General features: G+C 50.0%; 10 protein-coding genes and 2 long non-coding RNA genes across 15 annotated transcripts; 2 read left to right on the plus strand and 10 right to left on the minus strand.

Annotated features, from left to right (window-relative positions):
* Nucleotides 1-3057: 3057 nt before the first annotated feature.
* On the minus strand, nt 3058-5168 carry HOXD1 (homeobox D1). The gene is made up of 2 exons (XM_017675309.3): nt 4521-5168; nt 3058-4149 (listed from the first exon to the last, which is right to left on the minus strand). Exons 1-2 carry the CDS (start codon nt 5158-5160, stop codon nt 3815-3817), a joined length of 975 nt encoding a protein of 324 aa, XP_017530798.3. The 5' UTR covers nt 5161-5168; the 3' UTR covers nt 3058-3814.
* Nucleotides 5169-13793: 8625 nt separating this feature from the next.
* On the minus strand, nt 13794-14847 carry LOC118972802 (uncharacterized). Its single transcript, XR_005061889.2, has 2 exons — nt 14444-14847; nt 13794-14273 (listed from the first exon to the last, which is right to left on the minus strand). It is a non-coding gene; the product is annotated as an uncharacterized lncRNA (long non-coding RNA).
* Nucleotides 14848-19566: 4719 nt separating this feature from the next.
* HOXD3 (homeobox D3) lies at nt 19567-23686 on the minus strand. Its single transcript, XM_037020616.2, has 2 exons — nt 23071-23686; nt 19567-21225 (listed from the first exon to the last, which is right to left on the minus strand). The coding sequence occupies exons 1-2, from the start codon at nt 23612-23614 to the stop codon at nt 20465-20467; spliced, it is 1305 nt and encodes a 434-aa protein (XP_036876511.1). The 5' UTR covers nt 23615-23686; the 3' UTR covers nt 19567-20464.
* A 14938-nt stretch (nt 23687-38624) lies between these two features.
* Nucleotides 38625-54974, minus strand: HOXD4 (homeobox D4). Its single transcript, XM_017675300.3, has 3 exons — nt 54883-54974; nt 39790-44250; nt 38625-39249 (listed from the first exon to the last, which is right to left on the minus strand). Exons 2-3 carry the CDS (start codon nt 40223-40225, stop codon nt 38912-38914), a joined length of 774 nt encoding a protein of 257 aa, XP_017530789.1. The 5' UTR covers nt 40226-44250; nt 54883-54974; the 3' UTR covers nt 38625-38911.
* On the plus strand, nt 54507-57125 carry LOC140845055 (uncharacterized). Its single transcript, XR_012123686.1, has 3 exons — nt 54507-54595; nt 54941-55260; nt 56856-57125. It is a non-coding gene; the product is annotated as an uncharacterized lncRNA (long non-coding RNA).
* Nucleotides 57126-59117: 1992 nt separating this feature from the next.
* On the minus strand, nt 59118-62831 carry HOXD8 (homeobox D8). Of its 3 annotated transcripts, XM_037020619.2 has the most exons (3): nt 62405-62831; nt 60961-61991; nt 59118-60580 (listed from the first exon to the last, which is right to left on the minus strand). In XM_037020619.2, the coding sequence occupies exons 2-3, from the start codon at nt 61556-61558 to the stop codon at nt 60285-60287; spliced, it is 894 nt and encodes a 297-aa protein (XP_036876514.1). In that variant the 5' UTR covers nt 61559-61991; nt 62405-62831; the 3' UTR covers nt 59118-60284. The 3 variants fall into 3 exon arrangements, with proteins under 3 accessions (XP_036876514.1, XP_036876515.1, XP_017530792.2); XM_037020620.2 differs by lacking the exon at nt 62405-62831 and having other exon boundaries at nt 59118-60577; nt 60961-62363; XM_017675303.3 differs by lacking the exon at nt 62405-62831 and having other exon boundaries at nt 60961-62358.
* Nucleotides 62832-66914: 4083 nt separating this feature from the next.
* HOXD9 (homeobox D9) lies at nt 66915-69536 on the minus strand. The gene is made up of 2 exons (XM_017675307.3): nt 68213-69536; nt 66915-67864 (listed from the first exon to the last, which is right to left on the minus strand). Exons 1-2 carry the CDS (start codon nt 69000-69002, stop codon nt 67623-67625), a joined length of 1032 nt encoding a protein of 343 aa, XP_017530796.1. The 5' UTR covers nt 69003-69536; the 3' UTR covers nt 66915-67622.
* Nucleotides 69537-69733: 197 nt separating this feature from the next.
* Nucleotides 69734-86275, minus strand: HOXD11 (homeobox D11). 2 transcript variants are annotated; one of them, XM_037020617.2, is made up of 3 exons: nt 83654-86275; nt 82452-82906; nt 69734-69977 (listed from the first exon to the last, which is right to left on the minus strand). In XM_037020617.2, exons 1-2 carry the CDS (start codon nt 84438-84440, stop codon nt 82671-82673), a joined length of 1023 nt encoding a protein of 340 aa, XP_036876512.1. In that variant the 5' UTR covers nt 84441-86275; the 3' UTR covers nt 69734-69977; nt 82452-82670. The 2 variants fall into 2 exon arrangements, with proteins under 2 accessions (XP_036876512.1, XP_073074767.1); XM_073218666.1 differs by lacking the exon at nt 69734-69977 and adding an exon at nt 72749-72885.
* Nucleotides 70534-78329, minus strand: HOXD10 (homeobox D10). Its single transcript, XM_017675308.3, has 3 exons — nt 74245-78329; nt 71632-72885; nt 70534-71537 (listed from the first exon to the last, which is right to left on the minus strand). The coding sequence occupies exons 1-2, from the start codon at nt 74987-74989 to the stop codon at nt 72608-72610; spliced, it is 1023 nt and encodes a 340-aa protein (XP_017530797.1). The 5' UTR covers nt 74990-78329; the 3' UTR covers nt 70534-71537; nt 71632-72607.
* A 4218-nt stretch (nt 86276-90493) lies between the features above and the next one.
* On the minus strand, nt 90494-91878 carry HOXD12 (homeobox D12). Its single transcript, XM_017675311.3, has 2 exons — nt 91305-91878; nt 90494-91158 (listed from the first exon to the last, which is right to left on the minus strand). Exons 1-2 carry the CDS (start codon nt 91876-91878, stop codon nt 90920-90922), a joined length of 813 nt encoding a protein of 270 aa, XP_017530800.1. The 3' UTR covers nt 90494-90919.
* A 4028-nt stretch (nt 91879-95906) lies between these two features.
* Nucleotides 95907-99075, minus strand: HOXD13 (homeobox D13). The gene is made up of 2 exons (XM_017675305.3): nt 98076-99075; nt 95907-97335 (listed from the first exon to the last, which is right to left on the minus strand). Exons 1-2 carry the CDS (start codon nt 98836-98838, stop codon nt 97085-97087), a joined length of 1014 nt encoding a protein of 337 aa, XP_017530794.2. The 5' UTR covers nt 98839-99075; the 3' UTR covers nt 95907-97084.
* An 8430-nt stretch (nt 99076-107505) lies between these two features.
* Nucleotides 107506-111582, plus strand: EVX2 (even-skipped homeobox 2). Its single transcript, XM_037020606.2, has 3 exons — nt 107506-107932; nt 108814-109073; nt 110381-111582. Exons 1-3 carry the CDS (start codon nt 107506-107508, stop codon nt 111098-111100), a joined length of 1407 nt encoding a protein of 468 aa, XP_036876501.2. The 3' UTR covers nt 111101-111582.
* The last annotated feature ends 2372 nt before the right edge of the window (nt 111583-113954 follow it).

Here is a 113954-nt window from a genome sequence, read left to right on the forward strand (position 1 = left end):
AAAAAATGAACTTCACAAACACTCAAAGTAGGAGAGCAAGGTAGAGTTTTTTATTTAGAGATAAAGTGAGAGGACAGAGCTCCTGACTCAGGCCAGGAGGGGACAAGAGAGTCCACGGTGGTGCGTTGTCTAGGGGACTTATCATTGGTTGAGGATTTTCAGGAATGGGGCTAAAGGGCTAGGGGAGCAGACTTGTAGAATGCTCATTTTTGATGAGTGGAAGAAATTTGCTGCTCTGATTCTTTCTCAGATAGCAGTTTCCCTCTGGGAGCATATCAGTGAAGACCACCTTCCCTGCCCCCAAGGTGGGCTAGGCCGCTGCCTGTTTGCTAGAATGTGTTAAGAATCTTACTTAACTTTTTGAGCTGTTTATAGCTTGGCTTGCTTAATAAATTAATCTTTTGCCTAGGTTGCAGATTACTTGATTAGGATTAGAGAAGGGAACACAGCATACAGGTACAGTTAAAACTAAGCTGGGCCTCTTAGCAGGCTAAGGTAAATTTTACAGTGTTGTGATCTAATTGATACAATAAAGTCACGGGTTGTGCTGAGATACTTTTCTTTATCTGGGGAACACTCAAACATTCCAGGCTAAATTGCTCCTGGCCTTTTGAGCTTTAACTGATTTCACTGATTCTTAGTCTGGTATCTTTACCCTAGAGATTTAGTGTGACCCTGATTTTGCATAATGCTTAACACAGAGTTCCTATAGGGACTTCTTTGCACATTGTTACATTGTTCTGTCTGTAATTATCTTGCATTGCCTTTTTTTCCAGAGGCCCTCATCCTACTCTGCCTACACCCACAGTCCCTGTCTCACTAGTACTCAAGTAATGGAAATTTTATGTTATTAAATGCTTTATTTCTTCTTCCACACTCCCAACTATCCCGAATCTAGAAAAACAGACACATGATTGTTCTTTGAAGACAAAGGAACATTGAATAGTTATTTATACAGAACTGTCCACTGTGTATTCATTCTAATAACAGATCTCTGGATGGTATATTAGCATATTTAGTTTGAATTCTTATAACATAGAAGTGGGATTGTTTTAGCAGTTTCACAGTTTGCATAGTAACCACCATGCTTCATGAACAATCTGACTAATAAAACACACGACTCTGAATAATGATAAGGGGAATGTTCCATAACCGATCCGCATGGGCTAGGTACCTCTGACAAGATGTATTTAATAATGTCTAAAATGCACTTTTCCTGTATGAACACAGTATCACTGTAATCCTAGGGACTGCATGTGCTTTCTTAGAACTGAACTCTCTTTCTTCCAATGACACACCTAAAATAAAATGTGCGGAAGTCATTGAATTATTTCTGTAGCATTTTCATTGCTGGAAGGAACCTCTAGAGGTCACCTAGTTCATCCCCATCTCCAGCCAGGACTCTCCCTATACTGAATATAGCTGTATAGTGATCTGCATTAAGAAAGCTTTTAAAGATCCCTAGGGTTGGCCAAAAAACAGCTAATATTGGCCTGATTCATAGAACAGCATTATGTGTGTGTGTCAAAATAGCCACCTTCATCAGGGGAGACATCCATCAGCCATAAGTGTTTCAAAAGGAAAAGCTTTATTTTCTCAGAGAAGAGGGTGGTAGATCAAGGAAATGACCAAGCCTGTGTTTTTTATTTGTTTGTTTAGGTGTACATTTGAATGCTTATCAAAAAGGAAGCATAGTATTGTCAAACACCACTACAGGGGAAGCCCAGAGGTGGCTGTAAGCAAGCAGATTACAATTCCTTTAACAAGTCCTTCCAAAAAGCTACAGAGCTGAGAGTGGGAGGGTTGGGGTGGGAAGGGCTGTTGTTTCAAACAAGATCCGATTAGCATCAAGTTAGTGAAGCACAGATGGTGAAATACAAGAATAATATTGACAGACCTGCTTTTTAAGTGGTATCTTTTCCCCCTAACCAGCTGAGTTACTAGAGCTCATAATTTTATTTCTTCAATTCCATTAAACAGAGAGTGCAAAGGACAGGAATTTAAATATTATTTCAAACTTCTAAGACAATCACATTACTGTCTTATAGGGAAAGTAATCCTCTACAGTTGTTAAATTTCTGAATTATTAGATTGCAAGTAGCACTACACTAGAATCTAGAAATCTAACGGGAGAACTGAGACTCTTATGTGGATTACTTGGGCCTTTAGGCCTTTCAATTGAACTATACAGAGAATGTAGAGATTCAGCTATATCTGTCTATAAAGTGAGGAAAAGGACCTGCCCTGACAATTGTTCCAAATATCCACTTGACTTTGTGTATTAATATTGCATTTTTTTCATATACTATTTCTGTAAGTTTGCAGAAGGGCCTGATCAATCACGGGTGGGGGGCCGGATGGAAATAAGTTTAGAGAGGAAGTTTTTTAGTACATGCCCTCTTGCCAACTTTCAAATTTCGTCCTTCGTGTTCAAAAAATTCATTTGAAAAGATTTCATTTTTAAAACCCAAACAGCACTTCTGTGCTCTCTTGAAAAGCCAGATGCTCAGTCAGGGTTACAGGAAGTGGAAAGGTCTGACTTCTGGCCTCTGCCAGTCTCCTTTGTAATGCTTGGCTTTGGAAATGGGAATTCTGCCATTAAGGGCGTTTTGATGTGCAGCTGCCTTTCTCAGAGAACAGGAACCAACAAAGTCTTCAGATAGCTTTTCCTCTCCCTTTTGTGAGAGCAGGCGACAAAAGAGTAAGGCGCACTCTCCACAGTGTCCTAGGTTTACAACTATCCCACAGGGGACACCCAACCTTTGAGATAATGGGCTGTCTACATATTTAGTATAAAACTAGAGCACCTAAGGTAAAGAAGTACTTTCTTAGGTGGATATTTGGCAGAGTCATTTTTTCTCCGTTAAACTGCCCGGGTAATTGTCCCTAACTTGTTGTTTGTGTACACAACCTGTAAGAAGTGTTATTTTTTAAGCTATTGACTAAACAAATTCTCATAGCAGAATCGAGAAATTCCAAAGAGAAGAAAGAAACTCAATCAGCTTTAAAGAAAGATAATCAAAATAAAAGGAGTAAGGAAAAACAGACAGGAACAGATTCTGTAATTTTTATTACAAAAAAAAAGTTCAAACCCTTTACATGCTGACATTAAATGTCATATATAAGTTCATTGCAAGCAAACATTTTTAAAAATATACATACTGTATATATTTACATTCAAGTTTAAGTAACTGGTATCAAGGTGTAACTCAGGCTCTAGTCTTAACCCACTCTGTGGATTTGTTCAGCTACTAACTAAACAGTGATTGTATCTTCACTCAGGCACATGAAGAGGTAGAAACTGCTTTTTAGTGAAAAAAAAAGAAACTGAAGTGCAAATGTGAGTATCATCATTGCAGCAGCTTAGCTACATCAGGGAGGCCTTGACTAGCTTTGGTCATCTCATGAAGCTGAATAAATGGAGCCTTGTCCTTTAGATTAAAGACAGAAATGAGTAGATGTTCTTCTTAGCACATCAGATGGTTGGCACAGCTCAGCAACTCATGCTCTGCCACTCTGCACCCAAGAATTGCATATGACTAAGTTAGGCAACATAGCAGCAGGGCAGGGCTGGTGGTTGGGCACCTTTCCCTGATAAGACACAAATACACAAATGAATGGCTTAACAGACCTCAAATTAATATCTGTACAACCACAGCCTGGAACTCAGAAGTCGACTAAAATATTTCCTTTCCCAAATGAAACTTCTATTCCTTTCTGCTCATGCCCATCTCCATCCCAAACTGCACTAGTAAAACTAGACAGAGGTGGTGGCCTATGACTTCTGCAGGCCAAGTTTCCTCCAGACTAAACCTCATGAGGGCTCTTGGGCCTGAGAAGGGCTCTCCGGGTTCTTGCCAGACTTAGTGGGGCTTGTTCCTGAGAGGGGAAGTTGGAGGGAAGCCACAGGAGTAGCTGAGGGCAGAAGCCCTTCTCGTTCTCTTTTCTTCTGTTTCATCCTGCGGTTCTGAAACCAGATTTTGACTTGGGTGTCATTCAGTTGCAAAGAGTTGGCTATCTCGACGCGTCGGGCTCGAGTTAAGTACTTATTGAAATGAAACTCCTTTTCCAGTTCTGTCAGTTGCTTGGTGCTGAAATTCGTTCGGATGGCGCTGGAGGGGCTAGCGGCTCCAAACTCGGATAGTTTGCCTGCAACGTAAAGACAGGGTGTCAGTGGAGCGAGGGGTCGCGGAGGCAGAACTCGGGAGGGCACTGGGGCTACAGTTAGAATCAGAGTCACAGCGCAGCCGTCCTGGGTCTCTGTGAACACAGTTGTGCCAGAAGACACGCTCCACAGAGAGCTCCTTCTTGCAGTTTTTCTCAGTGCCTAGCACATCTTCGGAGCTTGTACTCGGGGCACGCTCAGTGGAATTCGCCTACTTTAACAAAGCCTCGAAACACGTTTCTTCCATAAACCCCAATTTTCCAGAGTAACAGCTCCAACGCGCTCCCAGCGCAATTCCGCGGAAGAGACTCCGTCCCCAGCCCCAAAGCTGTCGGTCCAGGGCCCAAGTACTTACTTCTCTTTGGGGTGTTCCTCTTCACTTTCATCCACTCAAAGGTGCTGAAGGCGGCAGGGAGGGCAGAGGCCGGAGAGACGGACTTGGGGTAGGCGCCGAGGGCCGGGGACGCGGTCTGGAAGGCCCCAGAGTGGCCATCGGCTGGCTCTTTAAGACACGCCGGGAAGGGGCCGGGCTCGCCGAAGGCTGTGTGATCCACCTGGCCGCTGGGGAGAAAGGAGCCGCCGCCCGAGAAGACAGCCGAGGCGGCGTAGTGGACGTGAGCCCCGCCGTCGTCGGCCGGCCTCCCGAGTGAGCCCGGTAAGTCGTACGCGGGCCCGGGCCCCAGGAAGCTGTAATCTGCGACGCCCGCTGCGGCAGGTGCGGCGTCGGGCTGGTAGGCACCCTCCAGGGTGCACGGCCCATAGGGGGGCGCGGACGCAGGCGGCACCGCAGGCTGCGCGGGCGCAGCCGGGGGCAAAGGCGCAGGTCGGGCCGTGGCTAGGGGCAGGCAGCTGACGAAGGTGCCGTCGCTACTGCCCAGGGGGAAGGCGGGCTGCAGGGCCACGGGACGGGCGTCGGCGCGGCAGAACTTGGGCGCGAAGCTAAGCACGTCGCCGCCGCCGCTGCTGCCGCTGCACCGAGGGAGGTAGGAGCTCATGGTTCCGGTCCCCCCACCTGAGCGCGCAGGCCGGGGCCGGGGTGCGGGGCCGGGCAGGACCGCCGCACTCTGCGCCGCTGTGCCTTCCCTCTCTACCCGAGCAGCCTATGCCGTGCCATGGCAAACCAGAGGAAGGTAAATAGTGGCCTAATATAGCAGCGGGGGTGGCCACGTGGTGCCGGCCGGCCAATGGGCACCTTCTCCGCACGGCCAGGGTTCCGACTGGCGCTCAGCTCCACGCGTCTGCCCAACGCCAACTTCGCCAAACCTGCGGGAGGCCACCGCCCCGCGCCCCCAGGCCCCAGGACGAGCCGGCGCGGCCCAAGAGCTGCCCGGGGAAGGACCGGGCGAGAGCGCAGGACGCCGGCTCCCTGGACAGGTACTGGAGGAGAAGGGTAAAGAGAGGCAAGGCTGGCCGCTGGGGTGAGGGCGAGAGGATGGACGGGGCGAGAGATTGTTTTTCTGCATCGTGGGTGGTTAGTCCCGCGGGTGTAGACTGCGGCCGCAGAGGTGTGGGAGGGGTTAAAAGAGAGAGCGTGGAGTTCGGCTCTCGGGGACGGCTCCTAGCGCTTCTCCAGAGAAGGTGAAGTTATTTCTCTTCCCTTTTTTCTGAGTCCTATGCGCTTTCGTTTTTTCTTGGCACTGGTGTTATCCCTCGCCTAAACCGTAGTAATATTTGATTTTCCCTCGTTTTCTCCCTCTCTCCGACTCACAGGACTAAATTTTATGCTGCACGTGCTGTGTTCCTGGGATAGCACAAAATCTTCACTTTTAGACTAGATTTTCACGTTGCTTTGCAACATTCCCTTCAGCTTCTTTCACTCCATCCATAAGGGTGAGTGTGGAGCTGCAGGTTTTTTATTCGGACAGAAGATAAAGTTTCTGCCTTGTGGGGAAGTTTAGCAGATTTCCCCCGTTGACTAGGTTGTCAAAATAAAGACTGCCCTTGTAGTGGAATGGTGGTTGGGGTCCTCTCTGGGAGGCTGGCACACGCACTGGCGCTGCGTACCCTTTCTCTGAGGCTCTTGGCTTCTGATGCAAACAAAGGCTTCGCAGGGACGAGTCAGATCTCAGAGGTTTGGACAGGCTTGTACCTCGAAGCAATTAAAGCTTCTGTTCCATCAGATAAGTGCTGCGTCGTCTCTTGCGAGTGAAATCTGAGGGTTTACAATGTTAATGGGCTCACGTCTTTCCCTTGATAATACGGTTTTGTTTACTGAGTGTAGAGAGACGGGAAATAAAAGTGCAATTGGCACAGGAAATGAAGAATAGAAGGTTACAGAGACAAGCTCTACATTGACAAACTTTCTAGCTTCCTTGAACATTTGTTTTAATGTTTCCTTCTTTGGGGGCTGTAAGGAAAATAACAATTTAATAAGTATTACACACAGCAGTAACAAAAGAAGTTGGTTTCCTAAAAGTCTGCGAATAAAGAGTCTACTCTTGGCTTATTCAAGTGTCCTTGAGAACTTGATATATTACAGCCTCTTAGTTAAGGTGATCAAGGTTTTATTATTGTTTTACTGATCCACTTGTCATGAAAGAGCGATTGAGTCTAGGCCTAAAGTTCCACTCTGGGGAAGTCTGGAAAATAGGAGCCATCACAGTCCAGGAAGCCGGTTCCTTGCAGGGATATGAACTTGTGAATAAACAAAACCACACCAAATGTGTTAGGGCTGGTGAGGCTGAAGTTGAGCCAAGGTGGGGAGAGGGGAGGTACACCTAGGCATGAGCACAAAGCGGGAGGGTTTGGGTTTGACTAGGAAAAAAGTCTTGTGCTGAAAATAGCCCTTCAAACTTGATGTTGCTACTTCAGTTTTCTCCTGTAACCATGACCACTCTGATGACAAAGGTTGTAAATAGTTTTGAAAAAGAGAAAAATAAAGACTCTAGCACCTTAGCTGGGAAATGAAGGGCTAATCCAGTCTTCAAATGTAAATACGTTTCTTCACTGTCCCTGCTCTGTGCCCTTAATGGAAAAGTATCAGCAAGCCAGGCACTGCGCACTTCACAGTGACCACCCTGGCCAGACTTTAATAGCCAATTTTACCAGCATGTCCCAGCTCTTACACACCTATCTCAAAAGATACTCATTTAATCACAACTCCTAGGCCCAGAGGCCCCAGGGGGTCAAGAAGGATGGATGGCCTTATAAACCTTTTTGGAAAAGATGTCCAGCTGGCTGCAATCCTGGATGTAAGAAAACCCTGCCTGATTGTCTGGCAAATCTGACCAAAACCTATCAAATTAAGGGCCTTTTCTGTAAGGTTTCAGGAAAAACAGGTCAACTAGCTTCCTTGGCAACCTGCATTGAAACAAAGACCAGGATTTTTCTACTAAGTATTTGGGGCAATTGGAAAGTTGGGTCCTTCCAGTTTACAAGTAAGCATTGGCTTTGATGCTCCCATGAGCTGTCCACACCATTTCCCTAAAGCAAAGTTTTAGACTGAGTTTTTGTTGATGAGAGAAAAAATGGCCTGAAAGAGAATGTGATTTTTAAACAATTGTTCAGTATTTCTTCAGACCCAACAGCAATTTCCTGATAATTATACACAGAGTTATATTTTGTTCTTCCTTCCTTCTACTACCTTTAATCTCACAGTCTTGACATACCATATACCATGGGGCTCAGAGTTGCCATTTCCACTCTTGGGCTGGCTCTTGACTTGCTTAAGTTGGAAGTCAAAACCCTGGTTATTTCAGACTCAGATTCAACAAGCATTTGCCAAAGATCTGTTGTGTAAGAGCATTCTGTTACAAGAGGCTGAGTCTGGGAAAAGATATTCTCAAACCAAAGGAACAAGGGATTTATTCCTGGCACAGGTCTTAGCTATACTATAAATTTACTCCAGAATCGTCTGAATATCCAATTTTTAAGGAGGCTATATGAAGATATTATTAGAGGAAGTGTATGTAGGAATATGTGAATATAGGATATTTTGAGTAACTCTAAAGTTTGTATCCTAGATGTTCACAAGGTTTGGGAGAAATAGCTTACTAATTTTATTGCTTGTCCAAGTCATGAATTCCTGAGGGTGACTTGCCCTGCTAGGTCCTGGTGCTTTCAGTTCTCAGCAGGAGGTGACAGCAAAGGAGCTTGATTGCTAGGTGGTGTTTGATGTAAGAATGCTTTGAAATCTCTCCCATCCTGCCCACAACAGCACCCACCCCATAACCACCCTACATGACTATGTTTCTCTCTCCCATTTGAACAACATGCTTCATTTCTGCAAGGCTGAAGTGATGGAGGGGAGCAGTCTGGTCTTCTGTGTGTTTACAGTGGTTCCTAAGAAACCTTACAACCTCTCTCTGCACACCCCACCACGTTAACCTGTGGAGACATTTGAGCACATGCAGTCTTGGCTCCATAATCCCAAAAGATAGAAAGGCTCTTGCTTATTGGCAAGAAAAAGGGAAGGGGCAGGAGAAGAGAGGCCTTTTCTCATGAGCAAGATTTGCAGTTCTCTGCAGCATGGCGGTGGGCATGAAAGGGATCCCAGGGACAGGAATTCTAAACCTGCCTGAAGTTAAATAACAGGAGCCTCCCTAACAAAACAGTTTAAAGTGCTCTGCCCTTTCCCTGAGAGCTTTGCGAACACAAGGCCCACAGGTTACGCCTGTGCCAGTTCACGGTAAGCTGGACAGAAATAAATATGGGTAGAATGGTGTGTCTTTACCGTGATGAGTATTGGTTAAAGGATATACTTAGGTTATTGGCTCCCCAACCTCCTTCATGTGGGTGGAAATCACTGTAGAAACTTGTTTAAAAGTGCAGGTTCCTCAGCCCACCCCCAGAAATTTCAATCCAGTAGGTCTGACTCAGGAGTCTTTATTTTTAATAAGTCTCTTGGGTGATTCTAAAGCAAGGTTCTTGAGAATTTCTGCTTTAGAAGTCACAGGGTGGGGGTTCAGTGGGGAGAGAGACAGGTGATTCTGTGGGAGGGGCCCTTTACCAGCGCAATGAGAGCTAATGGCTAGCTGGAACATGAGTGTATCCGAAAAGTGTCCAGAAGCCTGTTGGGTCATAGGGATGAAGAGGTCAGTGTCAAGCTCAAACTAAAGTCTAGTTGGGCTGAAGTTTCAGCAAATATCCTTAGGAGTTTCCCAAGTTTTGCTGACAAAACAGTACTTTGTAGAGACCTGGCTCTTGTCTGCTCTCTACCACTTCCCTAACTTGTCTTTGAGGACACCAGTGTGATAGGAAGTCAAAGAGATTCTTCTCTTCAGAGAAAATTTAGAGTTGTTCTGAGACAATGGGAAGAAGGGAGTAGGAATGGAGAGGGAGAAGTAGGAATGACGAGCTCTCATTTCCTTGCACCTCTCCCAAATTGGAATGAACATTTGAGCCCCAGGAATCCAGAAGGGGGAAATGTCCCTTGACTCTAACCCTTCCTCTGGCTAAAGACTGACCTTTCACAGCGTAAGATAGATGTTAGTGCCATAAAGCCCCTTAGATATAAATGACATCAAACCACTCATTTTGGGAAAGTCACTTTACTCAGAGGTTAAAAGGTAAAGCCATCCTAGAAAAAATGAGGGCACCAGCTTGGGTCTCCTGACTCTTCACAGCCTGCTACCATTCCATGGTCTGCAGAAAGTGGGGAGCAAGGCAGCCCCTTCTCTGTGCTGTGGCAGCCTCAGATGCTGAGCAAGCAGAGCAGTGTTCCAGAGGCACCATTTTCTGAGAGGCCATGCAGCCAGTGTTGCTGGCTGAGAAGCCTGATGCCTCCCTTTGTGATTTGTTTGCTAACCCCATGTCCCACCTTGTGCTACTCCTGTAAGAGAGCACAGAGATAGACCTGTGTTTCTACCCCCTCCACCAAACAAAGGTAAGAATGCCCTCATTCTCTGCTGAGCTTAATCAGCATTAGGCCATGGAGAGTCAAAGCAAGAGGTATCCGTAGATTAATGTAGCTAGATAGAGCAAGTACAAATAAGGACATGTGTGAACACATGCAGGAACACCCAGGTCAGTTACGTTTGTATTGATCATTTATTTTTTTGCTCCTTTATTTTGTGCATACTTAGTAAGTTTAAATTTATATGGTTCAAGATTCAAAGGGTACAAAAGGGTATGTAGTGAAAATCTTTTCCCATCTCTGTCCACAGCCAACCTTCTCAAAGGCAACAATTTTATGAATTTCCTGTATATCTTTCCAGAGATACTTTATACCTATCAATTTATGTATATATAATTTTAATATATATATTTATATATATTACACACATGCATACATATATCTCACCAATTTTTTTAGTTCTATTTTATTTTATTTTATTTTGGTATCATTAATCTACAATTACATGAAGAATATTATGTTTACTAGGTTCCTCCCTTCACCAAGTCCCCCCCACATACCCCTTCACAGTCACTGTCCATCAGCGTAGTAAGATGCTGTAAAATTACTACTTGTCTTCTCTGTGTTGCACAGCCCTCCCGTGCCCCCCCCCACTATACATGCTAATCGTAATGCCCCTTTCTTTTTCCCCGCCCTTATCCCTCCCTTCCCACCCATCCTCCCCAGTCCCTTTCCCTTTGGTAACTGTTAGTCCATTCTTGGGTTCTGTGATTCTGCTGCTGTTTTGTTCCTTCAGTTTTCCTTTGTTCTTATACTCCACATATGAGTGAAATCATTTGGTACTTGTCTTTCTCCACCTGGCTTATTTCACTGAGCATAATATTCTCTAGCTCCATCCATGTTGTTGCAAATGGTAGGATCTGTTTTTTTCTTATGGCTGAGTAATATTCCATTGTGTATATGTACCACATCTTCTTTATCCATTCATCTACTGATGGACACCTAGGTTGCTTCCATATCTTGGCTATTGGAAATAGTGCAGTGATAAACATAGGGGTGCATCTGTCTTTTTCAAACTGGAGTGCTGCATTCTTAGGGTAAATTCCTAGAAGTGGAATTCCTGGGTCAAATGGTATTTCTATTTCGAGCATTTTGAGGAACCTCCATACTGCTTTCCACAATGTATCTCACCAATTTTTTACACAGATAACATACTAGACTCTTTTGCTCTATGCTTTTACCCACTATAACTTGAAGATCATTTCATATAAATGCATACAGAACTCCCTGGTTTATTTTTACAACTTCGTGCTGTTCTACTGTATACACCTATCAAAATTTGGTTAGCCAATCCCCTATTAGTGGGCATTTAGCTTTCTTTCAATTTCTTGCTATTACAAAAACCTGTTCAAGTGTTTACCTATTAGAAAGTTTAATAGATTTAAAATTACTTAGAAATATGTGTACTGGCAATTTTGAGACATATTGCTAAATTTTTCTCCATAGAAGTGAATCAATTTACATTTCTATCAGCAACAAATGAGCATTCCTGTTTCCTGACACCCTTGCCAAGTCAGTGGTATATTAAAGTTTTTAAATTTTTAACCAGTCTGTTAAATGAAAAATAATGCCTTTTGCTTACCCTCTCCAAAAAATGTCACTCTTCCTTATCTTACTTGATCCTTTCATAATTCGATTTTACAAATGATAATGCTGACACAGAAAAGATAAACACCCTCCTGTAGTCAAACCCAGTGTAAATGGCCTAGGTCAGGTGTTGAATACTCTTTCCTATATTACACTGTGCCACAAAGAAGCTTAGGAAGACTCAAAGAAAGTGGGTGGCTTCGAGCATTCACTGAAAGACCTATGATATAAAAAAGCACAGAAGCTTTCTAACATCTGCTAAGAGGCCTCCTCTTAGCCTAATACCAAGACCACATTTCTGCATGTATCCCCTGGAGAGTAGTACTCTCTGGAAGCAGAGGGGCTCTGTTTAGCAATCTGACCTAACCTAGTCCTAAGAATTAGCTTGGATTCAATATCTGGGAAGCAATGGGGTGTTGTTTATAATTTCCCTGAGACTTATTTCTTACTGGCCACCCAGGATCTCAGTATTGATCAACTTGGTATGGGTAAGAGGATGTTTTCTCTAGGCTAACTTTGTATAGGACACCCACTTGAAACTGGTGAAGATAATGCCTAATGTACACACACACACACACACACACACACACACACACACACACACACACACATGAGTTCTACTGATACTTATGAGGTAAATATCTTCATTGGTGATTTCATTGATGATGAAACTGAAGGCCAGAAATATTAAGTGAATTGCTTAGGGTCACACAATGCATCAATTAGTGAAACAGAAAACACAATGCAGACCTAAAACTGAACTCATTAGCTTCCCTTGCAAAGTCTTCTCTTCTCCCTCTTCTATTCATTTTGGTGAACAGCCTGACTACCCATTCAGGCCCTTAACACAGAAACCTATGGATTAACATCTATAACTACTCATTCATTCATCCTATTGATCACCAAGTCCTAGGAATTCATCCTCCTAAATGTTTCTCTTCTTCATCTCTATTATATTAGCCCCTCTTAGGCTGGATTATTGCAGCAGCCTCCTTTTTGTTCTTCTTGCCTCCTATCTCTCCTTTCTCCAGTCAGACATAGTGCCCCCAATAGTTAGATTTCCAAATAGATAACCTAATATCCCAGTTTAAAACCTTGAGTGGCTCCCCATTGCCTCCCTTTGTGATTTGTTTGCTAACCTTGTGCCCCAAATGTCTGAGGCCACACTTTGTGCTACTTTTGTAAGAGAGGGCAGAGATGGACCTACTGATACAGATTAAGTCCAGATTCCTTTCTATGGATTTTATACAACCTCTCCTTCCAGCCAGGGGCCCCACTCTAAACCAGTCTCCCTGTTCCAAGTCCAGACCTTGCTCTTTCTTTCCTCACTGCTTTTGAATGTGGTACTCTATCCACCTGGTATGTCCCTCCTTCCTGGACCTGTTAAACTCCTATACTTCAGGTACCCAAATTCATCTCGTCTGAGAAGCCTTTTTTGACACTATTATACTGTTAATGGCTCCTCTTTATTCCTGAAACACTTTGGCCACACCCCTGTTACAGTTTTTTAGGATCAACTCTTTTCCTCCCCCAGTAGATTAAAGGGTGTAGACCATTAGTGACTTAGTTTTGTACCCAGAGCCCAGCACAGTGCACAGAGGAGCTGTCCCATAGATATTGGTGAAAGGTAAGGAGAGAGGGATAGACTTTGAGCCTAGGAGAATAGAACCAGTATTTTAATGCTCAGTTAGGTCGGAACACCATGCAAGGATTAATGCTTATATCTCTCTGAAGCAAAATGAGAGTAGAACATCTCTTCAATGCAAGTTAATTTCCACTAAGAGCTGATGACAGAGAAGAGGGCTGAGGGGAGAAGGGAGAAAACTGGGACTTTCTGTCCTTCGGGGGGCTCTTTCCTGTGAGCCGAGGCAACACATTTACCGAACTTCAGAAACTTAGAAGCTGATGTTCCTCAGAAAAGGTAGGAGTAAGCCAGACTTAACTAGAATTTACAAAGAAAACAACATGTACCACTCAAGAGGGAGTATAAGAATGCTTCACCACCTTCACCCAAGCCCTCCTGCTGTAAACAGGGGAAAGAGTATAATACAGGAAAGACTGACCCCTCTCCCAGCAATTTGCAGTCTATCCCTCTGTGGTGTTTCTAAAATGAACCCAAAAGAGCTGAAGTGAAAATACTCCAGTCCTTCCCTCACATCAGAAGAGAGGAGAGGCACATCATTGTGGTTGGTGTTTTAAGTACATTTTTATTGTTACTTTAAATGGCATTCGTCTAGTTCCAGTTCAACAGAGAGGTCTTATCCTGCGTCCTCCCAAATACACAAATACTTCTATGCGCAAGTAAGACAACCAAACTACTTCAGACCATACCCTGAATTCTAATTCCTCAGACATCTTTTTCAGACTTTTTAAAAATAAAACAGTGCCTGCAAAAACCTTCTGACGCATTGGAATTTTTCTTGTCCTGCCATCAGAGTTAGATTCGGCCCCTTCAGGGGGTCGCGTAGGGTCTTCAGAGGGGCCTGGGCACCCTGCGTGGTCCGCAGGCGGGTGGTGCCCGCCACGGAGCGAGGAGGTGACCGGCTGGCGCTCCCTCCGGCCTCGCGCCCCCTGTTAGCGCCCACCCTGGGTGCCCACGTCTCCTCCGCTTGCGGTTTCTGGTCGGATCCCAGCTGGCCCAGGCTTGTTCTGAAGTAGGAGGAACGGCTGTCGAACGAAAAGTGCACACCGGATGATTGATGAACCCTTGATAGGAACAACCCCTCCCGCCCCCCAGCCTAGACACAAACCGAGAAATCCTTCACCCCAGCCCCCTCCCCAGGCTTCTCCGCTAGCGAGAGGGGACGCGGCCACCAGCCGGTTGGTGATTAACTCACCGTTTGTCTTTCCGAAAGGGTTCCAGGTGCATTCAGGAACACCCACCACCCCCAGCCTGGCTGCTCCGGCACCCCGCCGCCGGCCGGGAGAGCGGAGAGCCCGCGCGCGTCTCGCGGCGGCGCGGGCCCCGCCGGTCTTTGTGCGGCGCGGGACCGCCCGACCGCCTGGTGGAGGCGGCGGCTATTGTTCGCCGCGGGGGGAGGGAGGCGCCCAGACTCCGGTTCTACGCCAGCCTCCTCCCCAGGGTGTCCCCAGGTCCGAGGTAGGGTGGGAGCTTTCTTTGTGTGTTTTCTACTTTGTGGCGGGGATGGCGTCGTTGCTGCCCCAGCAAGGGCGGGGTGGGGGGAGTGAGGGAGGTTGATGTCAGCTCTGCCACTGCCTTGAGCTCCCCTCAACCGACCCAGCTTCCCTCTGGGTCCTTGGGGAGGAGGTGGGGAGGGTTGTGATGTTTGTAGGGCAGCGGTTTGGACAATAGAGACATCAAAAGGCCACCTTCCTGTCCCATAAGTAAGGGACACTCTTCCCCCCACCCCCCCTTCAAAAAGGCCCTGGCCCAGCAAGTCCTCTTGGCCTGGTTTTAGGCCTGCTTCCCTGGCAAAAACATCTCATGTCTATCAGGGTCCTCCATGAATCTTAATTTAAATGAAGATTTCTTCTTGGGCTATTAGGAACGTTGAATATTAAAACCCTTTGTTCATGATTCTCCAGTTATTATTATTTGACAAAAATGATCCAGACTAGCTATGGGAACCATTTAAGATATTTTGCCACAAGATCTAAGACAAGAAGACTTACGCAGTATTTTCTACCTTGCATATCTCCTGGGGACCTTTTACCTGCTGCTGTAGCTGCAAACAACTGGACATCCATTTACCTTGGTTCTTCTTTCATGGGTGGAAACGTTTTCTTCACTATGATTCAAGCTGGACCTGGCCTGAAAATGGGTCTTTGGTTAAATGTGTACTTTTCCAACTTGCCAGGGTGGGTATTAGACCTGAGGGAAGTGTTGAGGCATGGACTGTAGACCAGGTATATAAGTCATTTGTCACCAACTTTGGGCGCCAAAGATAAGGACATTTGTATCTAGAGTAGAAGACAGGGGAAGAAAGTATAAGATTCATCCTCTGTGATAAGCCTCTCCACCAACAGCACCTCCAGTGGAGTACGGTGCATAGGATTCATCTATCCCATCTTTTTTCTGTCCATGCAAGAGAGAGCTAAGTGAGCCAGTCCTCAGAAATGTGTGACTGGTGACTCAGTCTCAGCTCCCTGTGCACAAAGTGTCTAGGGATAGGTCTGCTCTCCCCGGCCCTAGCTATTCCTTCTTTGGGAAAGTTGCGGTGCTCTGAAGTGATCAGGCTATAAGCCTGCGAGGACCAGGCCTTACTCTCTTTTTATTTTTCTTTAATACTAACAAACGTCTGTTCATCCTATTCTTTTCTTAAAGAGTTTCTGAAAAAAGGACCAAAGCAATACCAAGAAGTCCCAGATGAAGAGGACCTTCTAGATCTGTCATTGGAATTAACCAATTCTTGACTTCAGAAGGAAGTTTCAACTAATTCTCAGGATAAAGTCAAACAGGCCTGTTATTGTCCCTTGAATACTGATGGTATAAACCAGCTTCTAGCTTCCCCAGGTCAAGCAGCAAAACATTTCTATAAGAATGTTGGTTCCCTTCTTTGTTATTCAAACATACACCCACACACATACTCTTCACCCTCCCTAATGAGAAACCTCAACAGATGGAGAGCCTAGGTTCCCAAGCCCTCTGGCTGAGAAGATGCACTTCACTGAAGGGTCAGTTGGCTGGTACAGAATGGGGGAAAGAGAAGGGAGGAGTAGCTTGTATAGGTAGTCACTATCTTTTAATACTCCCTACAGACAGAAATTCGAAAAATCATGTCCAGCAAGGTTAGCAGTCTCTGGGGCCTGAGAAACCAGTTTGGTTGATGTGTCTCCGATAGGCACTAAGCTTGGGGCTGCATCAGAGGAAAGTATTTTGATCTATATTCTCTCTTTTATGTGAAAGCTTGTACCAAAAAATGGTATAAATGGATGGTTAACAACAATTCCATCGGAGGCAGATTCTTCTCCTTCAGCTCCCTGGATGAGGGTGAGGTTTGAAAGCCGGGAAGCAGAACATGCACCTAAGTGCCCCTTCTGATTGATCACCTTCCCAGGGGCCAGGACCTCAGAGCTTGCCTCTGCAACTTCCTCCCCCTGCCTAGCTCAGCTGTGTCTCCTCACTCCACTGCAGGCTGGGTCCTGAGGTTCTCCTGGTAGGCAGGGAGAGCTCTCCTGCCTAAATCTCTTTTCCCAACCCCCATCTCCCATTTTTCAGCGAGCCATTCCTGCTACCTTATCTCTTTTCTGCTTTAATTCACATATGATTGTCCGGACAGAACCACCAGGGGCTCCCAAAGACTGCACTGCCCTATCTGTGGGCCTGGGCTTGAGACCCTGACCCTTTTCTTCAGGCCTCAGGAGAATCCTCCCCAGTCTCTCTGATCCCCACCTCCCCCTGAAGTGTTCTGTATAGGAAAAAAGCAGAGCTGGCCAAGGCCTGAGCCGAAGAGCCATTTTCTGCTCTAAAACAAACGAAATAAGCTTCTGAGACCTATGCCTGGAGCGAAGCACGGACTTTCCCACCTCCAGGAGTCGGCCTAGCGCTGCCTTTGTGTGGCCTTTCCCCTACCCCACCACCACGGAGCCTGGAGTAGCCCCGCACACAAAGTCGCAGCCGCTCCCGGAAGCCTGTATGCTCCGCTCCAGGCGCCCTCAACCCAGCGCCGGGCGGGGAGAGGCCAGTAGCCTCGATGCCTTCGTGCGCTCACTCCTGCCCCCTGCGCGCCCGTCCCAGGAACAAACCACGGGCTCGGGTGGAGGTTTCCTTCCCCTGCCAACTTGCCCCTTTCCGCTGAGGCCTCCCCCCGACACTGGAAAGTAGGAGAGGCCTGGGCCCGGGCTCCCCTCCCCCACGCTTATTTCTCAGCTTTTCTGAGACCCAGGAGAGGAGGAGGGCGCCTCCGCCGATAGAGCAGCTATTGTGGCCTCCCCTCGCAGAGCGGGAACCTAGCCCAGTGTGTACCGCCGGCGGTGGCGAGGGAGGAAACGACTGTATGTGCAAACCTCAGGACGCGGAGGGAGTGGTACTGGGAAATAAAGGTTTGCAACCTTGGGCAGTTGGGTCCATCAGAGGGCGTTTGGTTGTGTTTAGACTACGACGCTTCCTAACACTAATTGCAGGCTCAAAAGAAGCAGAATTTATGGCAAATGCCAAGGCGGCTTGCTTATAATTTATGAAGTTTTAAATGGCTGTGCCGCGGTCTCCCGTTCTTGCCCTGGCCGGCGGCCGCGCCGGAAGCGTCCTCCCCAGCGAGACTCGACACCGCCCCCACCCGCGCCTGGAACAACCTAGTGTACCCATCGCATGACACCACGCCACCGGCAGGAACGGATCCCAGCCATTCTCAGAAGCTTCGGGGAACCTTCCTCCTGGGGTGAGAGAGAGCTGATTTGTCCCAAGCGAACTCCTACGCCCTACTAAAGAGGGGTGTCTCCGGGCAGCTGCGGCTGCCTGGAGAGGAAGCCCCAAACCCCACAGTTCTTTGGAGCATGAGTGTGAAAGGAAGCTTATGTCAGCCGAGGTAGACACCGTTTAAAGTCTAATCCATGAAACCCTAAGCCGCAGATGACACTTGGGGCCTTGCAGACACCCGCAGACTCAGCAGATACTCCTGCGGTAACACACCGCGCTGGAAAACGCCTGGAGCCATAATGCATTATGTATTTTTATTATTATTTATGGTAGGAAGAAGAGATGAGGAAAAAGGGGGCTGCATCTAAACAGCCTGATAATTCATCTATTTAATATTTAGCCAGTTAAGAAAGGTGGTTATAATCCCTGCAAGGCAGCAAGCTCTTCTTTGATTTCCCTAATAGTTTAAAATGGACAATTAGAAATTCTGCCTATGGATGCAAATTTCATAGAAAACAATTTTAAGCCTTGGAAGTGGGTAAAATATTCCTTCAGTTGAAGTCATTTATTCTGCTGACACACTTCTACAACATATGTACTTTAAACCTGCTCGGATAAAGTGAAATTTAGTAAAAGGATAATACCCTCCCACCTCCAAGCTAACATGCCATTTTAAAAACAGCACAAAGGAACAAGGAAACTAAATATTATCTTGAGCCATCATTATTTAGTAAAACACAAACATCCAAACAGAAATTATTGTTGTCCCATCAGAAGATTAGAAGTCAAATTATTTCCACACAATAGGAATTTCACCCAGTGTCACTTGTAGTAGGAGTTGCATTATTTGTCAAACCAAATAGAGATGTGTGGGCCGGCTTTTCTGAAATACAGAAGAACTGAACCTTATCTGAAGGCGTTCCCCAAATACTTCCTCCCAGAAAATTGGTGCAAGTTGTTCACCCTTAGCTAGAGCCATTCAAATATTTACAAAATGGTTGTAAATTTTTGAAGACATTTTTGCACATTTTATACAAAGAAACTGGAGTAAACAGGTATGTATACTTTCTATGTTCCATCAATGAAGCTTTAATCACTTTACATTGTGGGGAACATTTTTTTTAGAAATGAACCACCGACCACTATGAACGGGAGTTGTGACAGCATTCCTACCCAAAAAGCTTAGATGCATGTGTCCAAATGATCATTTCTTTTTCTGCACCTTAGCTTTCTCATAGCTCAGTTCTTCTTAGGACTTCTCTTGTATCTTTTGTCAGTTTTCTTTCAGTTTGTTTATTAACGCAGAAAAGTGAGCTCTGGCCTCCCCAAGGTAAATGCAGTCTAAAAAGGTGGACTTGTGTCTATAAAGAGGGCAGTAGAAACAGCAAAGCAGGCGCAGCAAAGCCCTTACCCAAATCATCCTGCCCTGACATTTCTAGGTCTGAGTCCTCAGATTCCCGCCCCGCCAAATGTCAGTAGCTGGAATGTAATCAAGTATACCCAGAACCAATTTGTGTATCAGATTCCAAATAAGTGCTCTGTGTGTGTGTGTGTGTGTGTGTGTGTGTGTGTGTGTGTGTGTGTGTGTGTGTGTATGTATGTATGTATTTCAAAGGGTTAGACTACTTTGGGGCCTTCCACCGGGATGGTGCGAAAGATAAAGGCCAAGAGTGATCTACTTGCAAGGGTGTGTCATTAGCACAGATACACTTAAGACTGAGAAATTTTTTTATTCTAAATATTTATTCAAATAGTACCAGACAATTTGAAATCAATAAACTGTGTTGAGTGGCGATGGCTGCGGCTGTTGAGAAATGAGTAATTGGAGTTGTGCCGCGCCACGAGGCTGCCTGACTCTACCCATGAAGGACAATTTGCGGTCTTAATCCTTTACATCAACTACAAACACCAGCCACGTTTACAATTGTTCAAAACTACTCTCAACTAGTTCAGACCAAGGGGACTAACGAGGTGAAATGTGGCTCCCGCGGACTGGGACCGCGTTCCTAAGCTCGGCTGGATAATTCTACAAATATACATACACATAAATACATTAAGAAGAGGATAAATAATCAGGGAAACGAAATGACTCGCTTCAAATAATAAATATAGGTCGTTGAGTCCGATGCATTCCTTAAGGGACTGGAAGGAGAATATAAATTAAGGTCTCCGCAACTAAGCTAGACGTGGGCCAGGCTCAGGGATCTTTGGCCCCTGGTCCTTCCGCAGGGGCGCACCGCCAACAGATCTCAGACTTACCTTCAGGGCATCATTACCAGATTAGGGCCCCTCGGTCCGCAGTATATGGTGGCATATCAGGCTTACAGAAGAGAACCCTCGGAGCCAATTTATGGCGAGTCGCCCAAAGGTGGGTGCGCCTGGAGGGAAGGCCCGGTCGCCTGTGGCCCGACATCCGGGAGGCAGCGACCCGGCCAGAGAAAGGGATAGATAGGGTCACCGAGGCGTCCCGAGGGCTCCGCCCGCCACCCCCGCCACCAAAGCAAGAGGTAATTGCGCCGCGAGGTCGGGCCGGTGGCGGCCGCTACAGATGCGTCAGTTTGGGGCCCTCGGGCAGGCGTCCCTGAGACGAATGGTGAGCGGAGAGATCTGTGTAGGTGGGATGGGGGTCACACGGTCCATGATGGTGGTTGCCAGGAATCTGCGCAGCGCAGCTGTAGTCCACGCTGGCCGAAGACGGGTGCGAGAGGTGGCCCAGGTTGAAGACGGGCCCAGACGCGGGCGCCATGGAGTCGACGAAATTGCCGCCCACGTACACCGGGCTGCCCTGCAGGTTGGCGCTGGTGAAGCCGCTGCCGCCGTTGCTCGCCATAGGGTGGGGCTCGAACTCGGGCGCCGCGTAGCGCTTCTGTTGTGGCAGGCAGCTGCTGAGTGGCGCCGTGTAGGCTGCCAGGCCGTACATGTTGGGCTGAGATTTGGCAAAGGAGGGCGGCGAGGGAGCGTCATAGGCCAGGCCCGGCACAGGAGGCAGCTGGCCTGTGTAGGCCACGTGGCCGGCTGCGCCGCCGAGCGGCGGGCTGCGCTCCGGAGACTGGCCCGCTGGCGAATGCAGGATGCCCTTGGCCTTCTGGTCCTTCTTGTACTTCATGCGCCGATTCTGGAACCAAATCTTGATCTGGCGTTCGGTGAGGTTCAGCAGGTTGGCCATCTCCACGCGGCGCGGCCGGCACAAGTAGCGGTTGAAGTGGAATTCCTTCTCTAATTCCACCAGTTGTGCGCTGGTGTACGCTGTGCGCACCCGCTTGGATGCTGGGCCCGGCGGGCTCTTGTCCTCGCAGCTCTCTCCTGAGCAGGGAGGGAGAGGGGTACACTGAGAGGGAGAGGTGGGGGTACCCAGAGCTAGGGAGGGGTGCTTCCTTGGCTCCCTCCTCTCCCTCCACCCCTCTCCCCACCTTAATCCCCCTCCTGGGGGAGGGGCATTTGAGAGGCGAGATTCCAGAGGGAACTCACCGGCCCCAGGCCCGTCGGTCGCACCTGAAACTCCCATCGGCCTTCGGAGGTTCGATTCACTCTTCCCACCCCCTCCCTTCCAGCCTAGTCCATCATCCTGTCCCAAAGGCTGCGGTGGAGTTTAATTAGACACTAGTAGCAGCTGGTAAGGCCTCCTTCCCTATAAAAGAAGGGCCAAACTTCTTTGAATACTCCTTCCAGTGTCTGCTTCTGGGGAAGGCGGGTGAGGGTGGCAGCCCCAGCCTGTCCTGCTCAGGGGCTGGCTCCTGGGCAAAGCCCCATGAAGCATGGAGTGAGGATGGAGATCTTGGCACCTCACTCCAACCCAGCTGCACCCAAGAGCTCTGCACCCAAGTGCACGGAGGTGATAAACAATAAAAGTACTGCCTGGGAATTGAGGGGATCCAAGGCTAGGCTGGGTACATTTTGAGTATTGCAGTGCTAGTAGCAGCAGCCTCAACGCTGGTTTTCACTACCCCTGCCACCTCTCAGCAGCTTGTCTACTCCCTCCCTGGGAAGACAAATGGATTTCTCCTGGGAGGGAGGGCCTGGGCCTGCAGCTGGGAAGGAGGGGCAGGAGAAGGAGCTTACAGGCTGGAAGACAACTTTCCCCCCAGGAACAGCAGCCCTAGAAAGCAGCAGGCAAACCAGAGACCTGATTAACAAGCTAGCTACATACATCCCAGGCCTCATACGAGCCCTGGACCTGGAAAGCAAGTTCAGCTATCTGAAGATAAACCACATCAGAGAGCACAAGGCCAGAAAACTTCAAGCACCAAGCAGGCTAAGCAGAGAGAGGCAGCAGGCCTCAGAGCTCCTGGCCCTGCCCATCTTCTTCCACATACCCTGAATGGACCCACAGAAGATCTTCTCAACTCTAAGGTCTCTCTTTCCAGGGAGACAAACCCAAGGCTGCTCCTGTTTCAGAAAGCACGTCCTCTTCTCCTAGGCTATGTCCCTTCTCAGTATGGATTTGCTGGGATGGGGAGAACAGGGCTGTGGTGGGCCAAGTAAAGTCCATGGTTATGCCTTGAAAGCCCTGGTTGGATACAAGTGCACCACTTTGTTGTTTTGTGATCCTAGCTAGCCATCTATCATCTCTATCAGTTTCCTTGTTTATCTCTATCAGTTTATCTGTAAAATTGAGATATTATCATATGCCTACCTCAAAGAGTCCTTTGGAAAATTAAATTATATAGTGCTTGTAAAGCACTTCACATGGTTCTTAACATAGCACTCCATAATTTTTGTTCTTATTAATTTAAGGGTGTGAGATTCGTGTGAATATGGACTACATAACTACGTGGGCTTGGGGATCATAATATCTGCCTTCAAGTTTTCAAGAGCTATTGAATGGAAGGAGCTGGTTATGACCTGCAGCCCAGGAGAGCAGATATTAGGTCAGCATAAGGATGAGCCATCTATTAATAACTATGAGACTTGTCCAGCAATGGCATCAGCAGCCTAGAAGGGAAGTGAACACCCTGTCACTGTAAGAGTATGACCTGAATCAGGGACACTGAAAAAAAAAGACATTCCTGCATGAGCAGGAGTTTAAAATATATGTATGGGCTTCAAATTTGCACTTGCAGCCCTGAGTCTCTTGATTTCTAGGTAAGCTAGCTTCTTGAAGTCATTCTGGGGAACTTAGCCCAGCAGTGAGCCCCCTCAGACAGCTACCTGCAGTGGCACAGCTGTTCTTCTGCTTGGAGTTCTGTCGGGACTCTTTCATCCAGGGAAAGATCTGCTTGCTGATGGTGGCAGAGGAACCAGAAGCATTGGGCCCACCCTTGGCCTTCTTAGCAGGCACCCCACCTCCAGGATTAGTAGGTGAGGATGGGGGCAGGGTTGGTGGTGGAGGAGGGGGTTGTGACGGCTGCTGCTCTGAGTTCAGACTAGGAGGCTGGCTGCCACTACCCCCACCCTGGCTGTTCCCATGAGCACCCGGCCTCATGCAGCTGCCATTGAGTTCAGCCCCTTTGTGGGCTGGTGCTCGTAGTGATGCAGAGCTCTGGATGGAGCAGGCAGAGCCTGGGTAATCAGTGTCCAGGGAGTTGGCAGCAGCAGGGGGTGGATAAGGCTGATGGGGGGCACTGTAGCCATAAGTGTCAGTGGCTTTGCTGTAGCTGTAGCCTCCAAAGAGTCCTGGGTTTTCATAGTAAGCAGCCTTCTGCATGGTGCACTCAGGAAACTCCAGGACCTGCTGACCCTGCTCAAATAACATTGACCACCACTCTCTCCTTCACTGCCACCTCCAATGTCTGCCAAATCCTGAGAGAGCTGGGGCAGCCCCAGGCTCCAGGTGACCTGCAGAGAAGAAAAGTGAGAAGTCCCAGAGGGACTGTCATTGGTAAGACCAGTCAATATAGAAGGACTAGCCCAGGCTCTCTGCTTCCCAACCACTTCATAGTGGGAGGATCTGAGCTTTCATGAAGTTCAACTTATTTGAACCTTTGGAAAAGTCAGAAGGAATTTCTTGTAAACATAAGAAAAGAACTTTCCTTCTCTTAAGCTCAATGCATCCAAGGGAAGGGGCTTTTTTCCCCCAAATATATGATTTTCTTTCTCCAAGATTGTCAATTTAGCTTTGAAACTGCACACAAAAGCATTTACAGCCTCGTACATTTTCATAGTTGATACTCCCACTAGACTTTGAGCTCCTCGCAGGCAGGGTCTGTGTGTTATTCATCTATTCGAACACATCTAACCCAGAGACCCACATGTTATAAATGCTTGCTGGATGAGGGAATGAATGAATGGGTTAGTCAGTCAATCAATCACTGGGTCATCCCAGGGTTTAATTGGCAAAATAAAACCCTGTAACACACTCAGAAAAGCCATAGCTCTCAAAAAATTTTTACATATATATGTATATGTGTGTGTATATAAATATATACACACACACATATACATGCACACACACAAACACATACACACGCACATTTACCTCCCCCACCTGGTTTCAAAATCACAGCATCTCTTGTGGTGACCCAGATAGTCCACTTTCCGGTGACAGGGTGAGAATCGGCCCAGTCAGCTCTGGGTCAGCACTGTGAAATCTACTAGGAGATAAAAACCAAGGAGAGGACTTAAAGACTTACAAACTTATTTTGAAGCTACAAAATGTTTCTTCTCTTGCACCTGCATTTTCTAGACCCCTAACTTTGTCCTTCAGTACTTTTAAATGAATATCACTAGAAATGGGTAAAGAGATTTAGAATTTGACAAGCACAAAGCATGAGTGAATAAAGAATGCTTTATAATATAACTTTGGTATAAATAGATATTATTATTGACCTCTGCTCTGGGTCATCCATCTATTCCACCCCACCTCCAATGAGATAACCTCTCATGGCATAATGAATGGGCCCAGAATTGGAAGAAGAAGAAACAAAACTAAGAGTCTACCTTTTTTTGTGTCCTCTAACTCTTGATGGGGGTTTTCCTTCTCACTCCATCCTCTCCTGAAATGCTCCTAAAGAGTTGAAGTATAACTAATACCATTCAACCACTTTTGTCTGTGTGATAAAGAAAACTCATAAGTCAGCTCCCTGGTCTTAACTCTTGATCTCATCTTTCAGGCAACTTTGCTTCCCTCAAATACCCTGGCTCCCACGGCCATCATGACGACCCACATTATCTAGACAACTTATGTGGCCTATTTGATTTGACCACCAGTACCAAAAAGAAAAAGAAAAGAAACCACTCTTCCATTCACTCACTTACCCTCTACTTCACCAAAGAGCCTAACCCAAGTATTAAAATTCTTCATATTAGTCAATGTTTGGTAGTATTGTTGCCATTTTTTTTGTTTTAAAATATAAGTGAATATGCCATTTATCTTGGTAAGAGGCAGGCCCTTCTCAATGGGACGACGTTGGAATAGTAAGATGTTACTTTCAGGAATTGTTTCTATTACTGTTCTTTAATATATGCAGTTAGGATATCTACCTAACAAAGCTAACAAAGCTAGTCTTAATCCTTCATTCATTTTTCAGTGTAATTCTATTACTACTAAAGTTGCTGAATATCAAATGGACAGCTGCATTCTCATCCTGTGACTAATATTTATGTGTTTTCCCCCGGGGCAAAGGACCAAGTACTCTGGGTTTGCTTAAATTTCTGGACTTTTCTGAAATCCTGCTTCCAGTCTTAAACCTTGGGCCCTCTGGATGTCAAAATGGTCACATTTGACACTAAGGCCACCAGAACTTCCTGCTGCTTCTGTCATTCCATTTACAACTGTGGAATCAAAACATCCTGCTTCTTGCCTCCCTGGTTGACCAAGTTTATCTTGATAGGTAAAGCAGTTACATTAAAATAGCTTCTTCAGGAACTGACCAGGTTTTTTAAACAGATTTTTTAAACTAGTTTTGTAACAATATTCAGGTTCTATTTTAGGAGAGAGAGGTGGTTTATTGATATATGAAACAGGCTTTACATATATTTGTTCCTATGGTGTATTCCTAGAAAAAGTCTGTGTACAGACCTCAAAAGTGCAAATACCGGGCAGCTTCATAAAAAAATAGTCTGTTCTGCCGCCTCCGTTTTCATTGTCTTGAAGAATTTCAAGGCCCACTCAATGATGATTGACTACCTCAATGCCCATTTCCCCAGAAGCAAGGGCAGTAGCTCTGTCCTCACTGGAAAGGGCTTTGCAACCATCTCCCAAATATACTGCCCCAAAGAAGCCACCTCTCTCTCCTAAAATAGAACCTGAATATTGTTACAAAACTGGTTTCAAAAAAATTCTTTTCTTTCAAGAAATCCCGACTCCTTGTGAACTCTGCTTGAACCTAAAAAGCAGGAACGGGTCATAAATCACTTGGACAATGGTCAACTGTTCAGTGGCTCATCTTTTCGATCACAACATCCCCCCACCCGCTAAGGTTTTCTTTTCTCGCCCTTTGGTACCTCTACTCTTTTGGGCTCCAGGGCCCAAAAGCCTTGGGGTGAAGACTAGCCGGTGTAGGGGGAGGGGTGGTCTTCGAAGTCCTCGGCTGCCCTTTCCTCTCACGTCTCCTCCCCTCTGCCCGCCAGTCCCAGAAACGGCCATGGCACCTCCCCAGAATCCCTCTGCCATGCCCCGGCCCCTCCTGGGGAAGAGGCACCAAACGGGGTCTGGCTCGTCCTTTTTTCGTGGTCCCGGGAAGTTGCCCAATTCACCTCGGAGGCCCAACCGCGGGCCAGGAACGCAGGGCCAAACTGTCCCCAGCCGGAAGGAAAGCGGCCTCCGAGTGACCACCAGCGGCTTTCCGGGCCGCGCTGGCCCGCCGCACACACCGAGCCTCTGAAACAGCCAAACCCTCATACTTGTTCGCTGCACTTAATTCTGCCTGGGATCAATACATAATATGATACCGAATAAATAAAAGGCGCTCTCAGCGGCCAGGGGACGGGGTTATTAAGCAGCTGGAGCTCTCACGGTGCATATCAATGCACCTGTCATTGTGGTTTGTACAAAATTTATGACTGCGAGCACGGGCGACCGTAAACGCTTCAGTAAGGAATGAAAAGAAAAACACTTCCCAAGGCCCGGCCCTTTTCAGAAGTGGAAAACAGGCTCCGCGTAGGAGGAAGAGCAGAGAAAGAATTCCCTGCTCCACTTTTTTCCCGGCCCCGCGCCCAGCGAGCAGGGGTTATATAAAGTGGCCGGCGCCCGCCTCTTGAAGCAGCTCGGCTTGACGGCAGGAAGCGGGACGGGACGCGCGCAGCCTCCCTGGGGCCGAAGACATGCTGCCCGCCGCGTCCTCGGGACGCCAAGAGGGTCGCTGGACGCGCGTAGACCAGCCAGGCGCTCGCTTGCCTGCGGTGGCCGTGGCAAGGGCGAGGGGCTTGGGAAGGGTGGGGGCGGCAGTGCCCGAGCTGTGACTTGCGCCGCAATCTGCGTAAATTATGGGTCGGTAGAGTCCGTGCAGATTGAAAGGAGGAGGGTGGGTAAGCGATCGAGTGATGGTTGCTTCTGTTATTTTCAAATTTTTCGAAGGTTTGAGTTGGCCTCCTCTGTTCTTGTTTTGCTTAAACCAGGGCCTCGGAAGCCCACAGATCTTTCTGGCGTACCCAACTCTCTACAAGTCATCCCCCTTAATTCACTGGAACCTAGCAATGATTCTTCCCTCCCTGTTGGCTTTGCTACGACGGGATTTCGAAACCACCCCTTTTCGGGTTTGGTCGGAAGGGGATATATTTACCGCAGAATTGGGGCAGCTTTCTGCCAAGTTCTCCCGATCTCTCAGCCTGAGCCTCTTCTGCCTTATGGGAAGCCCCTGGACGTGCCTTCTAAATCACTCTTATTTAGCCCAGATAACTCAATACATAATACACCCTGCATTTAAGGCATTGGGCTCACCCCCATTAAAGCGTCATAAATTTGAAGGCCGATGATCGGTTATCATGTAACAGGCAGCAGTTCACACTGCGGTGATCCACTTCAAAGTCCCCCTTTGTTTTATGTCTTGATGTATGAGTACTGAGATGGCTACCTTGAGTTGCAGAATAAATGGAAATGTAGTGGAAATTATTTCTAAAAATTTTGCCACTCACCGCAATTGTGTGTGTGTGTGTGTGTGTGTGTGTGTGTGTGCGCGCGCGTGCCTGCGTGTGCATGTGTGTTTGTAGAATTTTGTTTTTAAGTCTTTTTTAGTCTCTCCGGGTTCCTTTTGATAGTCTGTTGAGGAGAATCTGGAACAAAATAGAAAACTCAGTAGCAGCTGGTTCATTCTTACAAACACATTTCCAGAGGCTTTACACCCTTTAAGGGTGTCATAATAGATGTAACTATTGTATATGGTGCCCAAAGCCATTCCAAGTGCCTTCTCCCTGGCAGAGAGGAGACTCGGTTGTCTCCTGGGGATTTTAACACCAAAATCTTTGGCTGGAAAGGGGAAGGAGAAGCCAGGATCTGAGGGAAGGGCCAAACCCTAGCCCGGTAGGTAGGCCAAGTGAGTCAGAGGTGCAGGGAAACAAGTCCCTCTCCTCCTGCTCCAACCAAGCTCTAAATGCTCCAGAGCCCTAAACCCCCTGGCCCAGCGCAGCCTCCTAGGAGCGAAGGAGGGCTACTGTGAAGACCTGCCACAGCATAGGGCCCCAGAAAATGATTGTATATGTAGATGGGCCTGAGTAGATCCTAGTTGATGGCTGTCCCACACAGTCCAATTTCTTGGTTCATACATAATATCTTGGATGGTTTTCCTACATTTATTTTATTCCAATAAGTACCCACCACACTCTCGGCCTGAGCTGCTGCTCCTGGGTTGGGATCAGGCTGCAGACCACCTAAGAAACAAACATCCCTTCCATCCTCACCCAAAAACAGACCAACCTGCCCACCACTGACTGTGCTCAGCAGGTGCTCACCCTGGTCAGGTGAAAGGAGAGACACCCCACTCCCCCGCTCTCACCTCGCATCTGCCCTGTGCAATTTGTCGACTCAGTACTTTGCAAACACTAAACCGCACCAGGGAAAACCCCACACAAAGCGTTCTGGGCCCCTTGGAAGACCAGAGTGGGCAGCCATAAGCCTTTGAAGTGACCTTTGGCTCATGCAGCAATAACTCACCCCTTAATGAACACCCAACGGAAGCTCCTCGGATAGATCCCCAGCTGGTAGGGCTCCTAATATCACTCTCACTCTCGGGCTTCAGCTTCCCAGCCCGCCCGGACCCAGAAGCCGCCCCAAGGGCTATGCTGTGGAGGCAAGATGTACCAGGCCATCGGACCTAACTGAAGAGTCCCACAGCCGCTCTATATGATACATTCACATGGGCAGACATCAGATTTCACCACTTTACATTTTCTTTTTGAAATAACTGTTTTTTAAAATAGGAGCTTCCCTCAAAAGAAGGGATAAATTGAGGCCATCCAGGGCCTCAATACCCTGATGATGTAGCTAGATTTTGCTTTTCCTGACACGGAGGAACAGGGTAAGTTTGCTCCTGGGTGTTCAGGGGTGCTGTGGTGAGCTCTGAACTCTGGCCACAGGATGCTTGGGAAGAGTTAGGAAAAGAGGACCCCAAAGTGGCCAAAGCTGGGCCATCCAGAGCCCTCAGTGCCTTCTCCCACTCTGTCCGCTTCCCACCCACCTTCCAGAATGCACCCAACTTCAGCCTCCTGCCTACCTCAAATCACAGGCTTAACTCAGCTGGCTCTGGGCCATCAGCTCAAGTACCCTTTCCACAGCCAGATACTGGGCAAGCAGGAGGGAGCCCCATCTGTGAACTCTCAACTAAGAGCTAGTCCCCAACAGACCCTGTCCTATGCCCATCTCCCACTAGTACTCCAGAAAAAGTCTTTAGGAGAGGGAGCCTTGGTGCGGATTATTGAAATTTTCGGGTAAGTTGTGAGTGAGTACTCCATGGTACCAAATGAAATGCTGTTCGTAGTAATTGGATTCAGCCGACTAAGTTGGCAGGCACAGTGCTCCAAGGCAGCAAGGGAAGAAAAATGTCCAGTAACTTTAAATTCTGATGGAGCCAAGCGCTGGTGATTGACAAAACAACTTTATTTTTCCCCTTTGATGGTGACAGACCCTGGAAGTCTGTTCCCCTCCTGCCGCCTGTCCCAGCGTAGGCTAAGGGAGTGCTCCTTGCTTTCTAGGTCCCTTCCCCACAGAGGCCCTGTCTGGCTGAGCCCTATGGCATCCCCATGAGCATGGAGTGCCACTAATTCGGGAAGACCCAGGATGAATTGTACTGTCCACTCTCAGCCAGAAAGCCACAAGACACAGTAAACAAAAGGATGGATGTGATGCAGGAGCCAAAATATGATTTAGCTTTCATTCTGACTTATCTGGGAGAAGGACCCAGCGGCTCTAAACCTTTTCTCTGCCAGTATTGCAGTCAAAACTAGTATTAGTGAGAAGGAGTGTGGAGTAGCCTTCCAAACACTTCTGGGTAGTTTCAGGGTTCTCTTGAATTTGGGGAGGAAAGCTGGAGTAGCACTTTCACTTCCCAAGAAAAAAAAAATTAAGCCAACAGTAAGCGATAAGGCGAGCATATATGGAGCTAGCTCCCAGAACAATGCAAGGAGATGGCTGACCCCAGAGTTTATTTTAAATACATATAAATCAACCTGCCTGTGCCTAGCCAGGCAGCCCAAGACACAGAATTAATATGACGCTCCATCTTACTTTGGCAATGACACTGGAAAAAACTTTCTTATTCATTTTGTTTTCCAGCCCCTTCTTGTAACTGCACATTTACCCCAAAATGCTTCCTCCAGCCCCCATCTCCCTCACTGACCTTCCTCAAACTGCCCCCCTTCCATGCCACCGGCCACCCTCCAAGCATGGCACAGTATTGTGTCCTCCTAACCTTTGGGTAGGCGGGGAGTATCCCCACAAAGCACACCTCATTTCAATTAATCACCGCCTTCAGTGTATATGTAGAAGTGTATCTAGGTCTACGAGGGCTGCCTCACCAATTGGCAATAATCAAGACCACAGATTACACAAAATAAATCATATTTAGCATCCTGCTCAGGGCAGCAAGCAGCCTCGTGCCCAAAGATTTCCATTTTGTCATGCAATTGCTTACCTGAATCCCAATTTATCATAAACCTGGTGTCCTCGGCCTCAGAGTGGGCGCCAGTGGGGGGCAGAGTTAGCCTTCCCCCTTTGTCTGCAGACAACACTGTCCCAACCCTGGTCTTGCGCGCTCGCAGACACGGCCATATACCCGAGCACACGGAATTCCCGGTAGAACGGAACCAGCCTGAGTGAGGTTCAGCTACCAATAAACGCAGAAGGAACGTGTTCGTAGTCCCCGAGCTGGCTTCGCCTGAGCTGCGCGCCCGTCGGTCCACCCGCCTGCCTGTCGGCTTCCAGGCCCAGAGCGGCGGCCACCCGCGCCCCCACCCACTCTTGGGTTCCTGCCCAGCCCTCCCAGGCCCCCAGAGCTCGGGATTTGTTTTGCTTTCGGAATGTGGCCCTTTCTGAATTTGGAGAGAGCCCTAGAAACCCCTCATAGTAGGGAAATACAGACGCTGCCTTCAAAAGCGAGCATATTTGTTCACGTGACCCGGAGGGAAGATTGTACTGATTGAGGCTGAAACTTTCACGCCATCCAGCCCCGGAGCGCAGCCAGGCCTGGGGACTGGGAGGAGGGGCAGGAGGCGTGGGATGCGGGCAGACTTGGGGGAGTAAGCAGAGGAAGGTAAAGCTTCCAACTTGCAGCTCAGACCAGCACAGACGCAGCCTAGCCGCCCGCAATGGGATGGGGCTCTGAGGTCTCTCCCCCCACGACCTCTGACCCTGGCCGGGACTTCCACCAGACTGGTCCGGGAATTGTAAATTTTAGAGGCTCTCTCTCTTAGAGGTGTCTCTGGAGTCGGCTGTGGAGCAGCAGAAGCACAGGGTTTCCTTAGCTCTCTGGCCGCGCCGGGTAGCCTGCAAACTCACACACCCGGGCTGTGGCGCGATCTAAGCGGACGCGCGGCCCTAAGCGGATGCCTCCCGGGGAGAGGCAAGTACGCTGTGGCACAGCGCAGGCTCCGGCCCTAAGGTGGGAGCCTCCAGCTCACAGGCCAGGCTGGTCACTCCGGAGAAACCCTTCCATCAACACGGCTTGCGGCCTTGGCTCGTTCTGCGGATAGAGCAGACGAACGGAGCCCATCACTTCTGAGAGCCAGAAAAGGCGCATAAACAGCCGGGCGGGACCGAGAGCAGACTCCCCTCTCTGCGTCTTGCAGATTGAACCCCGAGAGATGCCGAGGCGCCAAGCCGCTGTTTGCAGTGATCTGGGCGCTTCCCGATCTGAGCACGACCCGCGCGGATCCCGCAGGCCCAGCGACCGCCAGGCCGCAGCTTCCCGCTTCCTGCGGCGCCTCCAAGGCGCGGCGGAGTGCGGAATCAATCCTGACCAGGCTAATCTGGGAATCCAGGGAGTTTCTGTTTTTAAAATATTAAAATAGTACAGGTTCCTTGCACTCTCCGAGTGGTCGGGCGGAATTTACAGTAACTGCAGGTGGGAAGAAGCCCCGAGCCAGGGTAAGGGGCCGGCTTCTAGCGCCTGGCTTGCTGCGAACACCACGGTCCTTTCCGTGCATTGCCCGCACCCCGGAATCCCGCACCATGCGGGAATCTCCACCCCACCCCTGAAGTCTCTTTCAAGGCCAGTCTCTCTCAGCGGCATCAGGCACGGAGCAGATAAGGTTTCAGACTGGCGAAAGAGAATGAACCCAGCAGTAAAAGAGCGGACAAGATGGGGTAAGGTCCTCCACATCTGCACCCCAGAGGCACGGGAAAGTCCCTCAGAATGGATCATAGGCTCGAGTCACCAGGCCGGTCAGAGAACCCTTCCTTTTGTTCACCTGGCCGGTCCTGGCAGGAGGCCCACTCGGGGGCCTCTTGGACCAGGACTGTGGATGTTACCAGTCCACCCCCACCCAGAGGACCCCGCCCCCAGCCTCTGGCCAGGGGCTGAGCCGCCGGCCCACAGCAAGTGTTAATCTCCAGCCATAGAGGGGGGCCTGCTTTGCGGGAATTTGTCTCCAGGAAAAGGATCTAAGCCTTCTTCAATCGGAGCATATGTTCATAGAGCAATAAACCGGAAAGATTTACAGTCCTCGCCCGGCCCCCAACAGCCTCGCACCCTTTCAGGAATTACTTACGATGATTTATCACACCAACTTGGGCAACTGTCACACTGATAAAATAGCCCAGGCCGGTGCCCACCAAGCCTGGGCCTTAGGAGGCTATTGGCTGCTGGGCTGCTGGAGGTGCTGGGGAGACTTTTTGTGGGTTCCTCTCTGGGCCTACCGGGGAATGTCGAGGTGGGTTGGAATGGGTGGTGTTGGGGGGTTGGGAGGAGAGCCAATTCTCATTGAGAAAAATGCAAGCAGCTCAGAGAATGGGCCTGGAATGTGCGACTGAGTCACTTGCAAAGCACATAAACATTTGTCATTCTTGAATAATTGAATTAATGTATTATTGTTTGAATGTATAATTCATAACGGAGGAAACTTTGTCCTGACAGGGAAATATACACACACCAAAAAAGAAATCAAAATAGACACACAATCCCAAAACCACCACCAAAGGCAGCCAGCCCCAGCTCGCGGAAATCACCCTCAGAAGCCAACCAGAGGGGAAGAGAATAGGGGGCGAATAGTCTGTCTTGCCGGGCATCTGGGCCAGAGTTTTGAGGAGGAGGAGAACAATGCCGGCTGCTGCCCCCAGCCCAAATCCGCAAGTTGGGGGTGGGGTGGGAGCTGAGGAGCTCGTGGGACCTCGAGTCGCCTTAGAGTGAGGAGAAAAAAGGCTGAAATGGGAGCGAGCAAGGAGAGCCTTTGCATCTCGCTCTGGCCTCTCCCTTTCCCTGAGGCTTCCCTTCGCCCTAGGGTCTCCCACTCAGGCAGCCAGAGACGTCTTCCCCCTGCCTTTATTTTATCTGTTCCCCAAAAATTAAAAATACAGAAATAAAGGGGAAGAAGAGTAAACTTCTTGCTGGCAAACAGCAGCAGCAGAGCTTGAGCGGGGAGGGAGGGAGAGAAACAACTCGGAAATCATTATCTGTTGGTTAAAACCTGCCTGGGGTAAAATTTCAACTCGATTTTATAGCCTTCTATTATGACGCAAAGAAAAATTTACGACCCTCGCCTGAAAAGAGGGCCGGGGCCTTTTCTCACCAGTTTAAGAATAGGCGGCAGATGCCGTGACAGCGACCATTGTTCCCGGCAGACACAGACGACCGGGCAACCCCGGCCCGCGTGCGCCAGGCGCGTCCCCCAACCTAGCGGGTTTTTAGAACTCCTGCTGTCTCAGAGCGGCCCGCGCGTACCCTCGCCCCTGCCCCTCGCCCCTCGCCCCTCGCACCCCCCCCCACATGCGCACACACACCCTCTCTTTCACATACTCTTGGCCGCTCTCAGTAATTTTTCATAAGTGCAAAGCTTTGCTGAACCAAAGGTCACCATCCAAGCCACTAACAACTTTCGCCGGCGCACGTTTCCAAATCAGGAAGCAAAGGGAACTATTTGTCAGCAGCCTGACAGCTAAATTCATTAGGATTTAAATCTGTAGAAATAAAAGTCGCCAAAATATTTACCTGCCGGCAGCGCTCCCGCGCCCGCAGCCGGCCGAGGGTGGAGGGTTGGGGGCGCCGCGCGGCCCCCCTGGGCGGGTGGTATTCTTGGGATCCCTGCACTTTCCAAGTCGGAGAGAGCCCTTTGCGTGGCAGATTAATGACGACTCCGTGTTTCTTAAGGGACGTGCTGAATTAATTATTTCGCCAATCACGTGGTCGGGACTTGTAGAAATCTATTCTTATCATCTTCCTCGCACTTTGAAAATTCTCTGGGTTATGAAAGACCCTCCCCCGGCTGCCGGCGAGCCCCGGCCGCCCAGCCCGGCGCGGGGGGCAGGAAGGGCTCCCCAACATGGCGCGCGGCGGTGGAAAGCGCAGTCTACCGAGGGTCCCGATTTACTGTACTGTACTCCAGCAGGCTCGGCTGCGGACTCGCTCCCTCCTCGTTCCTGCCCGAGCTTCGACACACACAACGGTATTGATGTATTGGTGGGCACAGGAGGAGCCATTAACCAGGAGACCGGCAGAGGACAATCATAAAATGTGTCTGAATATTTAAACTTCTGTCTACGCACTTATAAATACACATGTCCACGCGTCTGAGGCGAGCCCTTCCATATATTAAGGACACATGTCTGATTTTATGCATTCTGCTCATTTCCTGTCACGAGCGAGCCTTCCCCCCACCCCCCAGTCTATTTCGGGACTCCTGTCCTGGCCCCATTCTTCAAGACAGGCACAGATGTGAAAAAGCCCTCGCGAAAAAATAGTGCACGCCACTTTTTACCGTGGGGAGTGTTTATTGTAGTCTGGAGGGCGGAGGGGACTCTGGGGAAAGGTAGGGTAGGTGCTGGAGGCCCCAGTGGAACTCAACAGCACTGGAAAAGAAGGGGCCCAAGGGGCCCAAGAGCAGAGGCCAGAGAGGTCAGGGCCGAGCAGCCACCGGTCAGCCCCAGGTCAGCCCAGAACCCAACACCCAACACTCTCTTCCAGAGCTGGGGGGCAAGGAGCTCTCTCACCCATCACATCACAAAAAATAGGCTGAAGGAGTCTGGGGCTGACCAGGGCAGAGAGCCAACCTAGAGTTTCCTTTTAGTCTAGAAAGTTATTTTCCTTTCAAAAGAATAATGCTCACTGTCCTGCAGCCTGATTACGAGCCCATGCTTCCCAAAGCTCACAAAATATAGTGGCCAAATTGGGAGTGTGTACACATAGAGGAAGGATGATGATAGAATTGCCTTACACAGTTTAACCTTCACTGGTCAGGCATGCTGCAGAAAATAATAAACTGTTTACATTGAACGTTAGCTTTTAGAAGACTTCGTGAAGAATGCTTCTGTGGAGGCATCACACAGAAGGGAGATTTTGCTACACCTTTTATTATTTCAAATATAGATCAATGAATTACATCAAAACTACAGGCAACAATTAGTATAAATAATACTTTAATCAATGGCAGCAGAACATTGGTTAATTCTATTAAAAAAGCATCTTGTGTGAACAGACACCATGGGGCTGACTGACAATGTCATCTCCCAACAAAAGGCTGCAATGGACAAAGTGGTATGGGAGTCTGGGGAGCAACATCCTCAGTAAACATTTCACCCCCCAACCCACCCCATCAGTCACAACCCCAACACAGCTTTTTCAAAAACCACCAAAACAAACACTTCTGGCTCATATTTGGGGTAACAAACTGGAAACAAATAAAAGCAAATGGGCACTGAGCCTTTCTACATCTAGCTTTCTCCAGAGCATGTTCCCAGATGGAAACTCATTTCCTTGCCTGCCCTGTGTGGTTGGGGGACGCCTGTTTTTTTCCTGCCCTACTCCAGTCGGCCCAAATGGACGCTGGGGTCCAATTGGGCCCTGAGGGTTGAGGGCTGGCTTCTGGGCCATCTAGGCTCCATTAACATTTCAAAAGACAATCTCTGAAAGCTGAGAAGAACTGAGACTTATAAACAAAAGTTGTTTCTCTGATTAAGTTACTTTCCAAAGTAGTGGGGCAATGTTTGAGAAGGAGCTTGCATTTTCTTCATCAAAACAAGCCTCTTGGTACTCCTCTGGGGCTGGAGTGAAGGCAGTTCATTTTGGCATTTGGTCTGAAGCTGGAGTGAGTAAACTGAATTTCTGGGAAGGGGGAAATCTATAAATGTTTATAATTTATATGTAATTGGATGTTGTGAAAATATATACTTTTCCCCCCTCCGAAGGAGAAGGTTCAATGTATTCACAGATTTTGGTTTTAGGAAAGAATCTTAGCAAATTCCCAGTTTGACTAAGCATAGCGCTTCTTTTCAAATGCTACATCCAAAGACTGCTTTCCATGTTAGAGGGAAAAAAAGAAAAGAAGGGTAGTTAGAGTCCAAAAGGTTAAGGGTTTAGAGGTCAGTTCTCCTGGCTGAAATACAGCTAATCGAATAGAAAATTTGTCCTCTGGATGAACCTGATTCTGTAATTTAGCCGAACTTCAGTAAAATACCTTTTCAACTTCTCAACGTGAGGGCATCAGAAAAAAGACGTCTTGACTATGTATGAACTCTGTGCTTTTTGTCATAGAAACAATGATGCGAATAATGCAAGAATATCCATCTTTAATATCCCGACATGAGGATATTCAAGTATTGCCATGTGCAAGTCTGAAAGCCAGGCTCACCCCAAGGAGGAACAAAGAGCTGTCCCCAGGGTCTAATACAAAAGACCAAGGCTTGGAAGATACTTTAGAGAAGTGGAATTTTAGCCTAGGGACTCCAGTGAATACCTGCCCTCAGCTCTCTGGAGACACTGAACCAAAGAACATGCCTGCAGAGAAGGTCTTTCCCCCACCTCAATTTAAATATGTTTTTAAAATTACTTCTGAAACCTCCTAAAGTGTTTTGTAGCACTGAAAAAAATAGTTCAAATTCTGAATCTCCCTTTCAAGCTCACCCTTTCTCTCCCCCACCCTTCCTTTTGTCACTTCTGGATAGCTACAGCCAGGGGTTTCTTTTTGGAGCCTGAGGCTTTGGGGTTTAAACTTCCAAAGCCTTGTTTCATTTGAGTATATGAACTCTGTCATTACCTTTGACTCTTTCCCCCTTATCCTTAAGGTCAGCATTTTAGAAAAATGAGCTTTGAACTCTTCCCAGGCAAGGCATAAGAAAAATGGAAGAATATCTCTCCTGTTGTTTTGAGAGTGATTGTTTTTAAACCACTATTCTCAGGGCAAGGAAGAAGGCCTGAAAACTTTTATTCTTTTATAATTTCTGCTTCTAATTAACAGGTTGAGGAAAACTTCCTTAGATTTGTTTAAATAAAACTTCACGGGAATAATCCTAATACCAACTTTTATGGACTTCTAGATTCCAGTAGTTTTTTCCTTCTTTTTTAAAGCAAGACTTCCTCACCTTCCCACTCTCTCCCACCCCACATCCCCTCTTCTCATATAGGCCATATGCTAATTGCCATAAAATACTGCTACTTGGGGGTATTTGGAGGCATTTGGAATCCAGTTGGGACAGAAAATTCAGTCATTATTTAATGACCCAGAGCATAGAGGTTTTGTTTTCTTTCTCCAGAAGGAAAATGTTGGACCATTTGTTTCTTTTTTCCCCTTTCCTTTAATCACCCAGAAGTGGTTATAAGCACAGTGCTGAAAAATAGCACATGTGAAAACGTATTTTCAAGAACTCAACTTCGAGTGGGTCCTTTGCCTCCTCAGCCCAGTTAAGAGCCCCCTACACATTTCCGGGGTGTGGGGAAGGGGTGGAGTCCAAATGCCCATTACAGCCAGAAGTAAGTCCACACATCTCTTGATTCTGCTCCCTGAAGCTCAGCCCCTTTGACCATTCTTAGATTTTTGGCATTAAGATGTCAGTTACTTCTGTACCCCATTGTCCAACAAATAAATATTTAAGCAAATACAATCCAAACATAAAATAACCCGTTTCCACTTCCTTCTTAGACTTATTCCTTTGGGCATGGGACCACTGGAAGCAAAAAAAAATTTTTTCACACAGTAAATTATAGACAACTCATAAGTAAAAAAAAATTTTGGTCCAGCTCTCCTGCTTCCACTGAAAGCAACTAGCACCGGGGTGCCAACCTTCTGCCTCAACTCCCCCACATTATTAAACCACAAGGATCCCTGGAGGGGTGGGGTGGGGGAGAATATTCATATTCACACCAGGATAAAGCATCCAACCTTCATTTGCAAATTCAAAATCCAACAGCCGAGATTTTCATGAGTTTAATGGCTCTCCAAGGTTTTATGTTCTCAGTAGCTTCTGCCTTTTGATAATAAACTTAGTGGGAGAACCCCGGCCCCCTCCCATCCCCATCCCGGGTCCAGGGAGGGGGCTGCCCTCGGGCAGGATGCTAACCTAGTCCGAGGGTGACCTGCGTGTCCCAGGTCCACCCCACAGTACCTTAGAGCCCAGGGAGGTGGCAGCAGGCCCGCCTGCCCCCGCAGCTTCGGCTCAGCGGGAGCGCAGGGAGGGATGGGCCTGGGGTCCCCACTTCTATAGGGTCGTCAGGTCCGTGTGGCGGTCCTTGGCCAGAGGCGGCAAATGCTGGCCCGGGGCAGCTGAGGTGGAGCAGGAGGAGGATGACGACGAGGACGATGAGGACCTGCCTTTGGTGTTCGGCAGTTTGTGGTCTTTTTTCCACTTCATCCTCCGGTTCTGGAACCAGATCTTGATCTGCCGTTCGGACAGACAGAGGGTATGAGCGATTTCAATCCGACGGCGCCGCGTCAGATACCTGTTAAAGTGAAATTCCTTTTCCAGTTCTAGGACTTGCTGCCGCGTGTAGGCCGTCCGGGACCTCTTGGGCTCCCCGCCGGTGTAGTTGGGGTTCACTGAGACACAAAGCAGACAGCACAGTCAGGTCAGCCTGCCACTAGTTAGGCCCCTCGCTGGCGCACTGACTTCCTGGCGCGCCCCGAGGCCGCAGCCCTCCCGCGCTCCCAAGTCCGCTGTCTCTCTCTCTCCCGCCCTCTTTCCCAGGCACACACACACTCCCACCTATCCCCTCACACCCACCCACTCCCAGGTTCACAGGCCCGGATCCCCAAGGGTGGTCCCATAACCCCAGTGCACCTTGAGCTTCGGAATTCCTAGGCATTTTGGAAATTCCCCTTCCTCCACCCTGTTCCCTCTGCTCTGAAAATGGAGTCCTCTCTCACCCCACCCCACCCCCATCTCCACCCCCTTTTTCGCACACAGCCAAGCACATAGCCACATGGTCCCGGCCTGCTCCCTCAGCTATAAAAATTTATGGGGAGAGTAATTGCGGCACCCATTGAAGCCCCACATGCCCCCACCCACTCACACCCCTCCCGGGGCCCTGTTCTCTGAGCTGCAGTGGGGACTTAGCGGTCCTTGGGCCCGTGGCTCACCTGAATTCACGTGCACCTTCTTCATCCAGGGGTAGACCACAGCCGGCTGCTTGAGTGCCGTCCCTGGGGGCGGCTGCTTGGGGCCGCCCTGCTGGCTGCAGGCCCGGGCTCCGGGTAGCGGCGCGGGAGGGGGCGCCGGGGGCGCCGGGCACGGCTCTCCCGGGGCGCCGTAGTGGCCACCAGGACCGCTGGGTTCTTGCCCGTGACCCCGCGTGGGCAGCGCTGAGCCAGGCCTGGGGCCGCCGCCTCCGAAGGTCTGCTCACCGAAGTCCGGCCGTGGGTAGAGCCCCGGGGGCTGGAAGTCAGCACCCTGTGTACTGCCGCTGTAGTAGTCGGGGCCCTGCTCGCCTAGGTAGCCACCTTGCAAATATTCCTCGCATGGAGGGAACTTGGGGTCCACATACTTGGAGTTCACCATATACGAACTCATGGCCATTAATTTCAGAAGGTAGAAAATACTAATTTTTCTCGTGTTGTCTTTTTTTCTCCTTCCACAGGGCCCTCCTACTTGCTGTCAACTGAATAAAGTTGGCGGCCATGTGACCAGGACAGCCAATAGCGAGAGAGCGAGTTTATCACCGGGTTGGTGAGCACCTCATAATTTTCACAAATTTAACTAAATAACATACGTGTAATCAAGTGACTTGCCATGGTACATTTTCGGGCCCCCACCAGATGTTAATGTACTTCTTATCTCCAGCACCCTCATTTCCCGCGGGTAATTACAGCTTTTGTCTGCCACTGACTTTGCTAACCTTGAGTGCCCTCCCCACTCACCCCCACACCTTAAATCAACCCCCCAAAGTAGGTCCAGTTCCTGGGGGAACACATCCCCCTGTGAGTGTACAAGGCACCAAAAGGCGAGTGGGTGAGGTGGCCTCTGAGTAGGGCAGAGTACCCCAGGCAGGCAGGGCTCCCTCCGCCCAGCCCGCGGGAACAGGGACTCTGACATACAAAGGCCTAGTCCTGGCTTTGTCTTCGTCAGGGTCACCCAAAAGTTACCACAGTCTGGCTGGCCTAAATCAAGTTAGGCAATGAGTAACCACCAGCTTTCTGCGAGGGCCCAGGCCAGGGTGTTTCTAGCCAAAGCTGGGATTTGTGGGTAAGGCAAGAGCCCCTCAAACCCCCACCCTCAGCCCATGCAGAGGAGGGATGGGCCTGGAAGGTGGTAAAGGTAATCTCTCACCCAAATGGGCTCCCAAAGACCTTTCCCACAAGGCAGTCAACAGCCAGTGAGCCCCCGCATTGGGCACCCTCCAACCTCATGCTTCTGGAGGGCAGAGTTGGGTCTGGGCTACCTGGCCACCCACATTGCTCCCCAGTCCCCCAAAACCTAGCCCTTTGGCCCTGCATTCATGCAACCAATTAAGGGTTTACAGAGGAGCCTCGTTTAAAGGTGAGGGGCTTTTCAAGGACAAGGCTCCTCTGTGTCAGCAGGCTCGTGTCAATCCTTCTGGAGTCTAAGGTAATAAAATAGAGAGGCGACTGACCCGCACCGGCTGCCTCTGGCCTCCACTTTCGACTCTGGCTATTTCGGAGAAACGTGAAGGTTTTGCATCGACCATATATTCCCCTAGAATCGAATCTGTGACTATGTGGACACCACACAAATTCGGTTCTACAGGGTATATATAGACAACGTTACTACCTCTGGGTTCCACCCGGAGCTGGTACCCAGACCGCTGCCATCTCCAGCCTCTTCCTCGGAGCAGTCACCAGCTGGACACAGCAACCCCACTTTCAGAGATGCTTCAGGTAGCCTGAAGGGCTTGGTGGCAATTTGCAGCAATGAGGTCCCCATCCTTGTTACATGGCCTGGGTTACCGAGCAGCCAAGGAGCCAGAACAATCTTCTTAAGAAAGAAAAGAAAAGAAGACAAAATTATCCATCCCACAAATGGCGGCTTTATTAACCCCCTCTCCGGATCCAAATAACCGCCCCCTTATCGAATAGTATTTTCCAGAGAGGAACAAATACATCCTCAGTGGCAGAAGAAAAAGATGCAAGAGGGGAATATCCCCACCCCATTCTTTTTCCCATCACCTGGGCAAACCAGGTTGGCTTACAGAGCCAGTTCTCAAAGAAGTCGCACATTTACCTTCCTGGGCCTGAGCCAGGCTGGCCTCTCTGTCCCACTGCTGCTGCAGACCTCGAGGCAAGAGCTACTTGCAGCCACCAAGCCGCCCTGTGCAGGGCCGGCACACTAATAGTGAAGGGCAGGGCGAAGGGTCATTCGAAATCATTTACAAACATTACAAAGTTTCATTATTTTTGCTTTGCCGACAGCAGCACACAAGAGTACAAGAGTGTGTGAATTGTGCCTGCCCCAGTGCCTCAGCGTTGTCTGGGACTCACCCCTCAGTTCAGGCACCAAGAGCACAGACACACTCAGGGCCCCTTTGGATTTCAGGAGCAGAAGTATACCCAGGCTCTAGTGGGGCTTTTGTACCCTTGACTGTAGGGCAGAGGTGTTAAGTTTTTCTTTTCGATTGTTTTGATTTTCCCCCTCATGATTCAAACATTAGTTTCAAACATCAGCCTGGGCCTGGTGGGGTGCAGCAGGGAGACCCCAGCTTCTCAGTCTGGCAAAGTTGGTTGCCTGCTTCTACTTTGCACATTACACACGCCCCCAGCCCCCCATCCATTGGTTCCAGTGCTTTAGTTATTTTGTCGGGATTTCCTGGGTACCAATTCTAACAAGAATTCGGAGACTGCCCCACCCCACACCCAGTTCTCTTATCCAAAGGGGGTTCCCTCCAGCTTCCCCTAATGCCACCCATTCCCATGCATCCATCTTTCTGGGGATACCTGGTCTAGAATTTACCAGATAAATTGGGGGAGCCTGCTGGGCTGGGTGGAGATCCGGTAAGGGTACACATTTTCATATTTGTTAGACGCTGTGACCTGTATTTCACCTTATTGCTCCACTCATTCAGACAGGTCAAAGCCAACGAGTTATTGATGAACAAAAGCGTTAAATATTCACCTCCCGCTCAACTGCCCCTACAAATGCTTTTGATCTCTCCGGCTTTTTGTGCTGTGTTCAGCTACAGGGTGCCAGAATGTGGGTTTGCAAGTGGGGAGCATCGGCACCAATAAGCACCCAGAGCCAGGGCAGCGGCAGGAAGGGGGCAAGACCAGGGTGGTCTGGGGACACTAGATTTTCCAGTCTGGAGCCCAGAGCCTGTTTCACTTGAGCCAGACTGATTTGTATTAGGGAATATGCACTGGGCGGAATCTCTGCTTCTGGGGGTGAGTGTAGCCCCCAGGAAGCGAAACAGGCTGCCTCCAGGGCAAGAAAACCTGGCCCGGAGCCAAGCCCCGGTTTCTCCCACCCTGGAGAAAGGGCATCTCACCGAGTGGGAGGGTGCCTCGTTCCTACCTCCCTTGCATATTGTCTCCTATTAAAATATAATCATCTCTGTTTTGCAGTGAGGGAGGAACTACTGTTTTTCCCTCAGTTCTCCCACCACTACTGTCATTTAATGAGATAGTCTTCCTGAAGACTTCACAGGCCTCCTCAGAAATGTACCTGTTTTCCGCGGGACATGCAACTCAGAGAGATCCAAACTTCTGAGCCCAGGATCCCAAGAATCTCTGCCCCCAAGGCACTCTCAACCAGCCCCGCTCTCCCCCACACACACCAAATTTGCCTGCAACACCAGCATCCTGGTGAGAAAATTCTCAAATTGCAGTTGCAGGGAAGCAGAGGTGAACGAGAAGGGGTTCCTACCCCTCTCTCCTCGCTCAGCCCTTGTCGCCAAACCGGAGCCCAAACTCTAAGCCCGGGGCAGGGGGAGGGGAGAGGAGGGACTTCCACGTAAAGCTCAGAATTCGCAGCCCTTCCCGGAAGCCGGCCAACCCAACACACCCGCAGCTATGGAGGGTTAAGTTGTGCATGTGTTTTTTTTCTTTTCCTTTCTTCCTTCTTTTTTTTTTTTTATTAAACAAGAGAAGGTTGGGCCAGGCTGAACCGCATTAAGCTGGGCTGGGCTGCGGCGAGGGATTATTTTGCCTCGATGTTTATTTAGCAGGTTGATTCGGACAGAAGGCGATGCTCGCCGCAGCTTGTTAATAGGCCGGGCTGCTAATTAGCTGCAAGCTCTTAAAAGAAACGTACGCTACGGCGGAGCTGCACCTGTGCGAGCTGGAAAGGCCTTGGAAAGCCCGGCAGGTCCAGAGAGGCCCAAGGACACAAGGACGAGAGCCCGCGGCGCGTTCCCTTAGTTGAGTGACTGTGAACTAGGCCCCAGAAAATCTTTTCAGGAGCTCAATTTAGAGCCTCCACCTCCAAAGCGAGCTCCCCTCTATTTGCCAAGCCTGGGGAGGCACGGCTGTTCTTCACCCATCCACTCTCGGCGCAGCCCATCGCCCAACACTCCCCAGCCATCAGTACTGCCTCTTCGCGATTCGGAAGAAACGGGAAGGTACTTACAGCGGCCGTTTCTCATGGTCCCGAACCTGTTGCAATGAAAACGGGTGTCATTTAAATTCCATAGGATAATAAAGCATAGATACCCAGAAAAATAACAAGGCCTGGGCACCCCACCAATACCCAGATCTCCCTGCTTCGGGTGCCCGCCCCCAGGAACTGCGCCAAGTTCTCTGCGAAGCTGGAGACCGCAGACCTCAAGGGCAGAACCAGGGAGTAGGAGAGTGTGGCCCCCATCACCTCCCCCACTCCATGCACCCTTAGGCAAAACCTTACTGGTTGCTTCGCCCACTCAGACTGCCGGTAACAGGGTTTCCTCACTTGGGAAAACGGGAAGCAAGGAGAAAATGGGCCTTTGTGTATTTCTTCCTGCACAATCGGCTGGGTGGGCGCAGGTCCACTGGGGAGCGGGCAGCCGCTGCATCTGTCCCCTGCCCCAGCTCCCCATCTGTCCGCGCTGGGGTCAGTTCAGACCCCCTTTCCAGTTTCAGATTGTTTTCAAATTTCCCAGCCTGAACTAGCACCCCAAAAGCCTGTCTCCACCTTCCTATTGAAGACATGGTTGGGACTTCTCTTCCCAATTCTGCTCCAATTCAAAACAAAGAGCAATTTCCAGGGGAAATGAGGACCCAAACGACAACCGAGGAAAATCGATGGATTTAGAAGTAAATGGCAATGCTTTAGATTGTTATCCAGCTCTATGGATATGACATAATTTTGTCAGCTTTGCGTCTTGAGAACCCACAAAGTGATCTTACAAAGCAGTGTTCCTTACAGGGGCTGGTGTTCAGCTTTAAGTTTCTGGTCTCCTCTAGTTTTATTCTAGGATGGCAGTCTTCTCTGAGAAATCTCAGAAGCAAAGCCATCTTCATCCTCAACCTTTCTCTCACCAACTAGACTACCACTGTTTTATTCCACTCTTGAAACATATGATGCTCCATTATGAGGAGGAGAGACAGTCCCTCGTGTGAGATGGGAGTCCTCAATTCCTAATTTTCTGTGGCCAGAAGGGAGGGAAGAAAACCAGGATTCCCAGTCTATTTGGTAATTCACGGTTAGGCTAGAATTAGACTTAACTTCAATGGGAACTTTCCCTCACCCAAAGTGGAAAAGATGAAGCAGAGAAATTCCCCAACCTTGGAGTTGTCCAGGAAAAAGTAGTAAATGACTTACTGGTTTTCTCTCCTAGGAAGCAGGGGAGCTGGGACTAGAACTGTCACCTTCTGAGCCCGGCGCTAGCTGGAGCCTCTCACTTGCCTATAGCTGCTCCGGGAACTAAGCATCTGCACTTGGATGCTGTTAACCTAATTTATGGTGGGAATTATATTTTGGCTTGTCAACTCTCAAGCCATAAAACAAAGTTTATTGGAATCACGTGCTTGTAAATAGCCACTCAGGTCCCATCTCTGCAGAACCATAAATAACCTTTGGCTTTAAACTTTTATTCACTAAATAAAGGTTCACTGCAACTGTTCGCTCACATTTAAATAGTTCCAAATATCCAGAATGCAAGGGGGGTCATATTCATATCAATGACCCAGGCTTTTCAAATAGCATCTTTTCAGAGACTTCTGTGTAAGTTGGGAGAAAGTGCTATTTGGAAAAGGCTGGTTGGTGGGCATATGAGTCTTTGGCTGCATTCGCTGTGAGTATCATCAACTCCTTTATTTCAATCATTTTGTAGCTCTAGATACGGTAAATAAAGAGGAAAGTCAAAAACCACTTCTTAACTTGCTTATACTAGAAGTTATGTGAGATTTGTTCAAGCTTCAATAAAAAAGAGTAGTTAGGGAAATGCTGGGTGGGCTTGGGGGAGGGGGGCCAATTGGAGTTAACACTTGGCTAGGTATTACTGTGGATGGGCTTAAGGAAAGCTGAAGATAGTCAGATGCCTAGAGGTTTCTATAATTTGCTAAGATCTGAAAGGGAAGCCTTTGCAAGTGACCAAACTGCTTAAAACAGCAAGACTTGGGGTTTGGTGAAGTGAGAAAGTAGAGAATAGCTCCATCCGAATCTTTGGCAACTGAAACTCTAAAGAAGGCTATAAAACAATAAAACAGTCCTGGTGTGAAGGGGACAGGGTGTGAGGAAGCAAATGAGGCTCTCAGGGAACCCAAGCCCAGAAGTCAGATGTCCCCACCCCGGGCTCAAGGTCCCTGGGCCCAAACCTGAGTGGGATACTACCCCTTTCCCCCCATTCTGCCCCTCCACCTCACCCACCCCCACTCACTGGCATGCCCACCAGAAGGAGACCCTAAGAGAGGAGAGAGTGTGCTCTGCTAAGAAAGCCAAGAAAAGGAGCTTGGGCCTGAGCATTGCTCTGCTGGTGAATGTGACATTCTATGCCTGGGGGAGGTGGGGGTGGAAAAGATGTCCCAACTCCCACCAAGGAGAGCAAATGAAAAGAGAACTGACTCCCAGCATCCTTCCATAGCCCATCAAAGTTACCACCAAACTGTGAAAATGTGTGATTTTTGTCTATTCTAATGAAAAGAATGGCTGGTCTGTGTAGATTTGCAGAGCAGGCACATATATGATTTCTAAATCAAATTCAGGTGCAAAAGTTCTCCCAGTAAGTCCCATCAAACCTATGAAAGAGATCCCTCTCTAAAAAGATATCTTAATTTCCTAATTTCCACCCATTCATATATTTCTAAACCCATTTCCCGATTTAACTTTCCTTAGCTAGAAAGCGGAGTGCCGTTCTCCCCTACTATGGCATCTCCCCCCACCCCCACCCGCCGCGTTGGCCACTTACGAGGATCTTTTGCTTTTATAGTTAGTAGTTATCTCTTTTAAAACTGTGAGTAAAGATCAACTCTTTAAAATACATTTTCTTATTCTGTTTGGACAGGACTAGGTGAGCAGCTTCAAAACTAGCCCCAGTTATTCCATTAAAATAATTTTTTTTAATCCTGTAAAAAATAATCAAAGTTTGAGGGGTTGGGAAAAGCTTCCTTTATTTTTCTTTAAATTAAAAAAAAAGCAATTTATCAAAGAATATATGACCTCCTAGGAAAATTATTTGAGATTTTTTATGGGAGGTAGGGTTAATAAGATCAGGTTGAGAGGGTGGTGTTTGAATCAATGCCTGGTGCCTAATTAGGGCACAGTAGGGTTTTTTTTTTAATGAATGGTGATGAAGGGTGGTGATTGGAACTTGCTTGCAATCCTCACTGTGGCTTACATGGAAGAATAAAATTACACAGCCTACTTTGTATATTTAGCTAATAATAAGAAGGTAACTAACTATACCTATATAGGGAAGAGGAGGGAACAAAGGAAGACACAGACATCTTTAATTACTTGGTAATCTTAAGAACAGCAAGCATGTGATTAAGGTGAGAATGTCCATCTTCCTATAATATTCCCTTGCTCCTCAGTCTCAATGTCCCAGGCTTCTGTAGATGAATGAGAAAAAGGAGATAGGGAAGAGTAAACTCAGTTTGGTTAGAAGGCTGAACATGGGTGAGGTGGAAGCAGCCTAGTTTGGGCCAATTTGTTGGCATTTCCCCAAGGACTTTCTTTGATGGTTGTTGTGGTAATGGAAGAGAAGGTGAGGGAGGAGAGGGTGAAGCCTTCATAAAAATCTATAAGGAATTCGTTTCTGGGTAAAGTGGGACTCTAGTCACTGTCCCTCCCTATTTGGCTAGAAAGAACCAGTCATTGGAATTCCTGTCCAGAGGGTTCCTATGAGGTAGGGTCTCTGTAGGGCTCCTCCAACCAAGAAGCTAGAGCAGCCTCCAGAAAGGAGAGGAGACTGAAGGAACCCCAGGAGACATCAGCTACTCAAAATGTAATGAGATATGCCACCTGTCCAACTTAAGGGCCCCTGTTATGCATTCTGACTTTGACTTTTAAGAGGCCTCTTGCCCAGAGATGGTGTTGAACTAAGTTTCAACACAACCACAAAAGGTGGGGATGGGACTTTGGATGAACTCCCTAAGTTCCTAAGGGTGCAGATGGAGAAAGGAAACCACCGAGGCCTGACACTTAGATATACAAGCTAGGGGTAGAGCCAGAGAAGGCTGAGCAGAGAGTTGGAGGTAGGAGGGAAATCCTGCCACTGTACTCTATCACTGAAAATTAGACATTTCTCCTGCCACTTGCATCCCTACCACCTACAATGGAGTCCACTCACTGGAGCTTGGTGTCCTCTGGGGAAAAAGTTGACTCCAGAGGAAAACTCCAATAGTGAGAGATGGAATCCGAAAGAATGGGCCCATGGGCAGGATTTCTGAGGGTGGGGCCAAGGGCAGAAAAGGCCCAAGTAGTACAGCAGTAGAAGAGGAAGTCCTTTGAAAACCAAGAATGGAGATGAGATGGCACCAGAGGTGGGCGTGGCTGAGGCACTGTGGTGCCGCTTGATGCCAGGCCTGAACTTCCCCTGACACGGTGATAGGAGAAGAGACTCTGTGTGTTTTGAGAGAAAATCTGATGTAGGGCAACTCACAGCTTAGCCAAGAGAAGCAGCTTGGCCAACAGCTGTGGAGGTCCTTCTGAGAAAAGTCTGTAGGAAGAAGTCATGGAAAACAGGCCTAGGTGGGTGGAACCTAGCTGCAGGGGGTATGCACACATGTGTAGGTCATAGCCTGAAGTCACATAACGCTTTTAAAAATATATAAAGAATCTCAAAACATTAGAAGTGGTAACAGAGTTTCAGGGGCTAAGTCCTCCACAAGCACTCAGTGGCATCACTGTGGCCCGTATGTTGGGACCTGGGCTCAGCCCTTCTCAGAGCACAAGCAGCTGAGAGGGAGTGGGATGCTCCCAGCCTCCTCTGCTATTGCCCATCAGCCTTTTGCTTTTTTACCCTACCCCAGATGTCAAGAGATCGAAAAGAGGGTACTTACTCTGGAGCTGTAAAAAAGAGTAATTTCTCTGGTGGGTCTGACCAATAGTTCTCAAACATAAGGGTGCATCTAACTGCCTTGAGGAAGAGCATTTACAAATGCTAACATGAAAGTTTCAGATATTCTGATTCACTAAGTCTGGTGTGAGACTCAGGAACCTGTGTTAATAAACAGGAGATTTAAATGCAGGCCTTCATTAAGAATCATTGCCCTAAAATAGGGAAAAGAGGGAGGCAAAAGGCTGTGTTGTCAAGAGACAATGGAAAACCAGTGGAGTTGAATCAGAGCCAGTTATTCAAGTTGGGTAGCACAGCAGGTGACTCCAGGAGGCAGACAGTGGGGCTTGCTCTCTGGAGAGACCTAAGGCCCTCCTTAAGGGTTGGAGATGTTCCTGGATGGGTGTGAAGTATCCCCAGTCTGACACATGCCTACTGAGGACAGAGGGGCACTTTCCTTCTGGGTGTGGCCCTCAAGTCTACCTGTAGGCATGTGACAGACAGACATCCAAGGGGCAGGGCCTATGAGGTCCACCACAACAGAAGGAAGAGCTCAGGGACAATGTTCTCCTGGACCTTCCACTTCCTGTGGGGTCCGCCTAGGCCCGTCTTCTCTGGAGACTTCAAGGATTGGGTGAGTGAATCATGTCTCTTTCAGCTCTAGAAGTCTAGGCCTGATTGCTGAACAGAAAAGGGATACTGATGATAAGAAACATGTATTGAATGCTTGTTATATGCCAAAACACTGTTTTAAGTACTTAACCAATGAGTTAATATATGTAAAGCAATTAGAACAATGTTTGAGTAAAAATCCTCATAATCCTTGAAGGTTCTCTTATTATCCCTATTTTTCAAATAAGAAAACAAGCCCAGAGAATTTGCCCTACTTGCCTAAGGGCACCCAGTAGGTTAATGGTAAAGATTTGGACCAAGGTGGTTTGAGTCCAGAACCTACTCACCTCTTTGAAACTTCCATGTTTACAAGGGATCATTGTTCCCCTCCCTAAATGGGAGCACTACTCAGCCTATGGGATAGTAACATTAGAAAACTCAGTTAAGAAGGGAACCACAGGAACTGGGGCAGGCGGAGACGGGGAGCTGAGTGGTAAAGGAATTTTGTCCTCCGCAGACCAAAGAACCATAGAAGCAAGAGAGTCCTCTGACCAATAGTTCTCAAACATAAGGGTGCATCTAAACTGCCCTGAGGAAGAGCGTTTACAAATGCTAACATGGAAGTTTCAGACATTCTGATTCAGTAAGTCTGGTGTGAGACTCAGGAACCTGTGTTAATAAACAGGAGATTTAAATGCAGGCCTTCATTAAGAATCATTGCCCTAAAATAGGGAAAAGAGGGAGGCAAAAGGCTGCGTTGTCAAGAGGCAATGGAAAACCAGTGGGGTTGGATCAGAGCCAGTTGTTCAAGTTGGGTGTCACAGCTGGTGCAAGAATCGCCCTGTTGGAGCCCACCAAAGGCCCGAAATGCACGCAATCATGAAAGAAGAATGTGTGGGTGATGTAGAAAAGGTAGAGATGCGCATCTGCGGAGCTCTCAAACCCTCAAAATCAATGGGATTCACCCCAGCTCTCACAGCCACCTGGAAGCACGGAGAGATTACCAGGACCCAGTCCGCGCTCTAGGTGAACCGGGGCGAGATCTGTCAGCCTGCTGGAGGAGGCGCTGAATGCTGGGATTTTCAAGACTGCCCATTGTGGGTACCAGGAATCGCAGAAAGAGCAAGTGGCAAGAACAGCAGCCCAGCATGACGGGGCTGGTTGGGACCCCGCGGATTGTGCGCGGCTCGCCCTACCACCGGACAGGACCCTAGTTTCCTGTTCTTGGGAGCCCAGCGCGCGGAAATCGCGCCCCCTCCGGGAAAGCGGAGGAAGTGAGCTGGCATGTCACCCCGTCACTTGCCTTCAGGCTCCTGATCCTCGGGCACCTCAGCTGCCCAAGCCGGGAAGCGGACCCTGGGGATGGGTGCGGCATCGACTCTTCTCCGAGGCAGAAAACACTTCGCAACCCGAGGTCCAGGACGGGGAGAGCTAGGGGCAGGGTCACGTGTCCTCCGCTCCTCTCCCCGTCCCCCACGCCTGCCTGAGCCCGGGGCATCACCCTCACTGCCGCAGCCGACGAGAGGCTTGTCCTACAGCGCCTCCTCCTGGACAAGGTCCCAGACAGCCGAGCAGGGGGACTGTGCCAGTCCCGGAAACGCGAGGACGGGGTTTCCTTGAGCGGGCGGGGGGCGTCTTCCGTACCAAAGGTTGTGAGCTTGTCCGGCAATGTTCCACGGCGCAGCCAGGAGTGCAGAGGGCCCAGAAGCCGCCTTCCACCACACCCCCGGGCTCAAGGCCCACGAGCCTACATCCCGCATTAATTAGGCTCGCCTAAGCGTAAAATCCCTCCGGTTTGTTCATTTACTTATTTATTTGACTGCTCTGCGCTGAGCGGCTGGCCCCAACAGAGCCCTCAAACGTGCTGCGCTGGCGTAACAAGATCCGGGAATGGTCCGGCTGAAAGACTGGCCTGAAGTTTGGCGGTTTGAACAGACGCCAAAAGGAAAAGACTTTTCCCAAAGCAGAAGCACCAGGCTAAAAAAAATCTATACTGTTTCCGAGAATCATATATATAGATACAAACACACACGCATAAATCCTTTAAGGTGTTAAAATATATATGTATATGTGTATTTATTTAATATCGTGAAAGAAAATTTGGTTTCCGTTTGGCCACTAGCTCAGATCTGCAGACAATTTCTGAAGCACGAATTTAAACTGGGGTGGGGTGGTAAATCAAGATGATTGAAACTAACGTAGTCAAGGGCAACATGTTTGACTACTTTTAGACTGAGGCTGGAATAAAAGAAAGAGGAGTTGGCGAATCCTAAGGGAGGAATAAAGAGAACTGTTTGTATCTTCCTGCTCTGAGTCCATTCGCCCCCTTCCCCCATCCAAGCTTTGCTGGTTGATCCCTGGGCTGGGCTATTTTACTGCACATGCGCTGGGCGCCAGGCGAATGTGCGTGGCAGGCGCTTTGGGCACAGATCTGTTTGGGCAGCGAGCCGAGCGCTGCGCGGCACAGCGCCCTGATTCAACCGCCTATATGCAGGAAGGCCCAGACGCCCCATCTTGGGCAGAAAACATACTTTTCTTTTTCAGTAAAACCAGTATTAAAACCTCAGTCGTCCTTTCTGATTTGGCCCTGTTCCGTCAAACCAAGAAAATCGCCATATTGCCAGCGAACACTCTTAAGGTTGTCATTTTGTTCAGCAATTTCACATCTAGAGCATGGTTTCTCCAGAGGCGTTAATCAAGGCAGAGAAATATCACCCTATGTTTAGAGAACGCAACTTCTCCCTCATTCTGCACCACTATTAAGTCTAAGGGACCAGTTCCTAGAAAGAGGGTATCTATTCACACCAGTTCCGGAAAAGTGTCCCTAAATTGGACTTAAATCGGAATTCCAAGTTCTTGGTGGCTTCTCCTCAGCTTCCGGTGCCCCCGTGTGCCCTGCCCAGCGGCCGCATTGCGGCAAGGCCGTAAATACCTCTAACAGCTGCCTGCCAGCCCAGAATGAAATACTGTCTTTGTTCAGATTTCCCCCACTTCCCGATCTCAGAAAACAGAAATCTGGCAAATATATTTATTTGTTGGAGCAACTGACAGGAGAATACGTTTGGTTTTCAGCCCTGGTTCTTGGCCTCATAATAGCGAGCTTCGCTCATTTTCCTGGTTCTTGCAGAAAGCAGGACCCCAGCTCACAGCCTGAGCGGTAGACACCAAGGCCCAGACATGCCACCGGCTCCCTGAACTATAAAAAGATAGAGGTTCAGGAAAGCGATACTGGGAGTTACTCTCCCTGGCTTGTGAGCTTTTAGGGTCCAAGTGTTTCTTATTTCGTTTGATTTTTTTAAATTGGGTCAACAGGAATAATGGGGGCTTTTCCAGCAGTTGGGCAAAAGTGTTAGCTAGCCTCGTGGACTTAGTGGCCTGACTGCAGATGTGATTTGCACATCATTCCCTGAAATGCAACTGACCAAAAAGCTCTTAATGCTTTAGTTCCAGAAAGCTCTTAATGCTACAAGGGGACTTACAAGGAGCCCTTCAGTCCTCCATATGTATACCATGACATCACTCCCTCCTGCATATTGGACCGACAGCCTGCCCAGGTTCCTAGTCACTTGGGCATGCTCAACCACCCAGCCTAGGGAAAGGCGACTGAAGCTCTGATCACTAGGATCTAGCAGTCATGACACACCTCCTCCCTACCTCCCCAAGCTGATCGCAGCCCATGGGGTTCTTTAGGCTGTGAAGGTTCAGGCTTGGAGAGGTGGGGTATACAAGCCCCTGACCTGGGGCCTGCTTTTCAATAGGTAGTGCTTTTTACCAATATGAAAGAATGATCTCCACAGCCAATGTACTGTAGTAGAGAAATAGTTACAAAACACAGTCATTCCAAATTTTAAAATCCCTGCTTCCTATTTGTGGATGATCATAGTTATCCACTACAGTTTGGCAGACATCAACTAGCCACAAATCACAGTCCTCCATTTTGAAAGGAGTGTGGTCCATCTGTAATTACTAAAAACGCCTTTCTACAAATATGTCATTTATAATTTAAAAATGCTTTTATGGCCAACATGGCTACACTGGAATATTTGGGGGACCATCACTAGGATTTGCCACTGAGTGCTTTGGAGACCATTATTCCACTATGCGCACGTCTACTCCATGCGCAATGCGGCATATTGTCCAAGGGTTTTAAGATTTCACAACGTGTCCATGAAGGAATAGGCAATAGGATTTGAGAATTAGATCAAGTGCAGTTCAAAATCGGTGGGAGAAAATGGCATTTTTTTTTCTGCAAAGGATTTTCTTTTGACTCATAGATAACATTTCCGTTCAGTAATTTTGAAGCAAAGGGGGAAATGTTGCCATATAATATATATTGGAAGGCACAAAACACAACAGCACATTTAAAGAACAAAATGCTATTTTCCTACTCTGGCAAATCAGACACACGCGATGTTTGAATTTAGACATGCTTTGCATTTCTGAAATGTTTTTTGGTTTTTTTCCCCAAAACCTGCACCAGATTTCTGATACTATTACCTCCCAAAATATGCATCTATTTGGTGGCATGAAATAATCCAAATTCACCTGAAAGGTTATTAGATATGGGAGGAACCTTTCTTGAATTGTTACAAAAATTCTTTAAGAACTAGAGAAACAGCTAGAAATATTTAAAATTCCATTTCATACACAAGGCCCAATAAACCATAAACCCTAGAAATTATCACCATTCACCAAAGCCTAGATTAACAAACCAGGCACATCTTAGGTACACAGAACGCACCCCCACCCCGACACTCAACCCAAGCCCCAACCCTCAAAAAACACCTGTTAGCTTCCCGGGCGCTTCTGACCACAGACAAATCGCAAAACACTGCTCGATATACAACAGAGTGCCTTTTGTGATCGCCAGCAAAGCTGAGACGTCCAGGAACCGTCTATATACTCTGACCAGGGTAGGTATTGAGGGGCTGTAGACCCATGCAGTGGAGTCTTGTCTACCGCTATCCACTTCTTGGAATCTCAAAAGGAAATGGGGCTTCCCTTAGACTTTGGAGCTCAGTCGGACCCCACCCGGGGCCCCAGGGGGCTCCCGTTCCGCCATGGAGTGCCTAGGGAGCAGAGGGCGCAGACAGCCACCCCAAGTTCCGGGGATGCGCAGGGTTCCCCCAGCTGTGCAAGGAGGTGGGCTCCTCAAGTTCCTCGAGGGCAGTGCTGGGGCGCGGGGAGGGGCCGCTCTTACCCGGTGGCTGCCGAGCTGGAGGCGGCGGTCGGCCGGGGCGGCTGTTGTAATCCATTAGGTGCTGCCGGGCTGCGCGCACTCTGGGTGGCAGGGACCCTCTCATGTTGGAAAGCCGCGTCGGAACCGCGCGGCCACGGTCACCCGGAGCAGGCCGGGCAGCTCCTGGCGGGAGGCGCCGGCGCGGCGGGGGCGTCCTCGCCCGGGGCTCCTTCCGGGCTCTCCCGCCCACCGGGCTGCCCACCGGCTCAGGAGGCAGCAGCAGCGCGGCTGGAGCGCAGCGGCGCTGAGGCCAAGGTGGGCGCCGGGCGGGAGCCGAGGCCGCTGCGGATCCCGCAATTGCGCAGCCGGCGACTGGAGCCCACCTCTGCAGAGACAAAGGTTAGAAAAAGAGGGGGTGAGGCTCCGGGAAGGCAGAATGCGGGGGAAAATTCGCCTGGGAAATCAGGAAAAAGGCCGTGAAGGCGAGAGGCGCCTGCACATGACCAGCCGCAGCCAATGACGACCGCAAATAGGTCATAAAAAGGTCTATTACCAAGTTGTAAATTTTCTTCAAACAAAAAGGAATTTGCTGCAATTCCTTGCGGATTTTGCACATACAGCTTGCAAGCGCCATGTTTTTTCTTCTCTTTATCTCCTCTCCCCTCTTCTCTCCCTCTCTCCCACCCTCCTCCTCTTCCTTCCTCTGCTCCCCTCTGTTCTCTCTGCCTCTCTTGCCTCCCTGGTCCTGATTCGTTCTCACCTTTTCTAGGAAGTATTTCTTTCTCTCTCAACATCTCTCCCTCCCTTCCTTCCTTCCTTCCTTGTTTGGCTAGAAACCTCTGTTGAATTGGGCGCTGTGTTGCAGGGAAAATGAGTGCCCTGTCGCTTGGGGAGGTGATCCCAGCAGTCACCCCCCTCCATCTCTTGCCTTCTGCAGTTCAGACGGCTTCTCCACTCCTCCCCTTACAAAAAGGCTTGCTCTGGAATGGCAGCCAAGCACTTTCGTTTCTGCCCCTCTCATATCTGGGCAAGCAAGCCCCAGTGATCGTGCAGAAAACCTGGGCTCTGCAGGCCAAGAATTGCACCCCCAAACATAAATTGGGGCCCTTCCTTTCTTGGGGTTTCCATAGGAGAGTCACCAACCAGCTCAATGGCTGGAAATGGTTGTAGGTGCTTGTCAATTTCTCCAAAATAACAGTTTGTTCCCAATGCTGGCCTTTGTCTTGGAAGAAATATTCTCCTGAACAGTCCTGGGTTGGATGAGAAACAGTTTCTCTGGATCCCCTCTGAAACCCCTTGCTTTAAGTCTCTCCTAAGTGCAATTCTCATTTCTATGAAATTTTAGTTCCTCCTCCTCCCTTTACCCCCAAAATGTTTGTCTGTTGAGAAGCCTGCTCAGTTCACTATTAAAGAGGAGAGGGGTTCCATTTGTTCAGGAAAAGAGTGACTGCCTTGTGTCAGCCTTGAGGAAAAAAATAGTCCTTTCCTTCAAAGGCAGGAATAACATTCCCTTTGCACTTCTGGTAGGAACTGCTCCAGGGAACCCACCCTGAAAGTAAATGTCCTTGGCTGGCCCCAGCATTCTTCTCATCATTAATGCATGGGCATGACCACCAGGCTTCAGAACCTGCCTAAAAGAGATACCCCCTCACCCCATCCTTTCAAGGACATGTCCTTGGATTTCTAGTACTATGTGTATAGATATTTGCATTGGATGTCTATGTGTAAGATCTCTGCTATTAATATATTCACACTGAGTAAGTGACTATGTACATTTAGACTTAAGCAGGTAGCTCATAGCACCTCCTGTAGTAGGTCACTTGTATCCCTTGAAAAAGTTCTGATGACCTTGGATGTTTTTGATTAAAGCATTTCTGTTGCCATCTGTCAGCAAAAGTAATATTCATTCTAGAAAAAAACTGGGCTCTGGAGGGAACCATAGGGGCAGTCAGCATCCATTAAAATGTTCTTTCTTTTCCCCTGTCCACCCCCAGATGCCTGAGGATTCAGCAAACAACAGGGAAGCAGAGGATACAAGCTTGGATGTGAAATAGCAACACCTTCTGCAATGAAGAAAATAAAACAGTATTTTTAGTTAAACAAAAAAAGTTAAGTAAATTGGGCCCTCCCAAGCTAAAACACTTTACCCTACTCTACATATGTGGAATTGAACAGAGATTGCCCAGTTCTAAAATTTTCAGAGAAGTAATCTGAATTGTCAATTTTCCTCTCTCTCTCTCCACCCAAATAAAAGTGAAACTTTATGACTCTCCTTTTGAGCTTGGGGAAGGAGGGCTGGGAAAAGACTTTTCACTTCAGAAAAGACAGCCATATTTGTACTTTCTCCCCTGTGCAGAGAGGTAAGTGATGTGCTGAGTTTTGTGGAATCTCACAAAATGGCAGTCCCCAAACTGACTTTTCTCTAAGAAAGACCCACACCTTCTTTGTGTGTTTCTGGTCCTTGCAGACAGAGAACCTAAATCACTTCTAAGGCTTGGTTCTTTTCCTTCAAAGTTAACACTGGAGGGTCCTGTTTTTCTCTAAACGATTTACAGACCTAAGCTGACTCTCTTGGTAGTCTAACACAGAAAAGCGTTGCCTGGGTTGGCAGAGGGTACTCTGAAGGTTTATGCAAATTTCTGCAGCAAAAAAGCTCGCTTGCTGCCGCAACCCTCAGATGTTTACAGATTTGAGCCAACAAGGGGGCATTTTCTCTGCTCATATACGAATCTGCATGAAACACCATGGTGGGCGGGGGTTCTAACCATTTTAAGAAAGATGGTGAGTGTGTGTATGTGATCAGTAATTCCTCAAGCTCTTTATCTGAAGACAAATCTATGCTTTTCCCAGATACAAAATGAAACCTATATGCCCAAATATTACCAACACTTTCTCACACATATTCTCTATGCATACGTACAAATACATCAAATATATGCCCCCCAAATCCCAAATTTGTATATGTACAGATACTCTCAAATACACCAGTTACTGTAAGTCTTTTTCTGAGCTACAATTTAACATTGCTTGAGGGGGGAAGTGGCCAGAACGTACACTTCCAGAGCAGCACAGAAGGCAGAGGAATTAAGGACATTTTGACCTCCCCTTCTTTCTTTGATTTCCATAGCCCATCCATGTATCAGTTCCCCTACCTGATAGAGTTTTGCCCAAATCAGTAGCTCTAAAAGTGGCATTTGGGGAGCATTCTTGAGTGGGAGACAGTGAAGGACAGAGGAGTCCCAAATAAATGGAGGGCAGTTGGAGTTTGGCCAGCATGTCTCTGGCCAGCTTACTCCCACCCCTCAACCAGGTTGTTCCTTAACCATACTTTCAGGCACTTGGCATTTTTGCTCTATACCAGCCAATAGCAGTCACAGGCAGCACACACAGTAAAACATTTTCAAATCCTGAATGTATTATCTGCAGCTGCCTCTTCTAGTGCAAATGTCTCTTAAGCTTTGGGTCAGCAGTCACTTAAACTTGTCTTTTCTGACTCAGATCAGTGAATGCCGCAGTCACAGCCTTTTCCCTGGATAGAAAGCCAGGTGGTGCCTTACCTCAGGCCCAAGCAGCACCATTTCCCTGGTTCTTCAAGCAGCAGGCAAATAGCTCACCAATGCCTGCAGGGGTGATCTGGGCCTAAAACTATGAAATCACATTTTCTTAACCTGTGCAGTAAAACCTAATCTAGTACCTCTTTAAAAATAAACACATCTAGAAAGAGCAGAGAGCTCTTCCATGTCTACCTGAGGAAAATGCTTTCCCCTTTTCATGAAGAAATGTTAGTTTACTTGAATTTTTCTTCTTCCCTACCCCTCTCCCCCCACTCTTCCCTCCTAAAATGGTAACTGCAGGAGCAGCCTGGAATGGGAAATGGATATCTTGTTAATAACAGATCCCAAACCCAGGCATCAGCATGGACTCAGCAGAATAAGCTGCAGGGTATCCTGGACTTTGTGTTGGCTCCCACTGGGCCTACTAGAGTCCTTTGTAAAGTTCAAAGCTTTCACAATGTCTTAGAAAGGTTATCTAGAGCAAGAAGCAGCTAGGATAGCCTATCCAGCCTTCTCTGGAATGAAAAAGAGCCCCCTCCCCACATTAATTACTTTTTTAGTGAGGGTGCATGTTACCCCCATGCTCCCCTCTCCTTATTTTAAAATCAAATAGAAGCTTTAACAGGACACTGACTTCATGCGAACCCAGGCAATTGTTCTTGACTCAGGAAAATGGTTATTTGTGGCGCTCAAAGACACTAGTTCTAGAAAAAAGATTCATTTATTTATTAAGGAGCTAGCTATGTTCTGGAACGGTTGTTTACACTCAGATTTTTCTGCATGCTCTCGGGATTTGTTTCAAATAGGTGAGGCCATCCTAGAGAACAGAACAGCAAAGGACGTACCAACCGACATCTGAGACGCGTAAGCAAGTTGGTTCAAGATGGACGTGCAAACAGAGCAAAGGGAATACAAATAAATATGGCACCTAGTCAAAAAAAACAGAATCACAGTGGAGGCCACAGAATAGAGACCTGGAGATTTCAGGAGACATCAAGCGCGTTTCAAAATGAAAGCAAGTTGAGAAACGAGAGGCATTCCATAAGGCGACTGGCCAGAGTGAAAAGTTAATAAATGAAAATGTTATAATAGGCTTTTCAAGTATTCATTCACTCTAGATGATAAACTTGCCATAATTTGTGGAGACTATAGAAAAATTATTAAATGTCAACTTTGACATTTTCCTGAAATTTTTGTCACTGGCCCAACATTTTCCCCAAGTTTAAAGAAGCTGTAGAGCCAGGACTACACATTACACCCTTCAGCTAACATGTGCTTTTTGAATATTTGGCCCAGACTTTTCCCAGAGATGTGACATTTTACAAAATACTCAAAGAAACCTTTAAGGATTAAACAAAAGGCACCCAAACCATTCATTATAAAAGCAGAACGAAAAAAACATAAATAATACATTTTAATCAAATATAAAGTAAATATTCTGCAGGCATACTTTTTAAAAAAATTAATAGACTTCTTTTAATTTACTCACCATAGAGATTTAAAATGTTCAAGTGCACTTGTTTAATAAAGCATTTTATATTCAATTACTTAGTGCTAATTATTAGGAAGTTTATGTTGTTGAGGCAAATCACCAGCTCAGACATCAAAAACTATAATTATAAAAATATTACTACAAGATCAGTATCAAATTACCCTTACATTAGACAGCTCAAGGGCTGCTTCTACGCAATACTAGAAACTTCTTTTAATACCCAAATCCCTCCCAAAGCGCAGAAACTCAAGAGCAGTGACACGAAGGTAGCTTGAAATACAGGCAAGGTCCTTTCCAACAAAGAAAATGAATGGTGTCCACCAGCATACGTTGATCATTAGTTTTAATAGTCTGTGGTAAAATTTTAAAGGCAGAAGTTAATTTGTGGGGCCTTCAGCTCTGTCTTCCTCCAACTCTTGGGCTTCCTTTTTGGTTTCCCCATCCTTTGCTTCCTGCCGGGAAACCAGGAATTTCTCTTTGTTGTTCTCCTTTTTCCATTTCATTCTCCTGTTCTGAAACCAGATTTTTACCTGTCTCTCTGTCAGGGCTAGGGCGTGAGAAACTTCGATTCTTCTCTTCCTGGTCAGATAAGGGTTAAAGAGGAATTCCTTTTCCAATTCTAGGGTTTGGAAACGACTGTAGGTTTGTCTTCCTCTTCGTCTACCAGGAGCTGCTGATTAAAACAAACAAAAAGGAGAGAACGTGGAAAATAAACGTTTTAAAATGGTGCCTCTGCAAATTGCTGGAGGTTTCTGAAACAGGTTTAAGGAGTGAAATACACACAACTCTCTTAGCTCTGACAGATATAGAATGTTTAGGCAAGAGGGGCAGAGGGAAGGTCTTTACAGTTTATTCTGTCCCCACCATCTTTACATGGTTTCTACTTTAAGGGGAAAAAAGAAGCCTGTATTGCTTTATGAATAAGAGCCACTGTGGCTCCACGAGCAGAAAAGGGAGAGGGAGAGGAAAGGGAGTTTTAAAGCTAGAACGTGAGACGAAAGCAGATTTCTTCCCCTCTACCCGCCTAAAAAAGAATATATATTGCATCCCAACCTTGTGGTCTCATCCAGGGAAACATTTGAGAAGGAGACGAGCTCTGATTTAAGTGGTCTGGGTCCTCGCCAATATTACCACTGGACGATTTACAGTCAGGATATTGTACCAGCTCGGCCTCTTGCTGGGTCGTAAAAATCGGCTGTCTCTGTAAGTTATCGTATCCGTAAAACTTCGCTGGCTCCCCCTGACAGGCAATCCCGCCGCAGGGGGGAGGCGGCGGCGGAGGCGGAGGATGCGGAGAAGGCGGGGGGACGGCCTGGTAGGCTGCGGCCGGGATGCCCCCTCCGTGGTGGAAGTAGTCCTGGCCGGGGCCCGGGACGCCCCCGCCACCGCAACCGGGCCGGGCGGGTGGTGGCGACGGATGCGGGTGCGCGTGCGCCTGCGGGGGCGCGTGCGGGAAGCCGGCTGCGCTGTTGCCATAGAGCTGCAGGGCGGCGGCTGCGGCGGCGGCTGCAGCGGCGGCGTGGCGGCCGCCGACCTCCGGCGTGAAGTGACAGTCGTAGTAAGTGGGATTGATGGTCTCGCCCGCCGCGGCAGCCGCAGCAGCCGCCGCCTTGTACTTGGAGTACAGCGGGTTCACGAAGTACGAGCTCATCGGGGCGGCCCCGGGCGGGCAGGAGGCCGGAGCAGGCGGGGAGCGCGCCTCGGCGCGGCCGCACTGCCGCAGGGGCCTCTGGGCCGGCCGCTCGCGCCCCTGGGGCCGCCCGCCCGAACGCGTGTTGCCTCTGAGGCCCGGCAGCCGTGGGCGCTCTCCTACTGGGCGCTCATGCCAGGATTTCAGGACCGCCGCCTCGGCTTCGCGCCGCCTCCCTCGCGAGTCGCGGGGCCTCACCCAGCCCCCGCGCTCCGCTCGGCCTCTCCCGGCGCGCGCCTGCTGGGCAATATGATCGCCGGCGCACGGGGTGACCTGCCCCGCTGCCTCCACTGTTTCCTCTCAGGCACCAGGCCGTTCGGAGCACACGGTAGCAAGAAAAAAAGTGCGCCCAGCCCACGGGACACTCTTTGGCTTCAGTTTACAAACCCCCGCTCTAAAGGGAAAAGAAAAAAAACACCCCTCACTCGCCACCACCTCTCACCTCGACACCCCCCCGGCCCCCTCCCAACGCTCTCGCCGCCGCCGCCGAGGCTGTTGCCCCGGTGCGCCCCGGCGAGGCATTTTCGCACCACGCCACTTCGCGGAGAGGGAGCGAGATAACCGCGCGGAGGGATCTGCGCGGAGGCGAAGCCGCTTCTCCCGTCGAGACTCCTCACTCTGTCCGGAAGATGCCTCCGCCGGCCTTAAAGGGGGCCTATAAAGCCGCACCGCCGGGGCTCGCCGTGCCCCGCGGGGGCCGAGGGTATGCTGGCCGCGGCCGGCGTTGCGGGGGCGCCGCAGAACCTTACACTTAGGGGGAGGCAGGAAGGCTATTCCCAGGAGGCTGTGGAGCAATTGACTCCCTACCTTTGCTCCCGAACAGCCCCTCAGAAATTGGCCATGGCTTTTGCACCTCTCGGACACCCAGGCGCCGCCTAGGGAACGTGGGAAAGCAGTGTAGACAGACTGGATTGTACATCTGGGTTAGGTCAATCTGAGTGGTTTGATTAAAGACCACAAGTGCGACCCCAAAACCTGGCATTATCAAAGCAAATCTAAGCCCTTCTTTTCCAGACAAGCGGGCCTTGTGGAAATGAGATGTACATTTACCCTTGACGCATTGCACGCCTGGTTGAGGCTCCCAGGTTAATTGATATTTAATGGAAATCATGCCCATGAATATAGTTTCCATCATTTCACCCTTGATAGACGTCAGCACCAGGCGCAGGGGGGAGGCTGAAGAATGTGGTTGGAGCGGGGAAGGCATTACCATTGCTGAGGGAGTAAATAGAAAAGTGGACAGAAATGTCCCATAGGTGGGGAGGAGGACTCACGGTGGGGTGGGTGGTATTTCCTCGAGCAGGACGCGCGGCTCCCAGGTCTCAGACCCGGCGCGGAGCGGACTAGGGCAGGAGGTAGCCCCGGGCGGAGCACAGGGAGCGATGCCCTCGAGTCCCCCACGGAGCCTCACTGCGCTCAGATCCCGCCGGTTCCAGGCAGCTGCTGGCGGCGCCCTTCTGCTAACGAGTTTAGTTCATCCGCCAAGCCTGTGAAATTACTGCCGAAAGCGGGTTTTGGGTTGAGATGAAAAAGTCACTAATTTTTCCAAAAGGAAAGAGAAGGCTCATGCTAATTTGTGAGCGATTGGGAAGAGAAACGTCTCGAGTCTTGTGGGCAAATTCAGCGTGAATCGGCAAAATATTCCTGATTTAGAAGCTCGCTTTGAAGTCGCCTGGCATGACAACAACCGCCTTCTCTTTTCATTCCCCCCGCCAATCTCGTTTTTTCCCTCTCTACTCCGTTTTAATATCCAATAAATGTAATAGGTCTCTGTTGAGTGCATTTCCCCTCGCCTCCTCGACCTTTTTCCTGAGCTGTTTGGGTGCCTGAGCCCCTTTCCCTTGGGAATAATTCATTCTGAGGGCGCCAGGCTCACCGGCCCAGAGCCCACCGAGGACTCTCCCGCTTAAGTTAAAACACACCACGCCGGCTTTTCAGCTAAATACAAATGTCTAAAAACCCCAGACAGTCTTCCCAAAGGCACACTAGGCGTGTGATTTCAACTACTCCTTACTCCTTGTCGGTTGGCCCAGCCTGTAAGTGCGATCCTTCCAAGTCAGTCCGGGTGGACTGAGTATCATATTTTGCAAATGGAGAAAATAAGGTCGAGATGAAAAGGTACAAGATAATGTCTAACACTCTCCCAATTGTTTCTACAGGGAATAGCTGAAAATGTTTAAGGTAAAGGGATTGCTAATGAGTCTCCAGATGAAAAAAGCCTGCTTTCTTTAAAATTTAAAATCATAGGGAAAGCAATAGACTTGCATTGTAGGTGTGGTGGAGGGTAGACTTTTTTGTTCTTGTTTTCTGCGGGTTATCGCCAGGTAGAACTTTTCTTAAATCCCAAGGCGAACGATTCTGACAGTTTATGATTTGTACTTCAATGTTGCAAACACCCACTAAAAGAGTATTATTTTCAATAAAGCCTTGGGACTAACTATATAATTGCTTCTTTTTATTTCACTGTGGTATGTGTGAGTGTGTGTATTTAAACCCTCGATAAATAAGTGGGTTTGGTAATGCAGTGGGGAAAAAGAAGAGCCAGCTCAGATCTCAACAATACAAGGCACCTTCTAGAACTGTGTGATTCCTGGAGTGCACAAAAGAAACACAAACACTACAAAATTCATTTCTACACATTCTGGTCCAATTAAGAAAACATTACAACACAACATTTCTTTTGGGACAAAACAGGTAGTACTTCTTTTCTCCCCCAAGTGTTCTGTTTATAATCTGAATGGAAAAGGTCCGCGATTAACTTCGTAAATAAAGATCTATGCTTTTACGCATTTTTGTTTTGGTAGAATGCATTACCTCAACCGTAACACTTTATAGTTTCAGCTGTGCCATACTCCAAATTTTCTGAAATCCTGACCAAGCCAAAATTTTATACCTAACAAATACGGCTGCACATTTTAACAGTACATATTGTTTCTTTTTGGTGAAATGTACCCTAATTTGGGATTAAAAATAAAATCGTAAATATTTTAATCAAAATTTTCCTCCTCCGCAACTCCAGGTTTACGAGATCGCAAAGTGGAGCAACGGCGCTCTCTAGTGGCCACCTCGAGCCCACCGAGCTTAACTTTTCTTTTTTAGACTGAAACCAATTCCAGTTTTGTTTAGTTTAACAGACTTGGATACGCTGACACTAATAACGCTTCATTCCTTTGATTGTCAACAAGTCAAGTGCAGCAAACAGGGACTCCTGAATGCCAGAGATATTTGTGCTCCCAAGAGTTTCCAGTAGTGTCGTTTTCAAAAGCTTCCAGCCCTTCTTTTGCCAGACACAATAGGTCCCCATTCTGTAATTGCCCGCAATTATAGGAGGGGCTAGATTTAACAAAAAATCACAACTTTCTAAATTTCAACTGCAACGTGGCTTTTTGCAGAGGAGCCAGGCACTTCAAAAGCTAAAAGATCACAGATTTAATTATTTTCTTTCAAAGCCGCTACTCTTTAAGTATTAAATCATGAATATTTGCTATTTTAACTTTGTAATGTTAATGCTTCAGTCCCATTTCACAGGCCAAATAAGGGGGTTGGGGCCAGTGGAAGGGACAGAAGCCAAATTAAAAGCTTTTGCTGGATCTCTGGGTTGCTGTCTCAAAAGGCCCTGTTGGATTATGCTCATTGGAACACGGATGCACAATAAATGAGATTTTAAATTTATATCGTCACAGAATGAAATATTTTGACTAAGTAGTCTACTTGTTTTCTTTTTAAAACAAAGACTTTAATCAGTTTAGATGTTTCCTGTGAGGTTAATTTTTTTCTTATTTTCAAAAATGCTTTTTTCCAATTCAGTGTAGAGACAGTATTTTCTATAAACAAAACGATTTAATTTCCAACAACGTTTTTGCTGTAAAATTTGGAGCGAAGGGCCAGATATTTTCATGAAGGGGCACTTCAGTAACTTTATCTTTTCCTCATGGGATTAGGAGACCCTCGGCCTGAGTAAATGACCCAAGATCGCTAACTCTCCCACCCCCAAATAGTACAGGCCAATTTTTTTTTAAAGAATATCTAGATCGTGGCCATAGTCAAATACTATAAAGAACCACCAACCATAGCTAATTCTAATAGTCTTCCCACTTTAAAAATCAGAAATACAGCATTTCCTTCCTACTGCACTTCCTATTTCTTAGTTCCTAGGTGCGCTCACACCTCTCTGGGGGCTCCCAAGCCCCTGACTTCTTAGTCCAACGCAGTCCTGTTTATATTTTATTGTCCAGATTTTAAGACCCAATTTTGTCTGCATTTTTCCTTTCCTCCCACAAACACAAACATCAAAATGAGGCGGTTTCAAAGCGAAGCGCCGGGCCTGTCGTAAACTCATTACTTCCAGACGTCTCGACGGCTCAATGGCTTTATGACACCTTGGATCTTCCTGTTTTCAAAGAGTCCTAGGTATCGGGCTGGCCGCAGGGGTGAGGGTACGCATCACCTTCTGCCGGATCTGGGCCTTGGCTTTCCCTCCGAGGCCCCCTGTTTTACCTTCAAGTCCCCTTTTTCATCAGGATCCCCAAGTCTTGGCTACTGCCCTCCCCCAACCCCCCTTCCGCCCGGGCCAGGCAGCCAGACGCCACAGTCTCTCTGGCCGGCAAAGGCTGTGCTGGGCCCAGAACCTTCACTTACAATGACCTTCATTTTAGCCTCTGAATGCAGCCCTCAGAGGGCCACGCTGGGGCTAAACATGCACAGAAACTGGGTGGGGGTTAGAAGACTTGGGGTGGGGTAGCTGCGGAGGGGAGCCTTGACCATTTTGATCTGCTAAGACCACTTTGGGGCTCCCATGGGGAGGAGCAAAAGCTCACCGTCAAACCAGCTCAGCCCTCCCGGAACCAGCCAGCCCCTCAGATCTGTAGGAGTTACTCCAGAGTGCAGAGGTGGCCTTTCCCTTGTTTTGGAGAGAGGTGGTGGTGGTAGGGAGTAGATGGCTGGGATTCCTTAGGCAGACGGAGTCGTGGGGTGCCATGTGCAAAGCACCAAGGACAGGGTGCATGTCTTCTGGGGCCCCTCAGCTTCGCTGAACACTGCTGCTTGGCTGACAGTGGGCACAGGGCACAGTTTGCCAAGGTGCTAGAAGCAGGCTGGAAGTGGGACTGGGCTGCCAAGGGCATCCGAGGGGCTGTGCTCTGGGCTCAGTCTGGGCACACCAAGGGACACTCAGAAGCATATCAGTGACCCCTCAGGTGAAAGCGCCCATATATTTATCAGTGTCAGCCCTCTCAGGGTTGGGATAGAAGTCCCCTGAGGGGATATTTTGCACAGACAGAGAAAGCAAGCACACAACATTCAGGGCCAGCATCTGGTCTCCATTTGATCAGGTCAGCATTTATTGGTAGGAAGCGATAACATTTACAACTGGGTCCTCAGGCAGGAACCTGGAGGGCTTACACCCACAGCTGCCCATTCCAGCTGAGCCCTTCTGGGAAGAGAGAGGCTCCTCTGGTGCACTAGAATAAACCCACTACCCAACAGAAGGCCCTGGGCTCCTCTCTCAGCCTCATTTCAGGTCTCAGTCAAAGGTCAGCGGGCTCCCTGAGGATAGGGGCTTTCATAACCAGTGGGCAACCTGGCTGGGCCTCAAGCTGGGCAGGCCTCTGCACTGTCTTGCCTCTGCCTTCATTCCCAAAAGTGGGGCGCCCTTGGCCCCTGCTTGAGCAGCACCGGGGGCTAAACTACAGCACTTCTCAGACACAGAGGGAACATTTACACAGGAGAGGACTCCTGGAGCCAGCGTGCACTCACAAAATATAGCATTTCCTAAGGAACCAACAGGAAAGGAAAAGGAGGAAGCGGGAGAGGGCAAAATCCCAGAGCCACTTGGGCTCTCCAACACATAAGCAGGCAAATACAGAGTCCCCAAATACCTCACAGAGACCAACCACACCGTCACTTCTACCTGAAAAGGAAAAGAAATGTCCCAGTTGCTGGAGAGTTTCTGGAAATCAAGCACCCACAAAGAAAAGTCCCCATTGCCTTCGCAAAAGCAGAACGGTTCCGCCAGCGCCCAGCTGGGTCAGTCTCCTTTGGGGCATTTCTCCTTGCTCATCTTTTTCATTTTCATCCTGCGATTCTGGAACCAGATTTTGACCTGTCTCTCTGTTAGGTTCAGAATCCTTGCCACCTCGTAGCGCCGGTCTCGGGTGAGGTACATGTTGAAGAGGAATTCCTTCTCCAGCTCTAGCGTTTGATATTTGGTGTAGGGACAGCGCTTTTTCCGGGTGGAGCGAGCATGGATCCAGTTTGCTGCAGGGTTGTCTATGAAGGGGGGTGTCGAAGAAAAGGATCGAGAGGCGGAGGGGAGGTAGGGAGAGAAGGCAGGGTTGGGGAGAGAGGTCGTTAAATTAATTTCACCAAGGATGGGCGCTTCTCACAACTTAGGGGGGGAATTATCATAAAAAGCCTTAATGCCCTCGCTCTGTTTACCGTACACACCGCGCGCCCAGGGTAGATCGTTATGGGAAGTTTTTTTATGGTTGCGTGTTGCTCGCCTAGGCTAGGGTAGGCGTCTAGACGTTTTTATAGGTTAGTAAAACTATCAGTTTTGCACATTCGAGCCTTACGGGTTTCAGCAATAAATCAGGGGGCAATTTCTTTTGCACTTACTTGGGTCAAGTTGCTGCGGCGGCGGCTGCGGCTGCGGCGGCTGCTTCTCCTCCTCCTTCAGCGGGCAACTCGGGCTTGGGTGGTCGCTGCAAGCCGAGGGCTCCGATGAGCCGCTTGCCCCGGACCCGGACCCGATCCCTGCCCCGGGCCCGGTTCCCCCAGCCGCCGCTGCCGCCTTGTCCCGTAGAAACGGGTTGCACGAGAACTCGGGGCCGCCGCTCCCCTGGGACTCCCGGGCCGCGGAGCACTCAGTCCGTTTGGAGGAGGAAGACGAGGAAGTGGAGGAGGAGGTGGAGGCGGCGGCGGTGGCGGCGGGGGTCGGGGCCGCTCCGGATTCAGGCTTAATCCCGTAGTGGTGCCCGTTGTGTGGGCCGCTGGGACCGGGGCTGGGACCAGGGCCTGGGCCACTGCCGCCGCCGCTGCCGCCGCCACCCGCGCCGCCCGGGAAGCTGGGCAGCGGCTCCATCCAGGAGCGCATGTAGCGGCCAGGCTCGGAGGCGGCGGCAGCCAGGGGCGGCGGGGGCACGTACGGGTGGTAGAGGCCGCTCATCGCTGCCGCCGCCGGGGGCTGAGCGGGCACCGCGGACCACGAGGCAGAGAACACGGCCGATTTGGGGGCAAAACTACACGAGGCAAACTCGGCGGCGGCGGCCGGGCTGTCGGCCACACCTGCGGGCCTGCCCTGTGCGCCTGGCCCCGGCGGTCCGAAGCGCGCGGCGAACACCTCGTCGCCCTCATGGCCTATGAGCGAGTCCACGTAGTAGTTGCTGAGGGTGCCACTGGAGGACATTTTGAGGCGCCGTGCGCTCCCACCCAAGGTTACACTGCCCGCCGCGGAGCAGCTCCCCGCCGGCGCCGAAGCCGCCGACTAGTTCGCAGGCTGCAGCCTCCACCATTGGTCGCGCGGCCCACGTGATCATATTTACCAATACCGGGAGTAAATCAGTCCGCTAAACTGGGGGCTGCTGTGATTTAAGAAAAAAAAAAATCATCAACATAAGCGCCACAATTAGAGCCCGCGGGGCCCGGCCCGTGCGCTGAGCTCGACTCGGCCTGGCTCGGCCAGCCCGGCGGCGGCTGGGACCACTCGTCCGACAGCGGCCAGAGGAGGCGCTGGGGACTATTTGTTCGCCACCTCTTGCTGTTCTGGGTTTTGCAGCCTGGGCACTGGCGCTGCGTCCCCAGAGCCTGGAATCCAAGCTACAGCCTGCCTCGTAGGCCCACCAAGCGCTTGGCCAGAGCCGGGAACAGTCGGGGGCAGGCTGGGCCGGTGAGGCCCGAGGCAGGCCTGCCTTCAGATCCGGCCCCCTGGCGCTCGAGGGGAGTTTTTCTCCCTGTGCCGCTCTCCCGACCCAAACCCAACCCCTCCCTACACATCCCCACACACACACACTCTCACAGCTTGTCGTGTTGTTTAAAACAGGTGGAAGACCTCTGTAATGATATTATGCCTTTCAATAAAAATTTTATGAGGTGTATTTGATTATAGATTAATGTGTCCCTAATAAAACGGACGGATGGAGCAGCTTGGAGGGCCCCCTCCTTTACCACACTCACACACGCCCGCTCAGCCACACACACCCCCGACGTGAGGCTGAGCACACGCCGCGGCCCGAGGGGTGAGCTGGGCGGCCTGGCCCCGCGGGCTGGGCGCGGCGGCGGCGGCGCTGTCTGCCCTCGGAAGGGCGGGCAGGCTGGCGAGTCGGCTCCAAGAAGACAGTTGCGGTCATGGTGACTTGTCTTCTCCGGAGCTGCTGGAAAGACCCTAGAAAAGAACAGGCCATAGGGCAGAACCCAAATGCTAGCGCAGGCCCGCTCCCGCCCGCAGCCCCGACCCTGCCTTTGGTCAGCGGGAACCACATCTCCCCCGGGCCGGCCCGCTTCGCGTGGTTGTCATTGGGGCACGCCCTTCCTAATTCTCTCTGTCTCTATTTCTGCCTCCAGAGGTGAGACTAGGCAGCCTTGAATCTGTGGGAAATACCCATTGTCACTCCCAAATCCATGGTACAAAGCCTTAGAAACCCGGCTGGGGGCTGAGACAAAAGCAGCCTGGACTCAGGAGGTGGAAGATACATTCTTCGCTACAAGTTGCCCAGCTCACCTTTGAAGGACTCCTAGCTCACCTCAAGCCCAGGAAAGGAAGGGGAAATGGCTGCTTATGGCCTGACTGATTGCTTTTGCCAATGGCTTTCTGATTTTCTTCCAGAGGACCTGCTTTGCCTGTAGCATGGTGTTTCTACCGAGACATGTCCACGGTCGATGTCTAATGCGGCACCCCACAACACGGGAGGAAAATGGAAAAATTTTCGTCCTTCTTTTGCTGCCCAACTAATGGCCCTTTGGGCAAATCTATTTCAGTGTTCCCAACCTGGCAGTGATTCCTAGCCATCTTTCTCCCACCCTTAGGAAATGGCTCCCCTAAAAGGTTCTGTGTTGGAAATGGGGAAGGTTCTTGGTTCTCAAGAGGAAGTTAAGTTTATTCCAAGTTGGAATAAATACTGAGTCTCTGAAAGACTCCCTGGATGAGGGTTCTAAGGCTTAGAGCCCCTAAGTAGATTTTTAGGAAAAAACGAAAAGGACATGTTTTGTAGAGCTGCTTGAAGCTGATGGAGACCCTTTGAAACCACAGCATGATCTGGGGTAACGAATTCTCTGTCAGCTCGCTCCCCCTCAAGGCCTTTTCTCCCTTCTCCCTAGCAGGACTAGAAAAGTCTGGACTCTTTTGGGGTGCAAATGCTATATATTACACCCCCCGCATGCACGCTCATGTGCACGCGCGTGCACACACACACACACACACACACACACACACACACATATACTGGTGAAGGCTGCTGCCGCTGCTGCTGCTGGCTGGAGAGTTTTCAGGGCCATGCGGTAGCTGAAACATTGGACTTCATGGGAAGTCATGTTCACTTGCAAATTCTTTTAGTCACCCTTTGTACATTTGCATCCCAGATACAGTGACTCCAGCCAGCATGTTGTAATTAAATCGAATTAATTGGGAGAAATCTTTTCTTCCTTTAAAAAAATTTCATGTCGGCCACTAAAAGGTAATAACTGAGCATAAAATCCTTCTACAAGGAAACCAGGGCAAAGTGGAATGGGAAAACTCACCCATCCTCGGCTTCACTGTAGCCTGGCTTTCTTGTGCTTGGGATGGGGGTGTGTGAGGGAGAGGGGAACAGAACTGGATCCGATGTAATGCTAAGCTGCTGCTTGTCCTTGCTCCTGTAATGGAGGCCCAGTGGCTTCCAGGTGGGCAAGACTGGTTTCAATCCAGCCCATGAAGATGATACACCATCCAGAAATCACCAGGACCCCACTGAAAGCATTAAAAATAATACAACCAAAACCAAAGAGAGGAAGACACAGTAGGGAGTTCAAGGGAAAAACAGTTTGGGCACAGACTGACTTACCAGGCTCAGACTCCAGTGAAGCTCACACCCATTGAGAACTCAATTATGTTACTCTCATGCGAATGCAGGACTGCCCTTAACTATGAAAACAGCACACCCAGGCTGGATTATCGCTCCCCCCACCACTGCCAGATTTCAGTGTCCTAAGCCTCTTCCATCTCCTTTCCCTCCTGTCTGTCACACCCGGCCCCCAACAAAAGCAGTTTAACAGGAAGATAATCTCACCAAAGGCCTTCATTTCCACTGTAACATATTTCCATTTCAGAAAGCAGAGGGAGCGAACTCGTTTCCAGAGTTTATTGCATCATACATGCGACCAGAACATGCACAGAAAGGACAGGTTGCTGTTGTACTTCTACCAAACCACAGATGCACCACAAGGTAAAGGCTACAAGGCATAAATCGTCAATATTCCATCCCACCAAAGACAATTGCTAAATTCATTTGCAAAAAGATACATTGTAATGTGCTTTTTTAGTTTCCCTCCCCCCAAAGCTTGTGAGTTTCCTTAATCTTTTTTTTAAATATATATGTAATTTTAGTACTTTGAAGTACTGGATGTATTCAAAAGGCCATGAGCTCATGGACTAACCACACACACACATACAGACCCTTTTGTGTTAGGAAAAACATGAAAAAGTCACATTGCTGGATGATGAATGGATTGATGGATGCTCTACAGTTTCAATAAGTTAAGACCCAAATGAAAATGTGCAGTAATAGTTACCCTGCATTACGATGTAAAAATAATAAATAACACGTGCTAGTTTTTTAATATATATATACTCAGGGATTACAGATCACTTGCAGCACGAACAGAATGACCCCAAAGTCACATCTAGCAGGAAAAACAAAACAAAACAAAACAAAAAAAACAAAGAGCAATGAAGGTTTTGTTTCCGCCTTCCCAGTCCTCCAGCATTTGGCCCTGGAACGCGGTGCCCTCTCCGATCCTGGCCTCTGACGGGCCTCGGACCTAAGAGAAGGTGAGGTTGGCGGTCAATTCTCGGATCCGGTTCTCTCGGCTCATCTTCTTGAGTTTCATTCGGCGGTTTTGAAACCAAATCTTGACCTGCCTGTCGGTGAGGTTAACGCTCTTACTGATCTCTAGGCGGCGCTCGCGGGTGAGGTACATATTGAACAAGAACTCTTTTTCTAATTCCAGCGTTTGGTGCTTAGTATAAGGGCACCTCTTCTTTCTGCCACTCTTTGCAGTGAGCCAATTGCTGGTTGGAGTATCAGACTTGATTTCCTCTAACAAAATTAAAGGGAGAAGAAGAAATAAAATCAAGATTTTTTTTTCTTTCAGTCTGTTCAAATGTACCCTTGGCCATGACCCTGCTGGCAGCCAGGCCGCTTTGGGAAATGTTGGTATTAAACATTACTCACATGCGGTGGGACCTGGAAAGGGATTTGTAATTGATGCCAGATTAGTTTAAATGCCCAAATGACATGATGGGCGGATACTCTCGCCCTGCTATCAGAGTCCTCTCTCTTTCTCTCTCAACTTTCTGACCTGCGCAAAACATTAGTACAATAATAAACTTTCAGGATCTCCCCAGCAACATTCTAAATGGTCAGCTTATAACAGGACTGGAGTGGAAGAAGCAAGCCACAGCCTAAACCAGCGTAACAACCCCACTGCTGTCTCAAGTCACCAAGTCTGCCACTTCTTCCCCACTTCTCCTAGGCAGGCAGGGAGCCCCTTAGTCAGGTTTATAAGTGTCTAATCTCTTTCAAAACATAATCGAGGAACCAAGTAGACCACCACTCTGGGCATTGTTGTGATCCCTGGAATGTCCTGACTTCTCATGCCTTTTTGCCCCCCACAAAAGCATTCCTCCAGAAATGTATCTCTTTGCAGTGGCCCACCTCTGGGCACTGGGAGAGGCTCAAGGGCAGGGTTTCTTATCAAAAAGCCAGAGACCCTGGCTCTTTGCTCTTACCCAGCCCTAAGCCTGGCCCTGCTACTGTATGGGCCATACAGAGTCCATTCTTCCCCCATCCCTTCCGCCTTTGCCCCCTTTGCAAATGGATTGCAAAGCTTGCGGTACTTTGCCCCAGACAAAGCCAAGGTTACCTAATCCCGCAGAGGCCAGAAGCCCTGTTCCCCCCGCCCAGGCACCAACCTGCCAAGCCATCTCGTTTCCCTTGCCTCCCCCAAGCTCGCAGGATGCGGGGTACATACACTTAAACACAAACACGGTGCCTTGGACTGCATTAAACATCATCATTGGATGAAAGGAAAAACTGGGACTGCAAATTTGAGCATAAGAAAGGAGGTTCTAGGGCCATTTAGGAGCCGCAGGTTTCATTTGCTCTCTTTTGTTGCAATTCAGGTCTAGCTCAGGAAAAATAACCCCGGTCAGCCCTTCCTTTTCCCCGGGCGCCATCAGCGTGGGGCCAGGACTAGCCAGGAGGGTCAGGGCAGCCTGGGAGACGCGGAGACTATCTCAGGACTGAGACTGCCACTCTAAAAGCTGAGAGGAGCAGCACCTGCCAGTCGCACCCGCCTCAGCTGCCCGGGCTCAGCGCTGGGCACCCAAGGCGCTCCCTTTTTGCCGGTTCCCGGGCTGCGCACCCCGCTGGGGTGGCAGTTCTGCTCATACCGACCTTTGCTTTCCTTCTCCTGTACTTCAGGACTGGACACGGAGACCTCAGCCAGGCAGCTCCTCTCTTCCGGAAGGCCGCCCTTGGCCTCGGGGCTCTCCACCTGGGAGACTTTGGTGGGCTCTTGGCCGCTTGAGGGCTCGTTCATCTTCTTTTCCATCTGCAGCTGGGCGGCCGAGATCTGCGGCTTGGCCGCGCCGCGAGGGTTGAGCTGGAGCATGACTGTGGAGCTGCCTTCGGGGCTGTTATTGTACTCTTGGGTTTTCCCGGTGGCGTAGGTCTGACTCAGTCTAAAATATCCAGGGACAGGAACCTCGGGGTTCTCAACGGGACAGGACTCAGGGACCAGCCTCTGGTACGAAGGGACCTCGGCAGAAATGAGTTTGTTGCGCTTATCAGAATACATGCAGCAATTGGATTCTTCCTTAATGTTGGTGGTGAAGGAGCAAGTGGGGACTTGCTGTGTAACAGGTTGCTCTATTCGACAAGATCTGTTCGGGTCTGTCCAACTGTCTACTTGAGGTATATAAGGATGCACATTCATACCCATATTTTGGTGGTTCACTTCTCTTTTGGCCAGAGACGGGAGCAGTCCACAGGTTTGCATTCCATAGGTCCCCATGTCTGCGCTAGGTGGTGGCATGTACATGCTGGCGCTGCTCGAATAAAAACTGTCACTCCTGCAGGCACTGATCAAGGAATCTACTAAAAAAGTATTAGCAGCAGGAGAGCTGTTGGGAAAGGACATTTTGGGGAGGAATTTGAAGAAGAGAGATTGTGTCCTTTGTAGGCTGACATCTCTAGGAAAACATTCCCCGTGTAATTGTGGATGCCTCTGCCGACCACATGACAACCAAGCCAATGAGATTTGAAAATGGCCTTGAGCCGCAGCCTCCTCTCAGGTCACGTGCTCCAGAGCCCGGCCGGCCGGTCGCGTAAGCGCGGACAACAGCGACATCTACTACGCGCCCGAGATAGTGCGCGCTCGAGACAACCAGCCCGGCGCTCTCAGCCGTCCGCCCGCCTCGCCGGGGCTCTTTCGGCCCGTCCGCGCCACTCGCGTCCCCCGCTCCGGCGTCTGGCCCCGCAGGCGGAAGGAAAGGTTCGGCCAGAGGGCCGTCCGGCAGGACACGCGCGGGCAGGGAAGCCGGAGCGCCCTGGCGCCGGCACACAGAAGCGTTCCCTGCACACACCCAGGCAGAACGCGCCCGAGAGGGCCGGGGCCCGGGCGGGGGGCGGGGACCCGGGCGGGTTATTTTTGTCCCGAGCAGCCTGGGAAGGTGAGTCGGATTCCCGGGCCCTGACACATCCCACCCTACAGGTCCACAGGAAAAATCGCTCTAGCAGAGATGCCGTCAAGGTGTCCTAGGGAGCGGGGGCGAGAAGGGCCACGGGGGCCGAGAGGCCATGCAGCTGGCCGGCCCCGAGTCCCGAGGTCCCGGCCGGCCCCGGCGCTGTCCTCTCCCTCGGCCCGCCCGCCCTGGCTTCAGGCCCCTCTCTGCCCCGGTAGGCTGCCGCCCGGAGCCTTCAGCTCCCCGAGGAACCGCGCCCCGACCTGTGCTGCCGGGCCGCTGGGAGCTCTCAGCCGGGAGACGATCCCTAGCCAGCAGTTCGCTATCCGCGAAAGCGTCCCTCGGGTTTCCAGCGAGAGAACGAAACCGATGTTTCCCTTTCCACACACACTCTGATAATAGCGGGCAAAGAGGAAGGAAGGGAGAAAGAAAATGATTTTTTTCAAGGAAAAGGGAAATTTTTTCAAGGAAACTCTCGACCTCACACTCCAGAAGTTTCAGAAAACTGTCTGGGCCAAGCAGAAGAGAAAGAGATGCAAAGGTGTCATTTGGTTCTTCTGCAAAGAAAAATATGTTTTCCTTTTATGGATTTTGTAAAAGCATTGGTTTCTGACAAGTGCAAGGTACAAAAGGTTGTGGAATTTATTAATACATATTAAGAAGAATCAGGACGATCAATAAAATTCTCATCTACATTCTTGGGCTACTTGGTAATTTTCTTGCTTCTGAAGGTTTTTAAAGAGTTATACCCGCTGTTGCCACACATGGGAAGATATTTTATTAACAAATCAATCGAGACTTTGTAAAGGATAAGATTAATAGTTAAGATTTAGCATAATGGCGTTCACTTTATGAATTATTGAAAATTATGCTATTGATTTTTCCCCTTCACTACTAACCAAGAAGGTCAATTTTTGTTTTAACACAAATTGTCAAATATTAAAAGCTATACTTTTGCCACAAGTTGAGCTTTATAGTTCTGGACAATTTCTAAAATTATGTGACACAGTTTTGCATGGGTAAAGGGAGGGAGAAAAAAAGGAGGTGGAGGAATTTAGTCCTGTTTCCTTTGGTAAGGGAAAGTTCTATAAAGAGGATCTGGTCTGGCGTTGTGGTCGAGCTCATTTAAAGAGCGACCACCATCACCACCATGGAAACTCAGTTTTATGAGGAACTTCAACAACTTCCTCCCTCACTCTGTGGTTGCAGGCGGTGAGCAGCCCTTAGGAAGCCCCAGCCTCGGGGCAGCAGCAGGGAGCTTTAACCTTGATTTCCAAAGGCTTGCCCTGGGCGAGGGGCTGGGCCAGGGCATTGGAGCCGTCCCCTGGTTTCCCAGATCCCTTTCCTGCGTCTGAGAGAGGAAAGGGGCCCCGGAAGCTCTGCTCACGAACCAGTTCTCTGTGCAGAAGGAATCCGTGTTTTCTTTTCCCCCGCAATAGCCAAGTCATGGGCTGGCCTTGGATTTCAGGCCCAGAGACTGAACTTCAGGGCAAATTAGGTTTCTGCCTCAGCAGAACATTTCTCTGGAGCCCAATGCTCATTAGAGCGCCTTAGCATTCTGGGGGACCTAGAAGCCTGCTCGTTTCTTCACAAAAATCTTTTTCAACAAACCCTTTGTCCCCCCCACACGAAAAGGAATCTTCCCTGGCCTGGTGAAAAGAGGCGCTGGACATTATTTCGGCCTTGGGACCGCTTCGCCTGTCCCCTTGCAGTGCCCTCGCCCAAACAATAACCCCTTTTAAAAAACTCCGCGGTGGCAATGAGACAGACCTTTTAAACCTTTCCGCAGCTGTTCAAATACAACATCATTGTCAGGTTAAAAGCCTGGCGCCTGTAACTGCTCTGGCTGCGGGATGCCGGCTAGTGAAGCCGGAGGTTTAAACATTACCTTTAGGCAGGAGTGGCTGTTTTTAAGATTGGGGATAGGGGGTGTGAGGAAGGCAGGGGGAAAAACACACCCAACTTTGGACTCTAGTCTGCTAAGGTCCTGTTCAGACTTAACAGCCACTGACCAGCAACCCAACAATTGCTTTCCCACAAGGTGGAAATCATGATCCTTGCCACCATTAAGCGTGCCCAGGGCTGGACGAAGTGCCCGCTGCATACTCTCGGCAGGCGCCCTGACGCCAGCCTGGTACTTCAGCACTGTTATCCCTTTGCAACGCGGCCAGGGCAGCTCCCGGAAACTCGTATGTCTAATTCCCCCTATCCCACTCTCACAGCAAGACTGTCCAATCTAATCGGGAATTTTATGCCCATCAAATGCCCTTTCATAATCTTTATTTATACATGAAGAAAACATCCAGGCAAAAAAAACAGCAATTCCTTGCAGAGGGGGTAGGTCTGTGATGAGCCAGGACAGGCAGAATTTGCTTTTTGAATTTGGAAGTCATTCTGTTTCAGCTCCCGGTGGCTTTCAAGCTCAAAGTCACCCTTCTATCACATTGGATTTGGTTTAAAGAAGGTTTTGTCTATTCACAGGGGGAAAAAAGTGTATCAGATATAATTTTTAGTCTATTTTTACAAAATTCTATTTTATTCTTTTTCACATTTCTACCTTCAGACCAGTTCCTTGAGGCCAGAGACTGGCAATATTTCAGAGAGATTTTTATCATAAAGGTCGAGCAAAATAAAAACAATTCAAGAGAACTGTCTGGGCCGGGAGGATGTAAAATTTGCCTAAGACCTTAAGGCTAGGATGAAGCAAACGGAATGAAAAGGCTGTGGCTTTTAAGGCCAGCCTTTATTTTCCTTAGGAGTATTTAATATGGCTGCATTGCTGCTGTTTTCGATCATCTTTAGATCACTTGGAGCAGTTACCATTAATAATAAATCAATATTGCACCATAAAGGAGATGAATATCCATATTTGTAGCAGGACATCCTTCTCCCTGGCACAACTCCTTCTAGAGAAAAATTAAAAAGGTCGAGTTAGCAAGAAATTAGCATTTGTATTCAAGAGGTGGTTTGCATCTGAGCTCTCCTGTCACTGGGAAGAGCAGCGACCCTGGGCCTGAGAGGATCTGGGGGCTCCTAGATTCACCCAGAATTTGGAACTTGAGTGGCCTCAGGGCAGTGCCACTCTAGGGGGCAGACTGGATGGGGACGAATTTTAAAAGCTGCTTCCCCAGGGTGCTCCTCTGAGTTGCACTGTACATGTCCCTGCTAACGAAAAGAAATCAAAGGCGAAAATAGGGAGGCTGGGGAAGCCACCACCACCACGATGAGGGGGTCTACGGGGACCAGCTAAAGGGCCGGCTGCCGAGAAGCCTCTTCCCATTGCCAACACAAAAGACTCCTATTTCCCTCTACTTCAGGATCTGAGACCACAACGACCCAGCCTCCATTGCTACCCTCCAAAGCCACACACACCCTGAACAATCAGGAGGCGCCAGATCTGTATCCCCAGGAAGTCCCGGTCCAATCCCCTGGCCTGTTTCAGGCCCATCTTGAACTCTCCCCGGAGGAAAGGACCTGCAGAGCTGAGCATTCATGGTCTGACAGTAGCTGCCAGCCAAGGCCAAGGGGCCCTGCAAGGCCATGCGTGCCCTGCTGGAGCCGCCTACAGAGAAACACAACGACATTTGGGGAGGAGAGTTCTCACCCCAAGTGGACTGAAGCCCAGGTTAGACCTAGGGAAATGTCGCTTCACAACAGCTAAACTGAACCCGCCGTCAGACAGGCGGGAGCCGGGGGTGCCCTCGGGAAACACCCACGCCTCTGGCTGGCGCCTTGCCGGGGGCTCGTGGCGCCCCAGCCACCGCTGAAGCCAATGCCAGCTCCCTGGGGTGGACCCAGGGCCTTTGGTCTAGACTGTGGAGAGAGGAGACAGAGACAGCGAAGACAACGAGGACGGCACTCATTCCAGGGGTTGCCGGCACTTCAAGGTGAACTTCGGGGAAGAAGGAACAGCCACCCTCCTTTGGAATGGTCCACGTCCGGGAGCCCTCCCTTTTGGAACCTTTCTTTTGGACCGTGGATGGTGACACAGCCGTCCCCATTGTCAGGGGCTTTGTAAAGGGGCGAACTGGGGTGGGGGTGGGTGAGCAGGGCACGCAGCAAGAAAACTGCTTCCAAGACCTGGTGCCAAAATCAAACTCTGCGGCCAAGGCCAACAGGGTGCTACGAGGGTGTCCAGAGTTCTGTCAAACGCAAAGCCCGTTTGTTTCCAATGCATTCGTCATTCCGAGACGCTTTGGAGCATAAACGTCTCCCGGACAGCCTGCCGCTTCCCGCAGCCGCGTCAGCCCAGCCTGGCCTGGGCGCCCTAACTGCCTGCGCCTCCTGTTCGCTATCACTAGCCCCGGGCGCCTGGCACGACCGGGCTGGGGGGACTCCCTCGCCCAAAACGGCCCCTTCAGTCCCAGCGCGCCTGTTTTTTTGCTGAGACCACATTCAGCTAAGTTGCCGGCGCTCTGATCAGTCTTAAACAAAAGCCTTTTAATCATCCCAGGCGGTAGGAGAGCACGCAAGGCAGACGCGGTTTTTTGGGAGGGGTTGGTCCTACCCTCCTATCCCTCTCCACACTCAAACCAAGAAAACTGATTTTCCCTAATTCAGTTAACTCTCAGTGGCATGACCTACTTCGAAGTTACACGTATTTGTCTTTTAAAAACCCTCAACACCATCAGGTTATATACCAAGGTATTCTTTGCAACAGCTTTATCTTTATAAAGGAGACAACGATTGGTAATCACTTGTTTCAGGAATCTGGGTAGTTCCCTTTTCTCTATCCTTAAACAACTTCCCCCGTCTCCTGGCTGCTTAGAACAAGCACCTTAGCGGCCGCTTGCCTGTAGTGGGCTGAGATTTCCTATTAGAATCCAGTATTGGAAAGATACGGTACCGCAGCCTCTCTGCCGAACGCGGCTTCTGGAACGTGAGCACGCCCTCGTGTGGCTCTACGAGGCCATGCAAATGGGAAATGGGATCTCTTGGTTCTGCTTGCCTAAGGTGGTGGACATACAAGCTTGCTACGTTTAGACGCAGTTAAAAAAAAAGAGGAGAGAGAAAGAAATAAACCAGTTTTACGCTCCTGGAACGATCATATTACTAGGACATTGACATTTTAACTGACGTTCAGAATTTCAAACAAAATTATTCAATTGTAGGTTTTGTATCTATTGCATCTTTCACCAAAGGCTTAGAGAAGCTTTGGAAAGCAATGCAAATATATTTTCTTTTGTTTCATATTATAGAAAGTACAATATTTTATTTGACAGGGTGGCTAATTTTTCATATATTACAAAGGTGAAGGCCTGAATAGAACTTCTACTTTCAAATGCTTGTTTTAAAACCACAGTTCTTCATTAGAGCAAAGGATACTGCTATGACCGCCCCCCCACCAAAAAAAAACACCCCCAGCATTTCCTAGCTGTATTCAAAGCATGCTGGTAGACATTTTAATCTAACCACTATTTTTAAAAAGATGTCAATTGCTGTTGAATTACAGAAATGTTTGAAGGGAAATTAAGGTTATTGATCTTGAAATGAGGAATTTGTTTAGATTTATGTGATCCCCGATATAATTCTGTGTGGTCATAAATGTATGTGGGGGTCTGGATGTATGTGAGCATGTATGTGTGAGAGTGGGTGGCAGTTGAATATCACAGAAGAACCTTAAGGCACCTAATTATTCAGAAAGGTTAAAGGTGATGACCTTGACATTTTGGAAGTTCAAAGGCATACACTTATGTTTTTCCTTCCCGAAAAAGCTTTGGCAATTAAATTTTTTTTTTTTGCATTTGGAAATGCATGCCTCCTTGGAAGATGCATGGAGCGCTGTACATCTTATGGATTTATTTATTTTGTACTTTGGGCTTATGAAAGGTTAAGAGTCACAAGATTCACTTTACTCTTTTCAGGGAAAGACGCTTTTCTCACTCCTCCAGTTTATTGCACATTGCGGAAATCTCTTTTGGGCCCACCAGAAGGTGTATAATATAACCCAATTAAGCTGTTTAGAACTTAAGCTTTTATGGTGTTGTCTAGACAGTTCAAGGTTTTGTAAACAGCCTGGCCTGGCCCTGCAACATAAAGTGCAGTACAGCCCCCACCACATTCTTTAACTTGAAGCGATAAATGCGGTGAGATGTGGGTCTGCAGCCCCTGGCGCTATTCCAGGAAGAACCTTACCTTTCCTGCTCCAGGCCAGCTGTGACACCAGCAAGGACCCCAATCAAGCTTTCTCCATTCACTGATAGTTTACTTTTAGCAAACTTTTTCTTTTCAATGTAGAGTTCTAATTTTTGTTTCTTCTTTGAAAGGACTCTGACTCCTTGACACCTTGTTAAGAGTGAATTTGGATTTTCTAACGTTTTTTTAAATGGCTTTTGTCTTTTCAGAAATTCCAAGTTCACTAGACTAAAGGTGGGTTAGGGGAGGAGATTTGTTTCTTAGTTTCCTGCTACCCCAGCCTAATTTGGAGAAGGCAGCACCAATCACATCCTCAATTAAGAAATTCATCCCTAAAGTGATTTTAAAAACTGGTGTAGCCTAGAAGGGGTGGAAGGGAACAACTGATTTTAGCGGGATTAAAAAACTTCACTTGATTTTCAGATGCATAGGGGAGATTTGGCCACTAAAATAACCTAATCAGACACTTAACTTTGCAGAGGAAAATTCATATAGTATATTGAAGCTGTAACCTTCATTTTACTAGAAACCATTTATTCACACAAAAGACAGTGACTCATGCCTTGATAAGACAGACCAAAGGTACATTTCCCAGTTTAAATAATTTGTATTCACCAAGGGGGGAAGGTCTGGGTTCCTTAAACTCAGAACAATAACAAGTGCCTTCCAGCCCAGAGGCCTAACTCTCTACAGATCCCACAGCGTCCCCACGGGGACTCGAAGAGAAGGAGGGAGAACAACAGCACATTGGCGGTAAAATTGTAAAGGGATGTTTGCATTTACCATTTTCCCCTTATTAGGATCCATTCGGCCAAGTCCCGGCCTCGTCGGCAGGCTGCAGTGGTCGCTGGGAGGTCCCGAGTTGACCGTGGGAAGGAGTCGTGGAGTTCCACAGAGAAGAGGCGTCATTAAGCCCAAGGACATTGGGCCTGCCGAGGGCAGGCTTGTGGGGAGCAGGGTGGGTGAGAGAAGTTCGGGGGAGGGGGGTGCTTCCTGGAGCTCTCAAAATAAGGGGTTTCCAGTGAAATACTGCAGACGGTCTCTGTTCAGTTTCTTTTCTTTCATCCTGCGATTCTGGAACCAGATTTTGACTTGCCGGTCAGTGAGATTGAGCATCCGAGAGAGTTGGAGTCTTTTCTCTTTGTTTATGTACACGTTAAAGAAAAACTCGCGTTCCAGTTCACGGATCTGGTACTTGGTGTAAGGACAGCGCTTTTTCCGGGACCTCTGTGGGGCCACTGAAAGGCAAAGAAACCAAGGGGTGAGAGAGGCCGCTGCTGCGCACCACTACCCGCCCGCCGGCCCGCGCAAGGGCCAGGCCTCCAGCCCATTCGGGACGTCCCCTGCCGCTGCTGAAAGGCCCTGTCTGCGTCGTGGGGGATGATATATGGGCGGGCACAGGAGAGAGTGCGGGCGTGGACGTGTGTTCACGCCCGGACACACACACACACACACACACAGACACACACACACACACACTGGCACGGAGGTGGAGAAGCAGAGGAAGAGGCAGGCTATGAGCTGGAACCCGAAGGGAAAGAAACTCGAGAGCGCCAGAACATTAGCTCGACTCTAGCGAGCAGCGCACCTCAGCCCAGAGGCTTGGATAATGTCCAGTTCAAGGATCAAACTGTCCCTCTCACACATATTCCACCCCCCACAAAAGCAGGAGGTGCGAGAGTCCACACTCACGAATTGGCTTAAACCTCCCCTCCCTCCCTGCTCTCAAACACACACCCTCAAACTGGGGAATTGCTCTCTGCAGCGATTAATGTCTTCTTCGAACTCTACCTTAAGCCCACCTAAATTGGTTTCCTATCGTAAACACGCTTTACAACGGCCCGGGAAATCTTATAGGATGTATAAACCCCTTCGAACGCTTATAAAGTAGCACATAAAACGGCGCAAGCAGAGGGAGGCCCCCGCGCCCCCCCCCGCGCCCACGGCCCCCTGGCCCAGCCGCCCACCCCGCGCCCGATGCCTACCTGCGCCGCCACTCTTCTCAGTCCCTGCCTCCCCCGGGGGCCCTTCGCTGTCGCCGCCGCCGCCGCCTTCTGTTGCCCCCTTGGGCTCTGAGCCGGGGGTCGCCTTGGCACAAGGGCTGCCCCCGCCGCCACTGCCCCCTGTTTTGGGGTCGCCTTTATCGGCAGCGCCCTCGGGCTGCGGAGGCGCGGGCGGCGGTGGGGGCTGCGGTCCGGGGAACGGGGGCCCGGGCGCAGCCTCGTAGAACTGGTCGAAGCCCTGCGGCAGGATGCCGTTGCGGCCCACGGCGCTGTAGAAGTTGGAGGCGGCGCCTGCGGGGCCGTGTGGCGGCCCGGGCGCGGCGCACACTGGCTCGGGCGCCTTGAAGAGCACGTCCGGTCGGCGGCCCGCGGGCGGGAGCAGCTCGCGCTGCATGGCCGCCTCTTCGGCCGCCGCCGCCGCCGCCGCCGCCGCCGCCGCTGCTGCAGCGTAGTAGGGAGCGTAGCCGCCGGCGCCACCACTGCCGCCCCCGCCGGGGCCTCCCCCGCCGCCACCGCCCCCAGCGCCGCCGCCGCCTCCGCCGCGGTAGGGCCACTTGGCGCGCTCCAGGCCGTAGTCGCGGAAGGCCACTTCGCGCACGGGCTGGACGTGTGGCGCCAGGTTGGAAGAGTAGGGGAAAGTCATCTGGCAAGACGACGGTTGAGACAGGAACGACGGCTTACTGGCGAAGTCCGACGGGGCCACATAGTAGGCGCAGCCGGGCAGGTACATGCTGGCTGCGCTAGGGCCGCACTCGTCAAAGTCGTTCATGGCTCCGCGGCGTGCGCGCCTGCGAGCCCTGGGCCGCTCCCCGCGCCGTCAACCTGAGCCATCGATTGCACAAGAGGCTTGGGCCGGGATCAACTAAGCAAAAATCCCCACCGGTCGCTGACGTGCAATTCATCTTGATTGATTCTGGTGGTAATTATGTCACGTGACGCCATGGAGAGAAATGTCCTTATATCTGTATCAGCGCTCGCCAACACGCCCCGGGACGGCTCCTGGCGCCGAGACACACGCGCGCTGGGGGCGGATCGGCCTCCCTCTCCAGCCAGCAATCCCCAGGCGCCCCCTGACCAGACTGTGCCGCAGGCCGGTCACCTGTGCGCCTCCGGCGGCTGCCACTGCTGGGTGCATCTGCCACCGCCCGGCTGGGCCGCCCTCCCGCGCCCGCCCTCCCGCGCTGCTTTAAGTACGCGGACCAAAGCCGGCAGGGAGGAGGAGGGAGGGGGAGAAGGAGAAGGGGGAGGAAGGGGGAAGAGAAAGGAGCGGAGTGCGGAGGGGGCAGCCCCAGCCCGGGGCACCGGGGACTAGGTGTGAGGGTGTGAGCTTCCCACCCCCCACATCCCTTCCTGCAGCCGCTCCCTCCCCCACGACGCCGCCACCCTCTGCAGCATGCCCGCTGGGAGCTTGTTGCTTCTTGTTCAAGAAGCTTAATTGCGGCGCTCTCCAGGCGCAAGAAGCCCTGATTTACATATCTCTGCCCAGAGCGTTCGCCGCGGAGTAAGTTGGTTCTCTCTCCATTCCTGACTCCGGAATCGCGAGTGCCAGCTCAAAAAACCCACGCCAAAACCCCAGGAAGAGCTCCCCCGGACCAGGCCCTGGTGCCCACTCGGCCCTGTCACCCTGTCTCCTCCTCTGTCTCTGTCTTCCTTCTCCCTTCATCTCCCTCCCGTCTTCTCACTACTCTGTTTTCCTCTTTCCTTCTTCCTGTCTCTCACTTTCCTCGGCCTCTCTGCCCGCGGATCCACTTCCTTACCCCTCGCAGTGTGTCAGTCTCTCTCTCTCCCCTCTTGTCGCCTCTCTGCCCTTTCTTTCCCAGCACTAGCACAAGAAGTGAGTTCAGCCCGCGGAGACACCCCGTGGCCCTCTGGAAGCTGGGTCGCGGGGGTCTGGTGGACAAAAGGCTCTGGAGTCCTTTTCTCAGGGTGTCTGGGCTCTCGCTCCCCCCTCCCCCCAACCAGAGACAAATCATGGGCGCCTCCGCCTGCCTCACCCTCTCTGCTTTCTAGCCTGATACCAGCCCGCCTCACATCCAGCCCCTTGCCCGCGTCGGAGCCCCGCCGAGGCCTAGGCATCCACGCCGCGTCTCCCCTAGGCTCCTGTGGCGCCCTTGAGCCGGCAAGGTCCCTGCGGCCCCCCAGGAGGTCCGTTGGCTCTGGGAGCAGGCTCTCAGCGGCTCTTCCCTCCTTCCTCGAACCCCTCTGCGCCACTTGGCCCCGAAGGCCCCCCATCCACTCGCCCCAAGGCCTCTCTCTCCTCAGCGGCTGCCGTGTCTCTTTCCTAGACCTGGGGTCCAGGCAAGGCCTGGACTCCCACCTCCGTGACAGTCAGAGCGTTCCAACGGCAACATCAGTCTCCCGGAAAATAGCTGCCCCAACACAAGTCCCATAACCAAGGGCAGGACGTTGCCCCTCTCCCCAGGATTCCTCAGCCACAGCAATCCCAGCACTGGGTTCTGGGCCTTCGCCCTACGCCTAGGGCAGGCAGCGCAGGCTGGGAAGCTGGTTCCCTCCCTGGCCCCGGCTGGCTGCCGCGGTGCCCGTGCGGGGAGCTCTGCCCACCATGCCGACAGACAGAGAAAAGGCGGGTGATCAGAGCTCATATCTATTTTCTGGCCGATGTCCCCCCCCCACTTCCTCTATTTCTCCTCCCTCTCTTTCTCCCTCCCACTCTCTCCTCCGCCCTCCCACCTCCGGTCTCTCCGAACACTGCGCAAACAGGTCGGTGGCTACTGGAGGGCAAAGAGCCTTCCCCCTACCCAGAACTGCCCATCCTTGTGTGCACCTCCTCGACACTGGCACCATCGCTCAGATTCCAGTTCGCCCCCTTCTCCTCAGCTCAGATCGCCGGCTCATTTATCTGCCTTCCCATCTCCATCCCCCACCCAAGCCTCTCCCTTTCGGGCGCGTGGTCGACGCCCCTGGATCTCTCTCCTAAAATGGCTCCCAGGACACTGAACACCGGCCCTGCGGCCGCTCATGACCCAAGGCAACGGCCTCGGGGGTGGATGGGTGGCCCTCAGCCGGCTCTTTTATGTGTCTGGAGTGTGCAAAATGCTCGCACCTTCTCTCGGCTCGGGGTGGGGCGCAGGCAGCCCGCTGTCCCCAAAGTGGAACCTGCTGACCGGCGAAGAGGGAAATGCGGAGGACGAACCATTCAAGTTCAACGACATGGCGATGGCGGCTCCGGTGGAGCCGAGCTTTGGCGGGGGAGGGTGCGCCATCTGCAGCGGCGCGGGTGTGCAGGGGAAAGGGGCAAAGGGTCCTTCTCTGAGCATTAGCACGGACCCCCGTCCCCGCCACGAGTCCTGCATTCATTCTGGGCCAAGTCCGCTTGGCCCTTTGGCCCCAGCCCCCTCCTGGATCCTCACCCCAAACCTAAGAAAACCTCAGCCTCCCGACCCGCGCGTCCCACGAGAACCTACCGAGAGGACTCCGGCGATGTGGCCTTGTCCTTGCCTGCCCGGTCCCATTTGAAGCGCCGGGAGTGCACCGGACCTTCGCGGCATAGCCAGCAGCTCCCCGAGTGGTAGCTTTCCGCGCAGCGCCTGGACGCGATGCGGTAATTTCGAGCCACCCAAGATAAGACACTAACTTGACCTTAACTTTGTCAGGGCGACCCTGGTATCTGTAGAACGTGAACAGACACCGTCTGGCAGCTCTCGTAAAAGCTGACTGGGGAAGGGATTCTGAGTCATTTCATTTATTGCCACTACAGTTCTGCAAGAAAGGTTTTCCTCCCTGCCAAACTTTAATTATTTATGCTCTTTTAGGAAACGAAAGAAGAGGAGAAATGCGGGGAAAACCCCCAGAGCCAGTATCTTCCCGGTAGTGCCTTTGGAATGGGCTCCCTAAGTCAAATGACTGGAGAACAAAAATGTGGGGAGATCACCTTTGTCCAAGGACGGTCGGACAGGCGCCGTGCTGCCCCCCTCCCCCACTAAGAGGGGTGGTGGATGCAGCTGGGGGAGGCGGGGTGAAGGGGCACCCCCTCCTCCGGAAGACATGAATATTTACAACGGTTCTGGATTTCTCCTTCACCCGTCGGCCTCCCGGAAGCCTCCCCAGCCCACCTCCCTTGAGGAGAGCCCCCAGGCCTTAAAAAGAGTTCCCCGGTTGGCCTTCTGAACTCGCAGCGATTGAATGCTGGAGGAAATCTTTTTTCTTGTTTAAAAATCTTTTCTTGGTCAAGAGGCCTGCCTGGACTGCAACATTTCAGATGATGCATTCTTTGTGTGAGGGAATGTTGAGCACTCAGATTTCAGCATCATTTCTCTACGGCGTTTGTTTCTTTCGAATTTCGTCGTGGTTCCAAATCCCTGCCAGGACCTCGTCTAGGAAAGGAGAGAGGACACCACCACCTTTGTATTTGTTCGGGTCAGTAAAAGGGATAGATTTGAAAAACATTGCTGGAGCCCCAACCGACATAATATTTTACACTTAGAATAATTTCAATATCTTTGGGGAGTGGTCTCCATGAATACCCCCAGCCACCTCACATCCCAGGCTAATGGGAAGGAACAGGATGATTTAATGGTACATATTGGAAAGAAATGGCCTTCATGTGTTGTCTTAGGGCCTGGGTCTAAGTCCAGTTTCCTGGTTCTTTACCCAGTCCTACGGACCCGAGGTCTGAGCATGGCCTCTGCCTTTGTTTGGTGGTTTTGAGGGAGAGACCCAGCTCTGGGTATCGTTGCCTCCCTGAGCTCCACCAGGTGGGGAAACATTTCTAATGATAGGGTCTTGCCAACCTCTTGCCTCCTTTTTCCCCATTACATATATATATTTTTTAAGGAGTTGTTTAAAATATATTTTAAAAAGAACACATTGAATTCACTTCAGGAAAAGGGAATTGGAACTACTGAATACTCAACATTAGTGTTTTAGTGGTTTTGCTAATTGTCCCACTTGCTAAAAACTAGCAATTCTATACTTACCATGTCCGAGCTAGCTGGGAGCTGGGGTCTGCAAGACGGTAGTGAATATTAAGCAGCGCCTATCTTTCACAGCCTGAGACAGAGGGTCCCAAGGCCTAGGGGGTACGAAAGCCACATTTCCCAAAAGAGCCTGCTAGGCTCCAGGCAGAGGCACCAGTCTGGAGGATGTCTACAGGGCATAGCCTGTTGGAGAGAAGTCTTACCCAAAAATAGCAGGAAGAGATGTTCTGTATTAAAATGTGAGAAACCTCATATCTTGGCTGCCCCTGATAAAGGCAAAGTTTGAAAATTTAGGCAAAATGCAGAAGCCACAGCTTGCAACAAGCTGAGGATTTGCTTAGTGTGTGAGACACACTTAAATCTATCCATGGTTTCCCCGTCCCTTGAATGTTTCATACACTTTTTGTTCACAAGCTTTTATACACCATTTCCTGACTGACTTGGAAGCCATTTTCTCATTTAATGAACAGTCAACACCTTCAGTGAATCCACAACTAGTAAAGAAAAATGAATGTGGTGGCCTAAAAAACATAGGAGGGAGTCTGAAACATTTTTGAAAAATCATCAGTCCCTTTATAGCTTGGCTAGGACCTCAATATTTATTTCCACTCAAAACATTTCAATGGGTCTGATATACATGAGCTATTGTTTTTGACAAAATCAAAACAAAACAAAACATGCATGACAACTATTAGCAGACAAAATGCAGTTAGTCTAAACATCAACTGAGGTCAGTTGGGCTGAGGCTCAGAGCCCCTGTGAGGTGCACACTCCATATCTAGGGAATAGGCCCCCACTGGCAATAATTCATTGGACTTTGGGAAGGAGTCTTCAACTCTTTGGCTGACTGTTGTGCAACTTGCTACAAGTTGGAAGGGGGCACTACTTCTCAGAAGGAGAGAGAAAAGAGGCAGAGATGATAGAAGGAGCCTGGGGCAGACCCTTGGGTTCACTGAGGTTAAGGCAGGATACCCCAGCACACCCAGAGCAACCCCATCTGGCATTCAGGAACCCCAGCTCCACAAAACAAGCCTGGCAGGTCCTAGGACATCACAGTCTCCACTGAGGTAGGCCAAACATGGCCTCAGAAAGGGCCCACAGGCTGAGGCGCTGACAGAGGAGTCCCTGGGGGAGTTGGAGTGGGGGATGAGGGTGAGGAGAGGGTAACTTCTGCTCCTCTCTACTTGGCCAAGAGTAGGGCCCAGTGGCCAAGAAGCCTCATTCCTCACCCCGTTGTCTAGGAGAGGAGATTTCACCTCTCCTTGTGTTGACCCATTACAGTTATTCAAGAGAGACTTGTCAACACCTTTATCCACCTCAACAGGAAAGCATATTTACAGCTGAATGCAGGACTCACCTCTCTTTGTTCACTCCTTCTCCTCCCCTGGACATTTTTCCCTCCTAGTGCAACCCAACCTCAAAGCAGACTAGCAGCTCTCCTCACCAGAGATGAGTCTGGTTGCAGAGTGCAGGGCTCTGGCTGAGGCTTGTGTGAGATGAAGAGGTAGGGGAATTTTGCAAGTCCTGCCTCAGATCTCAGTTTGCTGGATGGCCCCAGTCTCCCTCCTCCCATCAACTGGAAGGAAGTATCCAGTCCATTCTGCCCAGCTGCAAGGACAAGCCGAGCCCAAACTCCAGGGTGTCTCTGAATTTGTTGTCTCTCTCTCTCCTCGCCTCCCCTTTCTTCCTGAAGTCTGAAGTTCTAGGGCAGCTTTGGTCCTCCCAAGCCAGCTGGAGTAGACAGGAGGGGGAAGGAGCCCTTTCCTTTCTCCAGAGCTAAGATTCTGGCTTTGCAACAGGGAGATCTGGCTGCAAAGAGACAGAATCGTGCCCTCAGCCCTTTCCACTCTGCCCTGGAGGGCTTCCTAAATTCAGTCCCAGTCTGAGCTCTAGCTAGATGCCCGCTAAATACAGAAAGGGCTGGGAAGGGGAGAAGGGGGGAAGAGGAGAATGGGAGAAGGAGACTAACCAAGTGGAAGCAGAAATTCAAGTACAGGGAGCTGGGGTGAGCCCCAGGTGTAAGTGTCCCAGGCAACAGCTAGGACAGGTGAACCCAGGCCCCTACTCGGGAAGCCTCAAGGCCAAGGTTTCGCTGCATTTTTTGCTTGCTCCTCGGAGAGAGCGTGGAGATCCAACTGTCCAAGTCTTTAAATTTCTTGCTGGCTTCTGGGGCTGCAGACTGAGCAGGAGAGTATTTGGAAACAGCCGTGAAGGGAACAGAAGGAAAGCCCCACGTTCCAGCTCTTCCCCCATGCCAGGACTCCGCGCAAAAAGGCAAGTCCGTCCAGGCAGTGTGGCCACGCCAGAGGTGTTAATAGAGCGCCAGCGCCTGCTCACGCAGCACCACGCGCTTCTTCTTCATACGCCGATTCTGAAACCATATTTTGACCTGCTGGTCGCTGAGGTTCAGCCTGTTGGACAATTCCTTGCGTTTCTGCCGGTTGATGAATTCGTTGAGGAGGAATTCATTCTCCAGCTCCGCAATCTGCTGTTTAGTGTAGGGTTTCCGCTTCTTGCGGGTTCTCCCCGGGGCCGCCCCCCACTGCAGGCCTGCAACACAGCCCCATCCCTAGTCAGCACAGCCCACTCCCTGTTGTCTGCCCACCCCCCGACGGCTCCCTCCCCTACACATTTTACCCTGCGTCCCACCTCCCATCCCGGCCCAAACTGGCCCGGGGAGCATGGCAACTGTTTACCGTCGGGCAGCGAAGGTCGCAGGCAAGAGGTGACGCCTGCCGCCTGCACTGTCACGTTCAAGTTGAGGGAGCCCTTGACGTCGTCCTTGAAGCCAGCGGCACAGGGGGTCCCCTCCAGCAGGGCCGCAGAGCCCCGCGCAGCACGGCCCAGGCCAGCATAGTCGTACTTGGCAGCTTTAAGAGCAGCGGCAGCGGGGGCCAGGCTACGCTCGTGGGAGAACGGCGGCCGCGAACGACCACGCTCCTCTGACCCAGAGGCCGCGTAGGACGTATAAAACTTGGCCTGCTCTTCGGGTCCGTCCTTGGCGCCCAGGGACTGCAGGCCAAGAGGCCCGGAGCCGGCCAGGTAGGGCTGCGAGAAGCTGCCGAAGGCAGTGGCACCGGCAGGCTGCGCTGGGGCGCAGGAGGCAGGCGTGGTGGCCCAGGGCAGCGCGCCTCGCTGGTATGAGATGGGGGGAAGCGCGGCCAATTGGCCGCCATTCGGCCTCAGGTTGGAGAAATAGTAGGAGTCGGTCGACTGCAGATTCAGAAGCGAGCCCACGTAGCCCGCTCTGTAGAGAGTGCGCTCACACATCTCCAACAAAGGGCTTCGGCTGCGCTCGCAGCAGCAGTGTTTAGTTACAACCGGGAATAAGAGGACAGGCTCAGACGATTGGACGAAACTTTGCCTGCAGGTTCTTCAAAGCCGGTCATTTCAGCACCGCCTACATCCCCAGGCCGGTATTCCCCCACCCCTTTAGAGTATTATGATAACACCCGCAATATTCGATGGTGGAGGACGAGGCCGTCAGCCTGAGCCAGTGTGTTGACGGAAGGTGAAGCCTTTTTGAGTTTCAGGACCCTACTTCAGGAGCTGGGGGCATCCAGCATGGGGTGCTTTTGCCCAAGTGTCCCTTGGGACTCTCCTTGGCTTGATTGGCTTCGCCCTGGCCCTTTGGCTGGCTATCTGGGTCAGGCTTGCTTCTACCAGCTTTAAGTAGCAGCTAAGGCCTCTACGGTGCTGCGCACCTCTGGGCGTGTCCAGAAAAACGGGCTCCTTCCCTAGGCCTGAGCAATGGTACTCCCATTCCATCCCTCCCCAGTGCGTTACTCCGGAGAGAACTCTGCAGGGGTAATCTGGCAGCGAAGACCCACAGGTTGCCTGAACAGTCCCTCAGGCACAGTCACAGCGGTTTGCCGCCCAGGAGAAAGGATCACAAACTCTGTCCAAGTTTCGTGCCCAGGAAGATGGCTTCACACCATTCCTGGTGTGATTCTCTATAGCCAAGCCCTCTGCTCCTAGGGAAGTTACCACCCAGGTCCACGGAGAATATTTGCCTGGAGACCAAGCAGCTCCACTGTCCAATGTGGCCAAAGGCTCAATCCTTTTATCATCAGGAGTCACCAAGCTGTTTATCTACTAGGAGGCTGGTAGAGCAGGCTGAGTGACCCTGACATGGTGTGGAAGGACAGAGTAGCCAGAGTCACCTGGTCAAGAACAGCCCGGCACACTGAAGCAGCAGACTAGCAGCGTTGGAAGCAGCAGGCTAGCAGCGTTCCTCTGCTCTGCGTTTCCATGGCCGCTGGAGGGTTCGCAGGCCTTGGGAAAGGGAGGCCGACGGGACAGCGCTCCTTCGCACTGAGCAATAGGGCAGCCCTCGCCGCAGGCCCTAGGTCTAGTCTGGCCAAAGAGCTAAGAATCCTCTCCTGCCTTGGTTCAAAGTCACCCAGAGACCCGGTGAATGGCGTCCTCCTCAGCTTGCAGCCCGCCTCGCGGTCGGCGAGCCAAGCTGGAATTGGTTAGACCGCCAGTTCCAGCTCGGAGACCACACAGGCGCCGCCGGAGGGCAAGGCTGACCACCGCGCTGCGACTTTATTGTGTGTTACGGCGACCAATTGGGCGGCTCAGGGGAACGCAGTCAGCCTCTTCCTCCCGGGTTGGGTGGGGGTGGGCAAGTCCGGGGCTCTTCAGGGCTCTGTTAGAGCTCCCTTATTAGCTCAGGAGTAGACGCACTCCACTCGCATCCTTTCATGGAAAGTGTATGCCCAAGCTGCATCCTCATCTCCTAGAGACTTAGGGGACCCAGAGTCTCATTTTGGGAAACTCGTCCTGATTTCGAGGAGCTACAACCTCCCTGGGCCTAAAGCACCAGCTCCAGGGATTTCTGCAGCTTTCTCTCCCCACTTCTCAGTATACAGCGATTCTCCAGTATTTCCAAGTCCAGAAGTGACTTCTCCGGATCCTTAGGTAGCCGCACACCTGCGGATTGCCCGTTGGGACCAAAGAAATAAAGGAACTAAGTGAGATACAGGAAAGACTAGAACTAGACTCCCATTTCTCCTTGGCTCTGAATAGTGCCCAGCCGCCCCACCTCATCTCCTGGGTTCATAATTTTCTAGGGCCAGCAAAGTTATGTGCACGGACCTGGGAGCTGGGAGCTGGGGACAGGAGGGCTGGGGACAGGGTGGGAGGAGGAGATGGGGGGTAGGGAGGGGAGAGAGGGAGGAGGAGGGAGGAAGGGGGAGGAGAGAGGGAGGGGAAGGGGGAGAGAGAGGGAGTAGGAGAGAGGGAGGGGAAGGGTGAGAGAGAGGGAGGGGAAGGGGTAGAGAGAGGGACGAGGAGGGTGAAGGCGGGAGGGGGAGGAGAGGGAGGGGACGCAGGAAGAGGGAGGGGAAGGGGGGAGAGGGAGGGGAAAAGAGAGGGCGGGGGTAGAGAGGGCGGCAAGTGGGGGAGGGGCAAGAGACTTGGCTGGTGAGTTGGAGGATTTCGCCGAGAGCCAAAGGCGAGCTCTGCCAATGCCGCCAACCGCCCAGGAGATGGCGAGCGAGCTCCACGCCTGGCGAGGCGCCTCCGCACGGTCAAGATCAACAGTGAAGGGCGGCGCAGCAGGACCGGGGTCGCCAAGCCCGTGCGGTCACGGCCCGCTGCCAGGCTCTGCTGGGTATCTCGGAAAGCGGGAGATCGTAGTAGCAGGGCTGGTAGAGACCGCAGAGCCAGAGGGACACAGCATGCTGCCAAATACGGGGAAGCATCGTGGCGGCCCCTTTGTCTGGTGGTGCGTCCTGGTGCCAAAGCCTCCTTTGCTTCTTGAATCACGCGCAGACGCTAGGGCCTTGATTCTCCACCAGTCGCGCTCGAAACCTGCCAGGTTTGGGGGCGCTCTCCCTGCGGCCTCTTAATCTCCACCGGGAAGAACAGCCTCTCCCCAGAGCTCCTTCGCCTCGCGGCTCTCTGCGGGGGGGCCCCCCTTCCAGCGCTTCGGCCACCTACCCACTCCTCTCCTACCTCAATTCGGAATATAAAAGGAATGCATATAAATAAAGTATTCATCTGTTATTGATTTAGCCGTCAATTCAAATTCCACCGGAAAACGTTTGAGCGCAGTTTCAATCTTCAACAAACCTCTCATTTCTCTTAGGCGGAGGGAAACTGACCCGCCAACCACAGATGAAAGGAGACCTCGGCGGCAATCCCCCTGATCCACGACAGGAAACCTCAGAGAAGGACCTGGGAATGGTGTACGGCACTGGAGTCGGGAATTTACAAAAAAGAAGGGGTAAAACGACCAAGGAGGAGAAGAGACCACAGGCCCGCTTCAGATGAAAACACATCATGTGAAAAAAAGAGAATGTTAGTGACTATTTATGAAGGGGAAAGGTCGGGGATTGCTGGGACCTTATTTCAGGGGTTATTTCTTCTCCAGAGATGGAATCAATCGTGGTCACTTTTCTTTTTCTTCTCTGTTTCTGTCCCTCGAATTAAAACGAAGGTGGCCTCCCGCAGACGGTTGCAAGATACAAAAGAAATCAAGCCTGGAGAGAGAAAACGAAAGTAGCTTTGGACCTTGAGTTTCTGCGCCTTCTCTGGCCGATCCGTAAGGGAGGCCTCCCGCCAGAAGAGTTTCCATATTGTATGAGGTTTTAAATCTCTGACTCACATACCAAAAAGTTAGCATTGACTAAACGGACTGCTCTCCAGAGCCAACGACGACAAGGCACCCAGGTCCTCAGCGGCCGTTTCCCTGGTTGACAAAAAAGCCTCAAAAAGAAAGTTCATAGTGCCTAAAAATTGCGTCTAGAGGTTTATGGTGTATAATTATGGTTTCAATCTTCAACTGCTATGTGCAGGCTGCGGAAAAGTAGATAAGGGATAAGCCCGAAATGACTCTTCTTTTGAACTGACAAACATGGATATGTATAATTTCAAGACCTTCCTAGAGTAGATATTTACAGCAGCCCTTTTAGGAAGAAAACCCTCAAGTGAGCACATTTTCTTGTACCTGAGAACATACACCCATGTTGATTCAAAAACTATTTGAATAAACTGATACTGAAAGAAGTAAAATTTTATTGGAGAAGTTTTTGAGCTGGTTGGGTAAAAAATACCATTTTGGACACCACAAATTATATCCTCATTTAAAGACATCCACTGCTTATGTTAAAGCCATGGGGGAAAGGGCAGGAAAATGGAGAGACCAGACTGGTGTTGAGTTTCCTTCATCTTCATAGAACATCATAGTGTTCATAAGATTTTATAAAATCATAAGATTTTATAATAAATAAAAAGTTTTTAGAGGCAACACAAACTTGAAAAAAGAAAACAAATGTATAAAGACACAGAAGAAACCAGACAGTTCTGTTTATTTGCATCTCCCTGGGAGTAAAAAGTGATTTTTAAATGCCTGAAGCACTGCCCAACTATCCCAGCTCACAGACATTGCATCTACAAAAATAATCTCAGTTGTATAAATATGCAGCACTTTAAAAGTAGTTATTTATCATCACTTTCAGAAATACTATTTTTTCTTCTTGGATCTTAGAGCTCCACGTTTTCGCATTTGTTAGATACTTTGAAGTTCCATGAGAGTTTCAATACATATGGACAGACAGTCAAGTTCTACATTGGGGTCTGGATAAGAGTTCCCACCCATGGCCACATTGATTCAGCCTCTTCAGGGGACTGAGATTACTCTCAATTTTAGTCCCACAGATCCATTGCTTAGGAGAAGGGGTACATTTATACCACCCACGGGTCACTCTGACAACCACAGTCATTTAGATATCTGCATCTAGAGCTGGGGAAATGAAGGCAATCATTATTTTCAACTTAAAGATTATAAAACACAAATTGACAAGGTGTATTAAACAAATAAAACAGCAAGTGAAAGACCCCAAGTCGGAAAGATTGTCTTCATTCCAATATGGATACAAACCCTATTTAATAAGGAAACTGCTTTTAAAGCTATCACAGTACCTCCAGTTGCCTGTTTTTAGGCTTTCCCAGTGACCCTAAAGTACTGCCTGCCCAGAGCTGTTTCCACTTTCCTCAGGGCGACTGCTGAGAACTAATGATTAAATCACCCAATCACAGGATGTGAATGACTGTAAATCGTTCTGCCCTAATGGATTATGAAGATAATCAGTGCTGGGGACAGGCATATATAAAATTATTTTTAAAAAAATAAAACCCTAAAATCAGAATGGCAATTCTGAAACTCATTTGGGGGGATTATTAAAAAATGTTTCAAGTCCTTTATACTGGCCTGAAGGGAGAAACAGAACATTAAAAACATCATTAAAAAAAAACCTAGACAAAACAAAATCAATAATAAACAAGAGAAAAGCAGAACTACAAAGTCAGGTTGGGCAGCAGAAAGTATTAGAGACATTAGAGGGAGAAAGAAAAACAATTCACAAAATTTGCCTTCACTGGCGGGGGGCTGGGGAGGAATTAAATACATATTCAAGTCTTTTTGAGACAACAGAAATCATTTAAAGTCTCAGGGTCAATCTGGCCCACATCAGGACACAGTATCTTTGAGCTTGGAGACGATTTTCTTATCTTTCACCCTTCGATTCTGAAACCAAATGGTCACTTGTCTCTCGGATAGGTTTGTGGCAGCCGAGATCCGCCGCCGCTTGTCCTTGTTAATGAACTTGTTAATGGCATACTCATTCTCCAGTTCTTTGAGCTGCAGTTTGGTGTAGGGCACTCTCTTCTTCCTCCCCCGACGGTAGACACACATGTCTGGCTGATTTAGAGCCACATCCCCTGGTATAAAAAAATAGCACGGGAAAAATTAGAACTATTTATCTGGAGCACCGGTCTGGGGCTCCGTGTGTTTCGTTTGGAGGGGGTTTGGGGAATAGGTAAAACGAAGGTGCTTACGCTGTATACTTACACAGACATATTATTCACACATTATTAAAGAAAGATTATTCACACTTCAAAGCATAGGTCAGTTTTGATGGATCATGATGGTTTCTTAAACCGACATCTTAACAAGCCTTTGATTTTATGGCATTGTTATTGGGGACGCTCATAAGGACAAAGTTTCTGCAAATGCCGATTGCGCATATTCAAATACACATAGATTTTTAATCCAGGTTGGTTGTTCAAGATCTCATTTCTTGTTCTGTGTTTGGAGCTTTTCAACTCCTGGAAGCTTTAGTGGTCATTCTGGAGCCACCATGTACTTAAACGTTGGGGCCCAACTCTGTGACACCTCTGGGAGAAGGAGCCAAGGCCTGAGCAGAGTGCACAAAAAGACCCTCGACTTTAGGAGGAAATCAGGCCTGTGCCTGCAAACAAGTAGGGAAGTGTGAGAAAGGTAGTTTAAATCAAAGGAGGAATTTACAGACTTCATGCAAATGGGAGGAACTATTCTTTTGGGGGCAACCCTGTTCGGGCAAGCAGGACAGGCACCAATCTCAGGTAGGCACATACACTCCTAGTCCTTTCTTTTTTTCTCTCTCTCCCTCCCTTCCTCCTGTCCTCAGCTTTTTCCCTACCTGGGAAAGATGATTTCCAAAAGTGTGAGCCCTGTGGCTGGTCCTTGGTGCAGTACACCTGGCTGTTCCACCCGTTGGCCAGCGTCCAGGACTGGTAGCCCTCCATGGAGATGTATGCCTCGTGCCGAGGCTCCCCGGAGCCGAAGGTAGACACCATGTCGATATAGCCAGGCACGTGCTGGTAGGGGCTCGTGTAGCCCTGGTAAAAGGACACCTCCTTGGCTCTCGTGGGCACCTCGTTGGTCGGTACGCTGCTGCTTGCCAGGCCCGTTACGTCCATGTACTTCTCCACCGGGAAGCCTCCCAGCGAGGCGTGCGGCGACGACTTGAGAGCATTTTGCTGTAAGCCCACGCTGTGTGACATGCGGCAGCTATAGTAGCCGTTGCCGAAGTGGTAGCCATAGCCCAGAGCTGGGGCTCCCGGGGGCGCTGCAGCGGCCGCCCCGGGCGTCGGGCACTCTTTGGCGGAGGGAGCCTCTGGGCGCGTTGCGACCACAGCAGAAGATGACGACGACGAGGCGGAGCCCGCGCGCTCAGAGGTCCCCGGGTAAGCGAAGCCCGAGGCCGCCGCCGCTGCCGCCGCTGCCGCCGCAGCCGCCGCACGCCCGGAGGGTGTCCCGGCGAACACTGGCGCCGAGAGGAAGCCGCGACACTGGCCCGGAGCCGCCGCCGCCACAGAGGAGGAAGAGGAGGCGGGGGCCGCCCCAGCGGCCCCGCTGTCTGCCCGCAGGCCGTCCATGTCCCAGCTCCCGGCGCGGCTCATGGCCCGGCCTGGCCCGGCCCCGGCCCCGGCCCCGGCCCCGCGCAGGACACCATGGCGCGGCGAGCCTCCTCTCGCCTCTCCTTTCTCTCCCGTTCTCCCGCTCCCGCCCTCTTCCTCTTGCCCTCTCTCCCTCTGCGAGCCTCCCGCCTCCAGCCGGCCCGCCCTCCAACAGGTTAGCTCATCGTGGGACGTTTATAAAAACGAAGTTCAGGTTGGGAGGGGGCTTGGGCCGGTCGGGGGGCCGCCTTCCTCACGCAGGGCTCCCGCTCGGGGCCGTGCCATTGGCTGCGCGGGGCCACGTGGGGGTGGGGGCGCGGGAGAGCTTGGCTCTGGGTCCCGGCCTGGCTGGACCCACCCACCCCGGCCCCTACCCCTCCCGAGCCCCCTGGCGCAGCCCACCGCCCCGGCCCATCCTCCCCCGAATCCAGGCGTTTGCGCCGCAGCCAACCCCCACGAGCTGATTGCGCGACCGCCCATCCTAGGCCCTGTCTGCGACTGAGGCGGGCGCCGAGGCCTGCGCCTTGTCTCGGCTACGGCTGTTTTTGCACCTCTTCTCGGCTCCCCAAGCTGCACAACCAAATGAAGGCGAAGGACAGAGTTGGTCAGAATATGAAAACATCGATTTTTGATCCTGTTGCTTAATCCCTCAGCCCCCAAACCTGAGGGAGCTAATTTTGCGCATTGCTATAGGGTAAAGGTATTTCATGCCTGTTTCCCAGGGGATCCTCTGAACTAAGACCAGTTGGAGTTAGATCCTCCCTGTACACACCGTCCGCCCGGAATATGCCCACAAAACGCCCCTGGGGCTGGGTCAGAGACTTACAACTAAGTCAAGCAGACGAAAAGACCTGGCCTCAGTGCTGCGAAACTGATGATCTGTCCCAGCGAAAAAGTTCCGGATTCTTGGTCTACGTTATTCATTTCTGCGACTCAGGCCCTCGAGCCGGTGCCTCCCAAGCTGGGCTCCCTACCCCTGGCACATCCTCCCGCGGTATGCAGAAAGACCCTGTAGAAGGCGCCTGGAGAAGGCCACTCTGCTGCCCGCGGAGAAACTGTGCGTCGCCTGCAGCGAACGGCTTCTTGTATTTTGCAGCCGTCACCTACCACCGCCCGTTGCTCACACCAATTAATTGAAAACTTCATTTTCCCAGGGACCTTTGTTTCGCTTTCTTTTCCAAGCTGCCAACTGTGGAGAACTGAGTAGGGCAAACTAAAAGGGCATTTTTTCCAAGCAAGGTTGGGTCTTGTGATAGGAGAAACTCAGAGTAACTGGGTCTGACTTCGAGGGTGTAGAGTGGGCACTGGGCAGCCCCTTTAGGGTGTCAGAGATTACAGTCCTGACCCCGCTTCATCCCTTCTTGCCAGTCCTCAGCCACAGAGCCCCAGCCCACCATCCTTCATTTTAGCTTAATGGAGAGCCAGTGTGAGTCCCGAGGTACATTTAAAGCTCCACCTTCGGAGTAACAATAGATTTGAAGAGCAGAGGGTGCTAGGGAGGGTGCAGAAGACCTCAGAGTGAGCCCATTTGATTCTGTATCATCTGCTCCCCAGGTCAGCCCATGAAAATCTCTGAGCCTGTGATTATTGGAGCCAATTTGTCACCTAGTCCCATTGTTCATGGATGGAGACAGGACCTTGATAGGGCAAGTAAAAAGCTAGGAAGGCCCTCCTGGGCCTTGCCTGGCATTGCAGGGTGGGCTCCTGGTGTTAGGAGTGTTGACACGCAAAACACCGTAACCATAAAAGGCTCAAATAAAGGGGAAAGTTATGAGAGGGGCGCTGGAAAGAAAAAGCAGGAGAATTTGTTTGACCTTTGTGAAGTCTTAGGTGTGTTTCTGATCAAATTCAAGACTGGAGGGATCTAAGCCTTTGCAGAAAATCATAGGGAATGTAAGTTTCCTGGTGAGAGCAGTTTTGACTATTTGAGAGAAGGCAAAAGTTAGCAACGGAAGCTGGATTGACATTTAAAAAATGCCAGCCCAAACCAACTGACAGAGTTGCTGACTTTCCAGCACCAAAGCAGTCATGGGCTGCTACCCTGAAATGCTCTTATTCTTCTAGTGTCTCCCTTTCTTTTTCTCAGAGAGGGAAAACAAGGAGATACTCTTACATTTTTTTTCTGTGGCCTCAAAAAATCAAATTTGTTGAAATAGTTCTGAGACGTAACTGTCACCAACAAATTTTCAGTTCTCTTAAAACTAAATGTCCCTGTGATTTTATGCCCAGGGACCTCTGTGCCATTTTCTAGCTGATAAATACATCTTAATAACTGATTATATGCTAAAAAATGAAGAAAATGAAATTAAGATATGAAGGAAGAATTTGTCAAGTTTTGCTGTTATCAGACAGCCTTTCATTTTTGGCTTCATTTTCCATGCAGCAAATTAAGTTTGTGGAACTGGGAACAAAGTCTGAATTAATGCTCTGATTGAAACTACTTCTCAGTGGTGGTCATACCTCCAGTTGCCTTCCAGTGGGACTCTCATAGGACTCGGGGCTTCTCTGCCTATTCTAACAGGTGTCCAGAGACCTGGGAGGTTTTGAACATTAAGGAGCATTGCCTTTTGCTATCCTTCTGCTGAACCTGCTTTCAGTACAGCCTTTCAGGTCCTGGCTCTGGGAGAGAGAATTCCCCTCCGGAAAGAGGCTCTGACTGGACCCTGTGATGGCCCCTAAACCCAGTGCCCCAGGACAGCTGCTGCTGTTGGATCACAGAGTTGTAGTAGAGCACCAGGCAGAGTCAGGGCTGCTGTGTTTACAAACTAATAGGACACATAGTTTAAAGCCTGGGATGATAGGTAATGGGGGAATTTTGAGGCTGAATTTTCATTTAAATATTTTATTTAGCTTGTATACCCTGTGTCCAAGTTGATTTCAGGTGTAAACTTAATGGGAATAATTTTCTTTAACTGGCCAGAGACACAGACTAAACCCTGTATATGTATGTGGGTATATTACGTTAGGACTTTAACAACAGAGAGTCTTAAAGGAAAATCTTTTGCAACCAGAAATGTCTCCAAACACCGATGTGTTATTCACTGAAACCTGTTTTGTTTTGCCACCATTCCTGATTTTGGTTATACTCAAGATGGTCCTTCATTGCCCAAAGTCCCAGTTTATCAGAGAGAGACAGATCAGCTCTGCCCTCCTGTCCCATCTCTCGTTCCACTCCCTCCTTTCCCTCCACAAGCACCTTTTGGGAAATCGATGCTTTGAAGTCACATACCCTCTTTTCTTCCTTATAGATGATCTTTCAAGTAATGTTCCTGTCCTGGGTTCGGCAATGGGTAAATGCAGGCTGTGATTTAGACTTACGAAGAACATAAGTTCCTCTGCTTGCTAAGACACCAATGATCTCAATTCATTAGGGCCAGGACAACAATCACCGGGTCCTATCAGAGTGGGTTCCTGGAGACTCATTTGGAAGTGTTTTCCTTGATGGCCACACCAGGATATGCAGGACACCCTCCTAATTAACCTAGACAAAAATTCAGTGTCGAAATAAAGCTTTAATTCTGAAGTAAAGTCTTAAATCCAGTGGAACTGGCTGGAGAAACCTGTGTCCTGACAATTTTGGAGCTGGTTTCCCTTGGCAGTGAGCAGCCAATATTTTGCTGGAAATATCAAAAGGATTAACAACAAACCTGGGGTAAAGAGAGGGGTCTCTAGCAAAAGCCAGACAGTGGAATCCCAAGTTTAGGCACTTTCTCTGCCTGAGATGTATTTCATTTATTTAACAACACAATTAGGCTTCATTAAATGTAAATTGTTTGCAAAAACTACAAAAAGCCACTCCAAACCCGAAGCATTATTTGTTAAAACAAGATCTGCCTCCCACAGAGCAGCAGTTCCTTGTTTGGGATGGAGAGAATGCCTCCAGTCCTGATGTGAATTAAACACAGTGAGTCTTCTTTCTCAGAGAAGCCCTAATCTCACTCACAGGGGCACCAGAGGGTGTGCCCAGAGCTGGAGGACAAGAATAATTTGTTGAATTTTCCCCAGAACAAAAACGGGGACTGCAAACAATTTTCCTCTGTTTTCTCTGTCATCTCAAGGTGCAGAGTTGTCCTGGGAGTACACCTCTCTAGCACTGTCATTGTTAACTGAAGCCCTCTCTCTGTTGGCCCTTCCAGATGAGAGAAAATAAATGTCCCTCTTTCTCTTTCCATTCTGCACAGGCTGCTGTCCCTTTGGGAAATCTACCGATCACTGGCAGGGGGAAGGGATGAAGGTTAGAGGAATGCCTAACCAGGAAGCGAAAGGGGTGGGAGTGAGGGCTGAAGGGAGGGAGATGGAGGGCCAATTGGTCAGGCTTAGCTTCCAGGCTGGGTGGTGCGCAGTTCCTCAGGCCTGGCGCTAGATGTCCCTGCAAGTTTTCCTGTCGCATTTGAGGGTGCACGAGCTTCAGGCAGCTCTGGGTAGCCCCAAGAGTCTAGGGAGAAAATATCCTCCACCCCCACCCATGGTTGTCCCTGGTGGGGCACCAGATTGTAGGGGAAAAGAGGAGGAGGACTAGAAACAACCAGAGAGTCCTGGAAGAGACAAGAGAGTGGGAGCACCGGCCTGCCAGGGGTGGCAGCAAAAAGTTGTCAATACAGAGTCTGGCCTAGAATCGTCAAACCCGTGTCTTCTCTTAAAAACTGAAATCTTCAAGCCAGGGAATCATTCTTAGCTTAAAGAAAATGTACCTGGGCTTAAAGCCCAGGCTCTTGCCATCCTGCTGTCCCACCACACCCAGTGCCCCCGGTCCTCGAGTGAGCTTACATCCTGATGCTTACTTGCAGATTTTGGCCTGATTGGCCAGGAGCCTGCTGCGCGTAAGACTGGAGCCAGGTCGGGCAGACATGGGGCTCCCACGCAGCTCCAGCTTTACAGGCACCCTACCCCCTACCCCAACCCTCCAGCAACCTGGACAGATTTTTATTACCTTCAGTAGAAAGCCAAAAGTGTTTACCACTTCACCCCAGAGGACGGGCCATGGCTCAAGAAACAAACATTTAGTCTAGAGGCCTAACATAAAAATTTAAGACTCTTACATGTAATTGCTCCTTTTGAGCAAAAATCACTTTTCAGTCCAATTGGAGAAAGTGCTCCCTGTACCCGCACCCCCAATGCATCTTAAAAATTCCTGCCAAACCATGCTGGCATGGGTTGGGTTCTTGTCTTATTTTATGGAGTGGGTCCTGTACCTTGGTAGTAGATAGGAGGCCTTAATGGCTGGGAGGCTTCATCTAAAAATTCGGGTCATGAGACAGGCCTATTCCCAGCCTCAGCTTTGACAATCTGGTAAAGTTGCAAGGTTTGGGCATTTGATTAATGAACACAACAGCTGTGTTATTCTTCTCACTATTCTCTGTATAAGCTCAAAGCTTTGTGCTGGGCCTCAGTTTAAAAAGACATATGCAAAATAAGAAATTAACCAAAAATGCATCTGAAGCTTTTAAACACCTTGTAACTCATATTGTCATAGATAACCAATTTAAATCACCAGGAAGTCTTCCAAACTCTACATATGGAAGGTTTCTCATTTCTAAAAAAGGGGCAATAATAGCATTGATCTCTGGAGTTGCTGCAAGCTTTAGACAAGGTAATTTATGTAAAAAGAACTTGTAATTTCAGAATGAAAGTACACACACATACATACACACACACACACAAGTTGGTCAATATTACTACTATTAGTAGGTGTGGAATCTAAAATTTAAGAGACATTAAATGTAGTAATGGAATGTTCACTGTTTCCCATGAAAAGTTATCTGCTAAACGCAGCTTGGTGGAAAAATTATAGGTGTCTTTTACTGTGCGAAGTTTCCCGGAGGTGGTCTCCAATGTACTTTCCATAATAAATGTGTTATAATATTAGGGTTATTTAAAAGGTGCAAATAGTTTTTTAAAATACTAATGAATGAAGGTGCCTCCAAGAAATGTTGTTTCTCCTTTGCAACAGACTGAGGTCAGGTTTGGCGCAGGCTTTGGGACTTAGGTCCCAAAGGTAAAATGAAATGGGAGACCCGAGAGATGGGTGGAGGAACGGTCGCTGTCTGCACCCTAGGCCCCAGCGGGGCTTTTAAGTTAGAAAGCCTCTCACAGCCGCTGAAACCGCGAGGAAAACAGACGGGGGCGCCAAACGACAGCAATAAAGGCATCAGCGACTTCCGCTCAGGTTGCGCCTCCGCCCGATCTCACCCCCAGCCTGGGCTTGGCCCCCCACGGGCCCGAACCAAGACCACGGTGACCCACTCAATACCCTAAGCAAGTGGAACTAGGGGGGTGCCCTTTCCTGGTCCCTGGGACAGCGGCTTCCCTCTGCTGTACGCGGCCTGCAGTGGGTGGTGGAGCTGGGAGCTCAGACTACGGAGCAGGGAGGGAGAGGTGGGGGCATCAGCACCACTGAGCTCTGACCGCGTTAATGGCCGGGATCCTAGGGGCTGGAGTCGGGTGGCCTCTGGGAAAGGAGCAGAGGTGAACGCTGGGTCAAGAACTCCTCGGGCTCCGGACGCCCACTCCGCGTCCCCTCCTCAACCCCCTAGCCACCGCTGCCTATCCAGCTTTCTTTCCATTTCTCACCTTGGGGGAGAATTCCGTTTATTACCTTAAAGAGGTGGAATTAATTTTCTAAGCAAAGCTAGCATTGTTGAAACAAGTTGGCGCCGAGGGGAACAGGAGAGAAACTTTTGGCATTCACTATGTGCATAAATGTATATAAATATACTTCACACCTCGCCTCTCTTACATTCCTGACGCGCCCCCAACGGGTCCAAGGTTAAAAGGAAAGCGCCAACAGAAAGATGGGCAAATAGATTCTGGGTTTGCCCCTAACACACCCCATGTGCTGGGTGTGGCGGCGGGGAGGAAAAGGGGGGCTTTGGGTTGGGGTCTGGGTTGGAGCCGAGTTGAAAATGCAGGACCTGAGCCCAGCTTCCAGATTGCCAGGGTCTTTCGGCTGCTTTGGAAGCTCTCAGGCTGGATTCCGTGTCCAGTCTCTAGCCTCCCTTCTCACCACTTGTGGCCGCGGATCTCTCGCTCTGAGCTGCTGGCGGGCGGACCCGCACAGTGCACTGGGGGGCCGGGCGGGGTCGGGCGCAAGCGCGGGAGGAGACGTGCAACGGCCTTGAGTGAAGATTGATCTTCGTTAAAATGGTTGCCACCGGCGTCATTATGACCATCAAAGTTATCGCCAAGAGGTTCAGCCTCCAAGATCAGGCCACGAGGAGCAGCAGCAAGACTGGTCCACGACTCTCCGCACCCCGACTCAGCGCGGGGAATACTGGAGGCCACAAGGTAAGGGGCTGTGGCGGGTGAGGGCAGGAAGAAGAGCGGAGTGGGGAAGGGAGGGCAGCAGTATGGCAGGAGAAGGAGACTGTCTCTTATTTCCCCCCTTTGATCTCAAAATCCGGCAATTTTGCTACAAATAATTCGATTTGAGGAGGGAGGGGGAAAGCTGGTAACGTAAAAAGTGGATTTGGGGCGGCCCATGTGGCGCCATAAATCGCGACTGGGTTTTAAGTTAGCTGTCGAATTCCGCTATGAAATTGTCCAGCCGACTTCATTTCCCCAGGGAAAATGCGTAGGCAAGAAGCCTATCCATCAGCAGGATTATAAACGTAAAAATCCGGGACTTCAAGTTCAGAACTCACTCTGCAAACGGTGTTAAAAAAACGAGAGAGGACCTAATGATTTCCGTTTGGAGGCGCGGGCCCAGCGCACCACCCCAGCCACGTAGCCCTAAAGTGCTCTCAAAACTCTTAAGATCTCTTTCTGCCTCTGTCTCTGTCTCTGTCTCTGTCTCTCTCCCCCCACGTCTCTCTTCTGGAGTGGGAGGAGAGCCGCCAGGCTGAGGTGAAGTGGGGAGAGAGAGAACTCAGTTGTCCTATTTGTTAAATAAAACACATATTTGGTTCTGAAATTCGAAAGATAAGTAACCCAGACAGGAGCGCAAGGTCCTCTCCTTACGCAACTCTTCGTACATCCTTCCCCCCACTTTCCCCTCCCGCTTGTAAATGGTAAAAAAAAAAAAAAAAAGACCTTCCCGAAGATCTACTCCGGAAAATCAAAGCATTATCTATTATTTAACACGTATCTGTGTCCGAGAAAAAATGAATAAGGAGCTGCATGATTAGGACCTAAGGGGCAACCCAGCAAACTGAGAGCGTAATGATGCCCCTAAATGAAGGGGGAAATGTGCCGCGGCGCGCTCTATTAATCAGACTGTCAATTTCACCCCCGAGGCCAACCCCCCGGGCGAGCAGAACCGGCTCTGAGCCTGCAAAGGACCGGAGCCGTCCTCCTCACTTCTTGTCTCTTCTCGCCTCCTACCTGGATCTATTTGTCTGCTCCGAAGCCGCCTTCATTACCCACTGACAGGAGCGTGTATTTATTTGCTTATAAACCTGTTACAATAAATGATTATTCGAACAGCGTCATTCGTACCTTAATGACGAGCGAGAGCTACTTTTTGATGAATGACATTTCGGGCTCGGAGGGATGTATGGGTCATTTTGACCAGTCATTCCCTCGCTCTGGCATCCCACAGTTTTTCCGCCTCCCTCCAAAAGAGATAATAATATTTAGAGGCGCTCGCTGGGGCTGAATGTGAATTAGCCCTAGGAGCAGCCCATCATTAGGACGGGACAGCCAGGCCACTGTGACATTTTTTAGAAAGCTGAGATGATGGAAAGAATAAGAAAAGAGATGATTCTTATGGAGAGAGGGCTGCACAGCCCCACGGCCGGCAAGAGGTTCTCCAATTTGTCCGACTCCGCTGGCAATGCTGTGCTCGAGGCCCTGGAAAATTCACAGCACCCAGCTCGCCTCAGCCCGCGCCTGCCGTCAGCCCCCTTGCACAGCGCTCTGGGAGACATCCCCGCCAAGGGCAAATTCGAAATAGACACTTTGTTCAACCTGCAGCACACGGGCAGCGAAAGCACCGTCTCATCCGAAATCGCCTCCGCCGCCGAGGGCCGCAAAAAGCTGGGCCATTATTCAGAGGCGGCCGCAGAAGCAGACATGAGCAGCGACGTGGAGGTGGGCTGCTCGGCGCTGCGCTCCCCCGGCGGCCTTGGCGCCGCGCCTCTCAAGGAAACCAACGGCAAAGGTAATGCGCTGTCGGCGCCGCGCTCCCCAGTCCCATACTCCCTGTTCCTCCTTGGCCCCTGCCAATCCTTCTTGGTGCCTTTGCCCCTCTGGAGCCCTCCGTCAGCAAGCTCCACTGAGCTGGCCCCGGCGGGGTTGGGGCGAATGCGGAGGACCGTGCTCTCCCGGCCCTGCTCCTTGACTCTCCCAGCGAGCTACAGGCCCGCGGCGCCAGGCCCGCCCAACTGCCTGCCTTGGCACCCCTGAGTCCGATAAAATGTTTCTGCGCGCGGGTCTAAAAGCCGGTCCGGTTGCACTAGGGGAAGGGTGCTGTGGACATCTGCTCTGAAGTCCGCGGCAAGGCCGAGTGGAGGGGGCATTCTAAATAAGTCGCAGGAAACCTCACTGGGCACTTCTGGGAGACTCAACTTGGGTCAGTGAAAGAAAAAGAGCTGAGAAGTAGAGTCCACCCTCTAATGGTTCCCGTTTGAGCTGCTGCTGTCTTTCCACTCTTAAAATATTTTTAACTAAACCCGAAAGACTGTCAAAAAAAGGTTAAAGGCCATACAGAAAGCTGCTCTGCGGTCTCCAGACCCTGGCAAACCCAGAGCTTCCCAAACTGCATCTAGAGGTAGGCATTTTTTCTCTTGGCCCATTTTCCTTCTGAGTTGAACAGTTCCAATTATTTTTAAAAAACCCTCCTTAATTGAGTTCCTATTATTTGGTTATGAAGGGCTCCCCAAACTTTATCGATTCCATTAACAGCAGCTATCTGTAAGCATGACAGACCCCATCAATTCAGGCTGCGCCTCGCCTTCCTCTCCCGGATTCCCCCAACCGCTCGTAGCCCCACCGCCGGAATCTCGGTCCTACTCATGCGTTTGGTGACTGTTTGTTTCCCAGGGTATGCGGAGAGCGGCTCAGCCGCGGGCACCGCGACGTCTGCGTCGGGCTCCGGCCTTGGCAGCCTGCATGGAGGCGGCGGGGGCGCGGCGCAGGGCGGCTCCGGCTCTGGCGCAGATCAGGTGCGGCGCTACCGCACGGCGTTCACACGCGAACAGATCGCGCGCTTGGAGAAGGAGTTCTACCGGGAGAACTATGTGTCGCGGCCTCGCCGGTGCGAGCTGGCAGCTGCGCTTAACCTGCCTGAAACCACCATCAAGGTAGCGGTGCCAGCATGCGCCTGGTCTAGCTTCCCCGGGGGTGTATGGGTTGATTTTGTTTTTTCCTTATTCCTTTTTGGATGGCTAGATTTAGCTAAAAGTCAGCAAAGGAATTGGCATATTTATTTCTCAGCTGCGGAAGGATTGGCTAGCCTGGCTGAGTTGGGAAGGCCGCGAAATTGCAGAGCCGATGCCGCAAACGCTCACTTCTGGTCGATTCTGCCCAGCGCCTGCCTAGGCGCCCCTAGTCCAAGTTCATGGCCCCACTTTCCCCTCGGCTGCAAAGCCGGTTGGTCTTTGTTCCTGTGGCAAGCACCAGAGGTGAAACTTTTCATTTGCTCTTGATTGGAGATTTATTTTTCACGTGAATCGTTAACTCCAGAGTAAAGGACACTGTATTTTAACAGTCGATTGGGTTAAGAAAGTAGTTTCCTCAACATTTTTCTCCCGGGGAGCAGGAAAAAGACGGCCTCTTGGGGGAGGGGAGGAAAATGCAACGAAATTGTGCGTACTTATGTATCTGTAGGCGATTAATTTTATTATACGTCTGGGAGAGATAGCCGGGAGGTGGGCGACTTGGTGAACACTTCACGGAGGATCCGACACTCTAGAAAAAGAGAATAAGAAACTCCACGGGATAGAGGAGGGGTGTGGAAGTCCCCCTTTGGTTTGATCGGGTTTTCTTTAATTTAGAGTTGTGACGAATGATGTCTTCATTAGATACTGTGTTGGGAGGGGTAGAAAAGTCCCCTTCCCAGTTTAAGAGAATGTTGCTTCTGTCACTCATCTGAGGCAAACGATTCTAATAAAATCATCCCTCCAATATACTAAGCGGACCCTTGCCCCTCGAGGCAGGTCCTCGCAGCTCAGAGGTTCAGGATATCGCGCAGCGACCTTTCAGAAAAGCTGCAGTGGTAGCCTCTCTTCAAAGGCGGCCTAGAATCCCCATGTAAATCCTGAGATGAGAATCTGGTGCTCAGCGAGGCTGGGCAACGGTGGGTGGTGGGAAGGAGAGGAAAGGGTGGGTTGGGACGAGAAAACGCAGCTAAAAGAGCAGAAGCCTGCCGAGCCTCAGCAGTCGGACACAGGCGAGATTCATTTTGCTGAAGAGGGTGTGCTCACCGTGGCCCACAGCTGCCGCCCACAGTGTCCCAGCTGGGAAAGCAGAGCGGGGAGTGGGGCCCAGCTCGGTCGGAGGGGGTAGAGCAGGCCATTCAGAGGTCCGGGAAGGGGAGGAGAGGCATGGGGCGGAGGCTGGGGCCTGGGCGCGCTCCCTAAGTCTGGCCGCCCCGCGGCTTTTCCTGCAGGTGTGGTTCCAGAACCGGCGAATGAAGGACAAGCGGCAGCGCCTGGCCATGTCGTGGCCGCACCCGGCCGACCCCAGCTTCTACACCTACATGATGACGCACGCGGCCGCCACCGGAAGCCTGCCCTATCCCTTCCACTCGCACGTGCCGCTGCACTACTACCCGCATGTGGGCGTCACGGCTGCGGCCGCGGCGGCTGCGGCCTCCGGCGCGGCGGCTGCGGCCTCTTCGCCCTTCGCCACATCCATCCGACCTCTGGACACTTTCCGCGCCCTCTCACATCCCTACTCGCGGCCGGAGCTGCTGTGCAGCTTCCGCCACCCGGGCCTCTACCAGACGCCCGCGGCCGCTGCTGGGCTCAACAGCGCGGCCTCCGCCGCCGCGGCTGCGGCAGCAGCCGCGGCAGCGGCCTCCTCGGCCGCGGCGGCCGGGGCGCCCCCAAGCGGCGGCTCCGCGCCCTGTTCTTGCCTCAGTTGTCACAGTAGTCAGTCCGCGGCGGCGGCCGCGGCGGCAGCCGCAGCGGCCCTGGGTTCCCGGGGGGGCGGCGGGGGCGGCGGGGGCGGTGGAGGTGCCGCAGGGGCCTCCGGGGGCTCGGACTTCGGCTGCAGCGCCGCGGCGCCGCGTTCCGAGAGCGGTTTCCTGCCCTACTCAGCCGCTGTGCTTAGCAAGACTGCCGTTAGCCCGCCGGACCAGAGGGACGAGGCGACGCTCACCAGATAACTACGTCGCCACCACCAGGGTGCCGTGCCCGCCGCTCCGAGTGTGCCCGGGAGTCCCCTGGGAGCTCCCCGCGCCCTCCGAGCGCTGCCCGCTGCTAAAGTTGCCGCCAGGGGGCGCTCCGGCGCGGAAGGCCGAAGGGAACCTACTCCGAATTGGGGGGAAAGGCAGGCGCGAAAGCCCACCTTGAGCTCTCCAAATTATATTTTTGTATTTGTTACCCACAACCTCTGCGCCTCTACGTGTGTTTCCCGCTTCCTGGGCCCTGCTTCCCGCCTCTGTGCTGAGCTCTTGGTTTCCCGAAGACAAACCCCTCGCCCAGTCTCCTGGGGTCTCGGGCCTTGGCTGTAAGCCCACAGGCGCGATTTACTCAGCTGAACCACGTGGCCAGAAGCAACGGAGAACACAAAGAGAGGGGAATGGTGTGCGCTAGTGCTTTGTGCGGGAGGGAGTCACCCCCCCCCCCATCACCCCGAGGTTCCTGAGGCTGCTTCTTTTTCTTCCATCCTTTCTTCTCTTTTCTTTAAACAAGGGTAAGGGGGTAGGGTAGCAATTTTCCTCCCAGCCTGAGCTTCGTTAGGGGCCCTGTCCGAGGAGAGCGGAGGAATGGAGGCCTGAGAAAACGGCTAGCGGGGCGGATGGAGAGCGCGGGCGGCCGCGGGTGTGTTTGTGAGATTGTTTACCGCGTGCTGGAGCAAGGCAGGTGGGGCTGTGGCCGCTTTCCCCGTTAGGAGAAAGCCGAGGTGGGAAGGGGTGATGGTCTTGCCACCTCCCTCACGGTGTCTCGGCCCACCACCGTTCTCTTTTCTGATCTTTGGCTTGGGATGGAGGCGTCTTGCATATTTTATGCAGAAAGTAATGGCTAATGCGGTTGCCAAAGCCAAGCCAGGAAAGAAAAGGGAAACAAAGGGAAGGGTAGGGCAAGACTGACAGATAACTAGCATTTGAGGAAGCGTTTTCAGCTCATTTTCCCAACTACCGGGTTCCCCTCCATCTGGGAAATACTTGAATTTCTAGATATACAATATTATCCTGAAGCATTTCTTCGACACTTTCTAAGTTCGAACTCAATTCCCTTCACCCTTTCCCTCCTCGCTTTCCTTTTCCTCCGGTAAAAGGGTACTTGGCATGTTTTTCAACGCATGTCAATTGCGCCTTCGCCTCTACAAAGCCGCCGCTGGGTTGTCGAGACCCGCTCTGCCAAACCCGACTACTGGAGGGGTTTCCTTGAACTTGAAGAAAGGCACATCAAAACCCACCAGTGTTAACTGCCACGTCAATTTTGATGCTAATAATGTGCAGATTATGACGAAAATTGCCAATCATGCTCTCTGATGGACCTCCTTTGAATGTGGAATTGGAGAAAAGTTCCCCGCACGGAGACCTGCTGTCAAGTACTAACAACCCGCTAAGGGAAGTCATTAGGAGAGACGGATAAGAGACTCGGTACATAAAACATTGTTCTTGGTGCATAGAATGTATGTTATTTAATGTTATCTCTGTTACCTGAAGTGATTTCGCAGAAGAAAGCCACGTTCGTATCATCTCAATTGCCAATTTTCATTTTGGTAACTTGGACGCCCTGGGTAGACTTCTCTCTGTTAAGTTGATATTCCACCAATGTGAACAGCCTCATTAAATCAAGCCCAGATATTTCCATAATGCTCCCCGCAGAGCCACTTCGCTCCTCACATAATGAGATTTTTTTCTCGAGTTGAAGCCCTAAAATAACTTGCTGGTGCATGTGTAGACCCAGCGAAGTGGGTATGTGTGTGTATTAAAATGTAGGTGTGCTACCTACTTATTTGTGTGTGTATATATGTATGTATGTATGTATATGTATGTATATACATATATATCCATTCTGTTGAACATATACATATGTAAGAGATACACACACCCATATATACCCGCTGGCACTATTTTCTGTAATTTATTTCAAATTCGCTTTCTGACATATGTTTGTTAAAGACACTGGATTTCAAAAATTCATTTCCTAAAAATAGGCTTTCAGAAAATTTTTGATATAATTCACTTTCCAGGAGAAATTATTATTTTCATCAAATGGAAAATATTTCAAAGGGAAACAATATTTCAAACCTTCTGGGGTCTATTAAAATATTCTGATAAAATATTAGAGAACTTCCCAATGAAATAGCAGATCTAAAGCTCAACTTTCTGTTCTCTTTCTTCTTTAAAAAATAAGACTACTTATATTAGATATTGATTATACCAGCTCTTATTGAGTTTACGTTTTAAAATATTAATATATACTTTAAGGTTAAATAAGATAAACCAAAATATGGTACCCTTTTATCAGCTTTACCTTTGTAGATTGTTAAAGTTCTTTCTTATAGTCAGCTATCAGATGTATATAAGGTACGTTAGGCAATAATGTTTACATTTCCCCCCCAAATATATATGATTGATGAGAATGCTGGTTGGTAAAATTAACATAAATTCATCTTATGTTAGGTCCATTGGATCTGGTTATTATATTAAAATAAAACTGTAAATAAGGTCTTCATGCTTTAAATATTGCTGGCTGTATGAACTCACTGTAAGATATTTTACAAATGTGCAATAATTATAAAGCTTTGTATATTATGTTATTTATTGTGTTTGGTCATGTAAAATAAATGTTATTTAAATCACAGCGATTTTATTTGTTTAAGAGATTGCAAAACGGTGCATGTTGGTGTTTGTTTTTAACTGTGGCATCCAGGGTTATGAAAATCTCTTAAAACAACATTTAAATCCATATAATACACATATCAGATGGATTAATTCATTCTAATCATTATTTTTACGGCGAATACATTACTCATGTTTATAGGAGACATGCACTACATCCAAA

The sequence above is a fragment of the Manis javanica genome, chromosome 12, assembly GCF_040802235.1.
Source record: "Manis javanica isolate MJ-LG chromosome 12, MJ_LKY, whole genome shotgun sequence".
Lineage (NCBI taxonomy): Eukaryota > Metazoa > Chordata > Mammalia > Pholidota > Manidae > Manis > Manis javanica.

What these genes read in the sequence shown, in the direction of transcription:
- HOXD3 (XM_037020616.2), bottom strand. Translation starts at nt 23,614, where the DNA reads ATGTTATTTGAGCAGGGTCAGCAGGTCCTGGAGTTTCCTGAGTGCACC. An exon ending in GAACAGCTGTGCCACTGCAG is followed by an intron (nt 21,226 to 23,070) that starts GTAGCTGTCTGA and finishes CTCCCTGCTCAG; the next exon opens with GAGAGAGCTGCGAGGACAAG.
- HOXD12 (XM_017675311.3), bottom strand. Translation starts at nt 91,878, where the DNA reads ATGTGTGAGCGCACTCTCTACAGAGCGGGCTACGTGGGCTCGCTTCTG. An exon ending in GCGACCTTCGCTGCCCGACG is followed by an intron (nt 91,159 to 91,304) that starts GTAAACAGTTGC and finishes GCTGTGTTGCAG; the next exon opens with GCCTGCAGTGGGGGGCGGCC.
- HOXD10 (XM_017675308.3), bottom strand. Translation starts at nt 74,989, where the DNA reads ATGTCCTTTCCCAACAGCTCTCCTGCTGCTAATACTTTTTTAGTAGAT. An exon ending in ACAGGAGAAGGAAAGCAAAG is followed by an intron (nt 72,886 to 74,244) that starts GTCGGTATGAGC and finishes TAATTTTGTTAG; the next exon opens with AGGAAATCAAGTCTGATACT.
- HOXD1 (XM_017675309.3), bottom strand. Translation starts at nt 5,160, where the DNA reads ATGAGCTCCTACCTCCCTCGGTGCAGCGGCAGCAGCGGCGGCGGCGAC. An exon ending in GAGGAACACCCCAAAGAGAA is followed by an intron (nt 4,150 to 4,520) that starts GTAAGTACTTGG and finishes TTTACGTTGCAG; the next exon opens with GCAAACTATCCGAGTTTGGA.
- HOXD11 (XM_037020617.2), bottom strand. Translation starts at nt 84,440, where the DNA reads ATGAACGACTTTGACGAGTGCGGCCCTAGCGCAGCCAGCATGTACCTG. An exon ending in TGAGAAGAGTGGCGGCGCAG is followed by an intron (nt 82,907 to 83,653) that starts GTAGGCATCGGG and finishes TTTGCCTTTCAG; the next exon opens with TGGCCCCACAGAGGTCCCGG.
- HOXD13 (XM_017675305.3), bottom strand. Translation starts at nt 98,838, where the DNA reads ATGAGCCGCGCCGGGAGCTGGGACATGGACGGCCTGCGGGCAGACAGC. An exon ending in TTGGAAATCATCTTTCCCAG is followed by an intron (nt 97,336 to 98,075) that starts GTAGGGAAAAAG and finishes TTTTTATACCAG; the next exon opens with GGGATGTGGCTCTAAATCAG.
- EVX2 (XM_037020606.2), top strand. Translation starts at nt 107,506, where the DNA reads ATGATGGAAAGAATAAGAAAAGAGATGATTCTTATGGAGAGAGGGCTG. An exon ending in CAAGGAAACCAACGGCAAAG is followed by an intron (nt 107,933 to 108,813) that starts GTAATGCGCTGT and finishes TTTGTTTCCCAG; the next exon opens with GGTATGCGGAGAGCGGCTCA. An exon ending in TGCCTGAAACCACCATCAAG is followed by an intron (nt 109,074 to 110,380) that starts GTAGCGGTGCCA and finishes CTTTTCCTGCAG; the next exon opens with GTGTGGTTCCAGAACCGGCG.
- HOXD8 (XM_037020619.2), bottom strand. Translation starts at nt 61,558, where the DNA reads ATGAGCTCGTACTTCGTGAACCCGCTGTACTCCAAGTACAAGGCGGCG. An exon ending in TCCCTGGATGAGACCACAAG is followed by an intron (nt 60,581 to 60,960) that starts GTTGGGATGCAA and finishes TGTTTTAATCAG; the next exon opens with CAGCTCCTGGTAGACGAAGA.
- HOXD4 (XM_017675300.3), bottom strand. Translation starts at nt 40,225, where the DNA reads ATGGCCATGAGTTCGTATATGGTGAACTCCAAGTATGTGGACCCCAAG. An exon ending in GAAGGTGCACGTGAATTCAG is followed by an intron (nt 39,250 to 39,789) that starts GTGAGCCACGGG and finishes TTTGTGTCTCAG; the next exon opens with TGAACCCCAACTACACCGGC.
- HOXD9 (XM_017675307.3), bottom strand. Translation starts at nt 69,002, where the DNA reads ATGTCCTCCAGTGGCACCCTCAGCAACTACTACGTGGACTCGCTCATA. An exon ending in GCCGCAGCAACTTGACCCAA is followed by an intron (nt 67,865 to 68,212) that starts GTAAGTGCAAAA and finishes CCCCCTTCATAG; the next exon opens with ACAACCCTGCAGCAAACTGG.